The sequence below is a fragment of the Ptychodera flava genome, chromosome 4, assembly GCF_041260155.1.
Source record: "Ptychodera flava strain L36383 chromosome 4, AS_Pfla_20210202, whole genome shotgun sequence".
In the NCBI taxonomy this organism is placed as follows: domain Eukaryota; kingdom Metazoa; phylum Hemichordata; class Enteropneusta; family Ptychoderidae; genus Ptychodera; species Ptychodera flava.
Genome location: NC_091931.1, coordinates 49291290 through 49435468, shown reverse-complemented (window position 1 = coordinate 49435468; position 144179 = coordinate 49291290). Strand labels below are relative to the sequence as shown.

The 144179-nt window shown below is 37.4% G+C and overlaps 5 protein-coding genes across 6 annotated transcripts; 3 read left to right on the top strand and 2 right to left on the bottom strand.

The window, feature by feature from the left end:
• The first annotated feature begins 31037 nt into the window (after positions 1 to 31037).
• LOC139132068 (HHIP-like protein 1) lies at positions 31038 to 46084 on the top strand. Its single transcript, XM_070698459.1, has 7 exons — positions 31038 to 32066; positions 34656 to 34807; positions 41068 to 41234; positions 41673 to 41831; positions 42092 to 42245; positions 43360 to 43511; positions 44280 to 46084. Exons 1-7 carry the CDS (start codon positions 31179 to 31181, stop codon positions 44513 to 44515), a joined length of 1908 nt encoding a protein of 635 aa, XP_070554560.1. The 5' UTR covers positions 31038 to 31178; the 3' UTR covers positions 44516 to 46084.
• A 2-nt stretch (positions 46085 to 46086) lies between these two features.
• On the bottom strand, positions 46087 to 101229 carry LOC139132066 (protein diaphanous homolog 2-like). The gene is made up of 22 exons (XM_070698457.1): positions 100878 to 101229; positions 96399 to 96572; positions 76192 to 76299; positions 70753 to 70946; positions 69822 to 70025; positions 69161 to 69269; positions 68288 to 68398; positions 67627 to 67745; positions 66723 to 66839; positions 66208 to 66496; positions 62877 to 63287; positions 62096 to 62207; positions 60941 to 61045; positions 59643 to 59833; positions 59116 to 59202; positions 58284 to 58436; positions 56859 to 56988; positions 56452 to 56575; positions 55520 to 55685; positions 54774 to 54903; positions 53539 to 53643; positions 46087 to 51588 (listed from the first exon to the last, which is right to left on the bottom strand). Exons 1-22 carry the CDS (start codon positions 100917 to 100919, stop codon positions 51383 to 51385), a joined length of 3387 nt encoding a protein of 1128 aa, XP_070554558.1. The 5' UTR covers positions 100920 to 101229; the 3' UTR covers positions 46087 to 51382.
• Positions 101230 to 101389: 160 nt separating this feature from the next.
• LOC139132067 (tudor domain-containing protein 3-like) lies at positions 101390 to 118452 on the top strand. The gene is made up of 12 exons (XM_070698458.1): positions 101390 to 101546; positions 102904 to 102994; positions 103982 to 104047; positions 104746 to 104906; positions 106066 to 106207; positions 106503 to 106614; positions 107031 to 107281; positions 107647 to 107875; positions 112478 to 112618; positions 113128 to 113852; positions 114376 to 114504; positions 115383 to 118452. The coding sequence occupies exons 1-12, from the start codon at positions 101479 to 101481 to the stop codon at positions 115578 to 115580; spliced, it is 2313 nt and encodes a 770-aa protein (XP_070554559.1). The 5' UTR covers positions 101390 to 101478; the 3' UTR covers positions 115581 to 118452.
• Positions 118453 to 121346: 2894 nt separating this feature from the next.
• LOC139132314 (chromosome partition protein Smc-like) lies at positions 121347 to 122162 on the bottom strand. The gene has a single exon (XM_070698704.1). The coding sequence runs from the start codon at positions 122160 to 122162 to the stop codon at positions 121347 to 121349; it is 816 nt and encodes a 271-aa protein (XP_070554805.1).
• A 3580-nt stretch (positions 122163 to 125742) lies between these two features.
• LOC139132064 (sodium/glucose cotransporter 4-like) lies at positions 125743 to 138242 on the top strand. Of its 2 annotated transcripts, none has more exons than XM_070698454.1 (15): positions 125743 to 125981; positions 128058 to 128129; positions 128878 to 128982; positions 129832 to 129891; positions 129991 to 130095; positions 130482 to 130587; positions 131520 to 131600; positions 132608 to 132813; positions 133277 to 133412; positions 134052 to 134159; positions 134736 to 134886; positions 134999 to 135167; positions 135491 to 135706; positions 136260 to 136470; positions 137144 to 138242. In XM_070698454.1, the coding sequence occupies exons 1-15, from the start codon at positions 125886 to 125888 to the stop codon at positions 137347 to 137349; spliced, it is 2028 nt and encodes a 675-aa protein (XP_070554555.1). In that variant the 5' UTR covers positions 125743 to 125885; the 3' UTR covers positions 137350 to 138242. The 2 variants fall into 2 exon arrangements, with proteins under 2 accessions (XP_070554555.1, XP_070554556.1); XM_070698455.1 differs by having other exon boundaries at positions 125789 to 125981; positions 128878 to 129219; positions 129276 to 129891.
• Positions 138243 to 144179: the final 5937 nt, after the last annotated feature.

Genomic DNA, 144179 nt, shown 5'->3' with positions numbered 1-144179 from the left:
CAGTTGTCTCTTACAATTTGGTATGGTAAAATTCGAAATGGCACTGATTTTGGCATCAACAGGTCTTACCATACCCTGTCCTACAGTATGTCCAAGGTAAGTCACCCTTGCCCAACCAAACTCAGATTTGGCGAGGTTGACAGTAAACCTTGCTTTGCTCAGCCTCTCAAGAAACTTCCGCATGAGTTTGATGTGTTCCTCCCAGGTGTCACTGTACAGGACGACGTCGTCAACGTAGGCTGCACACCCATCTAGCCCGGATATGACGTCGTTGATCATCCGTTGGAACGTTGCCGGAGAGTTCTTCATTCCGAATGGCATCACCTTGTACTGGAACAATCCGTCTGGTGTAACAAAGGCGGATATTTCACGAGCACGATCCGTCAGAGGGACTTGCCAAAATCCCTTCAGTAGGTCAAATTTTGTCACATACTTGGCTTTTCCCACTCGGTCGATGCAGTCATCAATCCTCGGGATTGGGAAAGTGTCTGTCTTTGTTAAAGTGTTGACCTTCCTAAAGTCTGTGCACATACGATAACTGTGATCTGATTTGGGAACAAGTATGCACGGCGAACTCCAGTTACTTTTACTGGGTTCAATAAAGTCATTGTCCAGCAGGTATTTGACTTCTCCTGGAGATATTTTGCTTTTGTTGGATTCAGTCTGTATGGATGTTGTTTTACAGGCTTACTGTCCCCAACATCAACGTCGTGATAGATGACGTTTGTCCTCGTTGGAACATCTTGAAACAGGTGTTTATATTCATGGAGCAGTTCTTTCACCTGTTGTTGTTGTTCTGGCTGGAGGTGTGCCAACTTTGTAGACTCCAGCTTCTCCAGGATTTCTGAGTTCTGAAGCTTGACCGAGCCCAGCTTTGAGTTTAGAGTATTTTCACTCAAGTCAGTTTCAGTATCACTATCTTCATAATGGTTTGAACTGACTGCACTGACAGGCTGAGTTATAGTAGGATTATCCCTATCCAAATATGGCTTAAGCATATTTATGTGACATAGCTGTTTTTGTTTTCGCCTGTCAGGTGTTATTATGATGTAATTTAAATCACTCAATTTCTTATCAATTAGGTATGGCCCAAAGTAACGAGCATGGAGTGGTTTGCCAGGAACCGGAAGTAGAACAAGAACTTTTTGACCTGGTTCAAACTTCCGTTTTGAGGTGTTTTTATCATATTTGGTTTTCATTGACTGCTGAGATGACTCAAGATTTTCTCTGGCTAATTCACATGCTTTAGAGAGTTTTGTACGAAAATCTGACACATATTGAAAAATATTCAGACAATCATCATCGTCTGATAGGAGTTTCTCTTTAACGAGCTTAAGTGGGCCACGGACTGTATGTCCAAATACAAGCTCAAATGGGCTAAAACCAAGAGACTCCTGAATTGACTCTCTAACAGCAAAGAGCAAAAATGAATTCCTTCATCCCACTGCTTCTCTATGTCAAAACAGTAGGTCCTAATCATGTTTTTCAAAGTTTGATGAAATCGCTCAAGAGCACCCTGACTTTCTGGATGATAGGCGGATGACCTATACTGTTTAATGCCTAGCTGATCCATTACTTGTTGAAAAATTCCAGACATAAAGTTGGAGCCTTGATCGGACTGGACACATTTAGGGAGGCCAAATAAAGTGAAAAATTTGACTAAAGCTTTCACTATAGTCTTTGTCTTTATATTTCTCAGTGGTATGGCTTCTGGGAACCGAGTTGATGTACACATAATTGTCAGCATGTACTCATTTCCTGATCTTGTTTTTGGTAGGGGCCCAACACAGTCTATTAGTATCCTACTAAATGGTTCTTGAAATGCAGGAATTGGCTGTAAAGGGGCCTTTGGAATGGTCTGATTTGGCTTTCCTACCATTTGACATGTGTGACAAGTTTTACAGAAATGTGCTACATCCTGCCTGAGATTAGGCCAATAAAAGTGACTGAGAATTTTATGATAAGTTTTCCTGACTCCTAAGTGACCAGCCCAGGGGGTTTCATGGGCCAGGCGCAATATTTCAGCACGATAGGGCTTTGGAACCAAAATTTGATGTTTTATAGCCCAATCGTCATCAACCAAGACATCTGGAGGTCTCCATTTACGCATGAGAATACCAGATTTTGTATAATAGGAAACAGAGCTATCTGAAGTTTTACCTTCATCATCTACCCTGTCAAACAAAGACAAAATATCTGGGTCTTTGTGTTGTTCTGCAATGAGATTTGATCTAGAAAATGTCTGACTTTGGTCAGCAGAAGTTTTACTGGAAGTTTCAAATCCACGAGGGATAACGGAATGATCCGTGTCAAACACCTGACTGAGAAAGGTGTCATTTAAGTCAACATCTGTGACATTATTCTTGAGAGTATTTTGATTCTCGGAAGTTTTCTTTGACATGGCTCGAGTAATTGCACACGAAGGAAATAAATCGGGTATCTCTTGTTCAATTGGCTCTGGATCCTGATCTAAACTAGGATTATCAGTCACAAGTGGATTAGTAATGACCTTGTCCCCAGCAAGGTCGTTTCCAAGAAGAAGGTGAATCCCTTCAAAAGGCAAAAAAGGCCTAATACCTAAAGTCACAGGTCCAGAAACAAAGTCCGAAGACAAGTAGACATTATGGAGAGGAACAGGAATGTAGTCATTACAATCTACCCCCTTAATAAGAACTTTAGAACCTGAAAATGACTTTTCAGAAAACGGCAGGGTATCTGCCAACAAAAGAGACTGGGAAGCCCCGGTATCTCTTAAAATTTTGACAGGGGTAGCAGAAGAAAAATCACTAGAAAGTGATATAAAACCATCATGAATAAATGGTTCGAAAATACCCATAATGTTATCTTGTGAAGAATTGACCTTGACCTCATTAATTGGGGATAAGAGGGGTTTAACCTCAGAAAATGTGTTGCACACATTATTAGACTCTAATCGAGTTGATGAAGAAATAAAGCCGGTGGGCTTAGATCCACTTTGACTACTTTGACCTTCACGTTTTCTTTTCAATTTGAAACAATCTGACATTAAATGGCCGTCTTTCTTACAATAATTACAAGAAAGTGTACCGAACTGTTTGTCAGAAGGAGATTGAGACTTGGGATCTGATGATGTGGGAGTGTTACTTGAATTTTGTGAACTGTTGTCATTTGATTTTCTACTGTCCTTTGAGAAATTCTTGGATGAAAAGGAGGAGTTAAATTTACCTGCATTGTTTCTGTATGAAAAGGACTGGGATGGTTTACTGAGAAATGAAGATTTGTGGGTCAACGAATAATCATCGGCCAAACGTGCAGCAACCTCCAATGTATCTGCCTTTTGTTCATTGATAAACGTCTTGATGTCACTCCGGATGCACCTTTTAAATTCCTCAATCAAAACAAGCTGTCGTAATTTGTCATAATTCTGACTGACCTTTTCAGAAGAGCACCAACGATCAAACAGTTGTTCTTTTGTTCGAGCAAATTCAACATAAGTTTGATCCTTCACCTCTCACAATCCCTAAATTTCTGACGGTAAGCTTCAGGCACCAACTCATAACCCTTGAGAATTAATTCCTTCACAGAATCATAATCTGAAGCCTGCTCTACTGACAACTGAATGTAAATTTCTCTGGCTTTACCCACCAAAGCACTCTGCAAAAGCATAGACCAGGACTCCTTAGGCCAATTCAGACTCTGAGCAATTTTCTCAAAATGAAGGAAATATTTATCAACATCCTTTTCTTGGAAAGGGGGAACTAACCTGAAATGCTTAGTGATGTCAAAACCGTCTGAAGGGAAGAATTTTCCTGACTTTCCAAGCTCTAAACGTCTCATTTCTAACTGCAGTCGGTGTTCTGCTAATTCTCTTTCCTTTTCTTTTTCCTCTCTTTCTTTCTCCCTTTGTCTTTCTTCCATTTGCAATTCTTTTTCTTTCATTTCCAATTCCCTCTCTTTCTGTCTTTCTTCCATTTCTAACTGCATTTGTATTTTTTCTTTTTCTAATGCCTGTCTCTCCTTTTCCATTTGTAATTCTTTTTCTTTCATTTGTAATTCTTTTTCTTTTTCTAATGCCAATTTTTTTAGCTCGAAATCTGCCTGTATTTCTAATTCCAATTTTTTGAGTTTTAAGGAAGACTCAGGCTCATAATCTTTTAAGGCAGACTCCTCAAAATGGCCAGAATTAACTAAATGTTTTGCAATCTTGAACTGTATTTCTCGCTTGCGCATAGATCTTTTGACATCTACTTTAAGGAAATTGGCCAGTGCTATGAGGTTGTCTTTTCTGAGGGAATTAAATGTGTCCTGATCAAGGTCATCCATAAATTCGTCTGGCTTGAATTCCGCCATGATTGAATTTTGCTGAGTTCACAGTGTAAAGTAGTTTTGAAAAGGTAGGCAAAATGTTGTCAAACGGCTCAAAATATTCGTATCCCGGACAAGCCCCCAATTTGTTACGTGCAGAGAAAACGAACAAAAGGGTGAACTCAGCAGTTTCCGTTTAAACAGAATTTATTACGAAAACAAAACTAATTGCTAAGTCAGGGACAGAGTACAAGCTTTAAAAGTGTACAGACTACTTATCTCAGCTGGGACGGCAAAGCTCCAGTCTCAGAGTTGTAACAGTCAGTTGGATGAATGAACAGTCCTTTGGCTTGCAGGCTTGAAGCTGCACAAAGTCCACAGTATAAATCCAGCGTTGGCAGTGAAGGTCTTGAAAAGTCTTGAGAATGACTACTGCTGGAGTTTAGTAACACACAAGAGACACGATCCCAAAAGTCTGACTGGAAGCTGAGCGCGTCCCTTTTATAAAGGCATATAAGAACAATCTAGAACTTTTATTGACATGCTAATTACTGTTCTAAAATTATCTCTCTTACACAACTAATCAACTTTCCAGAACATTCCAAACATGACTAATTGAATTCAAGGTTGTGAGGTCATTAAGGGCAGTGACCTTGAGAATGTTCTAGACTAATTGAACTCAGGTCATGATGAGTGTGGGGTAAATGACCTACATAACAATTGAAGAATGGACTGGTCCAGATGGGGGATGGATGGATCTATGCATGGGCGAATGGATGGCTGTATGGCTGGCTGGCTGGCTGTATGGATGGATGGATGGATGGTTGTAAAAGAAATTGGATACTGCATACCGAACATTCAGTGTCACCATTGGGATCGAATCAAGAGTGGTTCTAGAAAAACAATCTTATATTCCTGAAATTGCACTCGGCTAAGTCTCACGCAGGAAAAATCGCTTCATCGGTGATGTTGTCAGACTTGCTGAAAAAATTATACAAAAGATTTCAATCTACCTGGTATTATGTTAACCATCAATTTTGAGAAAGCTTTTGACTCAGTTGAATGGCAATTATTTTCTGCATTTTGATTTCGGCCCCTTTTTTGCAACAGTGGATAAGTCTAGCTTGTACACTGACATCTCAAGTTGTGTGATGAACAAACATTTCAGTACAGGCTGCTTTACATTGGGTCGTGGAGTGAGACACCCTTTCTCTCCCATGCTGTTTATGTGCTTGAAGTTTTTCTATGCTCCCTGAAGTCAGATCAAAGTATATAATGGGAGAGAAGTGCCAGGTTTTGGTTCAGTTAAATCATCACCATATGCAGATGTCAGATCTGACATGTTTCCTCAGTGTCATTACCTCTTGTCAAACCATTTTTGAAAAGCTGAATAATGCATTCAGTGAGATTTCTGGACTTAAAGTTAATCCTAGTAAAAGTGAAGCCCTCTGGCTTGGAAAATACAGGTTCAGAAAACCTCTCAAAATTAAATGGCCAAATACTCCTTTAAAAATTTTAGGGAAACTTGGCTTTAGAGATGAACTTTGTGGGTCCTTTGGCCAAGTTACAAGCGTCTCTAAACCTATGGAAAATGAGGGGTCTGACCTTACTTGGAAAAGATCAAATTATCAAAGCACTGGGAATCTGTCAAGTCCTGTGTGTCCTAAATCTCACCGACAATCAAGGAAAATATGGCAAAGAAATTGACATCCTCCTGTTCAAGTTTCTTTGGAATGGCCCTGACAGAGCTGCCAGGAAAACTTATTGGGAGCATATACCAGTATGAGATGGAGGTCTGGGCATGCCTCATATATTCGCAATTTTCAAGGCTCAATGCATTAAACTAGCTGCGCCGCTTATAGGGTAATTCTGTTGTACAACCTTGGAAGTGGTTTCTCTATACACAACTGCAACGTATAGGTGGTATTGAACTCATGCTGCACTAAAAACTCAATATCAGATCTCTGCCTGTTTGTATGAATCCTTTTCTCTGCAATATGTGCTTCAAACATGGAAAATGGTGACATTGCTCCTGGAGTGGAGGTCCATTACTTATACTGATGCATATGGAATAATGAAATATCTTAGTGGGAGAGAAAAGTATTTTCTATCACAATCTTTTTGAATTGGGTTTAATTCAGATATGTGGGGCACCTATTTGATGTCCATGGCAACATCCTTCAATGAGCTGAAGTAATTGACAGGGGTGCGCAACACCAGCAATTTCTTGGGTGGTATTCTATGGTCTTAGCACTGCCAAAAATTGGAAATACAATCCTGATATGTCGAACCTTACTGTTGATTAGAGTGAACCAATGTTAGGTATTTTATCTAAAGATCACCATAAAGATATTTACTATCATCTCAATCAAATTAATGTACCACAAAACACAAAGTCCCAGGTATTGTGAAACATATTTTATCTCTCCAAGGTCTGAAATATTTTTCATAAATGCACTGGACAGCTTTTTCTGGAATGGGAATCTATTTACCAGTTACCGTTTAAATTAAACCTTTACACAAAATTGCGTAAATTCCAGTGAAAATTAACACATCATATTTTACCAACTATCGTGTTGCTTCATAAAATGACTCCACCCAGAGTTTCATAAATTGCTTGTACATTTTGTAAAATGAAGAGGAGTCTCTCCTTTATTTGTTTTGTAACTATAACCATGTAAAAGTTTTTAAGAATACCTTCATTGAACCAGATATGAACTGAAAATGCTTACATGTTTCATTGTACATTGCAAGTGTGTGATCATTTAAACTTTTGCCACATGTTTGCAACTTCAATAAACATATCATGATCAACATCATGAAAAATATTCTCCACAGATTAATTCTGAAGGTCATTAAGTATACAAATATGTAATTAGCTGAAATAAAAATAGTAAATTTCCCTGACTGCTGTGATTGTATCACCACTTTATATAGCAAGTGTAATTGCTTTTTGTCAAGTCCTTCAAGCTGTATATGCCAAACTTGAAAGCTCATTAGATATAAAAGTTATAAATAAGCTGACATGAAAATGCGAAATGACTTTCAATATTGTTTAAACCTGGTATCATCAATGTTATAGCATGTTTTGCCAACTTTGATCAAGTAAATCACGGTATATATCCCTTATTAGGAAAGTTAATTAAATATGAAAATTAGGAATTGGCCGAAGTAAAAATGTATGACTCTCGATAATGTTTTATCATAGTATCTTTCATGTAAAATCAGCAAGTTTTGTCAACTTTGTCAAGTCAATTCAGATATATATCCCTAATTAGAAAAGTTCATTAAATATGCAAATTAGGAATTGGTTGAAGTTAAAATGCTTGATGACCTTCAATGATGTTAAATCATAGTATCTTCCATATATATGCCAAATTTTGTCAATTTTGATCCAGTCAATTCAGATATATATCCCTGATAGGGAAAGTTCATTAAATATGCAAATTAGCAATTACAGTCTTGCCATTTGCAAACTGAATCTATGTACCAGATTTGATTTTGATCTGATCAGCCATTTTTTTAAATATTGAGCCCACAGACAGACAGGCAGACAGACATCGCTGCGACATAAGCTCACGTGTGAACATGTGAGCTAAAACTGGGAACACCATTAGGACTCAGGACCTCATACCTTGGCTTATCTTCCAAAGCTACTTAACTTTTTAATTTTGGCTGCAAGAGGTATATCTACACAGCTAAATCTAACTCCAAGGAATTGTACATCATAAACTTTACAGACTTTGTGCAAAATCTACAAAAAATTGAATTTTATATTGCAAACAGAAAAAACAAAATTGACATACACATAAAGAAAGGAGGAAATACTTGCAAATAGTTGGCCAATAGGAACATTTATTTAGTACAGAAGTAACATGTTAACCACTTCATGTAATTCCACCTTTCTGACAGTAATATAATTTTTTTCCTTCGAGAAAAGACTCTCATAAAAACCTTATCAATATAAAAAAGTTTCACATAGGGAGGAAAATCATATGAAGAGTATTACAGCCATTAAAATTTGACTAGAGAGATGGCACTGATGTATCCTTATTGAACATGGTTTTGTTAGGAAAATCAGTACAAAAAGTGTGATATCAAATGGCCAAGAAATGAACCCTAAAAGAATTTGTCTCCATTCTGTATTAACATATATATAAAGAAAATTAAAAAAAGATAGTGCATATTACATCTAAATACACTTCACCCGGCTCTTATGAAAGCCTCTGCTTATTACGGGTCACCACTAGAGTCAGGGTTGTAGTTTGGATGTGTGAGTGCCATATTTCAAAGCATAGTTGTACCAAAAAGTTGCAAGATTAGAACCTTTTGTCAAGGCATGCAAATACAGGGCTAATCAGCGATTCAAGTTCACACCTTTGACAATGGTCTATTTTTAGTCTAGTTGGTTGGATTGTCAGTGTGTGTGGCAAGATTACTCTCACAGATTGTAGGCATCCATCAGCTTTCTATTCCAAGCTACTGATCTTGGAAAGTGCTCACCTGACGGTTTGAAATTTTGTATTTTGCTAAGGCTAAACCTTGTCAGGTGTGGCCAAATATTTCAGGTTAGGCAAGTATTTTCTGTTTTTGGTACTAGCCAAAAAAATCTTCTTCAAATAAATGTGCTTGTCAGATAAGTTTAACATTTTGTATGCTTGTTGCTTAAGGTGGTCTAGGGACTGGTCTGTTTCTTCGGTCTTGGGGGGGTTGGATTATTTTTTGCCGACGTCAAAAAGTGGCTGACTATGACTCCTATTCAAACTTTTGAAAACAAGATGGCCCCCCATTCCAACTTTTGAAAACAGTGTGACCCCCCTGCGAGAAACAAAGGTAAAACAAAAGTTGGAATATAAATTGAATAATTCAGTGTATAAATATATATATATATATATATATATATATATATATATATATATATTAAACATTCAGTCATTCTTTGTTTTAATGAAATTGTTGTCACGTAAGTTGTAAGATAGGAACTTAAAAGTGTCAATTCTAAAGTTTCAAAACAGTATTTTGAATGAGCTGTATGTATTTCAACTCTCTTTATGCATAAGCAGATGTCCAGAACTGCATCTGGTTTAAGAAAAATGTGATTGTGAAATATTGGTGCATGTTGCTTTCTCATACTGAATTCTCATAGAGAAAACAGAAAAGTATCAAGAACATGTCATGCTTTTCATATGAACTGCAGATTTCATAATGATTAGTACACTTTGCAAAACAGACTTTCAATTTACAGACATCAAGATATTTCTGACATATGTCTGTGATATATTAATTTACTGCGCCCAAAGGGCGTGCTGAAAAATATTTAACATCCAGATATCTCTGATATATATATCTGATATATGAAAGTCATGCAGCTGTAAGGCATGCTGAAAAATATGTTTGATATTTTAAAGAAATGAGCCTAAAGAGCGCACCAAGAAATTTTAAACATACAGATATCTCAGATATATATGTCTGATATATTAAAGTTTTGCATAAGGACAGGGCTCTGAAAAATATGTATTATTATTATTAAAGTTACGCGCCCGAAGGGCGCAACGAAAAATGCAACTAAATGATGAAATTTGTGGCTGGCACAATGCATTTTATGCAAGTGTGAGCCCGTGTTGAACTTAAAAAACACACTGACCCCCTCCTATTGGGCATTTCAAAACCATGGTGACCCCTATCACCAAAGTTAAAAGCAGGGTTACCCCTAATGAATCCACTGCCCCCCCCCCCTCCAAGGCCAAGAAACTGACCAGTCCCTTAGCTGGGTTTGTTCAAACAGTAATGTTATGCATATTTTAGCATTCTGTTATGTTTATTTTTAATAAATCATCTTTTCTGAAACTGCTCGTCAGATTTGCTTCGAATTTTATATGAAGGTCCATTGGGATGATCTCTACCAGATTTGTGTGAAAATTTGCAAAACTGTATTTTTCTGGTAGATTTTCCTGTTTTTGGTCATACTATTCCAAAAGTCACCTTCTTGGAATTTTTTAGTCTGATTGCTTTTGTGAGCAGGTTTGAAGCTATGACCTGACTCAGGTTTGTTGAAATTATGACAAAACTTGCAAACTTATATTTTTGATGAATTTTGGATGGTTTCATATAGTCTGACAAAATGTTCAGGACAGTTTGGCTATGTTAAATGTTAGTACTCAAGCAAAGTATGACAGCAATCACAGCTAATGACCACAGATTGGACTGTTCCATCCCAAAATACATAATAATCTATGTCACTTTCAGAAATTTGCTTCAAATATACTCAAATATGGGAAAGAGTTGAAGCCATCCCCCAATGTTTTTCTTGGCTAGGATATACAACACTCTAAAGAATGCTAACCCTAAACTAACCCTAATTCTAAACCCTGCCAAAATTGTATTTCATGGGCTTCTTCCAGGGAAGGTCCACGATTAAAGTGATTTCTTGGCATTGGGGGCCTAAAAGGAACTCTTGTCCACATATGTCCCATGTTCATTCATTTCCCTTATTAGATTGACAAACTAGCCACTCCCATTATCTTAATTATCTTTAATATCACAGCTTATGGTTTGTCTCCAGGATTCAAAGTTTTCATAATTTTAATAATACAGAATTTCTAAAATTGTCAATAATTCATAGCCAAAGAAATTGTGAGTTTCAAATACATGTCAAGAAAAACATTAATTATAGGAATCCTATGGAATATGCATGATTGTTGAAGTGGGTAGGTAGTGACGAAAATTAATTCATCAGATTCAACATTAATAGTTGAACTTATACAGTATTTTCTTTGAGGGTAACAAAAATATTTCTTGTTTAATTTATGTTAGTGTCTCACATAGAGGGAAATCATACCCATAATCATAGCCAATTTTATTGAGACAAATATGATTTGCATCAGTTGAGGAAATATAAGTATAAAATCTTGTGTTATCAAGTTGCCCAGAAATGAATGTTGTAACGTCAAACAATTTGCTGCCATTGTGTGTTAATGAAATGAGAGAATATTGAAAAGTGAAGTGCATGTTACATCTGGCCCTCTTCACCTAGCTCAGATGAGTCTCTGCTTATCACAGGTCACCACTGGGTCAGAGTTCAAAGGTTAAACCAAGGTATGTGGGAGTATATCTGCAAACTGTTTCATAGTCGAACCAAGATTTCAAGGCAGAGGCTCTATGCAAATTTAGGGCTAATTAGCAATTCAAGTTGACACCTCTGACAATGGTCTATTTTTGGCTGATTACTGTTAGGATTGAGCTTTCGTGTGTTGCAAGATTTCTCTCACAGATAGTGATCTTGTGAAGTAGTATATGTTCATAATTTTTAGCTCACATTCAGTATGCATATATATACCAAAGAGAGCTTATATAGTAAATCCGTGACATATGTATGTACGTCCATCCACATTATAAACTCCAAAACTGCAGCACCTACCATCTTTTTATTTGGTGTACAAGTGCACCCAGGGTTGGAGATGTAAATCTGTTCAAATGAACACTGCGGGCCCAAAGGCCCTCCATTTTGTTTCGTATTAGCGTGTCACTTTTTCGCCATACATACGGCGTGTACGCGTACAGTGAGTCAAATCCACCTTTGACGCTATGTATTAAATTTCACCGAATTTCCACGCTGCACAGCTTAATATTGATGGAAGAGTTGCAGATTCAATTTCCTCATATGTTGACCTTTCATTTATGATATTTTGGCAGTAATTTCATGAAGGATCGAATTATGAAAATACATATGCGATAATTATTCATATGAAAAAATAGGTGAAAACACAGTCAACAGCCAAACGATCGTTCAAAGATAAGAGGGAAACTCAAAAAAGTAAAACGATAGAGTTTTAGTTAACCTTCATGAGATGTGCTATTTCAAATTTCGTAAGAAATTACAGCGAAATGAAAAGTTAAACCAACAGGTTTTTTCAGATATATTTTTCATTTTACAACACGGCGAATAAGCTCGATTTCCCATAGAAAACAATGGCGTCTAATATACCGAACAGAATGCACACTTCTCGTTGGTTCAAATTCCCCAATTTTGAACAAATAATGATGAAAATTGACATGGTGATCCTTTGACTAATATACAAAATTCCTATCGTTTTAGATTTTTGAATTTCTTCACGAAAATTGTTTTATTTGAAATTTATTCATTCCGATCACTGAATATACTGTTGCCGTCAATAATTTTGCGAGCTGACGGCCTGTACACATGCAGAAGACAGGCCTTGAATTGACACATTTTAATCAGTATGCGTCTCGTAAGGTGTACAGACCAAATGCATGTCATGTTGTTGTAATTTATACCAAATTTTGGCGAAAATCAACGATGAAAATTCCAGTAAATTTGAAAAATAACACAGAACGGAGGCGAACGGGCGCAGACTCTCCACTGTAATCGTGCAGTGAACGTTATCAATCGATATTCTTTTATCGGAAATTGATACATTGTTGTCGTGCTCACTCGCAGGTCGTTCCCAGCTCACAATGGCGCCAAACTTGGCCAAAGAGCGCCAAAATGTGCTGAAACATGAACGCATCGCCAAAACTGTAAAAAAGTGTCGACGATTCAATCTAAGTACAAGAAACCAACGGATACGTTGATTTTGTGCTATCTAAGTCAATATACATGTAATATGTATACGGGTTATGTGGACATATTAATGATTTGACCCCGACACATGAGCCCGTACGCCACCAGATTTCGATCGATATTCTATTGAAAATAAATTGATACAATGTTCGCTGTTGTCACTAGCAACCGGCCGAAAGCGCTCTCAGGTAGAATATATCCTTCGCGGAATACGAAACATTCAGGCATACGTTCGTCCCGCAGTGTGAACATGTCAATGTCAAAAATATGCAAGTGAGGTAAAAAAGTGAATTTCCTGCAAATTGACCACCAGCCAGATTTGGTTGAAACTTGGTATGCAGGTTCTTTATCATCAGGTGACTTTAATTAGATTTGTTCAGCAACAAACTGATGACGTCAAGTCACCATACACAATTGTTTTGTGATTTGACGTCATCACATTGGCTATACCACTTGTAAAATGATGCCGTTCAATTGTGGTGAAATACTTATAGTTGTATTTTGGGCAATATTTCCCATTCTTGGTCAAAAAATCATCTTCTCCCAAATTCTTGTTGGATTGCTTTGAAAGTTGATGTTCTCTATCCTAGAATTTACTTCTGTTGGATTTATCAAAATTGTGGTGAAATTTTCATGTTTGTATGGGCAATTTTTCCCATATTTGGTCAAAAAATCATTTTCTCTGAAATTGCTCATCCAATTGCTTTGATACTTTGTATGCATGTTCCCAGGGGTATAGTATACTCACTCTGGCCTGCCAAACAAAATGTGAGCCAAGTGTTGTTGACGCTATGTTTGAAAAAAACTGTGATTATCTTACCTAATGTATGATAGAAATGTTCTGTAAAGGTGGTGTTTAGTTACAAAATTACATATCCTATCACTTGTAATCCATTTAATTTGTATCAAACAATGAGAAAACTGTAACATTTACAGAATGAATAATTGTCTGCCGTCAATTGTCATTTGTCTCATGTTGTTGATATCATTATGGGCAACAGTGATGGCGGCATCCATCAACTTTTAGCATTGAAGGCTTCACCTTTAAAACAGCTAGTCCCATAGGTTTAAAATTTTGTATGCAGATTGTTATGGGTAAATTTAGTCAGTTTTGTTCAAAGAGTTATGAAATTTAATTTTTTTTGCAAATATCTTTGTTGCTGAAACAGTTTGTCTAATTTTTAAATTTTATATAGACGTTTCCTTTGATTAACCTCAGTAAGGTTTCTTCAAATCATGCAAGAATTCACATGTTTGTATATTGCAGGCAATTATGCCATTTTTGGTAAAAATTCTAATGTAATTGCTTTGAAACTTGGAGCTAGGATTGATTTCATGAGGCTTACATAGTTTCAAATCATGCTGCAAATTGCATATTTGTATTTTGGGGTAATTTTTTGTAGAAATATCTCTACTGAAGCTACCCATCAGAGTGCCGAAAAGTTAGATATGCATATCTACTGGGAAAATACCACTTCTGAAAAACTGTGAAAAAACCTGTAACGTTTTTTCAGGCAATTATTGCTGATTTTTGATCAAAAATTTAAAAATCACAACTTATGTAGTCCTCTTCATCCAGCTCTGATTGAAGTCCTCAAGGCACTGCATTACTGAGGGTCAGGGTAATATATGTACTAGTGTAGCAAGTTCGATCTTTTGTACGGGAGGTCATCACTGGGGGGGGGGTCAGGGTTCAAGGGGTCATTAACTGTGACGTTGATGTGTGTTAGCAGTGTTTCAGAGCACCATAGCTATACCAAAAACAAGATCAGAGCTCTTTTTCAGGACAGAAGCTCTATGCAAATACAGGGCCAATTAGCAATTCGAGTTGACACCTCTGACAATAGTCTATTTTTAGCCAGACTGTTGGGATTGTTAGGGTGCGTACATTGCAAGATTTCTCCCACATTGCATTGTTATTGTATGAAGTATGTGTTCATCAGTTATGAAGTATACTTTGATGTTACGCCTACAGATACACGTTTAAATGTTTTAATTAGCTCACATTTGGTATACCAATGTGAGGTTATCGTATAAGCTGAAGTTGGTGGCGTCTGTATGTATGTGAATACTGTATGTATGTGTGGATGTATAGTATGTCAGCCAACATCAAAAGCATGCAAACCGCTGCAACTTTTAGCTTGGTATTTAGTGTGTGGATGCATCTTGGGCTGTAGATGGGATTTTGTTCAATAGTCTGCATTGCCAAAATTATGCAAATGAACTTAAAAATGTGAAAATGCTCAAAAGTTACTGACTCAAGAACCGCTGTTTTGATTGCTTTGAAAATTAATGTCCATGTACCTTAGGTGGACATTATACAATTTTATGTATATCATGCAGATATCTTGAATTTTGTATTTTCCTAAATTTTTTGGTTATTTTCCTCATTTTAAGTAAAATTCTTCTTCTCTGAAACCGCTAGCCCAATTGTTCTCAAGTTTAGGTTGGATGTTTGCAAGGGTGTAACCTTTCTTATTTGTTGAAATTATCTTATTTGTTGAAATTATGCAAAATTAGCAAAATTACCGTTTTGGGCAATTTTTGTCATTTTTGGTTAAGAAATCTTAAAAATTCTTTTTTCCTTAAAACTGCTGTACAGACAGCTTTTATATACAGTATACAAATGTCCAGGGATGACAATAGTTGGATATGTGGAAAATGTCCTGAAATATGCAAATATGTATTTTTTAGACAATTTCGTCATTTTTGAAAAGAAAGAAAACTTGTTCTCAAAAACTACTTGTCTGGTAGCTTTGTAATTTGATGTAAAAGTCTGGAGTGATGTTCTTAGATACATCTACTGCTCAACTCAAAAGTGTCGGGAAACCCCCCAAATTTATATATTTAGGCAATTTTCTATGTCTGTGACCTCAATTGACCTATTCCAACCCGGATATCTTCTGGGACAATGTTGAAGGCTGTGAACATAATTTTGTCATATTTGGTATCAATTTGTAGTAAAATTGATCAAAAAAACAAAGCTGAGAGTAACGTTTTCATTGTGGACCAATTTTTGCAACTTTTCCATGTAAGACAAAAAAGATCTGATTAAGAAATTTGGATCCAGGATAATTCCAGATGTCATAATCACCCGTACAGTGGAAGGCATTTCACGATCTGTAACTAATTTAAGTGCTGTTTATACTCAAATGATAGCACTGATAGCATTAATTAAAAATCCTAAGGGTTGTAAATAGTTCAAATATTTTAACATTTCCTGCCATCTGGCCACATTGTAGCTCTTTATGTAAACATGGTCAATACCAAGGGGTGGAAAATTTGATATTGGTGGGGGGGGGGGGGGAGAGATCTTGAAGATTAATGAGGTGGAATTTATTTTTTTACCTGATCATTATTTTTCCCCACTCTCCCACCTTTTCTTTCTGTCAAGCCTTCTAAGGCTGCATATTTTAGGACATTTGCATATAAATGTATGTAGAACCTGCCTGTCCATTGCTATAGAAGTCGACATGCATGTTCCTAAAGTTGACTTCCAGTACCTAAGTTGCAGATCAGTCTTGCTTTTGTCACTCTTGTTTTTCTGGTTTAAATATTTTTGAATGGACCAAAATTTCTCGCAAATTTCTGTACTAGTGATATCAGTCAGATCAGTATCTGCAGCAGAATTCATCAAATTTGGTGCACTTATACTGGAGTTATATGACTAATTTTAATATTCATAAAATATGCAAATGAGCTATTTATTAACTTGACACTGCCCAATGCTTCTAAGTATAATTAGATATATATCAGATCAATAATTGCAATCATACCTATCCATAATCCAATAACATTAGGTCAGAATTTGTAAGACAATAGTTGTAAACGTAGACACAAAACAGCACAGAACAGACAGTAACTAGACAGTACACAAACAAAGTCAAATTCATGAAAGAATAAAAACATTGTCAATGCAAAAAAGTTTCACATAGGGAGGAAAATCATATGAAGAGTATTACAGCCATTAAAATTTGACTAGAGAGATGGCACTGATGTATCCTTATTGAACATGGTTTTGTTAGGAAAATCAGTACAAAAAGTGTGATATCAAATGGCCAAGAAATGAACCCTAAAAGAATTTGTCTCAATTGCACACTGTAATAAATATCATTTCTAACCACCACTCAGCTATGTACAATCTACGATGATCATTTTCTGTTGACAAAATAATTTTCTTTTTTTCTCTTCAGGATTTTATATATTTCACAATTTTCTCTTGTTCCACTCCTCTCAGAACGTCGACTTTAGAAGCTCTATATCACGCGATGCTCTTTTGTTAGCAAGGCTGGTTTTCGCCCGAGTGCTCATGGGTTGAATGACAATAACAATGGCGGCGGTTACGAATGCTTCCCTCGCATAGAGAGAGAAAATTAGGCTTTGCGTATTACAAGCGCGGCTGGGCACATCGTGTACCCAGGCGAGGTGGGTGTGCTCGAAAACGGAAGATCAATGCAAGTTTTGGATTCAAAATCGGCTGTTTTCGGCGGATAAACCAAAGGGTCCTCAGGCTCCGATGATGATGATGTTGTTGTTTTTATTATTGTTGTTGTTGTTGTTGATAGTATTTGCAGAAAAGAACAAAGTATGCGCTGCGAAATTCAATACAGCCTAGGGACGATTCAGAATTTACTTCCAGGGGGGGGTGGAGGATTTCAGGGGGGGCCACCCATTTTTCCCAAGAAAATTTAGGGGGGGGCCAGACAAAAATACCACAATCTTTTAGGGGGGGGCCAAGGAAAAAAAAACATCAATTCAACATTTGCCCAGAATTTCTGATCTCTACAAAAGAGCACCGTAGACGCTACCAGGGTGACAGATAAACTCAACATGTTTAGTTAAACTCCTTTAGCTGCCAAATTCGGTAATATTCACAGTGGTTTGTTTTATGCATCTACTGCAGTATCTTGTTCTCCTCCCTGAAGCGTTATAAAATGTCCAGTATTTAGCGTGTCAATACAAACCATACAGTGAACAGTCAGGGTTGTTTTTGTTGAAAAGAGATCTCGGATCAAGTCCAGACTAGAATTCATTTATCAACAATAACAATGGTCATTTTGTTCACACTGGTATGTTGCTAAATACAGCATTGGGTGTTCTATGTAGTGATAGAATAACAAACAAATGCTGATACACAGAGATGAACATTGAACAAATGCTAAAAATTACAGCAAATGTCTTTTTAAGGTTGGGTTTACCTTGTAGCTTGTAAAGCAGTTGAAAGTTGCATGATAAAGAAGTGTTAATTTATGCAAATGTATGCAAATCACCTGATTTCTTGGCTTCTTTTGCCTCCCAATTTCAAAATTTCCAACGAATTTAACTCCACCGGCTGGGTCAAATGTATGATAGAAATGTTCTGTAAAGGTGGTGTTTAGTTACAAAATTACATATCCTATCACTTGTAATCCATTTAATTTGTATCAAACAATGAGAAAACTGTAACATTTACAGAATGAATAATTGTCTGCCGTCAATTGTCATTTGTCTCATGTTGTTGATATCATTATGGGCAACAGTGATGGTGGCATCCATCAACTTTTAGCATTGAAGGCTTCACCTTTAAAACAGCTAGTCCCATAGGTTTAAAATTTTGTATGCAGATTGTTATGGGTAAATTTAGTCAGTTTTGTTCAGAGAGTTATGAAATTTTAATTTTTTTGCAAATATCTTTGTTGCTGAAACAGTTTGTCTAATTTTTAAATTTTATATAGACGTTTCCTTTGATTAACCTCAGTAAGGTTTCTTCAAATCATGCAAGAATTCACATGTTTGTATATTGCAGGCAATTATGCCATTTTTGGTAAAAATTCTAATGTAATTGCTTTGAAACTTGGAGCTAGGATTGATTTCATGAGGCTTACATAGTTTCAAATCATGCTGCAAATTGCATATTTGTATTTTGGGGTAATTTTTTGTAGAAATATCTCTACTGAAGCTACCCATCAGAGTGCCGAAAAGTTAGATATGCATATCTACTGGGAAAATACCACTTCTGAAAAACTGTGAAAAAACCTGTAACGTTTTTTCAGGCAATTATTGCTGATTTTGATCAAAAAATTTAAAAATCACAACTTATGTAGTCCTCTTCATCCAGCTCTGATTGAAGTCCTCAAGGCACTGCATTACTGAGGGTCAGGGTAATATATATGTACTAGTGTAGCAAGTTCGATCTTTTGTACGGGAGGTCATCACTGGGGGGGGGGTCAGGGTTCAAGGGGTCATTAACTGTGACGTTGATGTGTGTTAGCAGTGTTTCAGAGCACCATAGCTATACCAAAAACAAGATCAGAGCTCTTTTTCAGGACAGAAGCTCTATGCAAATACAGGGCCAATTAGCAATTCGAGTTGACACCTCTGACAATAGTCTATTTTTAGCCAGACTGTTGGGATTGTTAGGGTGCGTACATTGCAAGATTTCTCCCACATTGCATTGTTATTGTATGAAGTAGTATGTTCATCAGTTATGAAGTATACTTTGATGTTTACGCCTACAGATACACGTTTAAATGTTTTAATTAGCTCACATTTGGTATACCAATGTGAGGTTATCGTATAAGCTGAAGTTGGTGGCGTCTGTATGTATGTGAATACTGTATGTATGTGTGGATGTATAGTATGTCAGCCAACATCAAAACATGCAAACCGCTGCACCTTTTAGCTTGGTATTTAGTGTGTGGATGGGATTTTGTTCAATAGTCTGCATTGCCAAAATTATGCAAATGAACTTAAAAATGTGAAAATGCTCAAAAGTTACTGACTCAAGAACCGCTGTTTTGATTGCTTTGAAAATTAATGTCCATGTACCTTAGGTGGACATTATACAATTTTATGTATATCATGCAGATATCTTGAATTTTGTATTTTTCCTAAATTTTTTGGTTATTTTCCTCATTTTAAGTAAAAATTCTTCTTCTCTGAAACCGCTAGCCCAATTGTTCTCAAGTTTAGGTTGGATGTTTGCAAGGGTGTAACCTTTCTTATTTGTTGAAATTATCTTATTTGTTGAAATTGTGCAAAATTAGCAAAATTACCGTTTTGGGCAATTTTTGTCATTTTTGGTTAAGAAATCTTAAAAATTCTTTTTTCTTTAAAACTGCTGTACAGACAGCTTTTATATACAGTATACAAATGTCCAGGGATGACAATAGTTGGATATGTGGAAAATGTCCTGAAATATGCAAATATGTATTTTTTAGACAATTTTGTCATTTTTGAAAAGAAAGAAAACTTGTTCTCAAAAACTACTTGTCTGGTAGCTTTGTAATTTGATGTAAAAGTCTGGAGTGATGTTCTTAGATACATCTAGTGCTCAACTCAAAAGTGTCGGGAAACCCCCCAAATTTATATATTTTAGGCAATTTTCTATGTCTGTGACCTCAATTGACCTATTCCAACCCGGGATATCTTCTGGGACAATGTTGAAGGCTGTGAACATAATTTTGTCATATTTGGTATCAATTTGTAGTAAAATTTGATCAAAAAAACAAAGCTGAGAGTAACGTTTTCATTGTGGACCAATTTTTGCAACTTTTCCATGTAAGACAAAAAAGATCTGATTAAGAAATTTGGATCCAGGATAATCCAGATGTCATAATCACCCGTACAGTGGAAGGCATTTCACTATCTGTAACTAATTTAAGTGCTGTTTATACTCAAATGATAGCACTGATAGCATTAATTAAAAATCCTAAGGGTTGTAAATAGTTCAAATATTTTAACATTTCCTGCCATCTGGCCACATTGTAGCTCTTTATGTAAACATGGTCAATACCAAGGGGTGGAAAATTTGATATTGTGGGGGGGGGGGGGGGAGAGATCTTGAAGATTAATGAGGTGGAATTTATTTTTTACCTGATCATTATTTTTCCCCACTCTCCCACCTTTTCTTTCTGTCAAGCCTTCTAAGGCTGCATATTTTAGGACATTTGCATATAAATGTATGTAGAACCTGCCTGTCCATTGCTATAGAAGTCGACATGCATGTTCCTAAAGTTGACTTCCAGTACCTAAGTTGCAGATCAGTCTTGCTTTTGTCACTCTTGTTTTTCTGGTTTAAATATTTTTGAATGGACCAAAATTTCTCGCAAATTTCTGTACTAGTGATATCAGTCAGATCAGTATCTGCAGCAGAATTCATCAAATTTGGTGCACTTATACTGGAGTTATATGACTAATTTTAATATTCATAAAATATGCAAATGAGCTATTTATTAACTTGACACTGCCCAATGCTTCTAAGTATAATTAGATATATATCAGATCAATAATTGCAATCATACCTATCCATAATCCAATAACATTAGGTCAGAATTTGTAAGACAATAGTTGTAAACGTAGACACAAAACAGCACAGAACAGACAGTAACTAGACAGTACACAAACAAAGTCAAATTCATGAAAGAATAAAAACATTGTCAATGCAAAAAAGTTTCACATAGGGAGGAAAATCATATGAAGAGTATTACAGCCATTAAAATTTGACTAGAGAGATGGCACTGATATATCCTTATTGAACATGGTTTTGTTAGGAAAATCAGTACAAAAAGTGTGATATCAAATGGCCAAGAAATGAACCCTAAAAGAATTTGTCTCAATTGCACACTGTAATAAATATCATTTCTAACCACCACTCAGCTATGTACAATCTACGATGATCATTTTCTGTTGACAAAATAATTTTCTTTTTTTCTCTTCAGGATTTTATATATTTCACAATTTTCTCTTGTTCCACTCCTCTCAGAACGTCGACTTTAGAAGCTCTACATCGCGTGATGCTCTTTTGTTAGCAAGGCTGGTTTTCGCCGAGTGCTCATGGGTTGAATGACAATAACAATGGCGGCGGTTACGAATGCTTCCCTCGCATAGAGAGAGAAAATTAGGCTTTGCGTAAGTTTACAAGCGCGGCTGGGCACATCGTGTACCCAGGCGAGGTGGGTGTGCTCGAAAAAGGAAGATCAATGCAAGTTTTGGATTCAAAATCGGCTGTTTTCGGCGGATAAACCAAAGGGTCCTCAGGCTCCGATGATGATGATGTTGTTGTTTTTATTATTGTTGTTGTTGTTGTTGATAGTATTTGCAGAAAAGAACAAAGTATGCGCTGCGAAATTCAATACAGCCTAAGGGACGATTCAGAATTTACTTCCAGGGGGGGGGTGGAGGATTTTCAGGGGGGGCCACCCATTTTTCCCAAGAAAATTTAGGGGGGGCCAGACAAAAATACCACAATCTTTTAGGGGGGGCCAAGGAAAAAAAACATCAATTCAACATTTGCCCAGAATTTCTGATCTCTACAAAAGAGCACCGTAGACGCTACCAGGGTGACAGATAAACTCAACATGTTTAGTTAAACTCCTTTAGCTGCCAAATTCGGTAATATTCACAGTGGTTTGTTTTATGCATCTATTGCAGTATCTTGTTCTCCTCCCTGAAGCGTTATAAAATGTCCAGTATTTAGCGTGTCAATACAAACCATACAGTGAACAGTCAGGGTTGTTTTTGTTGAAAAGAGATCTCGGATCAAGTCCAGACTAGAATTCATTTATCAACAATAACAATGGTCATTTATGTTCACACTGGTATGTTGCTAAATACAGCATTGGGTGTTCTATGTAGTGATAGAATAACAAACAAATGCTGATACACAGAGATGAACATTGAACAAATGCTAAAAATTACAGCAAATGTCTTTTTAAGGTTGGGTTTACCTTGTAGCTTGTAAAGCAGTTGAAAGTTGCATGATAAAGAAGTGTTAATTTATGCAAATGTATGCAAATCACCTGATTTCTTGGCTTCTTTTGCCTCCCAATTTCAAAATTTCCAACGAATTTAACTCCACTCCGGCTGGGTCAAATTTTCTGAAATTTCACATTATGTTTTTTAAATGCTATATAACACAACTATCAATTGGTTTTGTTTGGCAATAAAGCTCTTACATTTTTAATAAGAGGCATTTTGAATAAGAGGCATTTTAATTTTGCTGATCATGATTTTAATCAATTATCTGATTATTAGAGTGTCAGTCTTTAAACCCCTACAATTTTAAAATGAAGATGGATAATGCCAAGTAAAATAGTTGTTTTTTTCTACATGAATACTATCCTTTCAAGTGAAATATTACATTTCAGAAAATACTGTCTAGTTTTCGACTTAAATTAATTTTTATCATTAATACAAAATTGAGGTTTTTTACCCCAAATATACACCCACTTCATCCTTTGAGTAAACTACTGCTACTGCTACTCTTCTTTTCTGCTCCTTTTTTCTATGTTTCATTCTCATCAATTTACCCTTTCTAAATTTTTTAAATGTTCTACATAACTTTTTACAGTGCTTACATCTACTATAAACTTTTTTGAAAATAAATTTATGGCCATCTCATCTTCAAGGTGCTTTTCAACGAATAGGTTTTAATGTTGAAAATAAAATATTATGTATTACTGTCAAAAATATTGGTGCAAAATTTACAAAAGGGTTGATTTTCCAATAATCCTGTATGTGCATCCAGAAGACCATGTGGCACTGCACAAATGCTATGGTGTCGGATTGTTGAAATATTGTGTACACAAGAAATTTGCTGTAGTCCAAGAAGTGATCTCAGTGTGTATGAGGCTAGGAGAAATGTGGATAGGCTTACACATTGTGTATTGATGCTAATACTTTTGTGTCCCATTCATTCTGATATGTATAATCAAAGATTTCACAGTGGCGGCTGGCAGAAAAGGCAAAAAAACAAATTAACATGTATTGTTTCGTGTCATCTGAAAACATGCGCATCATGACTATTTTAAAATTAAAGTTTGTGAAAAAATTTGAAAAATATGAATGCTCTGTCAATTTTGAAAAATACTGCTGACAAAATGTGAATTTTGACTTACACAGGGTTATCTGCATTTTAATATGAACAGTGGATTGTGAATGGAATGAGCAGAATAACATGTGAATTCATGTTTTGGATAAGGTGTTTTGTTCAAGAAATGTTCTAAAACATTCCTCAGCATTGTTGCTTTCAGTGGCAGCAACTTGGTTTTATGACAACCAAATAGAAAAAAAGAGAAAATTAAAAACAAGTTGGCTTTCACCAATTTTAATTCCTAATGTTTAAAACTTTCACGTGAGTCTGCAATATTCAGCATCATCAAATGAAAATGTATGCTGAACGTGTGCATGTATATGTACATCTCACTTTCCAGAAATATCTGGATATCTGCAAATGAGATGTACCATTAAACTTCAAGATATATATCACTTTGCCAATTATCTGCTCCTCTGATTTACTGTTCACCATTTCTAACTGACATCTTTGCTTGTCTTTGTGTGCATCATATGTATCAGTGAGACATAACGAAAAAAGTATTCATATTTAGTAATTAACTTTTCTTCAGAAATTTACAACCAGATATGTTTATTGCTACCCTTTCCAAAAGTGTGCCACTTGCAGTCCCTGCAAATCATTCTTTTTATAGTCATATAACCCTGAAATGATTTGTTATATCATCGATTAAATGTCCACTACAGTTCCTGCAACTTGTTATACTGGATATGTCTGGATATGTCTATAATGTATAAGCATGCATGTATATATTAGGGGGGGGGGCATGGAAAAAAAAAACGAAAGATGAGGGGGGGGCCATAGATTTTTTCTATAATTTACTAGGGGGGGGGGGGCCATGGAAAAAAATCACCGAGAAAATAGAAAATCCTCCACCCTCCCCTGGAAAGTAAATTCTGAATCGTCCCAAACTATACATGTGCGTTGCAGCCTAAACTATGCGTTGCAAATTCAATACAGCCTAACTATACATGTGCGTTGCAAATTCAATACAGCCTAACTATACATGTGCGTTGTTGCCTAACTATACATGTGCGTTGCAATTCAATACAGCCTAACATTACCCAAGGGTTGTCACTTCATTGCCACACACTTTTTTTCAATCGCCAAAAATGCACCTAGCAAGCATCGAAATCGGTAAAATTCGACGTAGGGTCAAAGCACATTAGTCCTTCTCAATCATACTCAGACATTTTTACTTCTTGCCGATGAAAAGTCGACAAATCGGCAGGTTTTTCAATGCATCTAGTCGTCTCTTGATTCCAGATTTAAAAGGCCCCGCGAAAGATCTAGTCACGTGGGCGCATTTCAAATCGAACCAATAGCAGAGCTGGATGGGCCAGCGTGAAAACCCGGCAGTAACGTAAGTTTCTTATGTCTTTTGAAGACTATGGGTGACTGTCTGCGTTCGTCTGCGTATGAAATTCTGGTAACTTTAACAGTTCCAGTTCACCCATAGCAAGAGAACGTTCTTTCCAAAGACGTGAGAAACTTACGTTACTGCCGGGTTTTCACGTCGGGCCCATTCGTTCAGTACGTGCTCTGCTATTGGTTCAATTGAAATGCGCCCACGTGACTAGATCTTTCGCGGGGCCTTTTAAATCTGGAATCAAGAGACGACTAGATGCATTGAAAAACCTGCCGATTTGTCGACTTTTCATCGGCAAGAAGTAAAAATGTCTGAGTATGATTGAGAAGGACTAGTGCTTTGACCCTACGTCGAATTTTACCGATTTCGATGCTTGCTAGGTGCATTTTTGGCGATTGAAAAAAAGTGTGTGGCAATGAAGTGACAACCCTTGGGTAATGTTAGGCTGTATTGAATTTGCAACGCACATGTATAGTTAGGCAACAACGCACATGTATAGTTAGGCTGTATTGAATTTGCAACGCACATGTATAGTTAGGCAACAACGCACATGTATAGTTAGGCTGTATTGAATTTGCAACGCACATGTATAGTTAGGCTGTATTGAATTTGCAACGCATAGTTTAGTTAGGCTGCAACGCACATGTATAGTTAGGCTGTATTGAATTTCGCAGCGCATACTTTGTTCTTTTCTGCAAATACTATCAACAACAACAACAACAACAATAAATAAAAACAACAACGTCATCATCATCGGAGCCTGAGGACCCTTTGGATAAACTGCCCGCTGTGTTTCTGCAGGTGGACCAGCGGTTCTTTCTATATCAGTCTGCAGGGCTGTGGTGGGAGGCCGTGTAACGCCGGTAACTGATGAAATGCTGAGTGAGACATATGCATCAGTCTCAACTACACAACACGTCCAGAACAGAAATCTAGAAACCGGTCAGGAAGTTACAGTTACCAGTACCTCACAACACATCCAAAAGGATCTGGCATCAGTACAGCATGTTCTACTTGGTGACTCACTTATCAACGGTGTGAATATAGACCAGATGTATAGACCAAACATTGCAGAGAAATATTTGGTATACACAACTGAAGAGGCTGTCCAAAAAATTCAGGATTCAAATTTTGATCCCACAAAATTATCATCTGTAATTTGCCATGTGGGAACAAATGACTTAACAAAGAAAAACAAACAATCAGTACTGACATCACTCCAAACAATGGCTGAAACTGCAACACAAAATATCCAAACGCCAAAATTGGAATCTCTGCAATTTTACCTAGGATTGGATGTGATACGATTAATGTTGATATTACAGAAATTAACAATAACATTAAAGAATTCTGCAATAAGAATGAAAAGCTGGTATTCATACAACATAGGAAGTTGGCAACGAGTGGACATCTGTTTGCAAAGGATGGAACACACATTGAAAGGGATGGTGTCAAGTTACTAGTAGCAGATATGAAATGGGCGATGATGGATGGAAACGAAAAGCGAGCTCGTCAGGGTCAATCTACGAGGTCAGGTCATGGCAACAGGAGTGAATTCATCAGGAGAGGTCAACCAGTGCAGTACAACAGACAGGCTACAGGGCAGTACCGATCACATGGAAATAAACAATATCAACATCGTCAAACAAAGCCACTGTATAACAGTACTGGGAGGGAAGATGCTGTGCAAAATAAAAATGACCAGATAGTCCATTCGCTGATAGCTCTTTTGAAAAATTTTGTATAAGTGTGTATGATACTGTTAAAACAACCATGTTACTAGTAGAGTAACAGTCGTTAGTTGGCCATTGTTATGTGTTTATCGGAGACCTCGACTTATCAACAACAGGTGGATAACACCTTAACTTTTATGACTTGGAACATTCAAGGAGTCAAACAGAAGCTGAATGACCAAGACTTCTTGAATACTATTAATTCTTTTGACTTTGTAGCTTTAGAAGAAAGTTGGTTAGATTCTGTAGACAATTTTTCCTTGTCTGATTTTAGTTATTTTCGTAGTGATAGGAAAAAAAAGAAAACAGCAAAACGAAACTCTGGTGGTACTATATTTCTGTTCAAACATAAATATAAAAGAGGAGTACAGAAAATCTCTACGATTATACCTGATACAATATGGGTTAAACTAGATAAAACTTTTTTTAACTTTGAAAAGAGACATATTCATCTGTGCAACATATTTCCCACCAGATAATTCATCCATTTACAAAGAGAAGGTAAATACTCTCTTTGAAGATATTGAAAAAGAAATAATCAATTACTCATTCGAGGGTGAAATAATTATTATGGGTGATTTCAATGCACATACAGGAAGACTTGATGATTACGTTACAGATGACTCAAGAGACCATATTACATTACCAAATATGTATGCTATAGATAATTTCAGAGCAAGATTGAGTAAGGATAATAATACCAATTCATATGGAAGGAAACTTATGACCTCTGTTTATCAACAGACATGAAAATTGTCAATGGCAGAAAAATTGGTGACTTGTATGGAGATTTTACATGTTACACATATAACGGCTCAAGCCTTGTGGACTATGTAATTGCACAATCAAGCCTTCACTTTAAATTCAATACTTGAGAGTTCACCAATTGACCCACTTATCAGACCATTGTCCACTATCTTTTGCACTCACTGGGCAAGTCAGAACTGAAAATGTGGACAACAGTACACGTCTTAACCCCCTTCCCAAAAGATATTTATGGGAACAAAGTTCAATTAACTGAGAAGTATCAAGAGGCTCTCCAAAGCCCACCATCAGTTCCAAAATTACTCAGTATTTACACACTAATTATTGACTGGTAATATTGATGATGCTGTACAAGGCTTGAATGATATAATTTACACGGCTGCAGACATGTCACTCAAAACCTGCACTCATAAAGTTATAAAGAAAGGCAATGTGAAAAAGAAAACAGGTCGTCGATGGTATGACAAATCATGTTTTATAATAAAACGTGAAGTTAGAGCAATGGGTAAACTTATTGTGAAATATCCAAATGACCCATATGTGAGGTCGCTATTTTCAACTTAAGAAGGAGTATAAAAAGTTAATTAGAACTAAAAAGAGAATGTACCAGGAGAATCTTTTAAATAATATCACGGAAGTGAATGGTGGTAACTTAGATCAATTCTGGAGTGCATTGAAAGAATTAAAAACCAACAATTCCTTACCAACAAATGATGATATCAGTAATAGTATAAGTGTTGAGGAATGGATCAAGCATTTCTCAAATCAAAATAAGAAATATAACCATAGTTCAAAATTAGACAAAATTATAAAGGAGCTAGAAAGTAAGGAAATTAATGAAGAATTGAATGGGGATATTACTTCCACTGAAATCATGAAGGCAATTAAACAGTTAAAAAAGAAAAAGTCGCCAGGTGATGATAAAATAATCAATGAAATGTTAATAAGTGGTCAGTCTGTCCTTCTGAAACCAATTACAAAACTCTTTAATAGTATTTTAAATTCAAAAAGGTTTCCAGACATTTGGCGCACTAGCATTATAAAACCACTTTTCAAATCAGGGGATAAAAATAACCCAAATAACTACAGAGGGATAGCTCTATCAAGTTGTCTCTCAAAACTTTTCACTTCAGTTTTGAATAACAGATTACATAAATATGTTGAGAGTCATGATATTCTAAGTCAATATCAGGCTGGTTTAGGCCTGGATTTCGAACAACAGACAACATGTTCATCTTAAAATCGGTTATTGATAAGTATATTAGTAAATCAAACATTGAAAATGCGAAGGATAAAAGGAAAAATGTAAATAGGTTGTTTGTAGGATTTGTTGATTTTAGAAAGGCATTTGATAGTATTTGGCGTCAAGGGCTCTATTATAAGTTACTAACACACAATATTAATGGCAATATTTATCAAATAATTAAAAGTATGTATGACGAAGTCAAATACAGTATAAAACTTAATGGTGGAATCACACGACAGTTCAAATCAATGCGAGGAGTTAGGCAAGGTTGCAATATTAGTCCCATTCTTTTTAATCTGTTTGTTAACGATTTATCAGGTTACTTTGATGATAGGTGTGAACCAGTTAATTTAGGACAGTCTCTGATCAATTTCCTATTATATGCTGATGATCTTGTATTAATTTCAGAATCAGAGGCTGGATTACAGCATTAATTGCTTTGATAAACTTCATTCATATTGTAATGACTGGAATTTAGAAGTCAACACTAACAAAACCAAAGTCATTGTTTTCAACAAGAATGCTAGGGTCCTTCGTCATAGATATAACTTTTATTATAATAGTATGAAATTAGAAATTGTTCAAAGCTACAAATACTTAGGCATAGACTTCAAATGTAATGGGAAGTTTGACATTGCAAAGGAGCCTCTATACAAGAAGGCACTGAAAGCGTTCTTTTATATTAGAAAATTGGTCAGTTCATCAGCTAACATAAATATTCATGCATGGATTCATATTTTTGACCATGTTATTAGGCCTATACTAACTTATGGATGTGAAATTTGGGGAACTGAGAAATATTCAGATAGGACACCAATTGAAAAATTGAATCTTAAGTTGTGTAAAATACTTCTCCAAGTTAATCAGTCAGCAACAAATTTAGCAGTGAGAGGTGAGATGGGCAGGCATCCTCTTTTAACTTTTATCAAGAAAATGATGGTTAAATATTGGTATAGAACATACACTAAGAAAGAAAATACTTTGATCCATGAGGTGATGGTATTTTGTACTAACAATAACATGGCCTGGGCAACTGCAATGCAAGAAATTACAGGATTGGAGAGTGTTGGTAATTTTTGGCAAAATGATAAACATAGTGTGAAAAACTTAACAGATAAGATAAGTAATGACTACATTTTAAAATGGAAAAATGAAGTTAATGCAGAAAAGACATCATCAGGAGAGAATAACAAATTACGCATTTATAGAAAGTTTAAAACAGATTTTAAAATGGAAAAGTATTTAAGCTGTATCAAGGATAAAAATGACAGAAAATACATTACCAAGCTGAGAATAAGTGACCATAATCTGATGATTGAGAAAGGTAGACACATGAGACCAAAACTAAAAGCTGAGGACAGAATTTGTAATAGGTGTGATACTAAGTTGAGGACGAATTTCATTATATCATGTGTTGTCCATGTCATACACAATCACGACAAAAATTGTTAGACTCGATAGCAGTCAACAATGAAAACTTCAACAACTGGGATTTGCAAGCCAAATTTTGCTACATAATGAGCAATACAGATAGCATGATATACCTCACAACATTTATCCAAGAAACAGATATTTTTTAAGATTACCCAACATTTCATATTCTCCATAAAGTCTTATATATATTATTTTTTGATAAGTATCCTTTTCTTATTTTTGTAGTATTAGTTCTTGACTATGTTCACCTTTGAGGGAATAACGTCAATAAAGTTAAAGGTAACACACAGCCCTGCCATGCAGAGCTAACCGGCATTATGGTCTGTCTTTCATTCACCCATGACATGTTTTTGTAAAACGATAGTACAACTTTGCACTGCACTGTCGAGTAACAAGTGTAGTCATAATCGTATATCTTTGTGTCATTCGCGACTTGCCATACGTACATATCGTGTATATCGTCAAGATGCAATGCAGGCGCGAAAATCGAAATTTAATATTTCAAAAAGCATCGGTGAATTTTTTCTTCTCGCCGAGGAAGTAAGTTTGGATCTAGCTGTGGAAACGCAGCTATCTGTTTGCGGGGTTTGGACCGTGATATGTTTTCATATAGAGGCTTGGTATCCCCAAATAGAGATTTTGACCCCGAAATCTACATTTGAAAAGAAAAGGTCATGATTTTCATAACAAGGGGCGAGAAATTAGTCGATTGACGCGTAGATCCAGTGGCGTGATTGGCTGGACTACGTTCTGAATACTAATTTATGTAGATTTTTTATGCAAATGAACTGATCGATTAGACTGTGAATAAGTTTTCGACGTGCGCGCCCTCATTACTTCCTACACTACCCGCATTCTCTCCGCTTCGCTTCGAAGGAAAGTCACCAACTAGCGTAGTCAGTTTAATTTTTACAGTTGTTTGAAACTAAATTGTTATGTTTTCGGGAAGTTTTCTGGTTACTTTTTATCTTTTTCTCAAAATACCTGTCACTTTCACAACGCAAACAAAATGTATCGACAATCTACCGCCGTTTTCACCTGAGGGCACTCTGAACTTTTGTCGCGCATTCTCTGATTTCGGCTGCTGCAACGTCGAGCAGGACCTTCACGTCAAAGAGTATGTAGAAACGGAATGGGCAAAGCTTAACAGTGACGACCGCGACTCCACCTATTGCTATGAGCATTTCAAAAACCTGACGTGTTTGCAATGCTCCCCTCATAGTTTCGACCTCTACCTGTCTAGTGAATCTGATGGGAATACCAATTTCCGGGCCAATGTCGGTCTGTGTGGTGAGTTCTGTCATAATTTTTACACTGCTTGTCCAGAAGTTGCCGATAGATTGCTCAGCGAGAAAGCTTCATCTTCTAATGCTGCGACGTTCTGTGCCGCATCGTCAACTGAAGATGAAGATACATGTTATCCCGACCTCTCTGGTACAGATACAGGTGAGCCACTCGGAGAACTCGATTGCGTCTGCATCAGGAAACTCGCTGAAGGTTTACGCAACCCTCTGGTGCTGACACACCCACGTAACGGAAGTGGCCGTTTCTTTGTGGCGGAACATTTGGGGGTTGTGAAGGTTATCGATAAAAATGAAAACGGCAAAAGAACACTGCTTGAAGAACCGTTCTTAGATATTCAGGACAGAGTCTTCACCACGGATACTCCCGGAGACGAGAGGGGATTACTTGGGCTGGCTTTTCATCCTCGATATCATTCAAATGGACATTTCTACGTGTACTACAGTGCACGGACGACTGATGAAAACTCAGACCACATCAGTAAAGTTTCAAGATTTTCGGTGTCAGAAGAACCAAACAAGGTAAAAAGTGTTTCTTTAAATATACTTGTTCTCATTAGCTTGAAGGGGAGGGGCATAACCCCTAATTTGTACTTATTCTTTTGTGCAAATGAAGAAATAAATATTCCCATAAAAAAATTAAAAAAAGAATAAATTCTTTTGTTCACTTATCAATACGTGATAGATTACAAGATAAATGAAACTTTATTAACAGATATAATTACTTTGTACTTACTTGAAGTAAATTTTAAATAGAGAGAAAAAGACCGAGACAGAGACCCTGCAGAGACAGAGAGAGAGGTGAATGTAATGCATGTATCATCTTTAACTTTTGCACTGAGGGAAAATCTAAATCCCTGAAAAGGTAGCAGAGCAGAATACATAAATACTTTGTAAAACTTTCCATTAGCTTTCCAAAAATAGCGATGAGAACTCAAGAAAATGAAGATTCTCATCTCGTTTCACGATTACTTAGCTACTCAGAATTTTTAAGTGCAATGATCAGTTCATTGATTTCATATCGGCCAGAGTGAGGGAAAATGAACATATGATCAAGTCATAAATAAATATATTGTGTATACTGAGAATTTTATTAAAATTTCAAGATAGCTCATTTTGACCCCGGTCATATTAAGGGTCAATTGATCATAAAAGATTATCCACATTCAGAACAAATAGAATTCTATTGGAGGAATCAAAAGCTTCCATGTCTTTTTTGCAAGTCACGGTGTCAGTTAGAGTAGTGCGATATACCTTGATATGAGTTCGAGATTGGGTTCAATGTATTTTTTAATGCATGTCTTGAAGTTTTATGATGGAAGGCCCTTAATAAGGGTGTAGAAAGCAGTGATTTCCTAATTAAATTTCTGTCCAGGATTTCAAGGTCAGACAAGCTACTTAGATGAGTTGTCATTTGTTTGTGATATTTGTATCAAGTTGAGCTATGTGAACTATAGTTTTTTGACCGATTTATTTGAGTTAAATTATTGGGAAAAACTTATAAAAACTTGGTAAGAATCTTAATTGTGGTAGTAGTGTCACCCACATTAATTTCTATACAGTTGATACTGTACGTAGGGTATTTTGCAGTAATAAATTGAAATATACCCCAGTATCTGAATGTACTTGTCAATAGATGAATTGTTTCGAACTGAATTATTTGAATCTAATCAAAAATAAAGTTTGCTTTGAATTTGAAATGCAACAGAATATCTTATTATTGCTATGGTAAAATTTTGTAGTGGTGTTTTATGCACCACGGATATAGCATCCCCTGATGGGAGTACTGCAAGCTAGCTCATATAGACTACTCCAAACCACCTGTTGGATCACATGCAGATCACAGCAGCCAGACACACTGACTACAGACTATATGTCGTTTAATGAATTTTAAATGTCTTGCTGTGCTGACACAGAAATTTTTAAATCAAAGTGATCTTTCACAGAAATGAACTGTTTGAATGAAAAGCACATGCACTATGTAGAAGATACTAGCTAGGTTCTTCAATATTATAATTATCTAATGCAGTGCCATTTTTTATGCTGGCCTCAATAGTAAAGAATAATATGTGACTAAAATATAATAGACTTTCATGTAAGTACTACCTAGATGATGTGATACATTTCATTTTCAGTTTCTCTCACCCAGGGTGCTATTTGTTCCTCTCCCATGATTTTTTCTTGTTAGTTGGTCAAGGCAAAGGCAGGAAAACTAGCAACATTGATCTGTCACCAGTGGATTTTTACATCATTGCAAACTATTGACCTGTTCAAATTGTAGCATATCAGGTATCTTTGCTTGTCATAGCATGTGCATGAATGTCCAGAATGAACAGACAAAAATGTACTTTTGTCTATCGCAAGGTTGAGACTGTTTTATTGCTTTAATTAGAAACATGCGGAGTTCTTCGCTTTGTCATAGCCACAGAGACCAGAGATGACATAATATTCTTTTGTCTGAGTAAAATACAGATGTTTGTATCTGTAGACTGCTTTACTTCCATAGTTTCTACTGGGATCAAAGGATTAAATCTGTAATCTCTATTTGCATCTTCTTCCTAGCAGACATAAATTTCTCCATCTGCTTTTTTCACTGGATTTCTAATACAACTTTCCCCACGTGTGTAGGCTTATTGATTCATAATATCTAGTAAATTGAGTAAAGTTTCACAAACTCTGTCATGTTAATGGTGATGTGATCATGAGAGCTATTATAAATGCCAAATGACCAGCAGGCGAGTCTAGATTTTCACCAACATATCAACATGGCAAGTGTGACAAGCCATGAAAGTGTTTAAATATTGCAAGTACATTACAATGCTTTAATGTATGACTTTGAAAGATGATACTGACACTTACCTTTTAAATTTATTTCCATCTAAATGAAATAGGATACTGAAAAAATATAAGGTGTTCAATTGATATTGATGTTTGCTGTAACATCGTCTTTCAAACTGAAATAAACACAACCATAAATAATTGCAGATCAAGCACTACCATATCAGTTGCCCATTTGAAAGAAATGAAACTTGTCAATATGTTTTCCCAAGGTCTCAGTTGCTAAATATACTTGTGATGTACTACAATATGTTATTGTTTGTACCTTTTCAGGCAGATCCTGACTCGGAGAAAGTTATATTGGAGATAAAGCAGCCTGGAGCTGGACAAAATGGAGGCCAGCTTCTATTTGATAATGATATGGATGACTACCTCTACATTACAGTTGGTTATGGCGGCGCAGACGAAGAAACGGCAACTGACAAGTAAGCAAGCATTCTCTCCCTTTTTTGCCCTGTGTATATACCAAAATGTAATGTACAATCATGATTTCATTTAATTATACATGTAAATTCTCTAAATTTTTACAATATTTTATGTGTCTCAGCCATCAAACAAGAAAATCTCTGACCTATTTACCCTAATTTTGGTAGGCATGTTAGTGGAAACACATTTTTTATTTGGCCTAACCACTTAACTTTTGACTCAATTGTGAAATGTTTTATAGAAGAGCAGAAGATATACTTAAAACTGTTACATGTGGTACAATCTCCATACTTGATTGTGAAATGTAAAATGCCTTGATAATTTCATCAAATTATACATGCCTTTTCTGTACGATTGTGATCCAGTGCAAATTGTGCGTTTTTTCAAAAAGATTTCAGTGCTGCAACATGATTGTTTACAACAAGGTCTGGACAACAATAGCCCTTTAAACCAGTATGGCTACGTCATATCCAAATATCTGTATTCAAACCAATATTTGATATTTATTAGATGGCTACATTGTATCCAAATATCTGTATTCAAACCAGAGCATTAGTCTCAAAGTTTAGTGATTTACACATCAAAGTGAACTACTTAATTGCTACTTTACTGTTACTTTACTGTTAATGAGCGTAGAAATATCAATTTGGGAAAACAGCTTTCAGAGACATAAATACATATAATGCTTTCACAAACAAGACCAAAAAAGGGGTCATACTTACTCTTGATGAATATTCACATGTGCATGAAATATCTCTGACTCATTCATAAGACTGTTAAAGGCCAGGGCGGGGTATAAATAGCAAGCTGCCCAGTTGGAATTCAGTTTATGCAAAGCGTGTCTTGCAGCGTCATGCTCGATCGCTCCCTGAAACCATGCCCTATAGTGGTCACTGTCGAAGAAACTTAGACGTCCGTGCACGTGTACCTAACTATGAATGTCTAGTGATTGAATGTATCGAAAATATTTTACGATTCGAGCATAAATAAAGGTGATTTTGATCGATGAAGTTATTTCTCTTTGTCTTCAACTAGCGTGGCAAGCGGCCATAACAAAGGCCTGCAAGCTGTCAATCAAAAACCGACGCGCTGCAGGTGTAAATCGGTAAACGTTTGCAATGCTAACATGTAAGATACGGTACAAACATATCAATTTCTGTTATCCAACAAATCAACTGACATTATAAACGCTAATGAGCGTAGAGGGTAGGAATAATACCAGTCGGTAAAATGATAACGGTAGTTCTCTTTTGGAAATATGTAGTGGCCCTGAAAAGGGCCGTTTTGTTGTGTGTGTGTTCACTTGGAACACACACGAGAGATTACCTTTGTTCTCGTCTCAGTGCCAATGATGACCACTGTAAGGTTGCTCGGGAAGGTTTGGATACAGGGAACGGGCCTGGTGAACGACGCAAGCGGGCATGATTTCTCGCTTGGTCATCACGCAACCGTCCGAGCGCATTCTGTCAGCCTTCTTTGCCAAATAACGCTCATCACGCCAGGCTTGTCTTCTGTCCAGGAGCGTCCAGTATTTCTTGTACAAGCGTTTTCTGATACTGGCATTACGGACAGTAGGTACCTGACCAGTACCTAACCACCCTTGCTTGTAGTTGTCACGCACGGCTGGCAAAGACAGTAGGGACACTCGGCTTTACCTGCGTCTCGCGGGACTATGAGTCGATGCCAAGTCTTGTGCCGTCTTCTTCGCTTGTCGTTCGACATAGTTCGATGGCATCAACGGTTTGAAAATCCCACCCAAAGTGGGTAAACAAACCACGTATGGCGATTTCTTGCTCTTCGTTCACGACGATTTTCAATGTTCGTGACATCTCGGAAATCAAGCGGACCGTGAATGTGCTGTGTTCGTTCGTTTACAGAAACGACTCAAGTGATACTGAAACCACATTCAGGGGTATAAATGGACAAAAATTGGCGACATACTGTCTGTGCAGTGAATGACGGGAACGATCGTCGCGACAAGAGGGTTGTTGCCTGTTTCGAGCATTATTGTTTGAACAGGTGAACGCCACAATTTTTTCTCTTTCTCACGACGCTAGACGTATCAAGAGACCCGCATGGGTTTTTTTCACACCTGGACGTGGACACGTCGGCACCACGTTTATTTTCTCTGTCCCATGAATTGGAACTCAAATTACCTTGCATACAACGAAAAAATAGGTATATACAGGTGTATCAAAAACACATTCTGCGAAACGAAAGTGCTAGTAGCAGTTTCATAATCTCGAGATCAAGAATTATATGCGGTGTTTAGTTTATCAGCTTTGCATTCTATGTTGTAAGTTTGACAGTTGTGTGTATTTGGAACACTTGCGATGAACATATTGAGGGGAATTTTCTTGAAAAATCTGTGAGATGTACCATGATAGTTAATATTTGTTGGACAACTCACACTTTGAAAGGCACGCAATTTTTGTTTCTTGAAGCATACATTTAGCTAGGGTATGGAGATTTTAGAGTGATCCATCTCCTCAGCATTACGAGTTGTGTTTATCGAAATAAAGATTTTCAAGATTATAACCATTGGAAGTTTTTGTGAAAAGTAATTGTTTACCATCAAAGTGAAGCTATTGTAGTATATATACATACCGGTACATTCACCTGAACCATTTATGCATATTCACATATATTGAGATCTTTAGCTTAAAGGCAGGGGGAGCCTATAAATACCCCCTATCTCCTGGGGATTATTCATAATCCAACATGAGTGGCACATGGTAACAACGTCAACGAATGCTCCCGAAAATCTGGATCTTTCAACAACCATGGTGTAAATTAAAGCACTGTTCCAACATATTACGTTTTGTGAATACTTGTGGCATCACCCTGTTGGCGAAATTCTCTCATTTTTTCCATTCTAAGTTGATTTTTTATGCCAAAACTGCTTCGATGCTGTGTTCGAAGCGTCCAACGAACAATAGATGAAAGCATTCAAACAGCTGCCAATCACGCAAAGGTCCAAACGATCAAACATTTGTTGTGTACATCGGATCGATTACGATGTCAACAATGAATAAACGATTCTTACTACTGAACGAAAAAACTTGACCAACGGTTACTGAACACGCGCCTCAATGAATTCAGACAAACGGACTACTTCATGGTTTCAAGCAGATTGCCTCTCCCTTTTTGTTCGTTGATATGTGTACCTGTAGGCCTATGAATGGGTGATGTTTTTGTTGACCTGCAGTACGATATTTTACGATAGATCGCCTTTGGAAGTATGTTGTGGCATAGCCCTGCGTACGATGACGTGTATTCCCGGCGTTATACGGCCTCCCACCACAGCTCTGCTGATTACCATGGACAAAACCGGCAACATGCGGATCCAATTTGGACGGAGCACGAAAAACTACTTTCTAACTGTTTTCCGCCGAAATCAACTCGATTCGATCTACATGTATGCAGCCTACCCAAACCACTCAACCGCTCACAGACTGCGAAAAAGAATGCTCTCGTGACATCCAAAACCGTTGTTTGCTCGCGATGCACGGTCAATGGCTCATGCAGTGGACGGGCATTGGATAGGTTCATGCCACGATTACATGTATACAGGTGCCCATGAGCTTCATTATTTCCTGTCGGGTCGGGGCGATGAAACTAAATCGTGATTGATTCATCTCTGTCGGATTTGACCAAAAAGAGACACTTGACATAGATTATAGCATCAAATGTTAACCGTTCAGACTGAAACATGATAAAAGGTCTGAAGATCGCCGTGATCGGTGATGTCGTTCTTCTCTATACGTTTTTCTGAGCTAGTTTTTTACTAAATTGTTCGAGTATTAGCTGACGTTTTTTTGAAAACTTAATCAACTTTTCTTTCCAACCAGGGCACAACATTACCTTTTTTACTTTCATGGTAACCTAGGATGAATTAAATCGCAGATTAATAGACTCTTATGTTCTTCCTCGATTGTCTGTGACTGATTTTGCTAGTCTCCATATCGATATTGCGTTCGCACTCGGGTGTCTTGAAACTTACGTCATTCACGAAATAGTTTTCGGACAAACTCAAGAAATTCGACAACTACTAACGAATAGTCGGCAAAATTTACAGAGACAAGCAATAATAATTACGGTCATTTTACGTCTTTTTTACCATTTTTGCCGTCTTTAGATAAGCGGACTCGTTTGACGGAAGCAGTATATAACGATCTGAGTTCCCATATTTTTACCCTACCGTGTGAGTGTAGTATTCGAATGAGTGAGATCATAATCTTACGCTGTTCCGAGTGGTCTGGAGATTTTTTATAATATACAATAAATTGACCTTATCAAAATTATTGTTTTAATTGCTTGGATATTGATACTTTTTCCGTACGTTTTGACTGTTGATTTGAAGTCTTTGATTCTCCATTGGCAGCAGCACATGTACGGTTACAACCGCCATGTGATGACCAGAGTGTGATTGTAAAGTTGTCGGGAAGTTGTTCAGAAGAAAAATCATTTTGTATTTAGAGGCTTCAGTTCGGGATTTTTCAAGATAAACAAATCATTATACATTTCCTACGTCTTTGAAACGGGGATTACGGTAATGTGATGAATGTGATGCAAATTTTGTGAACGTCTTTGCAATGTGTTCCCACGATGAGTGTGAACTGATTCTTTGTTAGTAAAAATCGTCAGAAATGGTGCAGTGACCGTGATAAAATAAACACAGATGCAAAACCATTGCGAGGAAGACAGTAAGAAATTCACATTGCAATATTTGCTGTCGTATTTCTCAGCAGGAATAATCAATTTTTACACGTTGTGTATAAGATCAGCAAGCAGGTGTTCGGCGGTCAATTGCTTCTATCATAATGATCTTGATCACAGCTATTTGGCGAGAAGACAGCGGGTACTTATAATCTCGCAAAATTATTGATATCATGTCTTTGTGTTGAAAATTTTCGATCGGAGGCAGCTCAAATCAACAGCCGTGATATATTCGGAATCGTGTTCTCACTGGACACCGAACTACCTGCTATCAACAGTACGTTATGTACCATCGGCGGTAACACATTGGTCGTAATCTTGTCTAATTCTGCCCCGCCGTTTGTACAGTCCAGAAATTTCAAAGCTAGATTTTTTCACCCTGACATATAATACAGCGACCTTGCACACTAATGATCATTCCACTGTTTCTGTTGGGGTTTGTTGGTTTTTTAATTTGCTCCGTGGCCCCGGTAAGATTTTTTCAATACGATACAAAGTTTGAAATTTTTCAAGGTAAATTTAGTATATTCCCTGTTTGTGGGTAAAGTTTTCTGGAGTGAAAGTTTGAGTTGACGCTGATAGAGTAGACGTCGAGCCCGGCACAGTTGACTGGGACCCGGTCGGTTGGGGTCGTTTAGTCCAGAAACCTGCAGCAGAGTTCATATGATCACCGTTCGGCATTTGGGTGATTTTTTGGTCAAAGTAATGCAGTAACAATGTACGCCAGATTTTTTGTGTTGTTTTTGTCACAACTGTCATATGCGTATACGGACGGTTTTCGATTAAAAACGGTAGTAATAGCCAGTGCTCGTAAATGCGTGCAAAATTTATTCAGTGACTGTTTACGCAGCAGTCGAAATACGACTAGGATTTACCACTACGTAACAACTGTAAACACAGCATCAATAGTCCATACGAAAATTTTGTGCTGAATCGAGGGAGATAACAATTGCGGTAGAAAAGGTCAGTCCATCATCCGTCAAAGTTGTTGATCGAAAAATCTTCACTGAGCGCCAACTACATGAGTGGCTGTTACAGTTGTACACGTAGTTCTGTGGGCTTTCCGCTGTCACTTGTTACGAGCTATGTTCAAAGTGCGTCAAGCTACGACAATTTTCATGTACTGAGTTACAGACATCGGTGAAGTACCGGGTACATTGATTTTGTTCAAAACCACTGCCTGTTTGTTCCTCGTTTGTGTTTTTGTGTCCCTAACGTCGACTGGCTCTATGTGCGTACAAACATAGCAGTCGGGATTAAGATTTCCTGGATAAATAGATTTATTCGGCCTCTGACGCAAAGATACACACTGTTTTACATGTGCCACTCCTAGGCCCTGGGATCGATTTCCATACCTTTAACTTGGTCACCCACATTTCCCTGTGAACAGGTCCACAATCACCATAAAATGGGTTTCAATTTGCCAAACTAAATGGTGATAAAAGGGTTAAATAAATTGAATAATAGACAATTCAGATACCCTAGTAGGTCATTATTGCCACAAAAGTAAACACAGTATCTATCACTTATTCCTTACCAGGTCAAATCTTTTAGGATCTGTTCTGAGAATTGATGTTGGAACAGAGGATGACGATAGTAATCAGTACTCAATACCACCGGATAATCCATTTGTTGGTGACAATGATGCCCGTCCGGAAGTCTATGCATATGGATTTCGCAATCCATGGAGATGTTCCATTGATGCAGGTAAGACAAAGCCTTGATGGCAGAATTCAATGTTGATGTTGATATTGTGACTGGAAAGCACAAGTGTTCACAAGGTTGGATTTACTCTTGCCATTTTGCTTCATCAATAATTAGTATGTATACAAGTAATTCTTTTCGATCAGATGATTTTTTTATACTGTAGTTAGTGCATTATGTATGTGGTTGTAGGTAGCAAATACACTTCTACTTATGTTGCTAGGTAACCAGTCATGATAAGTGAAACTGTCTCATTATTGAAAATTGAGTGTGTCTCTTTTTTGACCTGATCACGGCCCCCGAGGACCGTGACCTGATTTATGATTGTTAAATTCTTTCCAAAGTCAGTTGATGTGTTAGTGTACATGTACACCAGGTTTGCAGCATCATACAGAATAAGCTCATGAATTAAAGGATGAAGTTAATACTTGTGTTGCCTAGGTAGCCAATCATCAACAAAGATGTTCTGCGGTGATGTTGGTGATAGCACGGCTGAGGAAATTGATTTGGTTGAGAAAGGTGGTTACTATGGATGGTACTTTAAGGAAGGAAATCTGTGTCGAAGAAATTCAAGCCTAACTGAGGAATGCATAGATCCAGGTATGTATAAATCTATGAAGGCAATTGTATTTGATTTTTTTTTACTTTACAACTTTACAGAATATCGTTGATTTATGATTTCTAAATTCTTTCAAATCTTTCTTGAGTAATTGCACTGGTATTAATCTCTTTTTATCATCGTTTATGTTCACCTGATATGGTTGGAGAAATTATTACAATGCTGTATTTAGAAATAAGTTAGAAATCAAGATTTTGTGCTTAATTAATTTGTGTATTTTCATGTTTCCCCACTTCACCAGGTGATGTAGGTGTTGATGATATAGCACCAATACATTACTATGAACACACAGCACAGACTGGTTATGTCAATGCTGTTGTTGGTGGATTTGTCTACAGAGGTTGCAATTTTCCAAACTTGCAGGGACTCTACGTGTATGCTGACTATGTTCTTGGGTAGGTAACTTTCTACAAAGTTTGTATTGTGGCTGACCAATCCCTCAGAGTTAGTTTACACGTTACATTGGGATGATCAGAACCCTTCTAAAGATTATGAATTGGCAATTTGATAATTTGACGACTGGTGTGATTTCTATTGACTCAGTTTGTGATTATGTTAACATAGCAATGGAATGCCTGTAATATATATGAAAGGGTGATATCGATGTCTTTTATTTGATGTTGAGAAATTGATTTAATTCAGTTGAAATTTTTGACTACAGGCGTAAAGATCTGTTGAAGTGAAATGCTCTATTCACTAACAGAACAAGTACAAAAAGCTAATCCTCCATAATTTACCAGAAATAAATTTACGTCCCAGCACATCACAAATCTTGGTGTAATGTTGGAAATACATAAATATTTGACATTAACATGTACCTGTACTTTGATTTACATCCCAACAAAGTGCCATATCACATCCATGCAGTATAAATTATTTTCCATATCATTCCCTGATCTGGTTGCCCATGTTTGGATGATGGGTCCTATTCCATGCAGATCTACTTTGTCTTTGTTGGCCGTTTACAGTAAACAATGCATGAAGGGAAGTTGAAAAGTCGTCATTTGTCATGTAAGATCTGGTTGATTTTTTTACAGTGAAATGCAAAAAAAGGCCTTTGTATGCAGGGAAATAATATACAAATGATGTACACTCTAGTTTGTTCTGCAGGCCATATTGATTTCTTGGTTATTTCATACATCTCATCAATAAAATTTTGATGCCAGGTGTGTTTATATTTACTGAAATGTTCGTCAAGTCTCTCAGCTGTTTATACACTGATGAATACAAATGATGTCAGCATTGCTGTGTAACCTCTCATCAGTGATATCAATGAAGTAAATATCGCTGTAAATTCCAAAGTTTCCATGAACATTTTGGAGAATCAGTGGGAATGGCATTCAGATATTTCACCTGGCATGCTTCATCAGACACAAGTTTGTGCATGAGTGCAATCATAGTTGTTTCTGAGTTAAATACATAATGCTTCTACAAACACCATTGAAGATCTGTTGGTATGAAAAGTCCTGACCTGTTGCTTAATACAGATGGTTTATCATAAATTTGCAGGAAGCTATGGTTTCTGAAAGAGAATCCAAGTTCAGGGGAATCATGGTTGAACTTTGACCTGTGTTTTGGTGACGACGACGTTTGTAACCATGGTTATGAAGGACAGTGGGAAAATCCACATTTTATTCTTGCCTTTGGTGAAGATGATGGAGGTGGGTAAATATTCACAATTCAACAAAAATGATACAAATATAAAGGCTCAAGCACTTAAAATTGTTTAACTTTTGGACAAAAATAAGGTTCTGTAATGTGATAGTTTGAACAATCTTTTATTGTGATGCATTTGTTACTCATACTTGCATAGCAAGCAAGAGTAAAAATTTAACAGTGTGGGCTAAGAAAGCACTTTGCATCAAATATCAGTAAGCTGGGGAGTTATGAGGGTTTAGGATAGAATACATTATACCAGAGGGCCCCAGAAAACCTGTTCAATCATGTCCAAAGTTTAGTGGTTACAAAGCTTAAATGGTACCACATAGCCATCCTGAATAACACATTCAAACAGAAGGGGACTGTTATTGGTAACAAAACCCAAACATTCCATGTTCATGAATAGAGAAAGAGCATTGTCCAGCAACCCAATTTCAGGTACTCTATTTGCAAAGTTGGGTTTGTTGGGCAAGATGCACCTCTATTGATGAAAATGTTATTTAAAAAATTTCATGTTTTAAAACCATCTGAGGAAAATTCTTGACTCATGTGAACCAAAATTGAAAATGTAATCATAAAAACATTATGAGTTTAAAATATTTAGTGTTGTCAATCCAATGTACGATTAAAGAGACTGGTAAGATAACTTAACTTTTCAGAATGATTTCTCATGTACGTATTCAACTTTGATGTAGAAAGCAAACTGGGATTGGCTTAATACTGGTTTTACATTCCTCACGCATCCTGTTATCTATTTTCATCAAATGCAGGTGAGCTGTACATGATGGCAACTACCAACCCTAGCAACACAGCTGCAACCGGCATTGTCTATCAGATAATGGATCCATCACGCCGATCTGATCCTGATACCTGTTCTACAATTGATTCCATCACAATTGGCGATGAGGATGATATTCCCATAGCAACTGCCAATCAGATGGAGATGCCTCTACTTACCGTTTGTGTCTTGCTGTTGTTACATATTGTGCAACAGTTTGATGTTTGATTCCTTCCATGTGATGCTTTGCATTACTGCCATGTATGTTCTCAGCTAACCAATCAGATTTGACATTGTTGTGTATCAGCCAATTAAAAATGAGCTCCATCACTTTCCACATACTGTACATCACTCCCCATGATGCTTTGCATGGCTACAATGTATTTACTCAGCTAGCCAATCAGATTTGACATTGTTGCGTAATGGTCAGTCAAAACTGAGCTCCAATCACTGTACATACTGTAAGTTATAAGTAGAAGTTTTACAGGATTTGCAATCTATTGTTCTCTATAGGTACTAACTGTACAAGCATGTACAAGTAAGTTGAGGGTCTGTTTAGAACACAGGAAACCAACAGTAATGCCATGATATTGCCATAGTATGCCGTCTTTAGATCATTGCAGTCTCTCAATTGTCTTCACCTTGAAAGTAGATGAATAGAGAGTGCATCCTTCTGATATCCCACTGTGCTAAATCACATTCCCTTACAGATTACATGGATGGTGTACCTTTGACTCATGTCTAATAGTCAATTTCCAAGTACAAGTCCATCTACTGACATGCTTTTTCTGACCTGTTATATAATTTTCACTCTTTTGAACATGAAGGGAAAAACTTGAAGAAAATAATTGTAGTTGCTATGATTTGTGATCACAGATTGTGATACTGCTGTTCATGCTTTGTGTGTACTGTGACATTGTCAGTACTGTGACAATGTCAGTACTGTGACATTGTGTGTTCTGGTAAATGATTACTCCAAATTAGATCATCATGCTAATTGTAAGATTTCACTTCACAACAATCATAGGAATATATTTTCAATAAGATTGTAACCATTTTGTAAATCATGACAAAAATTAACTTTAACTTTCATGAGATATAAATATTTTTTCTGATGATAAAATTTGTATATATATTTAAAAGGAAAATCAAAACTTATTGGCGGGTAAAATATTTGGTACTTTGTATTGAATTATGTAGTAAAGAAAACAAACATTATGGACTTTCCAGAAGATATGATGACTTGTATTTGATACAAATGCAGATTGTGACTTCAGCAGTGACTGTGTGGACAGCTTGTATAACAAGCAAAATGTTCAACATTCTGCAAGAATTAACTCCTAGAGTATGTGAATGAATCCACCATACAAGTTAAATCAATACCTATTTTAGTTCCTAAAATGCCTGTTTTAGCACCATTATGGGAAAAGTGCTTGATGTAAAGTTGAAGGATTTTTTCCAAAAGAATCGAACTACAAGACCAATGTGCAGAAATAAGCCTTAGAAAATTTCCCCTGTAAGAAATAGGTTTCACTGTAGATCTTCAAAGAATTTCTTTCCAAATAGACGCATTAGATCATTCTTTCAACACTGTAAGTAGTGATGATCTTGTGTGACAACACTTGCAGAATATTCATTCCCAATTTCCAGTAAAACAGGTCCACAACAGAACAATGAGTTTATGGTAAATCTGTGGTGGTGCAGGGTTAGTACTAAATCAATCTCATCAACTGTGTTGTGAAAGCTATAGTGTATTGTCATTGTCAATGTAAAATAAACATTAATCTTACAAAGTGATATCTGTTCCGTTTCTTTATTTCTGATGAAATATGAAAAATATAGAATAGATTGCATGCATTAGGATAGAAAATCCCTCTATTGGAAGTAACCAAAAACTGGCAAGGATCTACAAAGGAAGTTGTCATTTGGAAATCAGTTGTTTTTGCTATGATCATGATTCCTATTTGTTAAATTTGCAAAAACTAACCCTATTAAAAAAAGAAGCCCAAATTTACACAGAATGCTTCAAAGTTTAAAAAATAAAAGCAAAAGTATTCCAAAAGCAGTTGCAAGTTTTTTTTCAAATTTACAATTGTTATGTATACATGTTATTATAAAACACAGAAATACGCCGGTGCTGAAGACTGCAGTACAGCGGAGAAAAACTTTAAAAAGTTACATTGGCAAACAAAAGTCCTGCAAACTTTGCACTCAAACACCTGCACTAATAATATGGACATAGGGATGTCCCTGGAATACCCACTGAACTATGGAATCGGTTTATCTATCCATGAGGATAAGCCTTATTAATATTACTGAGTGACTGAACAAATAGAAATAATCTGAAATATAGAAATATGGCCGAAAAAACTTTGTGTTGGTATGCATGTCACACACTCACCAACCCCTGATAATACACAGTGTACAATCCCTTGCAAAGCAACACTGGTGATGTCATTTATAACTGATTATCATTTCATAAATCTTATTCCATTTCAGCAGTATCAGAATTTGGCTACTTGTATAATATTTCAGCAAAGGCATCAAATTTTACAAAACCAGGAATGCACAATGGAATAAAACTTCGATTATCCATTGTGATTTTCCAACATTAAATTCACCAAAATATTAAATGTGAGACCTGATAATTCAAAATCCAACTAAATAAAATTCTCCAGCACTTTTATGATCTGCAGCAGATCTAGTGCTGGCATTTATCTTCGGAAGATATTCCATAAGATTGGTTTTGTGATGAATGTGCTGCATCCAGTATTCTAATCACACAATCTGCCTGTTATTAATTTTGTAACTAGCGATCCTCAATCCTGAGAATTAAATAACTATCAAATGATCTTAATACTGCTTAGAAAGTGAGTGAACCAACATGACATCTGTGGACCTATTATACCGTTGACAGTACCCACTTCAATATACCAGCAAGTATATTTGAAACAGCTGATTTGATCTCTATTTCTAGAATTTGCTTTTACGGAATTAAACTTTCTAGAATGACATCTTCACAATCAAACTACCAAATATCTCTATGACTTTAATACTGGTGAAAAGCTAGTATCACAAATGTATGGTAATTACTGTGTATGAATGACAAATACCAATATCCATTTACATGTCACGGATGTAATGCTGAAACTAAAGGATGGCAAAAGTTGTTCACACCATTCCATACGGTACAGGTGATTGAATAATATTCCTGACTACGTGTGTAAAAATGTTGTTCAGTCTTTTTAATGAATGCAGCTTTGTTCTGAATGATGAAACCCAGACAGAATGGCCTGTTGCCATGGATACAATCTGGTAACTGGACACAATATGCAAAAACTAAATTCAAACACTGTCAGAGATTTTTTGGTTTGTGACTTCCACTGGTTCCATGGAAACTAGGAGAATCAATATAGAAATAACGGGCGACGCGCTGACCATTAACGTTTATTTGTGGGCAAGGGCGAGAGGAAAGCCAAAAATTAACGGGCGAGGCTTGCCGAGCCCGTTAATTTGGCTTTCCTCGAGCTCGCGACCACAAATAAACATTAATGGTCAGAGCGGAGTCTGTTATTTCCATTATATTATCAGCTAACCCAAGAAAACCGTAAAAATTTCCGAAAATTTCAGGAGCGAATGATAACTGGGCCCCAAAACTGAGCAATACGCGACGCACTGTTACGCGCGCTGTAAAATGTTGGGAAATCTGGAAATATTTTCAGAAAAAGGTATCTCAACTAGGCCCACAGGTGCTCCATTTTATTTTGTGATTGATTATGATTTACGTTTGAGCTGTAAAGTTACGATACTTTGAGTTGTTAATCTTATTATTCATATTCAAGGGCATATAAACAGACCATTACTGTGTATTTGTGGTCAGTCACATGGTTCAGCTCGACCAATCAAAATGCGACAGACAGGGCATGGTAATATAATGACTGTATATAGAGAAGAATGCAATCTTCAGTGGATATTCCGCAACATAACCAGTCAAGAAATGAATGCTATAATTATTGAGGCTTTGAAGTGTTAGCAACACTTTCACACCAGAAGGCTATCAGCTATCTGTGTCCACCATATTGACATCTGTTTTTAGACAGTCATGTCATATCTGAGCACATCTGTTTAAAAATTTGAACAAGTTCCTGCTGAGTTACATGAGTCAGTGTGGAGCAACCATCATTGAATACACTAAATATATACATGTTTTGAATCTGCATCGAAGATAACATAGTAGGCTTTTGTAACAAGTGTTCCAGTTGGTGATGAAAATAAGGTTTCATTAGAAGCATAGCTATTCCACCAATAAAGAAAGGTGTCCTCATTTGATTTATACCTATGTCCAACACAAATCTATAAAGGTAAATAATATTATCTTTTGACTTTTCTCCCTTTAAAACATTTACTGTAAATATGTCTACAATAAGTAAACTATGTAAATTTATCTACAAATTGTGCAAAAATGTGGTTTTCATTAGGTTGGAATTCATATTGAACTTTGAATTCTAAAATTCATACGACACCATGGCTGCATTGCCACTGACAATGAATTTGATGAGTTGAAGTCTGACTGGGTTAGAGGCTTCATCATCACAAAAATGGGAAAATGACAGACATCAAAACAATACTTGATTTATGCCCAGTATGCTATGGCTAGGTTGTCATGAGAAACAGGACAAATGACTTGTAGGAAATTAAAAAGGCAGTATGCAGCAGAGATCTCTTGAATGCATGGTAAAACATCTGTAAGTACAGCTACATTGACACATGTTCTATTCCGTCGTAAAGATAGTCTAGCTTTCACATTACTTTCCATTGTAATTGTATCATTCATGATCTAGATTTCACAGATCTTCCATTGTACTTCAATCATTTATGATCCACTGGAACATCTCTGACACAGTGTAAACTCTCAACTCAACAACAATGAAAACCTGCCTACCATTGTGTTCCTAACTACACCTTAAAGTAGCTTGAGATATGCAATTTGAATTGTAAAGATGCAAATAAACTTGAGTCAGATAGCCTATTTCAATTTTTCAAAAAGTATTGATAAGGATCTTGATGGATATTCACTATGACAGGGTTGTATGATAACATTGCAATCATGTCACAAAGACAATGGTCAATAAATCTCAGACTGTCAAACTTCGGTTGAACCCTTCATTGGCTTCAAGTCTGTATACATCAGCAAAATATGGCTATGAACCCACTGTCAGACACAGAATTGAAGTCTGTGTGACTCGATTTTCATCACACAAGGCCATCTGCATCACTTTGCAGAAAAATATGTACAAAAGCAGATTAACACAGAATGAAACTGCAACATGTATGTAGACATAACAGAATGAGACTTTATGTTTTAGAAAACAAAGATCTCTACACAGTGGTGGACTTTCACACTTTATGAAAACTTGTCCTGAAGATGTAATCTACCTTTGTTCTCATTTGAAATGATGTGCAAAGTTTCCATATTGCCTTCATTGAAGTGAGTGGATCTCAGTACAGGAATGGGATGGAGGCTGACAGATTGATGTACAGTACCTGGCTGACTTAAATTATCGATGTTTCGCAATGACTACCCACTTTATGGTTGTCCTGTACAGGTAGTATTTTGATGTATTTTCAACCACTCACTTTAGGTAGAACATTCCTAGGGGACAGATATTTGAACACTCAAACTTTTACAATTCTTTTCTGATATACCGCTTGTGGGGGTTCATTTTAAAGTTCTTGGTGTAAGAAAACTTTTCACTGGCTCAGTTTTTCAAAATTCAAAAATTTTATTTTTCTCCATAGAGTTAACACAGGGATGGTGGCCATTTTGAATTTTAGATATTCGTAAATCTTGGGTTATTTGTTTTTCTAGTACCAAAATTTGTATGGTGACCCCCAAATTTTTATTCTTGGTTTTGAAAGAGAATGGTGGAAAGAGTCCTTAACCCTTTGTACCCTGACCCCCTGGTACTCTATAACGTCATCGAACATTTATGTCCGAGCCGGGTTCAAAGGGTTAAGGAACATTTGAGCAAAAGTTTAAGTCTGTCACTTTTGAGTCGCATATTACCTTTAAGTTGTATCATGAAAACAGCATTATGAAGTGAATAAAACATCCACTATGGTATTGCTGAAATTTGAAAACTGTATTGGCCCTTTGCCTTACATCTAAAAGCATTAAACTTGCCATGAATTTGATCATGTAAAACAATCTACAATAATCATTCACATGGACTTTAGTTTTGGTATCACCTACATTCATGAAACACGTGTGGCTGCATTTTGAAGACAATTTTTCCACGGTCTCTTGGTTTTGTAAATGGCAATTCTAATGCAATAGCAACTTCTGATTAATGCCAAGTGTGAACACTTTCCTGGCAAATCTATGAACTAATCTATGAACACCTTGAATGTGAAGTATGACCTAACTAGGGTCTCTACATAAGACACTGTGCGACAAACCAAATACCGGTGGTACCATTCAGTCTTTCTTTAGTCTAGGTGTACTCAAAGAAATGCAGAGATGGTTACTCCATTATATTAAGAAAAAAACATTGCAGAGATGACATTGAAATATCACTGTACTTCTCCAACAAAGTTGGTCTATACTTTACAAGAATGAAAATTTCAAAATTGAAATCATAACGTTGATTAGATAAAAGAATATCTTGAATCTACAACCCGATCCTAAATTGTCACTCATGAAGAAAGAGATTTGGTGGCATTGATCTTGGGTTCCACTGAGTATACTTTACTGACACCCTCCTGGACAAAGAAGGCTGATTAGATGAAATAATGAACTGGATCCATAACTTGTTCCAACATTGTCACTCATAAAGCCAGATATTTGGTCCTCTTCAATTTTCATCATGGGTTTCATGGAGTACACTATGTATTTCCTCCTGGACAGAGAAGCGCTATTTCTAAACAGGACTCTGATCAACCAGCAAAACTTAATCTTCTACGACGCTAAGGTTCAATAGCTGCTACACATGTAACACTTCCTCGGAGTGATGAGGCTTGTCTTCTTGCGCAGTTGATCCATGATCCATGGTGGTCAAAATAGTCCATAAAAAATTTTGCCATACACAGAGAATCTCAGAGGGCTTTGAGCCGTTCCAATAGCTGTTCAGCACCCCCATTCTCTTTGTCATCTCTAGATGACCCTTTCCTTAATTCTCTAGTCCTTGATGACTTGGGGGTGTCACTAGTACTGTTGCCATCAATGTCTCTTACTTGCGAATCTTGCAGTAATTGACCTCCAACGCGAGATCGCGATCGCTGCAACTGTTTGCGACGTTCCGCTGTTTTAAGTTTGCAAAAAAGGAGGAAAACGTAAGAAAAAAATTAATACATGAAATAAAAGACAAGAAAATGGGAAAATCAAAAATAGTGTGGCACATGTAAATATGGCAGAGACAGAGACAGAGAAATTGGGTTGATATACCGTAGTCGTCTTTTAAGAAGAAATGAGTAGAAAAATTATTGTGATAATATTACTTGCTGAGATCAGAAACATTAACAATATATGGGGGATTATCCGGTTTTATGACTTAATTCAAATCCCTCTACTGGTAAAGATGGATTAGTAAACCTCTCTCTTATTAATAAATTAAAACAGAGAAAAGATCCATCTACAGCCTTGCCATCAATTTCTCTTTTTTTTATCATGTGTTACGTGAAATGAAATATGGGTTGTTGAAATACTGCTGTTTGTCAACACATTAGAAACTTAGAAATTGGAAAATAGATAAATATAAAGGAAATGCTTTATTTGTCTCATTTAAATGTCCTGAAGTGTTGCACTCAAAAAGATCATTCAGGTTCCAAGGCTCCAGACGTTTTGAGAAAAAAACAATTTGATCGACATTTGTTAAATTTTACTGCACAGATTACTAACAAAAAGTTGAATATTGGAGATGGCTGGACAGTAGGTAACACTAAAGTATAAAATCACCATGCCAAAATGATGCAATGAAGTTCGAAGAGGAACAGTCACTATGGGCAAGAAATGGACATAGTAAGAATGGATGCAGTGTGTCAGGTGAGAGGGTATATGTGTATAAAGGTGACGCTGTGAGAGAAACTGCCACTCACAGGTTGTATTGTCAAATTAATACAAGTAGCAGTACATGTTGTCATGTGGAACAAGAGCATGCAAAATTGATGTTACTGGTGAATGCACGGAATGGATGAGAACTGGTGCAGCTGACTTACAGTCCAATGAGAAGCCATGCCAGTAACAGAGATGAAAGCAGGCAGATACAAAACACATGTACAGAACACGGTAAGAATGGTACAGCATGGCATGAATGTAAACAAGGCAGAGAGAATGGATTGTTTATACCACTGTGCAATCACACAGAAAGCTGTCTGGGCAATCTCCTTTCATGTTAAAATAAATGTATTGCAAAAGAAACCTGGACAAAAATCAAAATTGAAATCAACATGAAAAGGCGCTGTGTCTCATTAAATATAAATCACAATGACAGACTGTGGCAATTCACTGGATACCATAAACTAATTACACTGTAATTCACTTCTAATTGCTAAAAGGGTATGCACTTTAGAAGAACATAAATCAGCTTCATGATTGAAAATTGTGATGTTAGTCAAAGTGGTTACCATGACATTGTGTAATTACCCATGAACTTGAATTTCAGATAGTATTTTGATGGATCATTTTACAATACGTTCAGTGGCAATCTACTGAGATGCTACTCTGATTACATGTAATATTTTTGAAAGTTTCACTACATATGTCAATATATGCTGCCTGACACCGCAGTATTGATGAGTGTATCAGGATGAAAAACTGATATCTACATTTGACATTGCAAATAATTATGAAACATTCAAATTTGGTTTTTGCAACTAACATCTAACACTAGTAACAGCCAACACTGACACTGTATTATGAATTATTTAGTGTAGTTTCTACTGAGGCATACTGTATGCAAGGCAAAACTGCAGGCAGTATCACCAATGGTTGAGACAAATTTTCAGAAAAATACCAAATGATGCCATCACATGTGACGCTGTTTGCACAAAAAACCACGATGTTGCAGCATCACTATGGCCAGTATTTAGCATAAAAATAAACATTCAATAATTTGTCAGTACTGCCCTCTCTGGTGACATGATGATACTTCTTGTACACTGAATAAAACACATTATTAACAATTGAAATCTTTTATCACAAGCCAAATTCTGCAGACACATAAATGAAAGTAAACGAAAGTAGCAAATCTCACCTCCTGCGGCCCTTGGCGTACGTTTCCTACCACCTGGTCTGCTGAAAGCTGTACCAGTCTGTAAGGCTTGTAAAAGATTGTCCATAACACCCTCCTGGTCATCATCTGCAAATCAGAAGGGAAGACAATTTACAATTTATTGAATGAACAGCTGTTCTGATATCTGAGCAGGACAGCATATATCTTCCCATCTTGATCCTTCTTTTCCAATATCCGTCCTACAAATATGAATGTTGCCATGTTACTCACACTGTAGCAAAACTGTAAAGATGGAATGATAGATGATCTAACATGACCAAACCAGGGCTGACAGTGATAATGAATGTTATCACATGCACAAGCCAAGTTTGTCGTCTCCGAACAAAAAATACTGGATTTATTCTCTGGTGGTTCTACGTCACGACAAGCCGCGTCTATGTCATCAATTTTGGTGCGTCAGACCTTTTTTGTCGATCTTCGGTGTGCTCGTAAATATGTAAACAAACAACATGGCGGCCGATGTTTCTCCCACGATCAAAAGTCATGTAATGAAATCGATATTTTCACAGACTACGACATTACTAATCCGAACAATGTAAACACAAGAGTGTACCGCCTGTATATTCCGAAGGAATTACGAGAATAATTGCGGAAACAACGAACTCGAAGCTGGTCGCGTATACCGTGGGTTCCGTACGCATTGCAAACAGGGTCAGGCGCGACGTTTAAAGTGTTCGCGCCGTCGAGATTCAGTCAATATTTGTTCCCGAAAAATAGCGTATCTTCGTCTGTGATAAATTTCTAGGACTATGCTATCTTTGAAATAGAGTATAACTTTGCGGAAGGTAGCCTACGTGTAGACCGAGAGCTGTCATTTGCTCCACACACGAACAAACGTGAGCGCTAACGCACACGACGGACGACTGGAAATGATTGACAACTTGTGCACGGTGTACTGATATTTATTCCTAAAGTAGTTCAAAAGTTTAAACGCGGAATCGTCATGGAAAACTGATTTTATTTTGCAAAAAATAACGAATTCTTGGCTTGTGCATGTGATACGTATATTATTCCCTAATATTTTTCTTCGTTCAGTTCGGAAAATACTCGTGATGTAATAATCGTGTCACCACTCGTCTTCGACTAGTGGTGACACGGTCATTACGTCACTCGTATTTTCCTTCGCTGAACGAAGAAAAATAATAGGGAATAATATCTAAAAATCTGGTATCAGAGTGGGACGGATTGACAATTACCTGCTGTCATATCTACAAGTGCTTTCTTTTTCTGAATTGCTTTCTTCCTTGCAGCCTCTTCTTTCATTTCTTTCATCTTCCTTGCCTTCTCTTCGTCTTCTTTCCTTTTACGATTGTCATCCATGGCTTTCTGTTTTAGCATAGAAAGATGATAACGGCAGTCAGGTGAAGTTTACTAACTTTTCACCTTTTTCACTGTATTGAAATCAGATCATTTCCGATTCTGTGTGGTGGAGACATTATTAGAATATGTTCTCACTTGAACTACTACAAAGAGGCAACTGTGCTGGAAGTTGATGACCAAAAATGTGATAATAAGATATGTACATTGCACCATGGTCCCTGTGGAAGGATCGTGATTGCAATAAATGTTTCCCTCGGAGGTATCTAAATTGCGCCACAAGAGATGTAATGACCAGGAAATAAGGCAGCGCCCTCAATAGCTGTGGCCGTTGTTGTTTTTATTTTTTCCAGTTGCCTTTGGCCTGTCTATGAAACTTTGACAGCCTTTACATGACAAAAGTACAGGCATGACATCATTGTACAAACACTTATTTTGAATGGAAAATCAATGTAGTTAACAAGTCATTCAATGGCACTTTCATATCAAGAAGTTTAAAAACTACATGTCCACAAAATTTTGTTTTGACGCCACTTCATTAAATGATTATAACGAAATACGCAGGAAAGAGCTTGCAAAATGACATAAGCCGACAGAGCTTGCTATTTTCTTCAGCAACACTTACATAAAACTCAGTTTTGAAGGTTTTGATATCTCCAAAGAATTCTTCCATATTTGTCTTCTTGGAGTCAAAGACAAAATAATCTGCTAGGTCTTCAAATAATTTCAGCATCTTCTTGTGCATATTGTCCAATATTTCAAACTGGTCTTTGGCTTGATTTACAAAATCGTGTGAGAAGTCAAGGATGGTAACTCAAGTCATACAACGTAAACATGGGCTACAGACTAGTGCATTCAAGTTCTCAAACCATTCGGATTGAAAGCTGACCAGTTAATGTTAGGCTGATAAAATAGCAAATGAAACACATGATTAGAATCTCTGCCATAACTGAGCTTGCATGGAGTGATTCTCAAACTGAAAAACTGACAATATCAAAGAGTGGAACTGCTTCGTAGAAGTTTCAAACTTTCACATTTTTTATTCTTTCATACATGGTATGTATTAAATCTTACTGCAATACATGTTTTGTTAAACTAGAAAGATTCCAATCACAATTTATACATGAATGATGGGAAAATCAGGATTCTGAAGATGAGATTTGTACAGTTACATGTTTTAACCAGGAATCGGTACCAAAAATTGCTTCACAATGCAAAATAACACATTTCTGCAAGACTGTAGAGTCATTACAATGCCTGCATTTCATAATTTCTGTGTCATTTATAACGCCTTGAATAGTGACATGCTGTTAATAATCTCTTTCACTTTAATCTTAGAGGAAATGTTGTACTGTTTTGCTTCATAAGTAAACAGGTGATGATTTCCACCGTGCTTCTTCTAGTAGACTAAATACTTGATTTTTATGAAGCATACGCATGTCGTGTTTTGTCAGAATCTAATATGTCAAGTCATGTGCTTTGTCTTACTGGTACACCAACCTGTTGACGGTGAAATGTGTGTCAATTAAAAAACTCAGATAGCATGTAAAGGATATGCCCATGACAGCGGCAAACCTGTCAGTGCCGTCTGGATTCTGTTTAAATGCCTTCAGATCTGTCTCTACCTGCTTTACTGACTTCTCCATCATTTTCATGTTCTTCTGCACATTTTCATCTGAGACTGAAAGTAAAAAAAACGTAAATAAGGACACTGACTCATGTGATGTTTGATGTTAGGTTGACTAACTTCTCATAAAAAAGTCACACATAATTCTACCACACACAAAGAGTATCACACTGCTAGTGGTATATCACAGTTCAATATTTTCACTCTTTAATTTTTTTAAAGTATCACTATTCTGGTTGACAAATCAACCAGGTAAAAAAAATTCAGTTTTCTTTAATGAAACTTTGGCAGACATATCACAAGGCTAGCATCGACTAATCTGAGCTCTATCCATTACCTCTAGCTGCCTTGTCCACATGGCTGATTTCTTCTCCAAAGTTGGCCAGATGTGGATAATTTTCTTCTACTGATTCAGAAAGGAAATGCAGGAGAGTTGTTTTCTGGTCCACTGATTTAGTGTTTGATATCTGTTGGTAAAATGACACAAGAAATCAATAACAGCATTGATAACACTGCATGAAAACTGAACTTTTTCAGGTGTGGGCTTGCAAAGTAGACTTAAAAACAGCAGGATACATTCTTACAAAAGGCAGGAATGTTGTATTTCATTCATTGTGGGGCCAGTCCAATCAGTTTATATTGACATTGAAACAACTAGAAACATCCAAATTATTATACCCAATCAAGGAAAACTAGGTCTTTACACCATGAAGATGGTATTTTTTTATTTTTGATACAAACTAGATTCGAAAACAGACTTTTGGTTTGTGCGCATGGAATTACATGTAACATGTAGCGGGTTTCAATATACCAGAACAACACAAAGTTTGAAAGACATTTCAATATTTGAAGTTTGTTCTCTGTCACTTCACTGTTGGTTATTCTGGGGATATATAGCATCATTGAATAAGTTTCACTTGGTCTTGTAAAGGCCTACCTATGTGAGAGGATAGCTCACAAAGTCAAGTTACATCATAAGACTGAGACAAATGCTGGTTCGACTGCTCAATAATGAAGATCCTGCCACAGATGTCAGGTCACACATAACTTTCATACAACATTATTCAGAAGACAAACAGTCGTGTCAACCTTTATGCGGTAACCCAACAAACACCATCAAGCTGATCATAATTGCTATTAGAGATATCACAATACAGAATACTCATTGAAGTCTGGACCCTTACTGATATGATGTTTAATTGAAGTGATTTTTACTTTTAAGCCACTTAGAAAAACTGCCAAGTTACTGGTTTTTTTTCTCTATTTCACAAGTGAATGGTTCAAAGTCTCCCAAAACAACATTCTAGACTTTTTCTGTTAGAGAGTATCAAATAACTGATTTTGGTAGCAATAGGTTTGAGCCAAACCACGGTTGTGCAAGGGTTAAGGTAGTATGCGCCTCAAAAGTGAAAGACTTCAACTTTTGCTCAAACTTTCCTCAAGGAATATTTGAACCATTTTCTTTCACAATCAAGAATAAAAATCAGGGTCACCGTGCATAATTTAGGTACTAGAGAAACAAATCACCCATGATTTACCGATATTAAAAATTCAAATTGGTCGCCATGCCTGTGTTAACTCTATAGAGAAAAATACAATTTTCGAATTTTGAAAAACTAAGACAGTGAAAAGTTTTCTTACGCCAAATGCTTTAAAATGAACCCCCACAAGTGGTATATCAGAAAAGAATTGTAAAAGTTTGAGAGTCTGAATATTTGTCCCCGAAGCTCATTCTACCTTAAATCAGGGGTTGCTATCTTACCTTTGTGAGGTAATTGAGATTAAATCCCACACTCTTTGCATTCCTAGAACCAGCGTTCATGTAGTTACCCATCAGAAGGATAAGTTCCAACAGTTCACCAAACTTCTTGCTTTGTTTGAGTTCTTCACAAGCTTTAGTGGCAGCCACAATGTCCTGAGCGAAGACAACACGGAAAATGTTGTGAGACATATCAATGGCATAACTTATTTCCAAGTCTTGAATCAACTCACCACTTGGTTTTAATATACCTATATGTACCAAGACTTTATATTTGAGTCACACCGAGGTGTATGAACAGCTTGTGGGAATAACTGCTTTTTGCCTTTTGAAATATGGATAGTCTGGCTTGGATAGAGTCAGCCACTCAACTGAAAGTATGACAGGCAGTATACAGGGTACATTCCAATGGTATGATAAAATATCAGAGTTTGGTTCATTTCAAATGTCCATTAGATCCAGGAATGGTGAAATGTGAAGTGATTGATAAAGCACTTTTATAACACCATTTCCAACAACAGATTGCTCAATGCAACAATGATCATGCACAAAACTTCTAGAAATCAACTTTTTAGTACATCTTTGATTTTACTAAAAGCTATTGTTTCATAGATTTTTCTAAGCTGAAGGTCAGTTGATTTTTGTTTCAACTTTCAACATTCATCGTGGAAGTCATGGTGTGTAGATTGTCATTACTGTGAGATGTTAGTGGAAGGTTAATTACTCAGTTGAATCATTCAATATTCTTCACCATATAACAGCAATAAATATGTTTCTAAACACTGCCCTCTAGTGCTAATATATACAAATTTGCATACATTTCCTTTGAACTTACAGGTTTAATGTCACCAACAATTTCATTGTATCTCATCTTGAAACTCATGGACTGTAACCTTGGCACTAAACGTTTGACACTGCCAATCTGAAAAGTAAAAGAGCATCAGCTTGTGGATTTCAATCTATGCCATACACTATTTTTCCTTCTTCTTGCCTCAATAAACATTTCAAAAGGTACACAGGACATACTGATAGTCTTTTAATATATATGCAAAAACTTGACATTTAAAGTACTGTACTACCCAGAACTCCTCTTTCATATTGAGAATTTGGTAACTTGTCAATGTTTGTAGGTAAATGGTAGTAAAAGCGTTAATCCAACCTGGATTTGCACACACAGGTTACAGAAGGGTCATGTATCTACACAACTGCAATACAGGTATTCAAAGTTGGTTTTTCGGGAGTTCTTTCGATTCAAGGAATACTCTCATGAATGTTCTTTGAGAGGAGAATTCCAGTGACAAACTCATTCCTGTAAAGTAAGCATTTGTTTTGGTAGATATTACAAGACTGGCTGTAACTCACAGTGACACAGAACTGTTCAGGGTCAGACATATCATCATATTGGTCTTTCATGTCACGTAGAGCATTCATCTGTTCTACTTCAGGTAATGCATTCTGCAGTAAGGTGATGGTGGACTCTGTTAGACCATCAACTTCAAGAATCCGCCTCTTGATTTCTTCATGTGACAATTTGCAGGAACCAATGAAAATGGCTGAAAATACAGATGGCAAAAAATTAGGACTTATAATAATTTGACTTGTCTCCTTTTCAAAAACTCTTGCTCATTAGTCATGGAAGTCTTCAGAAGCAGCAGTGACTTCAAATCAACCTGAAGAAAATACAACCAACCTGAAGAAAATACAAACCAACCTGAAGAAAATACAAACCAACCTGAAGAAAATACCCATTTGTGAAGACTCAGTAAAGCCATGTGGCAACTCAGTGTTATGAACAGAGTGTCATAAAACAACATAACACTTGAAAGTAACAGCTCTGGGAATTGCCATAAAACCTTCGGAGACATTTAGATATTTCAGTGAGAACAAAGATATTTCCTGTCACTTGAACAGCAAATATTTTTTATTCACAGGTATGTGCACACTGCTGTATTCACTCTAAGGAATGGGGAATAATTTACACAGCATCAGTTTGATTTAAAGGTGTATATCAAGCAAGAATTTAGTTCAATGCAATGTACATGTATGATGTATGAAACACTAGAACATACTGAAGACCTGTGAACAAGATCTTTAGTGAACTGGCAGTTATAAAATCCTGTAAGTTGGTCACAAGAAAACCTACATCAAGGATGAATGTGTTACTCTAGCACTAATTTGGCACAGATAATGAACTATCAACATGCCCTGTATAAACAGAGAATTACATCTTTCTGTGGATTTTGTTGATGAAAACTTAGACAAAGTTGTCTATACACAAACAGTTATGGTCAGTTTTCATGATGAGTACCTTTGTACTCACATTCAGTTAACACTAGGGGCCATACACTCAAAGTCACTTCAAATTCAAGAAATTTCAAGGACTTTTTAAGGCTGTTTAGGTCCAAAATACTGTCTTCGAGTTATGATTTGGAAAAGGTATCATTTTTTACATCATTTTACACTTCAGTTTTTGATATCACGACTGATAACCTTGTCATTTTTTAAAATTCTAGGTGGATATCAATTTTCCAAAACTTTCCAGGACTCTCAATTTTATTTTCATGGACTTTTCCAGGACTTTCCAAGAGGCTTTAAAATTCAAGGACTTTAAAAGAGTGTACAGATCCTATTAACACTTTCTGAATAATGTTTCCACTTACATAGATTTTGGGCAGTCTTGCCATCCAACACTTTAAGTTCTTTTACTTTCTTTTTAGCCACTGTCTTCTTCTCTGCATCTGTCTCCGTGGAAATGATTTTCTTGGCTGTCATCATGGAACAGAATAAATAAAGAAGGAAAGATCAGCTACATATGCAATGTGAGAATCCTTTCAAGTATCTAAATCCTTGCAAATGTCATGACGATATCAATTACTTTTAATGGTTTAACCAAACAGAATCAATGTAACAAACATGGTGGCCAGAATAAGACCAAAGACTATGATTGGCTGTTCAATTTCAATCTGATCAGTATCAACCAATAAGCAGATGGATATGCAACTGTACAGACTAAACTCATGGCCTCTATCCAGAGTGCATCCAGAATACTTCTCAAACCTACAACTTACCAGGTCAGCTTTTATCCCTGATCAGAAAAAGTATGGTAAATATTTGGCACGGCAGTATCATATGTATTGCAAGCAGGTACACTGACATTACTGAATATTAAGGTATTATGTGCCTCGGGAACAGATATTAAGACTCAAACTTTTACAATACTGTTTTAATGTACCACTTAAAGGTGCTCATGGAGTAACTACAAAGTTTTTGTGAGCCTATGTTTCTGAAAATCGGAAAGCGTTAACACAGGGATAGAAGTAATCTTGAATTTCAAGAATCACTAAATATTGAAGAATTTGTTTCTCTGGTACAAAATTTTGCAGTGACCGCTGATTTTCATAATTGATTTCAAAAGGGAATAATTTAAAGTTTCTGTATCGAAAGTTTGAGCAAAAGTTGTAGCTTTTCAATTTTGAGGCACACATGCTACCTTAAACCACAGTATTTTGATTACTTGAGATGAGTTTTTATCCTATCAATGTGTAAATCAGCGCAAAGGTACCATATTCCTTGTAACCATTACTTTGCTTCATGGTAGTCTTTCAAATGGAAATGTTACACACTGAACGAGAAGGCATGGAGAAAGAATTTAGATTTAGGTAGACTAAAGGTTTGGCATGTAGCACAAGAGTTTTACACATCCACAGGGGATTTCATCAAAATGCTGCAAAGTAACAATTGAACTACAGAAAATCTCAGCAACGTATTTTTAAAAATTCCAACAATTCTGGACAATAATTGGATACTGTACTCACGTTTCGCTGATGTAAAGGCCATCTGTAACTTCTTGAAGATATTGTCATTTTCCAGACGACTTTCATCAACCTTGGTCCAGAATGCCTCTTTCTTCAGAGTCCTTGCAGCAATCTATAGAAATGTAGAATAATAGATATGGAAGACATTGCAATTAAACCAGGGGTGGGAATTATGGTGATTATTCCTGTCAATACCAACTCTTACAGCTCACCTGACATCAGTTGCTCAAATTTTGCTATGTTCAGATGGATAAGAATAAATATTAAAAACTGTGAAATGTTATTCAGCAGATTATATTTTTGGAATGAGTGAAAAAACAGTTGATAATTAAACTATCAACTGATTTTGAATTCCTTAATCATTCTGTTCACCATCCGTGTGTACCACTGAAAAACCGACAACAATGAGCCCACAAGGTTGCACTAATGCCAGGTTACAATGCAGGCAAATCTTGCAAATACCCAAGATTATTGTTAACGGTATAGGTATGTGTGCAGTTTCTTGTACTTGTGTCATCAAACAAAGATGATGAGAACACCATAAAGTAGTTACAGCTATTGTCCATTGAAAAGGTAACAATGAAGAAATAAAGTAGTAATGGGCAAAGCTATACACTCTCCTGAGACAAAGGAATGTTTTCATTTCTTTTCCTATTTTTTATTTTCCAATTAAGTTGGATGCTGATGGTCTTACAGAGTAACAAATAAATCCTCTGCATTAATTCACGATTCAATGCATGCTGTGTATTAAGACCTGTGATCATGGAATGAAACTATTTACCTTATCCCAATTTGCTCTCTTCATTGGTGTCTCTGGTTCGTAAGTCTTCTTTGCTTGCATACCAAACGGCAGTTCATTTGCAATTGGTGACGGGGTTTTACCAAACATGCCGTGAGCACCCATCACAAACATACCTCCAGGGGGAGGTGGTGGGCCACCCATGCCTGGTGGTGGGGGAGGTGGAGGGGGTCCACCCATTCCTGGTGGCAACGGAGGCGGTGGGGGTGGTCCTCCCATCCCTGGTGGTAATGGAGGTGGTGGGGGAGGGGGAGCTCCTCCCATCCCTGGTGGTAATGGAGGAGGTGGAGGTGGAGGGGCTCCACCCATCCCTGGTGGAGGCGGAGGAGGTGGTGGGGCTGGTGCCCCTCCAGGATTCTTAATGTCTAAACTATTAACGCTACCACTTGCAATCTGCAAGAAAGAAGAAAGAAATGGTATTCAGCATCTACACCAAACAGGAATTTGTAAAAACTTACAAATGAAATGTTCTACAAAATAACAGTGTGCTCTTTATCTAGTCTACTTGTAATCCCATAAATAAACCACTTACCTCAACAAATCCTTGTGATACAAACATACTTTTCATATTACACATACTTTGGTAGTATGTCTGATACAAGGTATATTCAAGTTATTCTTAATATTGTATATTAGTGCATTGTAAAGCAAATGTGTGCAGATTTCATGGAGGCAAGCAACTTTCATATTCATGATATCTTACTCTACATCTCTCACAATATAGGTAACTATGTGAAAATGGTCAAACAATCTCACATGAATTTTCCAAGCAGTTGTAACTGCCTGCATTGATAAATATCTTTACAAGGCATGCTTTCACCACCTTCATATTTATACCGTTATATACCATGTTTCCTTGCAACCTTGTCAATGTAAATTCTCAAATCAAATCTCAACAGTAGCAGGTTTATACCTTCCCAGTCTTGCAAATTCATGTATTGCCTGCCCTGTCTATATCCCACAAATTAAATGACACATTTTCATTGTGTTGCGTATTAATACAAAGCAAAGAATAGGTTCATTTCCATTTTATAGACATTTCTGCATCCGTTACCTTCAGGGATGTTATTTACTGTCATTCATCACAATCCATACGCAGAATATAACATCAGAAATGAAACAAACAACATCAAAGATTAGAAAAACATGACAACTTCATTATATCAAAAACAGCATACACTCAATCTGTGATTATCACTTGAGACTTCCATCTGCACTTTTCAAGATAACTGGTGTGACCTTTGACCTTGACATGAAGTCCTCCGGTGGCATGTCAAAACGCAGAACACAAAAGGAAACCAAAGGTATGAAAGAAAGGTTCTTAACTCTTTAAGATTGTGATCAAGACTAAAGATCAGGCTGTCATGTTCTCAACATGCAATTGACAAGATATCCTTTAGATACGCAGTAACTTGCACAGTTGAGGTAAAACAAGCGGTTTCCTCATAAATTATTCAGATATTGCATTTGTGTAATGGCCCGTAACAGACCTTTAGGATGCCCAGAGATGCAGAGTATGGGAGAGATAAGACACCTGCACCTACTTTATATCAAAGATGGAGACTCTTTCTAAACTTTCCATTCACATAATAGATTTTAACTGTATCCAGTAAAAAGGTAGATTTTTCTGAAATATGCTGTTGCTATATCACATGAAAACTGATCTAAACTGTGTCAATTTTTTGTTTATATTGGAAACATGAACACTGAAGAAAATGATATCATATTATTATTAAAATCCTCACCATCAGAATTTAACAACAAATTGACACATCATTTGCCTAAAAGATTAGGGACAACACCTTTCACTTTTTTATCTTTTGAACAGTAATGACAAACAATTGTGGTTTGCAAATAATACTGTGCTACTAGCAGAAGTATCGTATCAAATCACACATACTGACTGTCATTCAGATGTTCAGTCTTCTAATGATCAGACAGGTTTCTTGTAAGTAGTTGTATAAAATGAACTAAGGTAGTGGTGGTACAGGCTTGGCTACTGGCCAAAGAATTTGATCTACATAATGCAAACATTCTGACAGTTGAATATTGGAAACACACTTTGTTCTATCCTGCAAGACATGACTAGTTCACCCTAAGAAAGTGACTATTTAGAAAGAGACAATAAATTTTGGTATTTCTCATTGTGATACAGGTTTGATTAAGGATCAAGGAAGCTAGAATGCTGCATGCTGGATAGAAAGACAAAACAGAAAAAGATACAGATCGTCAAGAGTGTCAATGAACCAAAGTCATGGCCTAGCTCCTGCAACTCAAATTACATGGTGCCAGAAGCGTTGAAAAGACAGGCTGCTAAATGAGACCTGACCATGTTCCCTGGAACCCAATGTCCTTGACTGAATTCTGCAATACAAGTTACATTCATTTCACTCTGTGGTTTCTTTCAAGTCCTTAACATAACTTAGCTACCTTGACAGTGGCTTATAATATTGGCCAAATAAAAATAATTGTGTGGTTCCGATTACATGCTTCTCAAAACAAGGGGAGGAAGGTTTGGATTTTTTTTTATTTTGCCAAATATTCTTTATGTCTCAATTCTTAAGTCTTGCAGTTGTAAGTGAATAGTTCCTTCATAACACATTTTTTATCAGATTGGATAGTGTTGTCATATCACAAGACAAGATTAATTTACATGTGTTTCATATACATACACTAATCTTGTGTTTCCATGATTGTACTTACTGAAATGAAATTGATTACAAGTTATAGATATCACTGGCTGCCATGTTGATTGTTTGTACTGTGTAACAAATGAAGAGATCTCACTGAAGTTCTTATGGGTTTATGTTTTCAACAATTTCAAATGTTTTTTTCTATTTTTTTCTCTACTGCATTTAGATATTCCTTTAAAAAGTGTAGGGTCGATAAGTAAAAATTTGAGTAAGTCTGGTAACTGGAAACACAATCTTTTTACTTTGGCCTTACATTTGATTCCCGTAGGGAAGTGTGTGCAGATGTCACAATTTAAGCCTGATATCATATATCTTCTATTCATTTCCTTTGTTTCAATGCTGTAGGATATATCATACAAATGCCAGGAAAAGGTGGCTGACTTAAAACCAGATGAGAAGTATCTAGGAATATTAGGAAAAGATTCTCAGGACTGTTAATGTTCTGCATTGAGTGAATAGTACCTTGAATGCAGCCAGTCAAATTTTATTGACAAGAAACTTTATCCCCAACTTTACATTCCCACAATATGAAGTGAGGTTATCAGCAAAGTTTTTATGTGCTACCTGCTGTGAACAGATTATAGCCAGAATATAAAAAGATTACAGGTCAAAGGTCATACCTTTTCCTTGAGATTATTCAAGTCTTTTTCCAACTGTTCCGCTTTGTTAGTCGCCTGAGTCAATTTAGCTTCAGATTCTTGCCTGGCTGTGCATTCCTGATCAAATTCTTTCTGCAGCTTCTCTACCTTTTCTGCGTTGACTTCGGCGCTGGCTTTGTCCACCAAGCCTTCCAGCAGCGGTTCAACGTCAACATCAAACCGTTTTGTCAGCCTGAAATCTGGGTCCGTGCCACTTCGGTGGAGAACTATTTGTGATACACACTCTTCTATAAGTTTATAGTACTGTGGCCTGTGTAAGATTATTCAAATAAGAATCATTTTGTGAAGGATGACCATGTGACATTATCATAACTTTCCTTTCAAAACAATAACTTTTCCATGCAATGTATCATGGGTGAATACTTGGTTGGTTCAAATTTATATGCAAAGAAATGAACACAAGATTGCATATAAGTAAACTAAAGATGAGATTGTATCTTCAAACCAGGAAATGCAGAGTTCAGCACACATCTTACCTTGCATACACGTCATCTCTAATTAAAAGTAAATGCTGTAAAATGGACTGGAAGAAAGGCTCGGCGGGAGTATCCGTAACGGTATTGGATAAAAGACGGAATACTTCATTTACATCCGTAAATAGGAATTAAGGAAGAATACTTTAATGGGATATGTAGACTTGGATAAATTAGACTTATCATAGGGATATTTCAGTGCCAGCCATGAAGAATATTTAAATGTTATACTATTTTGTACAAAAATCATCTGTATCGAAGGAAACTTGCCATTGTGCCCTTTGCATACTCTAAATCACTGCAAACAACTGGGATTAATGTGATGAGCTAGGTTGCTTATGAAGAAACTGTAATGATAATGAATGTCAGAAAACTATGGTTGTCATATTTGTGGGTAAATTTTGACACCATCATCAATGGAAAAACCTTACAGATATCAATCTCTGCTACACCATCGTTGATGGAGTTGACTTAGGTTTTGTTATAATGTGAATCCCAATCCTCATTTGTACATCTTGACATGAGGTTGCAAAAACTTGACAAAAGCAACTAGTTGTCATTACTATTTCAGCAATTGACACTCTGTAGGCAAGATCTAGTCACTGATTCAATGTCCATTCAGTGTAACTTGTGAGTATAGTTCAGTTTTTCAGCAACTGTTGCCAACCAACCACTGACATGGAGTTTTTGTGCACAAGATGAAGTTTCTGTTTGCCTCATCCATTAGCTGTCCAAACAGCATCACAGTATTGTGGAACTAGCACAGTAATCATGGCAAGCACACTGTATCACAACAACTTTGTTCTGATATTGCTGTTCACGATGAAAAGATTCACATACACAAAAGACATTTGATAAGATATTTGTAAACACACCAGACACTTGATGAGATATTTGTAAAGGATATTCTAATTCCATTCTAATGTTATTGTATCGTTGAGACAACTCCTCCAAGTCATCTTCCTTCTGCTCATCAAATACCGTCAACTGAGTGTTCAAATCATCTGGGGGATTTTCCCGTAACTCCTGTGAAAGTGACAAATCAAGTAAAAACATTATAAGTACCAAGACAAGCCATATACTTTAAAGGCTGGTGTGCTGATCCCAAGGATAGTTGTTTGTTACAAAACATAATCAATTGGTGGACACATGAACTTTTGAATTGAAGGTACATGTACAAGATATTAGTCTTTAAATCAACCTAGTAATCGAGTCAGTTTTAAGAGTCTAATATGCCTGGCTTTGACCATTTACACGCCGGGGGATTGCTGTTTAGCATGACAGAGATTTTGAGGCTGCTTACAGACTGGTCTACAGAAATCAAGCTACTCATAAATAGTAAAATATTTTTCATTGTATGGTTGGCTTTTTATTTCATGATGGAACTAACAGTTGTGTTTACTGCCAATGTACCATGTCTTGATACCAACATTATTGTGGTTAATTTATAGAAAGTATTCGGCACGTTCATCAGAATCTGAACATGATCAGTTTTTGTATTTGATAGTCTTTATAGGAGAGGATCTGAAAATCACTGCAAGCAGAGGAAGATTTAAAATTGTACCTACATCAACAACATCGTAAAGTCCAGCTCTCATGAATTCATTTCTGATATGAAGTCTGAAGTCTACATCATCTGGTGTGGACACCAGGGCATTAATCAGCTGCATACAGACAACCTGGTCAGAATAAAATCAAATCAAAAGTTTCAGTGATAAATTACATCACATGATCACAGGGAAAATAATCCTGGAAATCATCACCTGTGTGTACATGTAAGTGATGAATTCTTCATTGCATTGCCACCGAACACACTGATGAATTTTAATGATGCCACTGCATATGGCTGGATAATGGCTGGAATTAGACTCGAAATAAGCCACCCATGAGAAACACTAGGTGAAGAAATTCTGTAAATAAATCATAGCCATGGTAAACATAATATTCCATCAAAAGATGTCTCTTTGATCTGTCTTCTTTCTTACTGCTATTATTACAATCATACAGTTTATTAAATGTTGATATTTGGCTGTCATGTAATCTTTTATCTGCACATTTGTAAACTAACTTTTGTGACATCATGACACATACAGCTTATCACAGAGATTTTGACATGGGAATGTTTCACTTTCTGCAATGTTTACAAAGTCATGACTCAATCATACAATATCTAGTCTGGTATGTAGTCATTATCCAATGGAATGTTTTCCCTCAGTTTTTGTCACTGAACTAGTGACAGTAATGACCAACTTCCTTTCTACTTTCTTTGGAAATACTGGGATATACTGACAACATGGCTGAGCTGTATGGGCATGGCATCAAAATTTATAAAGTTTACAGAGAAGGAAGAAAAATCTGATGAGAGATTATGATCCTGTAGTAAAGGTGTGATTTTTACATATGGTAAACCATAACAGATCACTGGTACTATGGGACATTACCTGTAATTGTGAATTGCTTGTTTTCTCCAGTGCTTTGACAATTGGAGTGAATCGTGCCCTCTCTTCAATCTCACCGTACACTGTGATGGCTTCCAGTGCTCTCTCATGTCTGCAAGAACAAGATCATACAGACATCAGTCTTAGAAACAAAGTAACACTGACAGGAATACTGCTTCCATTGAAGAAAAAAAAATAGACAAGACTTATTCAAAACTGCACACTGAAAAATGGCCAGTATTTGGTGCTGTTTTTAAGTGTGCATGAGGACTGTTGTAATCAAAAGATCTCTCATACTTCCTTTGTGTTACTTTCATGATGAAGCTGACTTCTTTTTTGAGACCTACACATGTTCATGTAACATCCCACACTTGTGCCCAAGAACTTGACAGGTCATCAGCACAGGAGTTACCACAAAATATGGGCTTTGAACATTGCAAGAGATTCAGAAAGATACTATTTTGAAGATAAAGTGATCTTAATCAGTGTGCAATAATCATGAGATATTCCAAAGATTTAACACTGCAAGTTGCTATGGCTAAAGTGAATCTGATGTACAAGATTAAATGTCTTACAGTTACACTTAACCAATCCAATGATTTTATGCCAGAATCTGAGTTTGTTTTACAAACTTGATATTACTATGCCACATATCATCACTTACCCATCAGGAGGGACAAGACATACAGCAGCCATGATCTTCACTGCATCAACCATTGTGTGTTCATGTCTTGGATCAATACACCTAGCAAGTGTTATAAGGCCCTCTTTACTTTCAAAGACTGTCTGGATACCGTATTTGTTGTTCATGAAGGCTTTAAGGCACCTGAGACACTCATGTTGAATTTCTGCCACTACTTTACCGGAGCTGGAAAGATACAGAAACAAAGATTAGGTGATCCTTCTGGCAGATTCAAACTTACAACTCCTGGTACATTCTCACCTAGCAGGGAAGTCAGCATTCAAAGCCACTCAAGGCTGCATCTCCATCTCTTAAATGGTGGTTCACTAAATAAGCACAGTTGTTGCAATTTTGACCACCAAATAGCTAGTGTTAATGAAACACACACATATACACATGTCCACCACAAGACATGACATGCAAACAAATTCAGTTAGAGCCATGCAAGTGGTTCCCTTCCATCCTAAACTGTCTGGGCATACAACAAATGAAAGTCTTTGCATAATCGTCAACAAATTGTAGCAATTCATAACAGGTATCAAATCTTGTTCATTGGTGATATCACAGGTGACATAAGGGGCACAGAGTGTAAAATTACATCTTGCTTTATTGTTGATGGCAAGCTATGCAAATTGTCATGTGACAAAGTGACAGCATAGGAAATATCATGCAATGAAATGTTATTCGTAGTCTTTGGTAAACTGATAATTTCATGAAATTATATTATCAATTATTTAATCATTTAAACATTTTCATGAAATTACAAAGTACATTTGGCAATCATGAGTATTCTTCAAAATTTGTGGAATCATTTGAATATAAATTTAAATCCATTCAATCCTGTTTTATCGGCTATCCAGTTAACACCAAATGACAACATAGTCATGAAATGTCCCATTTTGTGCCTACTCACCTGTCATAGCAATCTTTCAGAATTTTCACAACAAGTTCAAGTCCAATTTTCCCAAACTGTTGTACCCAGCTGATGGTATTGTTGGTGAGTGAGACACGAAGTGACTCTAAAGTGTGAAGTAATTGTTCTCCTTTCATTCCACTCTTTAGATCTTGAATGTAATCTCCTGGTTTCAGTGATGTACTGTCTCGTTTCTGTGTAGGAAAATAATTGAAATTATATTAGGATTGCACAATATCCTACTTTCATGAATTTAATAAAATGTGGTTCAAAATTGTTTGTTTCCCTTCGGATTGGTTCAGTCTACTTACTGGAAACTAGGCTGAAACCAGTACTTTTTAGGCTGAAGTGTTGCGGTACGTATGTTGTGTGACATTCTGTACATATAAATCAGGATTCAAAGCAAGCTTTCATGTATTTGTGAATCAACACACAGAAGTTAGTATAATATAACAACATATTGATGATATTCTACAAGCTGCAAACCTGTGATCATCTAGCGTAATGTTTTATATACTATACAATATAAAACATGTGAATACACACAGATTTTTTTGATATTTTCAAATTCATTCACAAGTTCATGTATACATGTATTCAAAGCGCCATCGGGTGTATCTTTTTGCAGTCTTTTCGATAAGACTTTGAAATCAAATGCAACTTATGCAAAAATACCTATCAAAATATGACCACAGAATGTTGTTGAAACATTTGCGACGAATGCAAATTTTGACTTTAACAACTAAATAATTTTTGTGTTGCAAAGCAAATATGGATGCCTCATATATAGACGTGTAAGTGCATAATTTACATGGACCAAATCCAGCACCAAGGATTGGAATATTGACATGGCTTAATAACACAAATCCAAAACATCTCTCTCAAGATTGAGCTGTACTTTCTTGGTGAGTAAATATAAAAAGATACAGCTAATGGGGCTTTAAACTCAATAGCTGAATGAGCATCACATGATCAGTATTTATAAACATTGCTGTAAATAAAAACATATACCAGCAATACATATTTCCTAACCTATGTATAAAACGTGAAAATTGCAAGTAATAATGCAGACTGAAACTGAGAGACCTTAATAAGTTACAGTAATGTCAAAATACATGTATGATTGATGAGAATTGATTGTATTCCAATTTCCACATCAGAAAATGGATTACCCCTTGACATCTCTGTTATTGTAATTCCATATAGGTGTGGTGAAGTAGTACGTGAATGTACACTGTATCATGCTGTGGTGAATATTTCAAACAATATCAATTTTAAACAAATTTCACACATGAAATATACAGAAATTAATCCGAAAAAATGGTAGTCGTTCACATTCGTACATGTATTTAATGTTATTTAAATTTACATTTGAATAACAAGTCTGGACATCACGCCAGACATAACCTCTGACCTCATACTGAAAGTGACTGGCTGCTGTTGACCTTTGAACTTCTTCATGATTTGGGGGAGTTGGATTGTAAACTGACTGGCATAATTCAGTTTTGATTGTTATCATAATTTGATCATGGTTTACAAAAATGCTTATGGACCTTGCCTTTTCTTGGCCAGCAGTTACCCAGACTACATTAGTATCTTGTTGACAAAAGTGATATAAAGGCTGGCTCAAAGAGAGTCTAGCTTACTGTCTTCCTGATTCTAAGCGTTACTGCTGCATGGCTAACTGACCAGTCTGATTCCTTATGGGTACAATGACTTTTACTGTGCTATTAAAACTTAACTGCACAAGAACTCCATTTTAACTTACATGTAATGGAAAAAGAAGCATTTATGAATTCTATTGAAAATGACAACCATGACTTCTAACGTCTTCACACACGGTACACTCATAAAATTTACCATGATTTCTTTCATACTAGCTGTAATAAGACTTGAAGTATGCTTTGTTAGTTTGTACATTGTAATACCATTAATCATGTTTCATATCATTTTCCTGTACAGGACATCCCTGATTGTCAGATGCTGACTTGAAAGTATACATGATGGATATTGTGACAAGTACATGTACTGGAAATACAAGTCACAGAACAGAGGAAGTGAACAATTCACCAAGAATCAAATCTTCACTGTGCTGTGTAGATGAGTATAAGAGATAGTATCTGGATAAGATTTTATGACTGTTTGCCTAGGAACAGGAACAGCTACATGTATACAGTCTGACTCTAAAGTACAGTGAGGTGATTCACCCTTCATCCCATCAACATACCAATGAATACAGCAAAACTTTTATGTACTGGATAGCATGATCTAGTGACCCATCAGATGCTCAGCAACCCATCAGACACTCTCACGTATGTGACATAAACGTCTAAGAGTTCACACAGTGGTCAGCACTGTCCTTTTCAGGAAACACACAAGCCTTCATGTGTTAATTTACCTATACGCATTCATTATCCCTGTGCATACGATACAGTGTCTTGTACCTGTCATCATTGCAAAAAGTTATCTTGAAGTATTCAAATTTCTCGTCTTACTGATTACCATATTTGATTATTTCAGTATTCTGTAGATGTTTCCTATTGGAATTCTTGAGTACCTAATACAGCTTGATGGCTTGATGAAAAAGTAACATGAAATCACAGAAAGTAATTCTGCATGTAAGATTTTGCACACAGGAAGGACTGTATTGAATGAGCCGTAACATGACACAAAACTATAGTCACAGGCAATTCCAACAGACCCAGCTGCATAGAAATAAAAGCACTGCTTTAGGAAACTTGATACTCATGACTTCAGGCACATCTGTCCTCATTTTCAAATTTTGCGCAAACACGGAAATTACCGACTGTTGTAATCTGAATAAAACACAGGGTTTTTCATTGCACAACAGTTGTATCCTGGCAAAGCCCAAGGTTAAATAGGATATTCCTGTTTCATGTAGAATTCATTTTAATTACATTGTAGTCTATGGCAAGTTATCAATCAAAATGCCAACTTCTTCCTTCCAAAAATTCATTTTTCTCTCAGTAAGTAATTTCTAATTGTTTACACACACTCATATGTGAACTTAGAGCAAATATAGACAGTGCATATAAATATTTGTTGCTCATAATTTATTAATGCATTTTAACCTTTTTTGTGCGAACACACCCACCATAAGCGGAATTTCAAGAACGCTGTTTACCTGACCAATAACAAAAGTGTGTGAGATATATGACATTTTGTTTGTTTGTAGCTGTTTGAGAAGTATGACTGTTTTTAGTGTACTGTATGGTATGCATCAACATGACAAAGGTTCCTACCAATATGGAGTGCCACCAACACCTACATGTATGCTGGTCTCTGGACTATTTTCATAATTATGATTCCGTATGGAACGACAGAAGACAATTTTCCACTTGTGACAAAATCTTGCGAGACTCCGATATGATGACTTTACCAGTCAGTCTACAGATTGAATCTACTTACATAAATTATAAAACAGTAATTTGACAGAAATTAGTGCAGTGACTTTTATCCTAAACTCTACATGCCCTGCTGTTTATCAAATTTCACAAGATGATGTCATTCCATTTTCCACAGCCAAGAAAGATCTCATAAATGATTACGCAGCAAGGATATTGACTTACTTCCAGACAAGAATTAAGGTTTGCAGATTTCATTTGATACAGATACATGTATCTATACCCATCAATATTGAACCCTTTGTGAAATGGAAAACTGTCTGCTATGAATGCTTTCAGTCTCATTCTCCTGCGCAATAATACACATGAGTAATTGACCTCCATAAACCAAACCTCTAGGTTTACACTACCGGTACATCTAAGGAAGTGTCAGGCATGTATGTACAGTGATAGGACCGCAGAGAAAATTCACAGCAGTGTTTGAAGCATTGATACCACAAAAATTATAAACAGGTATAATGACATTGAACCATGCAATGAGACCCCATACTGAAAGAGACTGCTGAAGTGCTGAAGTGCACAAAACACAAAGCCAAGAATACATGCAGAAGACAAATGAGATGAACAGCTTGACTTTACATCCAACATGTCATTGTTAAGGTTGTGGAAAAGGCTATTTTTGGTGCCAATTTTGCTGGATGTAAACAGCAATTTTGTTACTTGAAATATGCTTTTTTCTTCAAATCTATATGAAAACTTCTGTTGTGTACATAGCCACTCACAATATCAAAGAAAACAAGGTTTTTATCGTCTTAATCATGTTGTTTACCAACAGTGAATTTATGAACATATTTCAATGTAATGCAGATCTTCAGAGTTATTATTCATTTATGATTTCTGACTTTCTATTAGTTTTTTTCTGCTTATTGATAATAAACTATGTATGACACAATTTCATAATACAGCTCACAGTTTCAAAGTTGTTTTCTCTTAAAATATCAGAAGAAAATTGATGAGTTCGGGAAAATAATTTTTAATCAGGCTGGAGGGACTACAGGCAGCAGGATAAACACCTTAATTGGAAAAGGTATGAAGGTCTCCTTGCTGAAAGTATCTGAACTGCAAATCAATTGAAATCTTGTAATATCTCTGGGTCTGCTTAACAATCACTTCCTGTAAATTTGATGTGTTGTTATACATTTGAAAGGGCCAACAGCTGGAACATTTTTGTAACGTTTTCACAATTTTTGTCATCAATGTCAACTACAGTTTGTTGCTCTACTCCCAGTGCATATTTCAGGTGCAGTTTTCAGCTTGTAAACTTGGCCTGCAAATGCATTGTCTTCATTGTTATTCTATGAATTCCTGTCAGACTAAAAATATAATAATTATCAGTGTATTTAATATGTATCCACACTGTGTTGACAAGCAAAATAGCAGGTGTTTCAACATGCTTTGGGGAGTAGAACAAGAAACTAATGAAAAACTAATGAAAAAATCTTCAGAAGTTACAGCTACTGGCCTTTTCAAGAAAGTAAATTGCTTGCTTTGGGGTTATACTATACCTGTCACCCTGGCCATTTCCACTACCCTATGCTGATGAGTTTCAGACAAAATTTCCAGTGTATTTTGTGCTGCATACATTTAGCATGCAGTCAGTCACTGACATTCTGGCTGTGGGAAATTCATCACCATGACAACAACTCATCATGAAAGTTAAATGAAGCCTTCTACTAATAGAGTTGTTAATGTAAGAGTGAGTGAGGTATGAATGACCATGTTATAAGTCACATTAGGAACAACAGAAAAATCTACTCTGATTAAAAAGAATGTGATCAGTATTTTTGTGGATGGAGTAAATGGTATGACAGTATTCATTTGGTGGCTATACTGAAATTCTAGATCAGCCAGTACATAATAATAACAATCAGCTATTTATTGATACCAAAGTACATGTACATGTAGGTATGTTTACAAGTCCAAAGAATACAATATATATTGGTGCATGCTTGAGGTTGTTGATAAGTCACTTGTCAAGGGTAAATTTGACAGATCACTTCTACGTGTGACTTACCCCTTTTGATCCAGTTCTCTTGATGTACTGCATAACCATCTCTCTCTTTGTATTCATGTCCATCGATCTCAGGGGTTTGGACTTCTCTTCTGTCAAATTCATGTCTTCCTGAAATGTTAACACAGAGACAAGAGATGAACATACAATGTAGAGGTCAGAACAGTTCATGGTTACACTGAAATCTCCATCACTGATTATACTGAGTAATTTGATGATATAAAATAATCATAAAAGTTTACACAACACATCAGTTACTGTGCATTCATGTAGTAACGCTATAACTTACAAGGGTAAACTTACAGAGTTCCATGTATGAACACAAATATCAGCCTATGATGTAAAAGAAACTATAGCAGTATATGTACTTGCAACTTAATTATTTAAATATCAGAATTGCCAGCGAGGGATTTTAGGAGTAACCAGTTTGGTATGATACCAAGACTGCAATTCACAATGCCTTGGTATTTAGGCAGTTTTTGATTAAAACTACATGTGCAATGTAACGCTGGGTGCACAAAATTATGTATGCATAAATCCAACAACATGAATGAGTTGTTTTGGTGTACAAATTTGATGATACTGACTCAGTGTCAATGGAGAATATGCATTCACCTCAGACCATGTTTTAAATAAATTCTACACTTGCAAAGAAGTATAAACTGTCTCTGTCTGGTTTATCCTCCATGTCTTACTGAAGCCTGTCAAATTTCTACCTGCACAACATCATTAATATTATTATTATTGATTCCTGAAAAGAACATGAGTGAACTTCTACACAGGAACAGAGAGAACTTCTCTACATGGGAAGAGAATGAACTTCCACACAGGAACAGAGTGAGGAACTTTGGACTGAAACACAACAGAAATACTTCCCTCTTCAAGGAATGCGTTTAATTTACAGTACAGAAAAACATTGACACGGAAGTCTTAAAGAAGGGTGTTGGCAGTATGCTGAATTTTTCAAGACATTTTGAGATAAAAGAGTTACTGCCATTGGTTCAGCTACATGTATTAGAATCATGGACCAGCATTTGTCATGGATGAGCAAATCATTTTCATATCCATTGGGAAACACACAAGTGGCCGAAAAAGACAACCAGCCCTGTCTCAGTCCACAAGTCATTATTTAAAAACAAATACAGTAATTCACCGGTCTGTAGGGCTGGTAGAAATGTGAACTTTTGGTCTGTTTATAAAAGCTACTAGAACTGACAAAGGGTCTTGAGCTAGTGAATCCTGATTTGTTTATATCAGATGTTAACCCTATGCTCTTGGCATTTCCAGTCATCCAGGGTTCTACTCTAACATCACACGTAAAAACTCTTTTTTCGCTGAGAAGTGATTCAGGAAGAATTGACCGTAAGAATAGGTAAACTGTACATGTATCATCCTAATGATTGTACTAGTTATCAGGAATACCAATCTAACAAATGGGCACATTTCTAGATATTGAGCAGAATCACATGCTTTGTATAATTTATAAGAAGAGGTGCAAATTATGAGCCTAGAAAATTGATAATTAATATCAAGGAATCTCAGTGAAGAACTTGTTAAATATTTTTAACCCTTTTTTAACCATAGTCTGGCCAAGTTTTACCATTCTCATTGTGACAAGTTCTACAAATGCGAGAGGGTTGCATACCATTTAGCATCTGACCATTTTAGTGCTGTAAAAAATTCTCTGAGTTGAATTTCACTGGAACATGTTGATAATGGCAAAGTAACTTTAACTTTGACCTCATTCCTTGATTATTGGTATTCTTTTCTGATTCATACCAGTACCACTCTGATTCACCATTTCATTGAGAAAAAGAATGTTCAGTGTCTGTGAAGGATATTTCCTAAACAAATACATTTTTAAAACCTTGCCAGTTTTCCTGATCTCAATGTCCTGGGTATGACCTTTGACACTAAGGTCACTGAAATTGATACACTCACAGATTGAGGTCACCAATTGTCACCAATCAGCCAATCCATGGATATTCTTATTAATCTACAATGCAATTTTCTTAATTGTCTCAGTTGACCTTGCTGGCATATTTGAATGAGCATCAATTGACAATCAATCCTGTCCTTTAATAATATGAAACAACACAAACATAAAACCCATGAAGAACAATGACAAATTGAAATCACTCTGTTTTCGTACAACCAAGAATATCAATTCACCAAGTAGAGCTGCGGTAGAGTTGTGGAAAATATAAACCAGTGTAATTTAAGCAAATTTATGCAGAAACAACCAAAGCTTTTTATATACTGTCGTATAATTGTAATGATAACATTGAAGAATTGTTTTTGTTTGTTATAACCATTTCTTTATGATACTTACTGGTACTGTACATAGAAGAAAATTAGTACTGAAACATGAATTCAAATAGTTCAAAAATATAAGAATTAAAAAATATTTTATAGACAGGAGGATGAAGAGTGCCACTGGGGGTGAACTGACTTTCTTTGACTGGCATTCTGTCATGTGACTTATTATGCAATGTCATGTGACAGACTTTACGAGGTGAAAATACATGTAAGTTATGTACAACAAGAATGCAGTAGAAATTCAGACCTTGATTAAAAATGTTGAAGGTTATATGTACTTCCTTTGAAGGAAAACAAAACTCACTTTCATCATGTTTGTAAAAAAACATTACCAACTGTTGATATTCACATTAGATGCTGATTATAAACATGCACCTTGCGTCATGTATGGAATGATTTATTTTGTAGATACTGTATGCAGAGGAAACATTACTAATTGCTGAACTATGTGAACAGAACTGCACAGAAATGTACCTGACCCTGATCCAGGCACACAGGAACACACTTCAACATAGAGTGTAATCATAGACCCTAGTAAAGGTAGCTACTTTTTCAAGGGTCTGCTGTAGTATTTATGCCAAATATAAATAGGGATTGCATTTCAGTTTTAATACTGCATAAACAAGTAATATTCTCCAAAATACCTGTATAATGCAATGAAGCTTTTCTAATTACTGAAACCATTCTAACAGAACTGTGCATAGAAATTGCAAACGATGTCATTCCTGGCCTTGACCGAGGCTGAAAGGATCACACTGAGAGTGAATGGAATTTACTCCAAATGTAAACAGAGATGGCAATTCACTGCATAGACAGCAGATGAAAGCCATGTGAAACTTCATTAACACATCACCACATATTCTGCATCATCTGAATTCACCCTATTGTTTATATTTGACTTCTGTTCTAAAAGTAGCATGTACGGTAAATTGCTTACTCTCAAATCTATAACAGACTAACCCTGTCAGTGTTATTTTAAACACGCTGCAATGAAAGACACTGCGGACCAAATAAATTTGCATGCTATATCCAAACACTTCTAAAAATACCTTGCTATAGTGTTTGGCAAATATATGTATGGTATGACCTGTATCTTAAAGAGATTAGAATCTGCCAAATTGGGCTGTAAACTCCTCACCTGATAAAATGAATTATGTGTAATGAATGTATTTTATTGCCTGATTTCACAGGTGTTGTATCACAGGATCAATTGATAGAACACACATAAAAGAGGAACTGGTAAACATTGGACCTGCACACTATTCTAATCTATTATATATTGAAAAGTTACAAGAACCAGCATCACTCTGATTAAGACATTGCATGGCACTGCCATGGTGTAACTTTGGTGTAACGTTGTGATAATAACAACACTTTAGAAGTGTAAAATAATAAATGTCATTTTTTCCCTGTGTACTGATTATTAAAGGGACACAAGCTGTAACTTGCGGCAAGTTTTTCAGTATTCTGTTTCTGTATATCAACTACCATGTCTGACCCTAATTCGAGTATTCTTTTTGTCAAAATAGCTTGTATATGTGTGTAGTGATCACTGTTTATTGTTTACAAATGAATTCTCGTCCGGACTTGAATACAATTTTCAACAATAACAATGGAGATTATACTCATATAGGCTGTGTTGATATGCTAAATACTTGGCATTAAATTACAGCTTAGGGATTCAATGCAGAAAGTGTAGGGAAACCACAAAACAAAAGTTCTGAAAAAATAGCCAAAAGATACAGCTTATGGAGCTTTAATAAAGTTTAATTAATCATTTCAGGTATAACCAATGATATAATTTCTGTGTCAACATTTTAAACAACATATACTTCAGAAAGAAATATTTGTGACATACGTTGAAATTCTGAAAGTACAATCAAGCATTCATGTTCACTGAGAAATGGTTACAGTGTAACATGTACATTCGATAATGATGATATACAAGTTTTGCTCAGCAACTTAGGACCTCATTGCAATTACCAGGTACAATGCCGTGACAATGTTTGGCTTGGCCAACATTGACTTGGAATTTTGTTTTGTGTATATTTACAACTGAAATGGACATTTTATAGTCATGCCTCAGTAGTGTGTTTGCCATGCAATGGATGAAATGACTCTGTGTGACCTGCCTAGCACAGTCAGATTCAGTGTGTATCATCTGGTTACAATTTGCTGGTAAGTATCCAGCATTAGAAACAGATGCAGTACTGAAGGTTCAGACAGCAAATCACCATTTATCACATAAACTCTTTATAATGGCAGAACGGAAGACACAGATCTTGTTAAATGCATCCTTTCATAAGTGGAAACACTTCATGTCTTATCAGCTATAGATACTTGGTAGAAATGTTGACAAGCAGTATATGAGTGACTGTACAGTTTGGGCTTGGTGATGACACAGATGTGATCCTAGATATTACGCAGTCAGCCGACATATGTCTGTAACTGCTTTGAGTAGTGACAGCTAGAATGCAAGGCTTAACCCTTTTCCTGCCAGACAGTAATAACTGTATCACTTCCCCATCAGCCAAGTCAGTAAAAAGCGGTATTGAGCCAAAACATGACGTATTTTCACCCACTTGGCTTGGTATGTTATAGCATCTTTTGTCCAAAAAAACTCAACTTTACAGTATTATGTTTTCAACAGTCTTCAAATGTATTTAGTATTATATTAAAATACATCATATGGAATATGTTGTGTTTCAAAATTTTAACCATCTTGACCTGGTGGTGAAATATGGACTTGGCAGGAAAAGGCTTAAAGTGCATGTAGGTATGCATGTCATGGAGGAATGCTTGCAAAATTAAACTCGCTACCAAAGTGCCTGGAAACCGTAGGAAGCCAATACTTAATTGAATGAATCTTGGCTGCTGGCAATGACTTCAGACTTGATTAATTTTTGATGTCATTGGAGAGTTTTCAGAGCTCTCCTACTGCATACTGCATGGTGGATAGAATGACAACAATGCATACATACAGGAAGATGATCATCTTTGAAGCCTGAAGGTGAAATATTTCCAAAGAGCTTCATCAAAAATATTACAAATTATTGAACACATTTGAGTCCGTGTAACCCAAGTAGGGTTACTGTTTTGGCAGAGGTGATTTGTATGTTTAGAGGAAATTAATTGATCTACTGTATCATCGGCACAACCGGTATGTAAAGAGAACCCCAGATACTAGAAGGTCAAAGGTTATGAAACAAGTAAGTACGGGCAGCAACTCTGAAGGGTTGATGTTTAGACAGAGCTCATTGTTGTTGCTATAGCAACAGCAACTCATGTAAGTACAGTTGCGGAACAGTTTGTACAGTACAGTACAGACCCACAGATATTTATCATAGTCCCTGATAAAATAACAAGACAAGGACAATACACATTTGTCAGGGGTTAATCAGACTTAATCATATGTGCATCATTTCTACTTCTGACAGAATTCCATTTATGCCATGACTTTGTGAAAATTTGATTGTTTAAAGGCCTGTGCTGGCGTCAGATTGTCTCCAGTGAAATATATTTACTAGATTACAATTTCAATGGAAAACAAAAGGCTGTGACACTCCATAATCCTGTTACAGACTAAAACAAACTTGACCCCAGGGATCAAGTCCCAGGCCTTTAAGAAACCCTGATATGACACTGACAACAAACAGGTTGCTCACTTTGTTAGTTCTGTCCCGTGTGATACCACCATACATTCCTGTGTGCGTCATTACATTGCTTTGTTATTGATGACAACAGCCTTGTCAATGTCAGTGTATGATGAGACCAAGCAAGCAAAATATTACACCCATGCAATATTGGAATCAATGTAGAGACACATGATCTTATGAACAATTCACATTATTCACTGTTGATAAGTAACTACACTGTTAGGACTGTATCTCTTATTCTAGTTCATATCCCAAATTCATATCATTCAGCAACTGCAACAATAAAATAACCGGAATCTAAATAACAATAGTTCAACAGTCAATTTAATCTTTAACCTGCTACCACAACCTTGCTCTATTTACAGAGCCACAAGTACATTGTATGAACTTGCAGTTCTCTGTTGTAAAAACAATTCTTGTGGTTTTGTTCTAAAGCCCAGCAAGGCTGTTTTTCAGGGTAATGACATTTGAATACAATGTCATTAAAAAAGGAGAAGAATGTAAATTACAAAGAAGTTTTCTAAGCATGAATAAGGAACCATAATAGAAAACAATGCATTTTATTGCTTACAGGCATTTATACATTGAAAACACTTAAACTTCTCCATTATTACATTTCACTTTTGAACAGGTGGATGTATATGCCAGTAAATTCAACTTAGAACTTCAAAGAAGTATACCTGTATCTGTTTTCAAAGCTAAATTTGACATGCTAAGTCCATCCAGATCATATTTTACTGATTGCTATGAGTGTCCTGTATTTCAAAAGAAGTACAAGCTGCATCTGATTGGAAATGAGAAGTTAAACAGTGTTGTTCAGGTATTTGGAACTTCTGTCCTGAGCCCATTAAAATAATATTTACATGTGTAAATTATTTTTACATATGATAATGCATAATTTTAATGTTTCCTCATTCTTATGCATGAGTCAATTCTACAAATCACACATTATGTCATTCTTCAATATGGTAATACTTAAAAGATGTTTACTTCCACAGTATAAAATGTACAATTATTCACTCACATTTCACAGGAGTTTTTACTTCTCCTTTCTATTACTTAACTTACACAAAAGACACAAATACTGTGAACTTTGGTTTTATACGTCTCAATAAGTGTAATTGTAGATTATTTTCTACGGTTTTTAAATCATTCCAAGTCTATATTATATGTGTAAAAGATGGAAACTGGATGCATAAAAGGTGAAATAAGTGACTTCCCTATTTCAGTTATTTAGTAGAATTGCATTGAATGTCTTTTTGTAAATCACTTTTTCTACAAAGAAGACAGTATGACCAAGTGCCCTCTCTCTTCACCTTTACAGAGGGAAGTCAATGAGACTGCCTCTTGGTAAACTTACATGTAAGGGCTGACTCAAGTACATTCACTCTTTAACTTTTGAAATCATACACACTTCCAATAGTACATTAGTACACGAGAATGACAGTACCCCTTTTTCCTGCCGAGCGCCCCTGTCCGTTATCCTGCCAAGTCGGTCAAAACCGGCCCCCTTTTCCGTGTCTACAGAAGATAGGCTCTCCTGCACGCTTTCCTGCCAGGCATTTGGCGGGAAAATACCGCATTTTCGGGTACGATTACCGACCATATACGTGTTAGACTTCAAAAATTTTTGCATGCCCGTATAGAGGGGCAACCGCTGATGAGGTTGTGTCCAGAAAATGACGAGGTCACGGGCGTTGTTTGCCCCGGGGGACGTGCACTATTATGCCCTTTTCTAGCTTACTTTCGCGGAAGTAAAGCTCGTTCGCCGGCACGCACGGCCACACCGGGGAAACATCACCTCTCTCGTGGGTTAGTAGAAGACCCAGGGGTTAGTGCTATGGGTGCGGCAGCACCCTCAAACCTGTCCTGTTTCCCCTGGGTTGTGTCACTTGGCCACGTACTTTGAACGACTTGAAGAGTCGCACAGTGCAGTCTGCTTTGACGTAGTGTCAACGACATAGTTCCGCCATTGAAGGAAGGCGTGTACGTAGTTTGGCCAGTTCAGTGAACACTTAGCTCGTTAGTGTTACCGTTTCCTAACAGGTTAGTTGTGGCAGTTGTTACTAAGGTGCAGTTTTGTACCACCTTAGCTCTGGACAGTGCAACTGCTCTATGCACTAACCCAAACGACAGATGGTTGGTACAACGTCTACGTCGCACGAGCACAGCCTCCGTTGGGCTGTGCCCCTCCCACGTGATACAACGCACGTTCATCCATTACTATAGCGTCCTTACGGATCTGCCAAAAACGAAAGTGGGGTAAAAACAAAACAAACGAAAATATGCGATCATAGATAGTATTTTATTCGGGAATAATTTACATTATGCCGAACAATAAATCTCGGAGTCTGTCTCGACGTCCGAGTGCATGGTCCGTGTTTCAAAAATTACAATCGGGGTGGCAGATCCGTGTTTCAAAAATTATAATAGGGGGAATTGTACAAAATCCGTCTAAACAAAACAAACGAAAATATGCGATCCATAGATAGTATTTTATTCGGGAATAATTTACATTATGCCGAATAATAAATCTCAGAGTCTGTCTCGACGTCCGAGTGCATGGTCCGTGTTACAAAGATTACAATCGGGGGATTGTACAAAATAATCCGTGTTTCAATTTACAATCAGCGGGATCGTAAAGCACAAACAAACGGCAACAACCGTGCTCAAAATGTGATCATGGTCCGTGTTAAGAATACAGTCAAGCCACTGTTAGGCGAAGCTGTCCCCTGTCCGTTATTTACGTCGGGTTCTCTTGCTGATGGGTGTCGTCGGGGCTGTGTGAGTAGAGGTCTGCACGCCAATGCTCCTCTTACCTCGTAGCATCATGCGATGATGAAAAGCCGCAAAACACTCGCCCTCGTGAAGATGAACCCCGCACAGACTACATCCTTTGGACGTCTCAGACAGTCGTCCGCTCGCAGTGGTCTTACCCTCTCTGCTACATACTTTACAGCATTTCTGCCGCCCCTCCAAACGGCTGACAACGTGCATCGGCTGATTTTGTGGATTGATGTACGAGGCAAGAGAAACAGTGGCCTCGACCTCTCTCACACTGGGCTGCGATCGCCCACAATAACCGCCAATGAGTTGTTTCCCGACACGCAGATGAAACATCTTATGGGTCAGCTTACTATCAGGGTGTACATGCTTGAAGCATATATATGCATTTACCAGGGCAACATCAATCAGGTAACATGCCAGATATGTCCACCATCTGTGTTCTTGCGCCCAGTGTGAAAGTACTTGCGCTTCTGGTTGGCTCGGTCGACGCCTCCCATGTACCGGCGATAATTATACAGCGACAGAGGCACTTGTCGCCGCTCGTCTCCCTCCCCCACTGGCACGCACTCCAAGGGTGGATAGACCGTATTCAGATCAGCACCTGAGCGTTACTATCCTGATAAGCAGTGATGTTAAGACGAGAGTCCGTTCTGGTCGTGGCTTCATATCCCCAACAGACAGAGGAAGGCGCTTCCTCTTACCCAGCAGAATTAATTGAGGGGGCATGGTGCGACGATTACGGCGGTTAAAACTCCCGACCATGTAGATCCCGGTCTCCATCAGCTCTCTAGCAGTAACGACCGTGCTAAACAGGCTATCACAGAATAGGCTGTGATTATATCCACAGAATGGCTGGACCAGCTCCATCGTAATTCTTTTCACCACACCTCGCTCCTGCCGTCTCCCATCAGTCCGATCCCGATATTTCACACCTAGGTACGGTGCAAAGTTAGCTATGTATGCAGTGGTGGAGTCGCACAGCTGCCATATCTTGAAACCGTCTCGATCAGGCTTATGCGGTAATCTCTGCTTAAATTTAGAACGGCCCTTAAATCGCACCATGCCCTCGTCGATGGAGATCTCTCTACCCATCTTATAATTATTTACGCACCGGTCAACTATGGGCTCCATCCATGGATTGATTTTATACAGGGGATCCTCCTGACACCGACGTCGGCGGCGTGCCTCATCAGGATCACGACGTGGATCGTTCTCTGGGTCTGCCAGATGAAAGTATCGCATAAGCTGCTGAAAGCGACTGCGGGTAATCACAGTAGAAATACCCTGGTTTCTCAGAAAGGGATCGCTAGACCAATAATCCTCCACTGATGATTTACGGTCGATACCCATACAGACTAAGACGCCAATGAACGCCTGCACCTCTCGGTAGTCAGCGTTACGCCAGTATTTATCTATTTTCCTAGCGATATGTCGCTGGTGGAATTTGGCGTATTTATTAGTCTCGTCCTTGGCCAATCTGATCAGTGTAGCTGGAATAAACTTAAAAAAGTAATCGAGCTCACGGGCGTGGCTGGGCAAGGTGAAAGTCGGTCCTCTCTCATGGTCAAAATCGGTCTCCTCAAATATATTAGCATCGGTAGTCTCCGACATACGCCAGACAGGAGGGGTGTCGTCCTCCGCCAACACAGCAGCAACGTCATCATCGTCGTCAGAGCTTGCCTCACCTACATACTGCCTGTCATAAAAGTCATCGTCCTCTGCCGCATCCTCGTCAACCTCCGAGTCGGACTCAGCGGTGATATCACCGTCGTCTGGGCGTCTGGGCCTGAACTCGCCCGTAGCGGCATCAAGGATCATATCTGGCTCAAAATCAGGTGGGCTATCCTGATAACGAACCCTCCGCACTATCTTTTTCGGCGGGGACATCGCAGCACACGAAACTATGGCAGGAGCGGGCTCGGCAGCCTCTGCTGATGACGAGGACTCAAGCTCTTTCGCACTGGGCACAGGAACCTCTCCTGACGCAGGATGAGGGCTCATAGTAGCAACAGGTGGTGTCTCTCCCGGAGCAGCCGGGGGAGAACCAATGGCATCAGCCGTCTCATTACTCACTGTCTCACTAGCAGCAGCAGACGTAGTCTGTGCAGGTGAAGTATCTCCCACAAGAGCAGATGTAGTCTCTGCAGGTGAAGTAGTCTCTCCCGGAGCAGCCGGGTGAGAACCACTGGCAACCGGTGACCCGTCATCATCCTCATCGGCAGAACGATCGGTCTTACGTTTACGCTTACCACTGGGTTTTTCAGCCGGAGATGGCTTCGCCTTACGGGAGCGTTTCTTGCCCGACTTCTTAGAACGTTTACTAGGGACATCACAACGATCGCTACCACTACCTACCGCCCGGAGACTCTGCATCTTTGAGCTTCAGTCGTCTGCTCGCCTTCAGAAAACTTTTGCGGTCCGTCAAGCTCATGTCTGGAACAGTGTCGACAGACTAGCAGGTCCCTCCCTTTTAAAGCCACAGGGAAACAAAGCCCTGGACATGATTGGACGCAGGGGTGTTAATATATGCATCCACCTGTTATTATAATGGACCTACGGCAATCAGTCCACCAACCGGCGCTGACATTCCTACCCGTCATGTAAATTGCCTGTCCGCACCATTTGATATGCTAATAATACTCATTTGCGATGCAAATCCCTCGAGCACTTAGCATAACATAGTCAATGTCATTAGCATCTCAACTTGACATTCCGTCCAGCTGGGTACGTGGCATGTGCACCTGCCACCCAAGACGTTGGCCCAAGCCCATGTTTAGTACGGGTGGGAAACCCGTATCTTTAACCTCATGTCCCTTCTAAGTACGCCTGCGCAGGGCGTATTGTCATCCAAGTCGGTGACAAGCCAACCCGACAGATTGCCCATTAAGCAGTAATGGACTGGCCGTCTCGTTCTTGTACGGCAACGAACAGTGCTTCAGCGGCTTGTTTAGGTCATAACCGTCGCCTGCCGAGCGGCTTACCCAACTAAGGCGGTCAAAGATGAAGGATGCCAAAATTGTCAACGGCTGTCTCGGCCTCGTCCGTTGGGCAAACATTGGCTCCTTCAAATAACGTGGCCAGCACGTCTACGTCATCAGCGGTGATGACGACCCGTCATTGACGCCCGAGTGCGTAAAACTCGGAATATACCGACAGGTACCTCTACCTGAGTCGGTCATACTACGGTATAAACCAAACACAGGTCTGCCAACTCCCGTTAGACTCGGCCGTTAGCCGAACTTCACAGGGACAACATAGGCGTAACAAGTCGGTGAACAACGGTTCACGCACCTAACCGCAGCCGCCAAGTCGGTGAACAATGGTATCAAATTTTGAGGCCATGTTCCTGAATGGCAAGGCTGAGGCGGTGTGTTTCGTTGCACGGCTTGAACGTCTAGAGCCAAGTGCAGCCGACAACGTCCGACATCTGAGTGGGTAGTCTTTTCGAGAAGGTAACAAGTCGGTTAAAAGCGGTGGTTACCCTTCACAAATGTCGCTCAAGTCCGTTCGGATCAGTTCCATGTCAGGGACTAATCAAGCCGAGTCCGTTAAATCCGTCCGCACTTCCGTCAATCAGGACCAAGTCCGTGATTTTCGTCTCGCACCATTGGCAAAAAATTGCACCGCCAGCTGAGGCGGTCTTAGGCGGTTGCCTTACAGATTAGCGTTGCCGAGACGGTCAATTTCGGCCGCAATCTATGTAGTGCCTCAGAGCCAAGTTAACCCAAACTCCGCTAGAATACGTCAACGTGCTAACCTGCCAAGTACGCTACTCGTCCCCCAAAAAAACCAGTCCCCCACCGGGGTGGGGGCAGGGAAAGACACTAAGGGTTGTCCGATTGCCCGGGCAAGTGAAAGTCGCGTTCGGGCAAGTAAACCTCCGATGCCACTTGCCCGACGGGACAAGTGAAAAAAATAATTACCTAGAAATCTAATTCACAAGAGCGATTTTCTGGTGAGGGAACACGGATTTAAACAACAAAATAATCATATTATGTCATTGTGAACATTTCCATAAGATTTTTCATAAAATTGCATGAAGAGTTGACGAAAAGAATCATATAATCGCTGTCAATAAATCCAGTTCAAACAATACACCGGTACCCGTAAATTACCGTACGCTGATTTTGCATATGAAAAAGCTGTTCAGCTGGTGGAACGTACGTTCACCAAAGTTCATTGCATTGACTGTGAAGCTACGGTGTCTCACAATATGTCGATACGGTAAAAAAGAAAACACACCGCGGTTTTTGTGCTTTGTATGAACTTTATAATAATGTAAAAATAAAGTCCAGTGGTTAAAAATCACCACATAAAATTGGACTTTCACTAAAACTTACTCCTCAATGTTAACTTGTTGAGGGACAGTGAGTGGCAAGACCGCATGCAATGAAGTCATGAGCAATATTTGGTGTCAACGGGTCAAGTCTTTGAATTTTCAACAAACACTGACTTAATTTTCAGGTCAATAAGCCAAAAGTTACTTGTCCGTGGCGACCAACCTCTGTGTTTGTGAATTTTCCCATTCTAAAATGACTGTCAAGAAGCAATTGGAGCGAGTTTGACATCGAGAAATTCAGCTTTTAGACACATTGAAAAACACCGACGCCTTAGGTTGTTGGTTTTAATTCTATTTAGTCTGCGCATGAGCAATAATAAGACCACCTAGGTTATTAGAAAAACATAGGATACTGGTATAGTGCAATGGCAATTCAAACTTTATAGGGCTGGTGTATGATATAAACGCAGTAAAAACATGACAAAGAAGTACATTATTTTTCAGAAGCTTCAAAACATTCCTTTATAGCTACAGATTTTTTCTTTCTGTATAGATAAGTTAAAACTTTTAAAAGCAAAAAGACCTTGAAGGTACAATTGAAATGGCTGTTATTATTTGTACATTAAGCCCCAAGAAAGTAAACATACAAACATATGAACTGTTAGAATTTTTTCTATGAATATGAAAGCCCCACTAGCTGTAAATCTTGAAATTTGTTGACCTAAAAAGGCTTCCTATTTTCTCTGGTTTTCTTTAAATTCTACCCATATACAGGATAAGCTTATAGTCTTTTACTGCTTTACAAAACATTCTTTAGTGAAAAATTGGACAAGTAATTTACATTTTAAGGTGGTTGGAAAGGCTATTTTTGCACCAATTCTTTTCTCAGAGTTAATGTCAAGTTTCAAGTGTTTGAATCAAGATATTTAGTTCAAATTTTCAGAATAACTCCCTTAGTTAATATTTTTCTCCAAAGTATATAGAAATTGTATATTTGCAGCCATGATTTTGAAATATGACACCAGTAAATATTAAAATTTAATTTTTCATATTTTTTTACATATTTGAATTTAATAATAATTGGATAGTATTAATATTACCAAATTAGTTATAATATGTTGACACTATTTATTGTAAGAGTTGTACGGCAGGATTTGTAAATAAAATTTGTTTTTATGATTTTACATGGGTTTATATATCAAAAAATTATTAAAAATTCTTTCAAATTTCAAAATGTGATTTTTCAAAAAGTACTTCAAATACAGGAAATTGTGCCGTACAAATCTTATCTGTAACCTTGTTAATAGGCTGTAAAATTCCATGTCCATATCTCATTTCAAAGTTGGATTAAATTGGTATACAATTATGTAGGAAAACTGTTATTCTGTCAAAAATGTTGAAAACAAGCCATATTTGCACCCCACTTTTGAAGTCATAGAGCAGTTTTTTTGGTTAATCTCACTTTTGACACCTCTTTGACACTCAAGAATCTAAAAATGCATTTACAATAGCAGTCACTCACTTCTGAATGCCAGCACCCGCCTTGTCAAACTTTCCTGAAAAACAGCAAATAATGACTTTCCCTTTTCAAACATTTTATTAAAAGCTAGGGGACCTCTACCATAGTTAATACACTAAGGACTCCCCAACTTCTTCTTATTTGGTCAGTTTTTCAGAAGTTTTAACAGGCTATAACTCTGCAATGCCTTTGTGCCCAAATGTCTAGTTTTTTTATTCCACAGAGAATGTTGACTACTTTTATATTTTAATAGTTTTGTTGAAATTTATAACTGACGCTCTAGCCTTCCAACCACCTTAACCGTTATTATGATTTCCCACCATACTAAAAAGAAAACAAAGCATGTCCCAGTTGAAAACATTCAACACTATGCATTACATTGGACTACTCTGTTGTTTCCGTGAATATTCAAATGCATATATGCACGGTGTACACTGGTTTTGCTATATTTGCATGGCGTGCCATTTTACATTTGGGCACATATTTATTATTTTTCTTGTTCAAAATTGCACATGCAGTCTCACTGGGCAGTTAACAATACTTGTATTCCAACCCCTCAAAGAGCAAATTCCAAAAAACTTGTTTTAGTTCAGAAGTAAAATCACATAAAGAATGCTAAAAGATACAGGTAATGGGGCTTTAGTAATTAATGGAATATAAATGAGCCATCCAGCACGCTAAGAAGTGTGAAGAGAACCCTATGAGAATGTCTGACATTTTCTCATGATAACATAATTTTCAAAATAAAGTGAGTGAAATAAAAAACCAATGTTTTAGCTTTTTTCAAACACGTAATTATACTGGGCAAGTGGTTTTCCAATTCGGGCAAGTGAACTGAACCCCCCACTTGCCCGAAGGGCAAGTGGATAAAAAATAAGTGTCTTTCCCTGGGGGGACTGGCTGGGTAGCTTCCGCACCTTTCCCTGTCGTTGGACTCTCTGTGAACCCATTTCGAGAGCAAACGCCGTTCCTCGCCCAAACCTGTCCTCGAACGACCCCTAGCGCGAGCAAGGGTTTGCTACACGTAGTTCCGTCGACTAGGCAGGAAAGGGGGTACAAAAAAGTAGCCCGATTTCCACCGCCTTGGCAGGATAACGGCCGTGGCTGCTCAGATTCTAGCTACACCGAATTTCAAGCGGATTTTCACCGACTTGGCAGGAAAAGGGTACTGCATCACCAAAAAATACAATACTGCATTACCAAAATTACAACACCACAAGTTGAACTATTCCATCAAATTTTATCATGCATGATCACACAGTCTAATTAAACCTAATGGGGTTAAAATGTAAGACTTCATTTGTGAATGACACGCAAAGGCCAAGTAAAATACCTGTATGAAAACAGCTGTTTTATAAATGTGGTGGACAGAACCCTAGAGGCAGGCGGAAGTTTTATACATTCCAGGTAATGTTCTCACAAATCATTCTAATAATATCATTGAATCCAACACTGTCTGGACTACCGTATAAGCACATTCAATATTGTTCAAAAATGAACATAGACTGCGGTACTTTGGACTCACTTGAGAAAAGAACAGAGAGAAATTGCAGAGAGAAATATTAGCCCTAGCAAAATACAGTCAGGCAAAAGCTTGGATATTGAGATAGATTACGGTGTCAAAACATCAAATGATAGAACTTGACTTCTCTATACTGTGTTATTAACTATCTGAAATTATCCATTTAGGATTTTTAACAGAAACTGCACTGCATAGAGGGTAATCAGTAGTTAATGGAATGTTAAATATTTGGTGCTCAAGATTATTTATAGGTCCAACATCTACTGGTCGATGATGTTATAAACTGACAGTGCAGAAGTAATACTAGTATAATATCATATTACTCATGCATCGAAATATCGGCATGACACCCTTTGAAGATACGAAATAGTGAGATGCATGTGAAATAATAATTAAACATAATATTAACTAGGACATACATTCCCAACTTGTCCTCTGGATACAACCATTCCATTTTATAGCAATCTTTTAATTAAAAAGTCTACCTCTGGCAGTATCACATTTTTCACATCTATTGTGTAGACTGTGTACAGCCATGGGGTACAATGACAGCCAAAGAATGTGAAGTCATTAATACAGAGCATGGCTGGTACAAATGCTACACAGGTGGTGTCCTATCCTGAGGCAGGCATTGCTGTCTTACCACTGGGATACAATAGGTGAAATGTTTTATTTAATTTGATGTCAGGAGATTAAAATCTAAAAGAAACAATATTAACTAGATCACTAGACTGTAAAGTGCCATAATGGAAGGTTATAGGTGTTGGATTATGTAATATTTTAGACATTACAGTTGCAATAATGACATTCAAACTGGTTAGAACAATATTATTCAGTTACTGCATAAATATCCTAAAAGTATTAGAATCAGTATTTTTTTATGCAAAGTGCCTTGAATTTGACTTTGGCGTTACTATGACTCATTACACACATCAGGCTATGATGAGATGCTCACAGTTGATGACAGTGATAGAGTTCATTGACATAAAACATTTGTCACCTTGTGATAAACCTCTAAAACCTTACTAGACATCAACTGTGGTGCAAAATGGTTACTTATATGCAGATTTGTATATCAACAGCTGCATTGACTAAACTTCAGTTTCAATGGAAAACAAAGGGTAGTTATTGTCTATCCCTGGAATAAAAATATTCTTTTCATATATCCCCTTAACATGTCAACAACTTTCATTTCAAGGTTATACATGTAACTGGTCACAAATAATGAATTTGGTTATATTGTTCTTCACTACGGAATGTTGACAGAAATACTTTCACAGTACTTTCTGTATGACAAAAGAATGACATCCCTGCAGCTGATGGTTACAAACATGCACGTAATCTCAGATTACAATACACGCAGTCTTCACTATCTGCTGAGTGTTAGCAAGGTCACACACAGTAGACACTATTGTCTGTGTCAGATATGAAAAGTACACTGCTGTGGTACATGCCTACATGTACACCTGTGTGCAATACTGTCTTCATCAACCGGCTCTATGCATGGACTAAAGTTCTACTGATTACAGCTTTTGTTTAAACAAGCATATAAAACAATTAAATATGCTTTTGTTGAGTGACTGTATGAGATATTTTTGTTGGTTTTACCATTGTACACACAATAGTCCTTCATTATATCAATGTCACTTCCATATAATGCAACATACGGTTTCAAATTAGTTGCTGTCTCTTGATCATTTTTTGTATCTGAGTGCCCTAAACACTTTTTCACTAAAATACCTGAGTGTCAACCCTTCAATATTTAGGAATATAACAAAAGAAAAACAGCTTCAAAGAAAACAATGGTCTCCTGTGCTATTTTTAATAACATGCTAAAGTAAGCATTCCTATGACAGGCCAGAATATGTAAATGCAATTTGAATAAACAAAGTGATTCTATATTTCACAGAAGTCAGACATTTGTAACTCTCACTCTGATCTCTCACTCAATTTACTATGTCATGCTAATGACAGGTATTTGGAGTCAATGAACAACCCATCAGGAATTCTCTACCCTTAATGATTAAGGGAATGAAGAGTAGCTTGCTTGGAGACCTTGCTTGTGGCCATGATTATGCATGTCAACACAACAAACAAATTTGTTTGGGTTGTATTGTCTTGTCTAGACTGGTTTTCGTAAGGTAACATCAACTCCCCCTAGCACTTCATGTTTTCACAGGCTGATTCATTGTCACTGATTCAGTTACAGAGAGAGTATGAAGTCTGAGACCACTCATATGGCGAAATGACTAGCAAAACAGCCAGTCATTTGATGAAGTTGTAAACAGAGCAAGCACACAGATCTGGCCACTTACAGAAATTTTTTGAGAAAACTCTGCCATCCCTGCTTGGAAAGAGATGTAATTTTGATAGGCAAAAAAAACCAGATAACATTCTGGAATTAATGCACTAGGTATACACTTTGACTTTCTATTATGTCATTTTCCAAAAAAGTTTATCAATATTTCTTCAGCCATACTGAAAGTAACTTCTTTCAGCCAAGGATGGAAAAGACTCATTCAGAATTTGTATTTTGTCCAATATTCAGCAAGTACTACAGATTACATACAGTTATTTTAAACTTTTATTTTGAAGGGGGCCGGGGGACTTTTGACAAGTATAAGAAGGTTACTATCCCTGGTTACTATTATAAAGCTCCCCTCATTGTATGCACATTTCTGTACGGGCAGTGCTCGGTAACCACTTTCTACTTGTTACAACATAAGATGTAAATATCTGTCCTTTTGTCATGAACTTGTCCCAGAATGTTACATATGTATGTCACTTCTTGAATATACAATGTGCATGTAACTTGGCACCCAGTCTTTGCTCCTTTTTGTCAATGAGTAATTGAAGTCTGAATCAAAGGCTGTTTTGAGTTACTTTGAAAAAGCTAAACTAAATTATGCAGCACGGAATCTTTCAAATAAACACTTTCTCAGGTTTCAGGATGGCAGAGAAACCAGTCTGTGACTAAGTCTACAAATGACCTTTGAGTGAACCCGGTATCAATAATTTCATGATGGCAGAGAAACCAGTCTGAGAAACCAGTCCACAAATGACCTTTGAGTCAGCCCTGTATGAGTATGTACATTCTCTATGTATGGGATGAATGTGCGTCTGTGAAAATTAATACAACTCTCAAATCAAGAAAAGTAATGGAAGGTCAGTGAGTTCTAAATGATACATAAACTCGGAAGATATCTTCAGATACCTGATGCTTGTTTGAAGGATGAATTATGTGTAATTCTCACATTTGATGGGAAACCACATATTGGTGTCATCAGATTTCTTAGGAGATTATGTATGATAGATAAAATTCAGAGAACAAAATTTAATAACGTCTCTCTGTATGATGTACTTGGTTTTCAGAAGGTGGTCCTTGTTTGGCAAACATTGTCAGTGACCCAAGAGGATTATAGACCACTGGAGTCATTCCTTAGAATAGATACAACTCAATGGAATATCAGCAAATAATCCATTGGTTTCACTGCAATGGTATTTCAGTGACTGAACAAGGAAATAACTGACATTTCTTGAGCCATTCAAGGGAAATGCATCAAGTAATGGCCAATTCAACATGGCTATTCAAGACTTCAAGACACTACTGACCATACAAACCAGTCATTATACAGAGATACTCTCTAATTATGGTGTTGATTTTGCGGGCAAGTGCCTTTCATTGGAAGCTACCCAGTATTTAGAATGATCAGAAATATTCCAAGGAATAACAGATAACAATGAAACAATGAAAGGAACATGTAAGACTAAGAGCACCATACAACATCACATTTGTAATTGTTCATTGTCAGGTTCAGGCGAATGCTGTCAATATCACTTTTTCCAGTCATTTTAAGATTACATTTGATAGTAACCTTCACAGTCTTTGCACTGACTGCATACATAGTCTGAAATGAAAACCCAGTTAGGCTCATTGCTTGCAGCATACTCAGGGACAGAATGTTAACTACCAGTTCAATAAAATTGTATGCTGATAAGAAACTGAAGGGTCACAGTTTTGGGAACACAGTATGCCAGGTACTGGTCTTGTTACCTAGTGGTGGAATGAATAACTACAAACAGGTACAGGCATATGATGGTGAAAAGTATTTTCAAAACTTGACTTACCAGCATCTTTTCAAATGCTGCCATAACTTCTTGATCAGTCAGACTCATTGTCATCTTTCGTTCAAAATCTCTTTCAATACTCTCCTCTTCAGCTGCGACAGCTGTTGCCTTGGCGCTGGAATTCTTCTCCTGTTTGGACTTGGAAGTTATCCGGATGTTGGAAAACTTGTCCAACTGCAGGCGTGATGGAAGGTGACGAGACATGGCGGTAGAGTGGAAAAAATACAAAGAAGCATTGAGAAAGGCTAGTTTGCACAGCGAAGTCACGACGCTCAGCTGGCAATTCAAAACCCATCCACTCACTCATCCTCCACTCACTGAATACAAATTAGCAATTACATATCAAACATATACCAACATGTGAATTCATTCGTTTCGTACATTATTAAATTCTCTTTTTCACCAAATTGACTATTGTTTAACATGTGTTTTCTGCCTATGATATCTCCAAAATGACAAAATAACTTCAAAATATAGTCTGGCATCATTGTGAATTGTACTAGAATGAGAATTATCTTCTTGTACACACAGTCCAGGCACTGTGATTCTAAACTCATATGATATTGAATGGACATCCTATCTATGCTTATGAAATGAACACTCATACAGTTCCTGGTACTATACATGTACACATGAAACACCTGACTAATGTGTTAACCTTCTTGCATTTATGTTATGGATATTTTATATTCTGCAAAAAGTGATCTGATTTATTTTTGCATCTGCAAAGTACTCATATCTACATGTAGGTAAGTTCTACTCTGCACGGTTACTCTACCGTCTACGTGGGTGGAGTAACCATGTACTCTGGAAGAGAAAATTTACAAATTTGACAGCTGAGGATTTTATGAATAAAGCAACAATGTAAATAAACCAGGCTTCAGAGTGTAATTTTGAATGCAATTTCTCTGGATTAAATCAGGTCAGACACCAACACATGTTATCGATAAAACCACTATTATTCAGAATGCTGTCACCTAGGGACAAACCACAATGTGTGTACCAGCATAATGGTGTGTACACACTATACACACAGTATATTCCTATCCGAAGGACACTTACAATAAATGTGAAATCAAGTCTGAATTGATTGATGTTAACTGCATTAGACAAGGAATTTACTATGAAATGTATGTCTAATGTAGAATTCAACACAATGAACCCTGTACCTGCTGAAAAGTAAAGTTATCGATAAAAAGACACTAAAAAGTTTACAAGACAATAGCATAATTGTGATTATTGTGAGATCATGGTACATGTACATGTATTTTATGTGTCATTTCTGTGTATTACTGAAGATTGGTTTTCACAATTACTAGTATTAAATTCTGTTACACCAACCACAGCATGACTAAAACATCAATAAACATCACATAAAAAAATTTGTTTTTAGCTAGAAAAAAATGGACAGCTTAGAGGACTCAAAATTGTTTGCTGACAGTATCTGATTTTAATGATATACATCGCAGTCAATTCTCAGACACATAAACAGAAACCTTCTGACCTCACATGACCTGTACTTGTGGGTAGATTTGAATCATAATACTCTCAATGCAGTAAATAATAATTCCCTGAAGTGTATTAAAGAGCTGATACAAATTCCACCTATCATTCACATAGAATGCATTCAGGGGATGTTATAGCTGGCACACTATGGCTCCTATCACATTAAATACAAATGCCTATGAATTTATAGTAAAGCTTTGTGATTTTCAGGTATACACTTGTAAGGCTGGATTTTTCTATATAACAGCTCACCTGTGGGCCATGTAATTTGCATATCAGAATTTGTGGACACTGCGACATCATACAAGACTTACCGCAATTTATATCAGTTTAATTTTTAAGAGATTCTTGCTCACCACATGTACATAATTGGGCGAGTTTTGCAAAGATGTGAAAACTTCCTTTATTTAGATACCATTTTGGCACATATTTCACAAAGGTTAAACTGTTGACCTGTTTTATGATTGGCAGTGGTTCATCAAGCCTGGGCTAGTCAAGGGATGTACATGTAGAAAATAGCTGGCAAAAACAGCCGGCTATCAGCTAAAATTTACCAGTCGTGAAAATTATCAGTTTCATAAAAAAGCAGGGACATTTTGCTTACGCACTACTTGTAACCACCTGTACTTTAATTTTTGCCACCTTTAACCAAATTTTCTGCATCGCTGGCTACTACTAAGAATAGTTGGATGTCAGGTCATTAGGGGTTGTTATAAAATTTTGGGTGAGAGGAGATTTGTATTGCAGGGCTCCAAATTAGCGGTAGTCCAGCGTCAACAGACTATCAACTTTTCCCTGGGGCTACCAAAATCCATGAAAAGGTAGCCCACACAGACTACCAAAGCCTGAGACATGACAATCAGTCAGTACTTGGCATGAGATGTCTGTGTAAGGTAGTCCAAGTGGACTACCAGGGAAAAAAATTAATTTCAAGCCCTGTATTGGTAATGTCAATTACAAATAAGTTCTGTTTTATAGAAACAGTTGCAAGCTACATGTATATGTATGCTAGGACCTCGGTCATTTTGTACACACAACTACAAGATCATTTTGAGGATAATATGACAGAGGGGTCCTACACTGGTTGCTAGAGTGGGTGAATGCCATTTTTTGAACAAGAGCTTTGATGGAGAAATATGCACATAAATACCAAAATGCAGATCACTTTACAGATGTTCAGAACTAAATGAAACTAGCCTAGCATGGTAAAATAGCACTCATTAAACATCTTTCTTTTTTTACACATCATGCAGGTACATAGTCCTGATGACATCAGGCAATAGCACAGATAAATGAGAATATGCAAGAAATGATAAAAGGGTGTTATTTGTGAGGAGCACTGTATGTAGCACCACTTTTTCTCTAAAGCTCTGTTACCCCTAGTACATGAGTCAAACTGTCCTATGGCCAACAATGACTGAGATCAGAAACAGTTAAGACACTGGATTGTCTGTGCATTAGAAATCTGATTCTGTTCTCTGGTGAATTATTTCAAGTATGGTATTTACAATACAACAAATCACAATGCTGTTATAGTATTTGATCAGGGCATCATCTGGCTTTGTGAATTCCTCTATATCATGGGATTCAACACAACTTTTTTTTGAATTCCACTGTATGCAGTAAGTTCCCTATGAAATGTTTTAGTCTAACCTTGATTAATGTCTGTGTGTAGGGTGATAAAAATACTTACTGTAAAAGGGAAACTTTTGGCATACAAGTACAAATTATTGGTCTTACTGGCTGCTTTGATGTGGAAGGCTATGCTACGTGATTCAAACATGGCAATTGTCAGTGAATTTTCTTATACTATTACTGTAATTACTGCAAAAAAAAAACTTTTCTACATTGCTGGTAATACTTGCTTTCTTCAGTGCATTTGTACAGAATAATAAAAGGGAAAATCCACATCTATGTGAAAAATAATCCCCTTTTGTTAACTTCACAACACGTCTTGTAATAATGTTTCAGCTATGCCGATTACCTTGATACGCTTTTAAAACTATTGTTGATGTTAATAAAATAATTAAAAAGTGTCTGGACATTTTACCTATAACTAGGCAATCAACAATAAAGATATTGGTATGACATTAACATTATACATAGGATTTCTCTTTTAGTGTTTTTTTTTTCAATATCATTTTGAGATGTTCTCACTCTAATTGTGTAAAAGAAAAATAATTCTCTAATTGTATGTTTAAAAGTTCTGTAAATCTGCAGAGAGAAGGGGTAATTCATGAAAAATATGTCACACTAGAAGACAAGATAATCACGACACATTGAAAATATTAACCTTTGTTTATTCATGATTGTAGTATGTGTTCGCCGGCTGAAAAAAACATCAATTTGAATCTTCTGAACCAGCATAAAATGTGCCAAATGTTAATTAATGTTTATTAATAACTGCCCTCGTTAACACATGCACCTTGGAATGAAGGAGTGAATATCCTTTCAGTAAACCATTAAACAATGACAACGATGCCATCATTTGTTTACATTTCCCATTAAGTTTGTACATTTCTTTCACCTGCATACAAATGTTGTAGTTGCACATCAATGTTGACGGTAACCTCTGACCCAATTTTAACCCCCAGATATGCCGATAGTACATTTCCGATCCCCGCGTAACTTCGTGCGTATCCCACTTCCCAATGCAAACGAGATAATTTTACGAATATTTCAATAATCACTGCCCTTTCGTCACCACTTTCTATTTTGCACACAAGTTTCACTCACAACTGTGGCAACCGACTTCCGATGTCGGCACGCCCATGATTCGCATTCGCAGCCCAGCCTGTCATCGTACAGTAGGGGTATTCACTCACGGTGCCTCACTCACTCACTGCAGTCAGTGCTGTCGACTGTTCGATAAACTTGTGCGGGTACAAACTGCGAACTGTTCACTGTTGTCGGCTGAAATCAGACAACAAGTATAGCACCAAGAAACATGATACAATTAAAACGACAACTTACAAAGCTCATCCTTTTTGATGGATCTCTATCTTTCGAAGTCATGGTTGTTAACGTTGTTTACCAATCCTACTACACAGATAGATCGGTAACAGATACGACCGCAGCAACCTCACCCGCATACGTACGTGCCGCCCGCTTACTCTGGTTTCGGGAAACCAGATCTTCTCTCTGTCCCCTCAGGAAAAGTCGTCCTAGTGGATGAGTCAGCCGACACAAGTAAACGTTGGAGTAACCGCTCTGTAGAATATCAACGGAACCAATATCTGTCAACCGCAGTTCGTGGGCAGAATTTCGCTACCTCTGCCTATCTCCACTGCCATATTTGATTTTGCCTACCTGTTATTATGCCCTTGCAGGGACCAATGAGAAAGCTCGTTGCAGAATTCTACCGGAAAAGGAGCCCGGAAGTGGTCAATGTTGCTTCAAAGTTTGTACGCATGATCGAAATAACTGCACGTGTTTGTAAACTACATCGCACAAAATAACGCCCAGCATAGGCAGAATTATATCCTACCTTTCTGGAGCAAATCACTTCGTAACTTTCTAATTATTTCACAAAACCTCGATGAAACCAAAGAGATGAATCCGTAGCTAGTAGTTGATGCACTTTGCATTAAAGGCGCATGCGCACGGCAATATGGCGGAGTTGAAACTTCAGAAACTGGGATGGTATGTTGAAATTGTCAATGAAGTTGCAGTGTGACCTTTCGGTCATAGATTTTCATAGCGAGTTTGTAGTCAAAGTAGCCGGTTAGTGCACTGAAGATCGATGCATGCATTTCACATTCGTCAAGAGGCACATGCGCCGATCTACATTGACACAGTAGTACATATTTTACATAGTGTGAACATGAAGTGAATCACGCTGCATTGCTAATATGTACACACATTGGTCATACATGTCATACGGTGTCAGAAGTCGTTTCAACCCCTCACTGTTTCAACCCCCGCATTTACGAATCCTGGTCTATTCGATCCTTTCGTAGCTTTCGCTTGGTATATCAACTCGGGCTGAATTGACACGAGATAGTTCGAAACGATATGCAGAGAAATATTGCAACCGCATTTTACTGATTTAATCTGCAAAAGCGAGGAAATAGTATTTTCAACAGTAGATAGTACACCACCTGTACTGTACCGTCATGTATACATGTTCGATCTATAATGTGTAACAGTTACTTTGCTACTTATGGTACACAACTACAGTAATTTTCAAGTACATGACAAACACAAAAAACTGAAAACTGACACACAAAATATACAATGTATAGAGTCCAGTTCAGTATGTATATAACACAACACCAAAATGCAGAGTGTGGTAAGGTATAGATAGAATGCAAAGAGTACAAATTCAAAAACACCATAATCTAATGTTTTACCCACAAGACAAGAATGGTTTCAGTGTTAAATATCACCATGGAGCTACCAAAAGAGTTTGGTAGCTCCATGATATTACAAAGAAACAACAAGGTCAAATTGTCCAGGATACTAAGGGCAAGAGCTGTAGTAACAATGCTTGAGAAAATGTGGAGTCGAAATGAAATGGGTTTGCATTTGTAAGGGGTGCAACTGTCTTCCTACCAGTCATACTATAACAGGCTCTGATCCTAATTCCTCCAAAAGGCACTCTCAGTCTCTGGCTTGTTAAATAGATAATAGACAATGAATGCATCACAAAAGACACACAAAGAAAAGTTTACAACAGAGAAGGTAGCTTCAACATTGATACTGACAAGTTATATTCAGAAGCAATCTTGACAGGTTTAAATCTCTCTGATGTACACATTTCAATTCAATTGAACAGGTTATGAGAGTGGTTGAAAGTTGTTGTTTGAGTATATGATGCAACTGGTTGTTCACTTACTCACTGTGCCCAATGGCCAAGGAAAACTTCAACTCAGTAAATTTTATGCTTTATGTGACAACTGAACATAATCAGAGTAAAACCAATTTATCAATAGTCTATGACATTATTTTCATTAAAAAAGGCATTTGACAGTCTTTCCCAAATGTTTCATGAACACAGGCATCTCAGTAAAGACGGATTGGAAGAATGCTCAACTGCGGAGGGAAGCAACAGTCAAAATGTTGATGGCATTGTCAAGGCTGCATTGAATGTAAGTACCGTGTCTGTATAGTTGTTGTAAATTGGAAGTATTGATGGGGAGATTGCCAATGAGCATCTTACCACAGGGCTGTTGATATGAAATGAATAGTTGGAAGACTATAATAAAACATGATAACTTCTAATTACAAATCACTGAAGCTGTGGATGTTGGTTTATTTACAAGGATTTCTAGGGTGTAATCTCTCACTGTGTGTTTGCTCTGCAACATTAACCCTTTTCCTGCCAGACAGTATCACTTGCCCATCAGCCAAGTCAGTAAAAAGTGGTATTGAGCCAAAACATGACCTATTTTCACCCACTTGGCTTGGTCTGTTATAGCATCTTTAGTACATAAAAATCAAGTTTACAGTATTTATGTTTTCAACAGCTTTCAAATATACAGTATTATGTTAAAATACACCATATGGAATATGTTGTGTTTCATTAATTTTAACCATCTTGACCTGGTTGATATATATGGACTTGGCAGGAAAAGGGTTTTAAAACTGCCAATTAGCAAGATTTGATTAGTGGACAAAGGTACCAGTACTGGTAAACTACAGAGTTTTAGGGTTGGGGATAGAGTTCACACAGTACGTAGCAAGAGCCCCAACAAAAACCTTTTTGGGTTGAATCCAAAGGTTTGTTATCATTAGTCTACACTCATGCCCTGCCATCTACCATCATGCACAAGCTTACAAGTGTTGATTTTGCAATCTGAGTAGAGATAGTAAAGTTGCATTAGAACTGAGATGCATGACTAGTAGTGTGAGCTCTACTGTCAAGCGAATCAATCTGATACCATGAACCAACTTCATCTAGGTTGAACCTATGGTTCAATCTACTACAGAGGTTCACACTGATACTGACTATTTAGGTAGTACCTGATCTTAATTCAAGCTGACAACAGAGTAAAACTTGAAAATGTATAGCTCTGCTGATATGATATTAAATGTTTTGTTAACTGATCTTTCATACACTTTTCCCACATGTGTAGACTGATCTCCGACAGATTGGTGCAGCTTTCTTCCCAACAGATATCAACAGAGGAAAGATTGAATATGTAAGTAACTGAATAAATATTGAAATTCATGTTGATGTATTACTCTTTGTAAAAAAATTATATAAGCAGTAAAATGCTCCAAAGATTGCTCTCCAACTGTATGTCCACAACATTAATTGATGGTTGTAAAGTCCATGGAATTGTCTTTTGTCACAATGTTGTAATGAAAAGTGCAGCTTGACCTGGTTAAGTTGTTTGCCAATGATAATCTAGTGTGTGGGATGTAGACATACACATACATATTCCTGTATCACTACATTGTTAAAATGTATGTTTACATGATATGCTGCATTCTCACACGTAACACAAAACTTGATTCAATCGAAAATATTGTACCACACAGTGCACGATAACAAGTTTAAGTTTGCAGTTACTGGTTAAAGTACCATCGTTTATCACTTACGATGGAAGTGTTAAAGAGAAAAACTCAGTCAATATGAAGAACACATGCATAATCTTCAGTTTCTTAAAGGGCCCTATCATAGTTTTTGTGAAGCGATAGACCCCTAGGATTATGTTGATTTTAAAACTGCTTGGTGTTGACCCAGAATCCTTCAGTGTGTACAAAAACTATTGAATTTCTTTATCAAAGGTTGCAAAAGTTACAAAATTCTTAACTGAACCTATCTATAATTTATTGAAATTAGAACCTCAGTACATGTAATGATATATCATCAATTTCCTTTGGATCTCAATAGGTCAAAGGTCCATGTGTACTACAGATTCAGAAGTTGCGAAATGTTGGAGCACCCAAAGCCAACGAGGAATCCCAACATGCTCCAAGAATGTTCAGAGTTCACCTAAGTGATGGACATATTACATGCAGTGGTGTTGAAGTCAGTCGAATTGATAAACTGAGGTAACATTATGTGAACAAGTAATCCTAGTCTATGAGCTTGCAAGTTTATCTGTGATTGGTCAATTCCCTGATATTTCTTTGTAAGACCTACTTTTCAATTTACAGGTGTACAGCGCTTACAACCAGTAGGATAATATTTTCTGGCACATATTCAGTCACCCCAAATCTGATATAGAACCTTTCTTTTAAAGACAACTAGCCACTAAATGATAAAGTTACCCAGTCATACAGTAGGGCATCACATCGGTACATATATTCATAAGCAATTGAATTAGGGCACATTGAAAATGTCACCAGGGTTCCACAACAATTCACATGTACACACATTTTGTTTTTCCTAGTCCGAGTGAAATACTAAATAAAAAAATCGTTGCAAGTTTTTACAAAGAAAGAACAATTATTTGCTTGATCTGGAATCTAGTCTTTGCAGTTTGAATATAACACATACTATTACATACACTTTCAGAGTTTTCTCTTGACCGCGCGATTGCGCAAATTGCGCATTTCGAGCTATCGTCTGCCCTGAAAAATTTAATGACTGCGCGGAAATCGCGCACAAAGCACAGCAAGCATGAGGATGACCCAAGCACATGTGTAGCGAACTGTGTGTACCAATGATGGAATTTGGAGAAATTCCAGCTTTAGCATTGTGTATGCACACGTAGCGCGATGCACACAATCGTTTGATTGGCAAACGGGGATCAGTGCATATTTTTATGCATTTAAACCCCAAAATTTTGACCGAATCGTGTCCAAGGGAACAAATACGTCAAATTTCGAGTCAGGGAAACTTGTGGGTGACAAATCAACAGATGATAGAGAGCAGCTGAGCACATCACAAGCTGGCAAACATGATGATGTCGATGTTAGCACCGTGCTGCATGCGACATAGACGACGCAACTCACAGACAAATAGAGAGATTCTATTTGTCTGTGCGCAACTGAACTGGATGACGATCGTAATGATATCGGGGAAGCGTTTCCTTGGAAGGCAAAATCAACATCAAAAGTGACTGCCCCCTAAAATGTCAAGTCTGCCCCCTAATTTTGATGAATGGGGCAGAAAGTGCCCCTTTTAATGAACATGCAGAGAATACACTGCACTTTTAGTGATTAGAAGAGAAATCTTACAAGCCTTTGCATGTGTTTTGACTGACAGTTTATCTACACCACCTGGAACCAAAGTGAAACTCACAGGCAACATTCCAGTGAGGAATGGCTTTCTTCTTTTAGATAAAGATAACACAACTGTCCTGGGTGGTCGTGTGGAAAAACTTGTCACCAAATGGGAACTGGCAAGAGTAAGTACTTGAATTCTGTCCTTGACAAAAAGCATGTAAAGAACTTATTTGAAATAAGTTGCCACTCCTTCTAAAGTCTAAACTGACTTCTGTAACTTTGATGAAGTTGTGCTTGAGAAGTTGAAGCATATTGTAAGTCCACATAAGTGTTATATAGCTGATCAGCTGTTGTTACCAACCTTTTGAAACCAACCATAATTTGTTTGTATACTTGTAATCTATGCTTAAAAATCAGATACGGGGTACTGACTGCCACTATAGTCCATGTTATGTTTTAACTTTCCAATGTTTGCAGAGTTTGGCTCAACACAGTCGGAACTATGAAGGTAGAGAAGGTGGACCACCTCCATGGATTCCATTTGGTCAAAAAAGAGGACCTGTGAACCGAGAAAAGTCAAATATAAGAGGTAAGGAGACAATTTAGTCTTGAATGTGTCATAGGTACACTTACGGGTATGTGCAACATAATAAGAACTTTATATAGCGTACAGTATCCATCGAAATGCTCACTTTTGCTTTATGCAATTTGCATGAGTACAGTGTATGCTCTCTCAAAAAGGTAGGTCCTTGGTCTTAATTTGAAAACTTCAGTACTTGATACTGAACGAGTACAGTATGACTGGGCATTCCATTCTTCAATGTAGCGGCAGCAAACAAGAATGAACAATCACTGTAGAATCTGAGTCAAATACTTATACATCATCAGAACAGGTGTTTTTCTTTTCACTTTATGTTAAGGTTAATTCTGTAGCTATATTTCATTCTTTCATTTGCATCTGTTTTGATTTTGATCTAAAAAGGTAGCTGCTTATCTTCCCCACAGATTTCAAATCATTGGACACACACAAAGACCACAATGAGCAGGACAAGGAATTTGAAGAGCAACGCAAGGCAGTCATCGAAGCCACACTGCAGGAAGGTAAAAGTAAAACCTTTGGAGGTGGCAGTACAGCAGCACAGAATCTACAGAAGGAAAAAGAAAGTCAGAAGAGATCTGGTGGAAGTACTGGAAGTAGCCATGTTACTGGTTCATCAACAAGCAGTGCTGGTATTTACAGGGAACTCTCATCTGGAGTATGTAGTACTTATTTGCCTCTTGCTTTCAACTTCTCTGACGCCTGCCAATTCTCTGTTTACATAAATTCTCCCTCATTGATTTCTAGGATGTTAACAAAACCATGGGCATGCTGCATGACAGCTTGTAGTTTTTTTTTCAAGAAAACAGCATTTACATCATCACTACATTTCGTCAATCAAGGAACTTTTTCCATAGATTAACAAAACAATAGCAGCCTTTATCCATATATTATACAATATCACAGTCTGGTTTGTTCTCTGACAGTGAAATGCATAAAATAAAATGTAGACATATTTTATTCGCATTTTTGCTTTTTGTTTTGTTGCACTTGTATTTTCTTATTTGTATGTAAATATTTCAGGTTGATGATAAAGCTCTCAAGAAGCTTATGGATATGGGCTTTGACAGGGACAAGTCAATATCTGCCTTGAAGGAACATTCTGGTGATGTGGATGGCGCAATACATGCAATTCTACAAGGTCAGCAAGGTCAGCAGAAATACTCCAGTGGGGGCAGACAGAGGTCAGGGGACTATGGCAACTCCAGCAGTGGTGGCTCTGGTGGCGCTGGTGGAGGAAGACAGAGATCAGGTAACTATGGCAATGATACTGGTGTCATTGTGAATGTCAGTGTGATTGTGAAAATGAGGAGAATCAAATCTAACCTACAGTGAAAAGATTGTTGTCCTTTCCAAGTATTGTCAATAGAGGGTGCTGCTTATTCTAGTTTAAATAAGTGACTCAGGTTCATTGACACATATTTTCAATCAAAAGTTTCACATAAAAAACGGGGTCTCACACCCAACATGTGGTACATTTTCTGTTAAGTCTATATTTGAAGAAGGTAAAAATTTTGTTAGTTGTCAAAACATGCATTTGTATGTTTGTTAAAAGCAAAAACGTGTGATTTTGAGTTTTTTCACTTAAAAATTATAAGTAAGAATTGGCAGCACCCCTAAGTGATCTGTTAACGGCACTAGACAGCTGGATATACTGGGGGAAACCTTGTTTTGGATTTTTGAAATTCGCTTTTGTTTCTGCACAGTGAGCCTTTGAAGTGTGAACTGTCGGATTTTCGCATAAATTATTGTCTGTTGTTCACATTTGTCAAGTTATCATCACTTCAGGGGGTTTATCAAAAATCTAAAACACGGTGTTGCAGGGCTAATCATGAGTGTTAGCATGCGAAGAATTGGGGAAATCCGCCCACGCGTCGCCGACTTACACTCATTTGAAGGTGCGCATACATAGCAAAAATCGGAACTGAGAAAATCGACGATTTGTGTAAACGTCCCATTTTCTCACAAAATGGCCGAAAAAGTCAGATTTTTGTACCTTAACCCTTTTCCTGCCAAGTCGGTGAAAATCCGCTTGAAATTCGGTGTAGCCAGAATCTAAGCACTGGTGACCGTTATTCTCCCAACCCGGTGGAATCGGACCCTTTTGGGTACCCCCTTTCCTGCCAAGTCGACGGCACTACGTTTTCTATCCCCTGTGCGTTTAGGGGTCATCCGAGGAGAGGTTTTCTGACAAGGAACGCCTTTTCCCCTCGAAATGGGTTCGCAGGGAGTCGATAGACAGGGAAAGGTGCAGAAACCTGTCCGCCAGTCCCCCACACCCGAGGGGGGCTGGGTTTTTTTTACCGCTTTTTAGCGGACTTGGCAGGATAGCATGGTGACGTTTTCTGGCGGAGTTGGACGTACTTGGCTGCCTGGCACCATAGAGATTGCTGCCGAACTTGACCAACTCGGCAATGCTAATCTAGAAGGCTACCTCTTGTAAACGACTTGGCAGATATGCCGATGGTGCGAGACGAAAGTCACTTATTCAGTTGTGCGTGACTGAAAATGAGAACGTATTTTTGACGGGACGGCTCGACTTGTTCCTCCGATGGAACGGATGTGAACGACTCGGAAATACCATTACAAACTGGTGTCCGACGTACTAAGCTGGGCTTCAGCTCTGCAAGTTCAAGCCAGGCAATGTCCTTCACCGCCTTGGCCGTGCCATTCAATGGACGTAGCTTTGGATTTTTTATTTATTCCATCGTCCGAAGTATTGGCTCTGGTTTGCAGGCAAACGTATCCTCTTGCCGACGCATTGGTAACTACGTACGCTGTTTGCGTACAGAGAATTCATAAGGTCAATAAGGTCAATGTGTAGTCTGCTACGGGGATACCGCCTGCATTTAGCAGGGACTGCTTTTGTTATGCAAACCAGCTAGCAGTACAATATGGCTGCCAGGCATGTGGACACGTCGATGGCTAGAACAATGGAAGCATATTGCGTTGCACCCGTGCATCGCAAAAGTGAACTGAAGACTTGGGTGTAGTGACTGGTTATCACTGGTTAGCTGCAGCCCAAGCCATGTCGGTACAAACCCGTACCTGACTGAGGACCACTCGATTAAGTCAGTAATGAACGGTAACACTCGTAAACCAACTCCCAACTGAGCTGGCTAAACTACGTGGAGCTGTGCTTCAATGGCTCAGCCATGTCGTTAATACAACGGCAAAAACGTAGTTTTTGTGCTACACTGCCAAGTCGTTGAAGGTACGTATTCAATTGACCCTACCCTGGGGAAACAGGACAGGTTTGCTGGTGCTGCTGCACCCCTAGCACGACCCTCAGGGTCTCTGACTAACAGACGAGTGAGGTGATGTTTGTGCCTAGCGGACGTGCGTAATACTGAAGGAGTTTATTTCCGAAAAAATAAACATGAAACGGCAATAAAAGACGCACTTCCAGGGGCAAACAAAGCCGGTGACCTCATTTTTTCTGCAGTAACCCTTGAACTCCTTCCCCTGTCTACGGGCATGTAGAAATTATCGAAGTCTAACACGTATAAGTACGGCTAAAACAACCCTGAAATGGGCGATTTCTGCCAAAATGCCTGGCAGGATAACATGCAGGAGAGCCAATCTTTTACAGGCACATATTATGGGGCGGTTTTCTACTGACTTTGCAAAATAACGGACAAGGGCGCTCGGCAGGAAAGGGTTAAAATAAAATCCATTCGATCTGGGTCTAGGTTAAATATTGGGCATCAGATTTGAGAATTTCTGACAAGTCCTGAACACTAGTTCGCCAAAAAATGATGAAAATTGTGCGTAGAAACGTGAGGCTGGTCAGCGTAAGCGGTGGGTACTATTTACACGATAAACACTAGAAAGATAATTCAGGGCATAATCTGTTTGTCAAATACGTATCTAGCTTATAATTATATTAACTGTACACTGTTTGGTAACGGTTAGAGTCTGGTTTCAAGACTAGAAAAGTTTAAAAAAATACAGCTGGAATGGTTTACAGGTCTGCGTTCGACGCGTTCTGCAGACGACACGCATTGGCTTGCTCGCAAGTGCTCGACTTCCGGTCTCATAGCCCGTAATTTATGCACGTACCAAGTGTGAAATGGTTGTCAAGTTCATTTTAGCGCCGATTTTTGTGCCTATAGTACAGGACGTCACTTGCTTGCTTGCTTTCGAATATGAGACGACCAACTCTCGATGCTCTAAACAATTCTGTAGTTGAGAAGTTCAAGGAATACGGGTAAAGTAGCACTTGTTTTTGTAGTTTTCACATGTGATCTGCTGCAGTCTTTTTGCTCACCATCAGGAATGATACCGGGTTTTTCGTGCGCTATTTCGCTTTCGACTGTGACATGTACTATTATGGCCCCTCGTATGAAACAAAAATCAACTTCAGTTACACGTAAAAGCGATTCTTCATGACTTAAAATAAACGACTGAGGCGATACTCGACAGATTCACTGATTGCAAAATTAAAACGGCGACATGTTGTGTCACCCAGCGACACTCTCATGACCAAGATATAAACAGACCGGCTCCGATCGTGAAGCGACGTTTCGCGTCCTGTGCTCTAGACCGACATAACAGTGTCGAATTGACAATTTACAAACTAAGTCCAAAATATGGGCTGCTGTTTTAGAACCATATTTTCCAGTGAAGATTAAATAGAGTCTCGTGGGGCGGCAGTGTAATCTACAGTGCTGTACGTGCGCGCATGGAGCCCGGGTATCAACATCACGCGTGCAACCATATTACCATAGTACCAACAAATGTTTCAAATTCAATGGCAGTTGTAGTATGAGCCAAGGTCAGAAAGTTTCAAAAGTTTCAAAACGCTCGCGTCCATCAGCTTTCCATTTTGCTTCTTTGGCCCCCGTTTACGTTTGCTGCCGGCAGTCGTCAGCCATGTTGGAATAGCGTCTCTTATGAAGACCTGCGCGCATGCGCAACATAGTGCGTAAAAATTTACATAATCTCCTTCAAGGTATAACGATAACGCTGACAGTAATCCGGACCGTTAAAACAAAAACAAAATAATAACTCACGCAGTGGTTAGAAGGCCGTGCTTTCACTAAAATTCCAGACATTTCCTAGTGTAATGTTACCTCACAGTTTTCTCTAATAGAAAGATCATATTTCAGGGGTTCAGAATATGAAATAATCACAAAATTGCTAAAATTGACCAACGAACCTGAGTCACTACCCTAAATACTCAAGTATCTTATTATTAATCTGTATGGCATCAAAGTCTTGTGTTGAAATTTACTTGTTCATTGTTTTCTGGAAGTCATCACATCACATTGCAAGAGTTGACATATTGCTATGCTTATTCTGAATTTATGAAAAGAAAGCATTAAAGCAGTGTAATTTGTGATTAACATTGTTCAGCACCAGTAAGCATCCCTGATGGGATACTAGGCGTTATAAAAATGTTATTTTGTTATGTGAATGTCAACAAACAAACATAAAACGTATCACATTGGAAGCAATTTCATTATGAGAATTTTACTACTAATTCTTTGATTATATCAACAAAATTATTGTTGGACTTGTTGTACTGTGTGTATGAAAATTTTACAACAAATTCTTTGATTATATCAATAAGATTATTGTTGGACTCATACTGTGTGTTACCATTATACATGGGCATGACTTCAGTCATGATCACATTCATTTTAAATTGTTCACCCTGTGACTGTTTGAAATGAGAATTGCGTAAGCAGAATTTAAATAAATATGTTACCGTGATAAAAAATGTAGTATGTAATGACAACTTATCCGTTGCAAAGCCTGTAGGAGTTATGTCTACAGTCTACGTTGTTAAAGTATGTTAGTTTCTGATCAAGGTTTCCTATATTGTTGATAACTTATTTTACCATATCAGGTGGGAGAGGACGATCTGGAAGAGGAAAAGGAAGAGGGCGTGGCGGACAAGATGACGAAGACGCAGGTGATATGCCAAGTAGACCGTCAGGGCCAACAACGTTGTTTGATTTCCTTGAAACACAACTCGGCACTGTATCAGGTCAGTTAAACTTAAAATAATGTCAACAACCATCAGTTTTGGGAAATATTCCATCCCTTACTGGTCTACTGGTTCTCCTTTTCAAAATGTCAACAAAGTATATAGATGCAGAACAAGTAAAGAGCTTTTAGATGTTAAATGGTCTCGCAAACAAATCAGTCTGCATAACCTGCATTTTCTTTGATATTTAATCAGCCACACATGTGAATTGATAGTACTTCCAATTTCTTGGTAAAAAATATCAAATTATTTTGCCATGGATGAGAGATTTGCCATGGCTTGGTTGCAGAACCACTAGACTTGGCTGTGGGACCAGCGGACTGGGTTGTAGGACAACCAAGCTAGGGTGCAGGACCACCAGACTAGGATGTAAGACCACCAGACTAGGTTGCGTGAGCACTGAATTTACCCTGACACTGGTCATTTGGACAGTATGCTTTGCTCTTCCATGTCAGAGCCTGCTAACACTTCTTTTGTTGACATTTGATAATGCTGTTTATTGTCCACAGAAAAAGAGAACACACCATCTGATACAACTAATACAAAGCAGTATCATAACAGATATGATGAGTGGCAGGATGATCCTAAACCCTACAAAGACAGGAGACAACAGGGAGACAGAAGGAACTACGACCATCAACCCAAGTCTGTAAGGGAGGCAGGCATCGTGTTTGTTCATGGGGAAAAAGACAACAGGAGGTCAAATGGACCTGATCATCAAAGATATCAAAATGAGAGGGGGCCAAATCAATATCAGAATCAAAGACGTGATAATCAATATCAGAGAAATCAAAATGATTATAGACAGGACAGAAGCAGACAACAGAGGGAGTATGGACAACAGCGGGAAAGGCAAAATTACGACAGCAGGTATTCTCAGTCCAAAGATTATGCACCTCGTCATGAACCAAAACAAAACTTCCATGACAGAGATCAATATGATAACAGGACAGATATGAGACAAGGCAGTGGGTACAATAGACAAAACAGATACAATAACCCACAGGACAGAGATGCAGGTCAGCATTACAGAGGTGAACAGAGGTCAGACAGGGATTACAGGAGTGCTGGTGAAAGCAGGGGACATGACTATCGTCAGAGGGATAGGCCAGATAGTGGAGCCAGATCAAAACAGTATCATGATCTGTCAAGAGATGGGCAACAACAACAACCACTACGCAATCACTGGAAGAAAGGAGAGCCATGCCTTGCCAAATATTGGGAAGATAATAAGGTATTAATCATAAGATAGGACACTTCTCTCGAGTGCATTGTTATTAGATGTAATGAGATGTATTCAACGGTGAAGAGGTTTTGACCAAATGAAAGTTATATAGTGCAGAAAATATCAACTGTTACAATTTGAAGGAAACAACAAAGCTCACATGTAAAATCGTGAAAATTACGTGAATATTTGTTTAGATTTTGTTTGTTTCTCACATGACCTTTTCATTTGGAGTTGATAATTCGAAAATATGACTCTACCATTTTGGGATTTGTGAAAGTATCTTTTATTCAGAGAGGAAATTAAAAACTTAAATTGGGGAAGCAGTTTCTTATATATTTCACTTATCATTGAGATAAATCAATTTCCGAATTTCTGTCCACATGTTAGGACTCTGGGTCAAAGGTGAAAATTGGCAAATTATTGCACATCTTATTGATGTGTGCTGAGGTATGGGATGTCTTTCAGTAGTGTTATCAGTCATTCACTTTGTGTATCATTTTCACAAATGTTAAAATTGTTATTGTCATAGATGTATCCAGCTCAGATCTATGAGGTTCATCCTGACTTGCCAACTGCTGTGGTTCATTTCACTGAATATGGAAACCATGAAGAAGTTATGCTGCAGGATATCAAGCCAATGCCAGCCCTCAACTCATGGGTAAGTCAGCCCTTAACTTATGTCTCAGTGCCCTCAATTCACATCTGAGTCAGCCTCAACTCTGGGAAGTCAGCCCTTAACTTATGTCTCAGTGCCCTCAATTCACATCTGAGTCAGCCTCAACTCTGGGAAGTCAGTCCTTAACTAGTACTCATGGTAAGTAAGCCCTCAACTCACAGCTAGGTCATTCCTCAAGGCATGGTTAGTTGGCCTTCAACTCATGGTAGGTCAGCTCTCAGAGCCCTCATATTATAGTAAGTTAGCCCTCAACTCAGGGCTAAACCAGCCCTCAACTCATGGTTAACCAGCCCTCAACTCATGGTAAATCAGCCCTTAACTCATGGTAAATCAGCCCTTAACTTATGGTAAGCTTAGTCTGCCCTTATCTTATGGTAAGTCCACTCTTTCTGCAAAATGTTCATGGATCAAAGAGAACTTTCATCAGCAGTTCAACATTTTATCTCAGAGGGTAGACTGCATGGTTCAGTCATGTCTGCCTTGCTGTAGGAAAGCCATGTCATAAAACATGTGTTGTAATTCCATAGCTACATACCTCTGTTCCTCAACTCTAACAATTAACTAGTCAATACTTAACCAGCCAACAAGTTGCTTAACACTTCTTAAAGGTAATGTTCCCTCAGATCCTCCATAAAGCCAAAAGCTTTTCTTAACACCAGCTTGTAATCATATTTGATAGACTTTGATAACATTCTCAGATATTCCCATCAGATGACATCTTATCAGAGAACTCTTTTCACCAAATTTTCAAGTTTGGAGATACAACTTCAACAGTGAATACAACACAACAGAACCAAACCAAACTGGTTTGTGGTGACTAGGATAAAAATCATTTCATTTTCATGTCTTTGTTTCATCAGGCTGAAGAAGCTGGGCCACACAGAAGGAAATATGAAAACTTTGAGGGTCCCATGGGTGAGACACTGGAATTCCGACAAGGAGGAGGTGGAAGCTACAAAAGGCGAACACAAAACTATGAAAGCCATGCGGAAAGAGAACGCCGTCAGCCTAGCAGACCACAACAACAGTACTACCAGCCCCCAGCAGCTAGAAAATAAAACTTATATGGAAGTGATGTATTCCTTGAGTTTGTAGGCAATTGACAAAGACTAACACATAGATTTTGAAATGAAGTAATTGAAAAGAATGTAGTCCACTTGAGTAAATCTAACAAACCGTTATTTTCATAATCTGTATTGACTAAGATAAAAGACAATGACTCACATCATCAGTTCTGATCACATCAAGATAAATTGAATCTATTTTGTATTTCTGTAAATTCAACAGTCCCTGAAGTGTGATTGTAGTTCATGCTTTGCTTACAGAAAATGTCATCGTATTCCATGGTGTATCAACCAGTGGAATGGCAAATCTTATCTTGATCACTGACCACTGTTGGATTTTGTCGCCATTACTGCGTTACCAAATGTTTGCCCAACATTATTTAAATTTTTTCATGCTCTTTCTCAATCATGATGTATTCTTTAGTTCATATAGATTGGTTTACATTTAGTTCTAGCCAGTTGTTGACATGGTTTAGCCAAGTTGTCCTTTAAATTCCATTGTAGATTTGATGAACGTCATGAGCTCACTCATGGCAATTTCTTAAGTTAAAAAAAATGCTGCATGTCTTTGACACTAACTAGCAAATCAATTTCTCTTGAGCAGGTGGATTATTTATACACAGAATATCCCTTTATGTTACCTGTGTACAAACAGGATTTATTTGACTTTTGTATCGTTTGGAAAATTTGTTGAAATTTTTTCAGTGGGTCCTCTATACTTTTACTACAAGCAGCTGTAGTCTTTTTCAAATTTTACAGCAAAAGTTATTGTGCCATCCTTTACACAGGATACTTAGAACAAGGATCGGTTTAATTCAGTCTTGCAAGGACCATTATACTAGAAAGAAATGATCAAGCTGACTTCTTGATACAAGACCAAATGTCTTTTGTGGAAAACAGTTTCAAAAATAGATTTGACATGAAGGACCGATCGTATTGAATAACTTATTTTTTTTTTAATTGCTGCCCCAAGTTTCCCTGATGCTATTATGCAAAATAGTTATAAAGACTTACTTTTTGTTTGGTTGTAACTTATTAAACCATGATGGTCATAATTAAAATGTACATAGAAATCATCCTTACCTCATAGGTCAGCCCAAGTCAGCAGAGACCCACTAAATAGAGTACCATTTTTCAGTGTGACAAACTTGGCAATGAGCCTCAGAGGTATCACTGGAGTTTTTTTCCTAGCAGAATGACTGATTCTTTGTTTAGTATTTTCATTTTATGGTAGAATTCAGGAGACAAACTTCAGAGAATCATAATTTCTCAGGTTTTGATGTCTAGTGATTTCACTGTAGCTAACTTAATATTTTATCTTTCCAAATTTATGAATATTTATTGTCCAATAAAACATCATAATGATCACATTGGGACTCCATACTGCCCAAGTTTTTGCAAAGTACAGGTTTAGATTTATATCACTTGACATATGTCAAAGGTCAAAGTTCATAGATTCTGCATGTATCATACTGGTAGCTACAATTTAGGTTCGAGTCACTGTTTTTCATGCCAAAAAAAATAAAAGTCAGTTTATATTTTCAAAGGAACACTTTTGGTCTGCGTGAGATGGCAAAGACCTTGATATTGTTTATGTATTTCTGTATTTCAAGTCTTCACTTTTTGTTTTTACACATGCAGAAAATTTCTAGTTGTAAACTACATGTATATCATTTTATGTGTTATTGTTTAATCCCCTTACATCCTGCATTTTTTCATAACTGTACAGTTTTCAAAATTGCATAACCATATTTTTCTGTATTTTTGGATCTTTCTAAGGGGAACTTACAGGTTGAGAGTGTTTAGTTGTTTTATTGATATGACATGAACAGAAAACCTCTATCAGAAGGCCTAGACAAGACTGAATGAGGTATTGATGTTTATACAGATTCTCAATATGTAAACATTTTCTTCAACATTCTTAACCAAATCTCTATCCTTCATATTTTGACCCAAACTCAAACCCACTCCTCAACATTTTCATGGAATCTCTAATCTATACCGTCACAACTCCATTCAGAAAATGCCATGCCCTTCCCTCACGTGATCAATAAAATCTCTAACCCCATCTCCTGCCATTATCCCAATTTTTAGCCCATTCCCCTGGTATTTTCAACTTGATCGATGGCTAATACGCACCAAACAGCATTTTCAACCCCATTCCAAGCCCACTGTAAATTATCAAACCTATTTCTAACCCTGTCTAACCCTATCCTGACACAAAATAGTTTCTGTAACCTTTTGACCACTGTAGCCAATTGTATTCTGTATAACAAACACATGAACACGTGATGATATCACGTAAGATTTCTGGCACTCAAGGTATACAGCAATGCTATATGCCACTGGAATTTTCCAACACTCATGGTAGTCAAGGGTTCAAAGTGTAATATGTGTATTTATAGAATCTAATATCACATAGAGTATTGTCAAATCCATATGCCACTTTACTTCTGCAATAACTTTCATTTCTGTCCCGGTCAAGTTAGATCAAAGTCTTCCACAACCAACCATGCAATCTTTATTTTTTCATTCAATGTTGTTTTCATAACACAAGGAGGGACCTTACTGTGGCAGTGTAGAATGGATATTTCAGATAAGTTCTAAATTCAACAGTTCATGGCTGTGCCATTCAGGTTTTGGATAGCTAATTTGAATTTCAAGAAGTGTACTTTGACACGATTCTGTTTCACAAACTAAGCACAGCAAATTCATTTGAAGGGCACATTGTCCCTTCAGCTGTAAATCCTACACAGTTCTGTAACTTTCTAAGCAGCATTTCTTCTTAAAGTGAATAACATAATTTTTTTCAAGTCTTGAATAAATTTACCCCTAACCACAAATGGTAAGGTGGTATCATTGTCAATATGACGCATGATGGGAATTCTTCGTAATATTTTTAATATTTCTCAGGTTCAACCACTACAACGCTTCATGTTGTCTACTCCTCTGACTTTCCAATGATAGCTGTTTTCATTCAGCGAGTAGTATCTGTGGTATTCAAAACCACCGTAAGGCTGGCAGAATGCTTTTCAGAACCAATGAGTGTCAGAGAGTTGATACAGAAATTAAGTCATTATGCACACATAGAGCCCAACCGGTCTTGAAAATACTAGAACTGTGTATGACATCAAAGCAAATCCTGTCGTCCAATTCATTCCAAGTAAATTACCCAGATCGTTTTGATGAAATGTCACAATTTAAATACCATTTGTTTTCAGAACTTGGAAGTGTATATTCTTAGTTTGCAACATGCTCGAGATTGGTCCAAAACCAAAAGTGTACCCAATATAATATGGAAGGATGGCCATGATTGGCCAAACACCAATAACATGCTTCGTTTACAATGTAAAATCCGCCATGATTGGTTCACAATTGGGCCCTTCCAGTGAGGTGTCCAAATGAAATTGAAGGCCGTAAAGGCCACTGTATGGTACGGAGCGCCCGCACACGACTGGGCCTTACAGTCTATAGTGACAATAAGTGACAAATGTGTCACACCACCTTCCTTGATGCCTACGATGAAACTTTGTTGTTGATCCAACTCACTTGTCCAGTCATCCTTATTCCATGACTAAATGAATGCCCGCAAGCCACTCACCAAAGTCACTACCATCGTACGTATACTGGTATGAGTGGTGATGCACAGCCAAAAATAATAAACAACTATCGGTAAGTTGGAACCTGCAGAATACTGTATCTGAAATAAAGATATTCATTTTGTATTAGAACACTGCTAGGCAGGAGCGGCTATAATGAAGTGATTGATGTACCAGAATTTATGAACAAAGAAAATTATCTTTCCATCCACCATGGCATGTGTACAAGGTGAACAAAAACCAGGTGATTCTTCAGGGTCCTTGTTTGTTCAAAGATCACGTGAAGTTACATTAATAGGCAAAATAAATCAACCTACCAAGTTCAGAACCCCGTGACCCTAAAACTTTGGTTTAACACGATTGGAACTAATTTTGGGATAATTGAATAGTAAAGTAATGTCGGTTTAACCTGCAAATGTAAGCTCAGCTATTATTTCCTTGCAATACACTTGTTTCTATGAGTAATTTGTAATATTGCAACTTTCAGCTATATGTTACCTAACACTTTTGAGAAATTTTAACAATATAAAGATTATCCAAAATTAGCTCCAATCGTGTTGTTTTGCAATTTTAAAAATCACACACGAGTTGCCAATTTTGCCGTTATTTAATGGGTCGCACCCCCATAAAAACTAAAACATAAAGAAATTTACTGACCAACCTACCCTGTTTCCTTAAAGCATGTGAACGAAACATATTTTTACCTTGATAATATGAAAAATTAAGGGTTGCAGTTGATACCGACAAGGAAATGTTCACAGCTCTTGGGGACGTAATTCAACCAACTTAACAGTCACTTTGGTGAAGTCTCTAGTATTCACATTGTTAAACGGAAATATCACTCGTGAATTATGACTGGATATTTATAATGTATAATGCCATAGGATTTGCTAGACTAAAAGATCCGTCGCTCGAGGGCTGTCTTTACGCGTAGATAGCGCCCTCGAGCGACGGATCTTTCAGTCTACGCCCCGGGAGTCTGCGGAGATCGTCAGCTTTATCTTGTCGAAGGCACACTGCGATGAAACTAAGCTGGCGTGCTAGCTTTTCTTCCATTGCAATGCATGATATTATTCACTAGTATGCAGCATCTCGATGTGTAAAATAGTTGTACAAAATGTCAGACATGTACTCATGTTCTGTTATGGTCGTGTGAAGATAAGAATGGACAGTGAAATTGATCTAAATGTTATCACACTTGTGTAATTGGTTTGTAAAGTTGTTCCAAAACTTGCTGCAGTATCAGTACTTGTAATTAACTTGAGGCAAAGAACAGACGGATGATAGTGTTGTTTCACAGCAGGCTTCAGCTGTAATTGCTGAAGTAAAGCAATAAAACCTGTCGGCCGGTAGGAACTGATTAGTGGTCTATGTGTGGGATAAATGTTTCCTATAAGTGAACACACACTTGTATTTCAGTAGTGGCCATGGCCGAGTATATGTTCAAAGTCGAGTTCTCGTACAAACACGGATAGTGCCCGTCTTTATTTCTGAGGATGACTTGCCAATGCTGTGGCTGTGACACTCAGGGCAGCGGTACGGAATGTAATATGATTCTGCGTATGTGAAGTGCACCGCAAAGTGTACTCCCATGGTGTGTGTTTATTAGGGGTCCATAAAAGCTCTCAGATTTTCACCGTAATTATAACAAGTCAGTGCAACTGCTACGGCAAGTTTTGAAACAACTTTACAAACCAATTACACAAGTGTGATAACATTTAGATCAATTTCACTGTCCATTCTTATCTTCACACAAGTATAAAACTGTAGGAATATCCTCTTTGATTGTTTTGACCAGGTATACCAAACCAACATAACGTGTCTGACACTTTTGAAGTGTTCTTGGACACAAAAACCGCGCCACTGGTTGATTTCACTGCTATGAGAACTGATGACGAGACTCAGAAATTTTCGAATTACAACTTTTATTCCACATTCACTAGACATGAGTTTAATAGAGTCCAATGTTTCAAATTTCAATATAAAAAAACACCATCATCAATTCCCTAAAATATGGCGATTGCCCTAGGTCGATGATCTGGTCTATCTTTGTTTTCTTTTCTTTTCTTTTCTTTTTACATTTGTCTAGTGTGTATAGTTGCCTTGACGCATTTATTCGTTGCATTCGTTGTTTGAATACGCGGTGCCAACTTTAATATTTTTATTGTTCTGTACGAGTAAGGTTGGGTATTTGTATCGTATCGTCACTCCAATTGTTGTATACATCGGCTAGCTCGGTAATCGTTTTTGAAAAGCCCTCTTTCAGTTCCTCGTCTCTTGTTTCCTTGTCAATTTGCATCGTTTCCATGGAGATCAGTTTGTCGTCTGCTGCTTTCAGTAGTGATTTCATAATCTGGTTATCCTGTTCGAGTTGTCGATTTTTCTTTTCAAGTGATCTGTAATTCTGTTTCAGTAATTCAGTCTTTGACAGTTCCTCTCGAAGGAAATGTTTTTCTTTGTTTTGTTTTTCAAGAATTGATCGCAAATTCTTCACTTGTCTTTGAAAACATTCAAGTTCCTTACCAAGGGTATCGGTAATATTTTCAAGGTCTTTGATGTAGGAGTCTTTCTGCTTATAATTATCTTCTTTCAGTTTCATCGACTTCATTAATTTCATCACTCGTTCCTCTAATCTACCCTTTTCTTCAATCAAAATGGCGTTCTCATCTCTACTGATCAACTTTTCCTTGGTACTCGATTCCCGGAGATCTGACAGTGAAGAGCTGACTGTTTGTAGCTTCCCGCGTAATCTTTCGTTCTCTTGGTTGGCTTCACGCAACGAAATTTCAAGATGTCCCTTTTCTCTTTCCAAATTTTCAGCTCGAATTTGAGAATTGACTCTCGCCTCCTCCACGTCATAAAAGATTGTCTCAAGTTTCTTGTTATAGAGGTCGGCCTCTTCCAACTGTCTTGTTAATTCAACAATTCTCAGTTCACTGTCGTCAGGCGCATGGTTGAACACGCGACATGAATTCATCGTACCACTATGGTCGCTTGTGGCGGAGGGCTTATGGTTTCGTGTCGTCAATTCTTCGATTCGATCTGACAGAAACCGGAAAACGCTTTCGGCGTCGTCAACACCTATCGATTCGTCACTCACAATACTTTCTTGGCGGCAACGCCATTGTTTTCTGAAAAATGAAATAAATGTAAACGTAACTAATGTAACTTTTTAAGCGGTTCATATTGTTTAGATTTCTGATGATGTGAGGGATTTTTGGGGCATGATTGAGTCTTGTGTTAATCTACTTCATTTCGTAGTCGTGAAGTGAAACTACAGCATTACATTGACTACAAAAACCGTATAAAACACGACAAAGTAGGTAGCATTTCAGAGTATTGTATCTACTTTCACTGATGTGTTTCCATGAAATATTGTTATCTACTAACTGTTCTACTTTTATGGGTAAATCCATGCAGCTACACGTATTTTCGACAAGATTGATGCTATAGACTGTGTGTTTTCATCTTACATGTCATTGCCAGGAGGTATGTGCACCGAGCGTCGCTCCTCACTGGCTCGTTTCTGTTTGAATAGTATTGCATCGTTGTAGAGGCGCTGAAGGGTTGGATCAAAATGTCCAAGTTTTGTCAGAACTCGTCCATCTGGGGAGAACTTGATGGGCTGTCCGTTGATGAAAGACTTGTCACCGAATTCCAGGAGGACAACTTTGCGACCGTCACTTGAGGAACAAATGGTGAGATCATAGCTGCTAAATGATCTGCAGAAACTGGTGTTCGAGTCGTTACGACTTTGCAGGGAATACAAATCTGTGCCATTCGATTCCGGCTGCATTAATTCCGAAGGTTTTATACGATCCTCAGGTCCTATTTTTGCTGACATAATGACGTCTCTACCAGCTGACACCAAATTTCTTGGTCTTGCTTTTGGATGGTCAGACTTTCTCGGGTTTGAACCTGCTTTATTGCCAGGTCGAGATTTGACACAGTTTCGTCCCCTCGCTTTTCTTCGACCGCTAGAATTTCGACGCCTCCGTACAAATGGAGTTAGCCTTGCTCTGATAACTCTTACAGTTTCTTCTCGTTTTTCCGTTCGAGATTTAGAATACTTGTCGGCGTTCCTCGGTCTGTCATCTTCTAATTTGTATTTCGATTCGGCAAGACTCGAGCTCGATGAACCCATTCTGTCGTTTTTGAGAGACTGAATGCTGAAGGAAGAGTCTGCCTTTACTACATCTGCAGGCATGTTCGATGATCAAACAGAAGTGAGCAGTTCGTGCAAATGGAACGCGCGACAATGGGACCAAGAATCGCTGTACCCATCATGCTCTACAAGATCTCGAACGTGTTCGATAGATCACCCACATTGGAGTGTATTGTATCATGTGTATTGTTTGATCGAACGCAAATGGTGTAATACTTCAGGAAAGTTAAGATTTTTATCAAAGGCACAAACCCGTTTTTACTTCTAGAATGTCCTTAAATCTCACAAGCACAGTGGGGATAATATCAGTGAACATTTTGCATTTCAAGTTGGATCAACCAGACAAAATCCACTCCTCGCATTGGATGAAAAATGGTTATGCAAATTCTAAACCCTATCAACAGATGGCAGATAAATCAAAGAATAACTTTAATACGATGCTTAAGGATGTACGAGCGGTACGCGCGCGTGGAATTTGTCACTTCCCATAGGATTACATTGAAATTTGCTGGAAAATCAATTTCTACTAATGTCATTTTCATGAAAATTTGCATAAAGCTCAGTCTAGAGAAATAAATAATACTGATCAAATAAAATTATATGGTCACTGCGCTAAATTTTGAGATAAACAGCATTGAATAATTTCGTCCATAGAAAATGCATTGGTGAAAAAATGCTGACTCAGCATTTTTTCTCACAAATGGCAAAATTCATGGTCATTTATCTCACAAACGAGCGCGGTGACCCCTATATTTTATCACACATTTTGATAATACTTACAAAGGAGAATCCAAAAATTGACAATTTAGAGAAATGACATTACTTTTAATTTTACCGATCGTACATCCTTAAGTGTCAGTTAATCTCTGTAATTTTGATTTCGGTATTTAGGCCCACCAAAAATATAAAAATTTGTCGTGAAATTTGTCAAACATTAGTAATAGAAACTGCTGCTCCTATACACTATATGAATATATGGCAATTTTTATGTTTGTTGAATTCATTGCCGTTGTCTGTCTGTCTGTCTGTCTGTCTGTCTGTCTGTCTGTCTGACTGTCGCCTGTTGCAACTACCCAGAGTTCAAGGTCTAGGATTAACAATTGTTTAGTCATTTACCTGTAATATTAGACAACTGCTCACTTGTTATCACATAACGCAGGAGCTGCTGATGGCCACATTTATTATATATTTATTATAATTACCTTGCATTGAGTATATTCAGTTGTCTAAATTTATGGAAATATGTACATGTTTCTATCTTAGAAAATAGTTTTGCCAAGTTAGTGGAGAAATGTATTTCTTTTACGACTTCTTGAAAATCTAGACATTCAGTCACTTCGCATCATGGTAGGCTTACATGTATGAACTCGACCTTGAAGATATTAGCTTGTCAATAATGAAAATATCGTGAAAAATATGCAAAATTGGTAAAATATGTAAATTTGACAACATTCTGAAAGTCGGCACCGGATTGTTTATTTGTTTATTTGTTACATATTTACACGCATTGGTTCTTTAAGAGTTTGGAGTGTTTAAAACTGTCACTTCTTGGTTATTCATGTTCCTCATTTTTAGTCACCCCCGCCCGATTTTTCAGATCCAAGGTCATGGGCATTCAGGAACATAGCTTGCTATCTCACCAAATTCGATGACACTCAAGATATTGCTATATAAGCCGTCATTAGCTTGATGACCTAAAGATTTATAGAGAATGTTATATCCCGTTGTATTGGCATCTCAGACACAGTAAAACAAAAAAAGAGCGATGGGTATCAGTAACATTGCCTTGTGGGATAGATGAAATGGTCCCTTTACTCTCGGAATAAGACCAGGCAATCGGGTGTGATCGGGTGTGACCTTCCAATTGGCAGAAACTGTACTTCTAATTGCCCTGTTTGCTTTCTCTAATATCTTTGGGGTAGTTATTCAGCAAAGTCAGTAACTCCAAGAAGCTTGCTACTCCTAAAAATGTCACCAACATTACCATGATCATTATCACCATTATCATCATCATCGTCGTCATGGTAATCATCATTATCACTGCAATCATTGGCATCAACAGGAATACCAACAATATTCATCCGACACACCATCTTCCCAAACCCAACAACCACATCGATTCCTTGGAATGGCTAGCATTGACAGACTTTTGACTTAGCCCCATTGGTTAAAAAACAAACTAACGCGACTCATTTTGCACAGAAATGCAATTTTAAAATGTAAGCAGATAACGATCCGGTTTCTGTACGAAACAATCCATCCAATTGTTTAATGCGTGAGCCGCTTCTAGTGTCGAAAGTTTACAATAGATTACGGTGACCTGCCTCCAGATATTAACAAAACGCCACTTTAAGGAGGTTGTTTTTTATCAAGGTTTAATATTTAACTTGGCACGGCTGACTTTTGCTTATGTAGTAGCTGCGGTGCAATAAACGGGCACTTTGCAATTAAGGCACAGCACAACTGAACAACTTGGAGGCTGCTGGTTGGATTTTCTGTCTCATCTTTCTTGGATATTACCTCTCCGCTGTTACCATGGCGCGGGACATATCATCTGTTGGCAGTCTACACGCTGTTGACTATGTAGTGGTAGTTGCTGGTCTTCTTATGGTGTTTTTCCTCGGCCTTTGGGTAAGAACAATCAATTCATTCACTTGTGTGGAAGACAGGGAGGCCACAACAACGCCCTGGTGACCTCAGATATGAAACCCCTGCATTCTATTTTTCGATTTGATAAAACTGTTTACATAGGTCTTGCGAGTTTGTTTTATGAATGCCGAGCTTTTTGACATATCTATGATGACAACAATCATCATGTAAACTATACGCGAGATATTGCAACGCTGAGTCAGCCGAAGGTATTGCTACACTTTCAAAGCAACGAATACAACCGTTTGCCACACTGTTGATATGTAAGCCTTTACTGTTAAGGCACTTTAAAACGAAATGCCATTTGACAGTTGTAAATCTTTGTAAAGCCCTTTTTTTGCAAGAAAGCAACACTTTCCGGATGAAGAAAGGCTTGCATTATTTCATAAACGTTTCAATTTATTACTCCTTACAATGAGACCTTTCCACTTTCATACCAAATCCAAAACGCGAGCGAACGTCAGCCCGAACGTTTTGACACCAGACGGAAACTGACTGCATAGCTACCTCATTGACCACACGCTTCTGGCAAGTTCAAAGTGATAAGGGCAGTGCAAAAACTATAAAGTAGCTGTGCAAAGAACAAGCAAATTCATCTCATGGCTTAAACACTTTGTCTGTGACGGTTACGTATACATAAGTCTACGCGTGATATCAAGGTAATCGCACTACATGTACAGACACTAACTCAGTCGTCTCATTCGACGATCAAGTTCAAAACCGGGAGAAAGCTTTACTGAACTTTGTCACAAACGTTTCACGAGGAAATCTAATGACGCGAGACCTGCAAATTCCAGTCATCTGGTCGGCCCGCTTTTGTTTAGCTTCGGGTCCGTCCAGGGTCATTAAGGTGGATGTAAATACCAGCCTTTGATAAAACCTTACCACTCCAAAGAATGGAGTTTATTGATGTATCGTAAAATCAACTGGTTTTACTCCGTTGTACCTTGTTCTAAGTTAACAAGGGTTAGGGTACAATTGCCGATAAAATCAAAACAAATAAAATGTTTATGGGATTGAGTTCGCTTAAATTTACAACTGCCATTGTAAACTGTTGGATACAGTCCAGTTCAGTCCCCTAGAGGGGTTATACCTGCCACTGTTTGATAGAACTGTTCAGTACATGTATTATCTTTTGGGTGGAAGTGTGACTGTACTTTAAAACTTTGACAACTTAAACAAATTAGAGCTGAGTCAGCGGACGTGTCGCACGTGCGATTCTGTAAGACTATGCACACATCGTATACAGCTGAAGAAATTCGAAATTGTTGTCTGATTAGTAAAGCTAATTTCGTACACTTTTCTTAATTATTTACGACGCTCACGTACAAGCAATGATTACAGTAACAGGCAATTAACTCCTTAAGGTAGTATGCACCTCGAAAGTGAAAGACTTAAACTTTTGCTCAAATTTTCTTCAATGAAACTGTCAACGATTCTCTTACCAAATCAACAATAAAAATCGTGGGGTCACCGTGCAAAGATTGGAACTAGAAAAACAAATTACCCAACATTTTGCAATCTTTGAAATTCAAAATGGCCGCCATTCTTGTGTTAACTCTATTCAGAAAAATTAAATTTTGGATTTGCGAAAAACTAAGCCGGTGAAAGTTTTTCTTTTCCCAAAAGCTTTAAAATGAGCCCCCACAAGTGTTAGATCAGAAAGGAATTGTAAAAGTTCTGGAGTCCAACTATTTGTCCCCGAGGCGCGTTCTTTTTAAGCCCTTACTAATAATACATAAGGTGTTTTGGATTTTAAAGATTTTTCATTCAGGAAGTCGTTTTTCGATAAAAATAGCACCATTTTTCACTTCTAAGACACTTGCTTATTCTGGTCAAAGTGACCGATGTAGATAGATATAGATAGCATTGTCGACATATTTCAACAAATACCTACTACGTCGATACACCGTGCCTGCTCGCTTTGCGCTTGCAGTAATAAATGAATCGTTTGATAAAACGACACGATGTGAACTCTGCCATAACATTGCGAATATATGGAAATGGCGTGTCTGTGTCCCGAATATAACATTATACATTGTTTGTGTTTATTGACAGTCTTCCCGTCGTGCAAATCGAGGAAGTTCACAAGGCTATTTCCTTGCTGGTCGAGATATGTCATGGTGGGTGGTAAGTTGGCGCTTACGCATATTTCACGCTATTTGGCAGCTCCAGAGAGCATGCACGTAAACCGTCGGAACGTAGGAGATAGAAAACAACGTAATCGAAAGTGAATATTTAGAAGTGTACTTGACTTAGTCTGTAAAGAAAAAATCAAACGTACTTCCTATTTCATTTTCTACAGTAGAATGAGGGTAAACATTTTTTGAGTTCAAGCTATGATAGCACCATGAATACAAGAGCTACTTTCACTGAGGGGTGTGAAGTGTCCAGTTTAAAAAGTAAATTGCTCGATGAGTCATGAAAATAGCATCTCACAAAACCATCAAATTCATTGCTATCGAACTAAAAAACCAATGCATTTAGATACTATGACAGTTCACTGACATGCAGCAGGAAGATTGCTCTACACCAGCTACATATCTTTTCATACATATAATAAAAATTAATGCATACAACAAAATATCAATTTTATGACCTGAACATGTTTGCACCCATATTCGAGATCTCTTATGCCGCTTTTATCAAAATTACTTTATTATGTTGAACAGAGACAAGCCACGCAACCCTAAAGTCTGATCTGATAGATTTTAATGACTTAGTGGCGATAGTTTGAATTACCACTCAACCAACCAACAGACACTAAACCTAGACTGGTGTATTTGTTCTAGGTTTTGTGGCTCTGCTTATATTTGATGCAGAGCTTCAAAACAATCGACCTGCACATGTCTTGATAAAATCATACTTCGTTTTACAGGTTGGTCTATCTCTGTACGTCAGCAATATCGGCAGCGCCACCTTCATCGGCATCGCAGGAACCGCTTCTGTGGATGGAATCGCTGTGGTTTTCTACGAATTCACGGTTGGTCTCCAACACACTTACACCAGCCTTAAGTATTCAAATACACACAAAGACAACAAATAATATGTTCAATGCAAAGGATGGGTCGTTGAACTAGAAATCCCTGTACATGTAAACGAACAGAAAATGTAACTTTGGAAAATATTTCAATTATATTTGTTCTCGAAAACAAATACATTTCTTGCATGTTCACCCTCAAAAACTATGTTGAAATAAAACAGATACAGCATTAGCCTTGTGAACACGATACACTACAACAACAAGCAATATCATTGCTAACAATTAAATTCTAGTCCGAATATGTTGCAGTTGTAGATAATATCATTGGTATCACACGTATACAGGTTATTTGACAAGATAAACACATGGCATTTCGAGATCATTTTCCGAGTCGACCAAGAAACTAATCACAAAACTAGAACAAAAACAGTTGCAAATACACCAAAAGTTACTGCCATTGGAAGTTTAATGTTCAGTAATTAATATTTCAAATGTATACAAAAGTTCTTCGAAGTGGTATACAAGCTGATGGAATTGAACGACAAGTTTAAAACCTGGAAAGTGACAATCGTTTTGTCAAAGAGTAATAAAACAATCGATCTAATAGAGACTGTCAAACCAACTGGTTAGTCTGTTTAGTGAATTGAGTTAGTATTGAAAACTTATCATGATTTCGCTTTGCTTTAATTTCTTAACTTAAGAAAGTCATAAATGGGTGGAATTTTTGCCGTTTGTCAGGTTGCAAGTTGTGTTATCTTTTCTTCTAGGCAGTAGCAATAATGCTATTATTAATATCTTTCTGAATACTAAATACTAACTAAGGAAAACAAATTTTGATTTCATTCATAGGGAGTGACATGTCTTGCTCTCCTTGGATTTTTCTTCGTACCTGTATACACATCTGCCGGGGTAAGTCCTTCATTATTGCATTCGACATCTTCTGTAACTTTTCACATTTAAATTGACTGTACCCTTCATCACGTTTTAATATTTTTATCAAATTTTCAGGCGTATACAATGCCAGAATACTTGAAGCTGAGATTTGGCGGGGAGAGAATCCGAGTTTTCCTGGCAATCATTCAACTGACGATGAACCTGTTCGCCCACATTACGGTGAGCGATACGATGAATTATTTGCCCATTTCGGTGTTAAATGAACAAATTCCCCTCCCCTTAACTCGCAATTAGGGTATATTACAGTCTCATAGGTATACACCGTTTCGCCTTCAAAATTTGTCACAAACCTTGTTGTTTTGAATTGCGACCATAAAATCGTTTGTATTTTCGGGGAGAATGATTAAAAATGATTTTTTGATCTTTTGGGTAATGTCACAGTCCCCCCTATGGTTATGTGTATCAGTCGAATATTCATTTACGCTCTTGAGAAGAGATTTATGAGAGAACAAGATGTGAACAGCGACCTCGTCTGAGTATCGCTATTTCATTTGTCATGGCGTAATTCTAACCAAGGTTTTCACCAAAACATTTCTTTTTAAAAGGGTGAAATGTACGCTGGAATACTGATCATACAAATCGTACTTGGCTGGAACATCTACGCATCTGTCATAACTTTACTGATATTGACGGCTATTTTCACCGTAGCAGGTAAGAAGTTACTATGACAACGTTGTGCAAGTTCCTAACATGTCACTCATCAACTACCATGATTCCTTTCAACAATCTTTTGACATTCATTGAAGAATAAATTTGAATTCTCTTTGGTCACACTGTGCATTGTTCAGTGATGAGTTATTTTTGATTCGGTGTCAGTATCAGGGAGCTCAAAAAGGTAATATTTTAGACAGCCACATTTGTGTTATGAACTGTGTCAGGAATAGGCATGTTATTATGACCAAATCATTTACATTCGCTACATGTATTTTACATCATTATCATTCTTTTATACGCTATTTTAGCGCAGACGAAACGGACTTTAGTCCGATGTATTTCTCTTTCCAATTAATGTCATTTTTACACACAACTTCTGTTGCACATTTTATTTGCGATTTTTCATGAAAATCATACGGTGCAATGCACGACTTCAGTTTGTGGGCTCGTTTATGACTTCTTTTCACCAAATTCAGTAAGATACGCCACAATGTACAAGTACCCTTCAAACGATTTCCAAACTTACAAGTTTTAGGAAACAAATCTTAAATAACACCCTGAAAGGAGAAACTTTCAGATTGTTTTGATTCTACGGTACATTATCTTGATTTCATAACGAATAAAATGTGATTTTTTTTGCATTTTTCATAATCAGTTAAAACCAATAATACCACAATGGGCCATACTTTTCTTCATTGATAAGAGCCTGGTGATGTGTTCGATATCATTCGATGAAGTTTCTAATGGGATTGGAATTTTTTAATCGATATCCTGCATTTAACTTATGACGTCGCCATTAGGAGTTTTGAAGGGACAAATTTATTCAATGTTCGAGCGTACTTCAATCTAGAACCTAAAGCATCAAGACGTTTTCGAGAAAATGCAACGTGTGGAGATTTCAACCATTTTACACAATACTTTATCAATAGGTGGGCTGACTGCGGTGATGCACACTGATGCCTTACAAGCTATCATAATTCTTCTCAGCGCTGCTGTGTTGATGGTCTTCTGTAAGTTCCTCTGATAAGTACCTTTAATGTTTCAGAGTTTTTTTTATAATTGATATTTTATTAGTAATAGTAATGAAATGTTACAAGTTTTCGTCATGTGGATTAACTGTACATGTCTCAACTATCAGTTATTGTTGGCAGTATTTAATTCATTTACAACAATACGTCTTTAGTTTTTTCATTCTCCATAGCAATTTCGGAATTAAGGTTGTAGTTGTGTTTAAGGTCGTATGTGCCTCGAAAGGGAAAGACAAAAACTTTTGCTCAAACTTTCCTCAAAGAAACTGTCAACCATCCTTTCACCGTGAAAGTTTGGTACTAGAGAAACAAATTGCCTAACAATTATCGATACTTGAAATTCAAAATGGCCGCCATCCGCGTGTTAACTCTGTGCTGAAAAATAAAATTTTCCATTTTCGAAGAACTAGGACTGTAAAAACCTTTTTTACTCCAAGAACTTCAAAATGAGCCCCTCAAGTGGTAGAATCAAAAAGTCTGAGAGTCCAAATATCTGTCCCCGACATGCCCGAGGCACATTCTACCTTAACTTGTAACAAATACAAAGCAAATGACGCTGGTGTCTCCAAGGGTACAATATGAATGAAGAAACAAATATTATTATTGTTGTGAGATCCGTCCTCCATGATGTACTTTTAGATGATATTACAAAATATTGTGAATACTAACGCACACGTAACTTTGAATTGTCTGTACTTACGTTTTGACTAATCAGGACATATTTGCGTTCGTATATTTACACTGTATATGTTGCGTTCGGTAGCTTTTAATTATTGACCCGTCCTGTTAGGGTAACTTAAGTCTGGTATTTATTATTGAAAAGGTCAATCATGGATATTTGAAAGAGAAAAACCCTAATGACCACAATATTGTACGCTAATCAATCAGTTTTCGGAATGACTTGACTAATAAGATTGATATATTCGGAAAGAGTGGATGGTATTACAATACTATGTCGCTATAGCAGTTATCATGTCTTCTATTCACAGCCTGGATAGAAATCGGCGATTACTTCACGTTTGAGGGACGATACATGGACGCAATTCCAGACACAACGGTAGCCGGTAACACTACATGCGGAATACCTACTGCTGATGCGTGGCATATCTTTAGACCAGTCGATGCTGCTCTACCATGGCCTGGAGTTTTATTCGGTATTATGATTCTGTCAACGTATTACTTCTGTACCAACCAGGTGAGTCACAGAGTGCTTTTGATGTGGAACCACCATGCATCTTACCTCTCTTCAGGGAGGTATACCACACTGTACAGAAACATACGTAATGTCAGCGATAACTTGTGAGCAATGCCTGTCATTACATACGTCATGGTACATGAAATTACGTTACATAACATATTCCATCGTTTCTTCGGCAAATCCTTGCATTTAAGTATCATTGAGATGTCTTCAACTTAAAATTTAAAATTGAATTGACATGATTTTACGCCAAACAAACATGACAGTAATAGTATTCACAAACTTTCACCACTTATACTCACTGTAACAGGGATCAAGGTATGAATAAAATGATTAACCAGTCCTCCCTATCATTTAAAACAACCATAGAGACAAGGAGAGCGTAGTAACCAATAGGCCGCACACACCATACGAAATGTCATTCAAACGCCCTAGCAAGAAGTTCATTTCGTGTTCTCAGGTTTTGGTACAGAGATGTTTGGCTGCTAAAGACATCAGTCATTCCAAAGGAGGTACCATTCTGGCGGGATATTTGAAAATCCTCCCAATGTTTTTGATGGTATGGCCCGGTATGATCAGTAGAATACTGTATCCAGGTACGTCCATGTTTTAACCTCAAAACACATCGAGTAATCCTGATTCAAAATTGTTCTTGTATTAACCAAAATATTTTGACTCTATGCCGCTCTGTTCCTCTTACAGACTTTTATTCCTTGCAGTGATGATATGACGTATCTCGCAGCTTATCATAATGTTTGTAATCTTGTTTTGTTTAGCTGTGCCACGCTTTTGTTAGTTTCAAGTATTCATGTTCCTCCCTCAATTCTCCTTGGATTTGCTCACTTTTCTTCTCTACCAATGAGTCCACTCTATTCATCATATCCAGCCATGGTTCTCCTTGACATTAACTCGATAATCGCCTTCGACATTAATGAGTCGGCCCTGAAAATTAATATTTCTTTCTTCTTCGCCCGTATACATCTTCACCGTCTAGCAAAACAAACAAACAAACAAACAAATTAATTAACTAATAATACCTACTAACGGTGTTACTAATATTATCACATTATAGAATAACTTTATAATAAAGATAAACAAATCACCTATCCTCTCTCCGCCTTCGATTGAATTGACGCACGATACAATCGAGCCAAATTTGTGATCACAGTGTCCCTTGATAGGGAAACATCAAAACTAGTATTTTGTAACTCACATTTATTCTCGTTCTATTCCAGATATCGTGGCATGTGTCGATAGCGATGTCTGTAACGAAGCATGTGGAAATGCTGCTGGTTGTTCTAACGTGGCCTACCCTTTACTCATCCTCGGATTAATGCCTATCGGTCAGTTGTTTCAATAAAATCTACCGCCATGGTACTGTTGACGATATAAAACTCGTCGACATATTAATGTATTTACAAGAAATGCACGGAGTGAAAACAGTGCCACAAGAATGGTATATTCATAAAAGCGAAATTTCACATATTGACTTCGTATCTGTGACCACAGTCACTCCACTCCACAAGACTGGCAGTGCAATAAGCACAGTAGAAGCACAGGGTGGGGGTACTGTGTTAGAAGTAATAACTTATCTTTCAAAAGGAGTAAACACATTCCGTCACGACATACCGCATTCGCTTTAATTTGACTGTTTATTGAACTTGACTGCTCGTTGCTAAATATTTTATGATTAGACTATTTAACTCCAAAAGTGCCGTTCAATTTAAATTACCGTGGAGTAACCGTGATATGGATCTGCAACTGTATTTCCTTATGTTGTAGTCATTGTTATGAAGTCAGTTCGACTGTAATTGCAAACTGTGGTTCTGCTTCTGAGCAATCTATTCTCTGTGCCAGAAAGTCAAGACAACGCTCTCCATGTGATTTGTCATCCAAATTAACGTTTCTACTCTTCACAGCTTTGAAAGGTCTAATGTTGGCGGCAATGTTGGCGGGAGTTATGAGTTCCTTTACGTCCATATTTAACAGTACCAGTAGTATTTTCACCATCGACATCTGGAAACGTATCCGACCAAAGGCTTCGACCCGTGAAGAAATGGTCGTCGGCAGGTAAATTCACTGTCTGTAGCAGAAGTTTTCTTAAACTTCCTTTCTTCATTTTCATAATTGTCAGCCATGCGAGCAACACTGATAAGTTTAAACGAAAATGTTTGCTTTCCAGGGTTTTCGTGTTGTTCATGGTTACAGCAAGTATCCTATGGTTGCCAGTGTTGGAAGCGTTCGGTGCTGGTCAACTTTTCGTCTATTTGCAATCCGTCACGTCATACATCGCGCCTCCAACGCTATCTTGCTTCCTACTCGCCATTGGCTGGGAGAGAACCAATGAACAGGCAAGTTCGGTTACGCCAGAACGCTTTCGTCCATGTTCTCATGCATTCACATGCCAGATTTATTCTGACGATTTAATGACGACGAAATTATGCAAATTTTGTCTTAACTTTCACATCCAAAGGCTGATTTTGATGGATTAGCGCATACCGAATTGATTGTCTAGATTACATTGACAATAGACGAAAGCCAACATTGTCTTGCTCGGCGACGAAAGACCAAAGAGGATACATGGTATTGGCCATGAATACGCGAAGATGGCGTCCCTATTACATGTAATGTAACGCAAATGCCATTCCCTTCTTTCTGTTTTACTTCCTCCCAGGGTGCATTCTGGGGACTTATCGGTGGCTTTATCATCGGCGGTACTCGTATGATACTTGACTTCGTGTACGAATCACCAGGATGTGACGAACCAGACACACGTCCAGGTTTGTTGGCCAACTTCCACTACCTTCACTTCGCCATATTCCTGTTTCTAGCGTCTATGCTGATCACGATATTGATCAGTTTGTTCACCAAACCACAGCGCAAGGAAGAGGTAAGCCAGACAGACAACACGGTTTTTAATTTACTATTCAATAAAATTTATGAATTAAACAGGTCGTCGAACGAAAGACATGTGGCAGTGATCTGTGGATGATTAACATGAATCATATTTTATCCTCGTATGGAAAGTAAGTGTGTTGTAGCTTCATATAAACGTTTTAGGATGCTTTAAATGTCCAAACATTTGCTATCTGATCTTCTCTGATGCAAGAGATTGGCTGTGCAAATATAAAATGGATGATTGGAAATGCATTGTTTGCAATACACTATGCCGCTCAATTCTACAAGCGATAAATATCAAATTGGATGCCAAATCACAGTTTAACCTTATCAATATCACTAAAATAATAAACTTTTTGTCGATTTTGATCAGACGTTGCTATTGGAATATCGATATCTCGTGTAAGTTATATATTAATGACCGCCCTGAAGGAAATGTCTTGTTTATTTCGAATTTCATTCTGTCAGATTTTAATCGTCTGGGCATCGTAACGGGATAGGTTTTTTTTCTTAGTATTTTACGATGTCGTGTCAATTTCTGGCAGCTGTATCGTCTGACATGGTGGACTCGACACAGCACAGAGCCAAGAGCTGAACATGAGATTGACATAAAGAGGAAGACGGAGAAGCCGGTTTCAATGGTTGATGTGGCAACATGTACTGATGAAGACGTTGTCGAACCGGAGAACAAAGACACCAAGCCATCTGAAGAGATAGAAGACTCGGAGAAAGATGTCAAGCAAGTGGACGTACACGGTAAATAGCAAAATAGTCAGATAAAACACAGTAAGCTCAAATATACCAAAGAAGGCAGGGAAACGATGATCTCTATGCGTTTACACAGATCTTACTCAGACTACTGGCTATGCGTTCATTGGGACCACTGACTATGCCTTTGCCCAGACCACTGACAATGGGTTTATCCAGACCAGTGGCTGTACGTTTACCAAGATCATTGGCTATCCATTTACCAACACCATTGCCTATTTAGGCTACAGCGACACCCACTTTGGTCAACCCAATTCTTTTACGCCGAGTCATGTGACTACAGACACTTAATTTGTACCTTTGACTTTTGTGCTGCGCTCTTTGATTCTTTTTGGTCCGATAAGTCAGCTCACTCGTAACCCCAATCATATCTAGTGTTTTCGACAATCAAAACTGTACCTCATATTGTTCAGTTTTAGTTTCGGTTGGAAGCGTCAGAGAGAATACGTCACCACGTGCCTGTAAACTCATGTTTGAAACAAATTTTAGGCAAATGATAATTTAGACCATGAAAGAGTGAATTCGTTAGAGGCGTGCATCAAATCTTAATGCTATGTGTTATCAGAATAGCACTATGAACATAGGAGGTAATTTAAAAACAATTTAGCATCGAATTTAACACTTACAGGTTGTAAAATATTTTGACTGTCTGTAATTACAGAAGATCGGGACACATGGACATCGTTCAAATTGTGGGCCTCTAACTGGATCTGTGGAGCTACTTCTCAAACTTCTGAAAAAGAGCAGCAGATTCGTGAAGAACGAGCGATCTCATTGGAGGAAGACCCGAAGTGGGCGCGCATTGTCAACATTAATGGCGCTATCCTATTGGTAGTTGGAGGATTTGTTTGGGGTTTCTTTGGCTGATAATCAGAGTGGAACTACATTTAAAAAATGGAAGGGTTTAAACCCGAGAAACTGCTTCATTTTGTCTTTTCTGGAAAAAAATAGCAATATTTTGTCACAATAATGTAGGCCTAATTGTGAAATAACTACTTGTCAAATAATTCCTTCCAATCGCAAATTTTAATTTCAGAGATACAATACGATTATCGTTTGTTGAATGCTATTTAAAATCTCTCCTTGCAACGAAGGAAAGATCTGTCGGAATATTGATTGCCTAGCATCACGTTTCTTTAGTTATATCTGTGAGAAATTTTACTTGTCTTTCGATAACGTAAGTACAGGCACTCCGTTTATCGTATCATCTTTGCGTCTATTTTTCAGTAAACTGAACATGACATATACCGTACATGTATTTGTTTGCACGATCACACAATGCTGAGAGACGCAGTCACTCTGAGAGTTGCAGTTTATTGAATCAGCCCTTCATCCATCGGCATATTGATAATTCTGGTAGATGCCGCCAATAAATGCGGCCCATGATATTCTTCTAACTACATCTTCTGTCCTTTTTTACAAATTCTTCAGTATATTTGAAGATTCATACCAATGTAATTGGCTTCTCAAGACAAACATAAGACTGATAAGAATAACAGACTACAACTTCGTCTCTTTGAGCATCTTGATTGGTTGTTTAAATATTTACCCACTATTTAACCGAGAGTCCCTGTGGATATATGCATGTTTTTGAATTGAGAAGTATAACTGTTGATTTGTTGTCTTCCAATGTCATTCAATATTTGCGACATAAATATCTCCTGAGGCATTCACACTTCAACTGTCTTCGTGTGTTTTCACACATTTCTTTTCTAATTCTGCATTCTGAAGCAATAAAATTCTGCATTTTTTAGTTTCGTACATCTCGTTCCGGTGTTGTATACTTCCTCTCTGACATAGATCACGGTCATTGGTATCTCGTAAGATAGTTAAGTTTCAAGTATTTTCAGCATTTCTCTTCTACAGTTATCCAGCAAAGACGAACTAAATATATAATGCACTGCGCTTTCTTTCGAACCTAGCAAGGGAACATAGAGACACAAGTCTTAAAGATCCTGACACAAGCAGATAGCTATGGATGAGAATGATAGCTGAAAAATCAACGAAAAACTGGAAGAGAGCATTGTTTCAGAAAACTTTCAAAACTGTTGTCTTATCGTCTGCAGAAAGCAAGCAGTAATGTCATATGTCTTATTTGGAACGGTTTCACTCATTTTATGTGTGATAATTTGAAGAAGTCCAAGTGTACGTCTTCAACTATCAATGGAGTCAAGATACTATAACTTGGAGAATATATTATCCCAGTACATGTACGATAAGTACCTCTTTGTGCCATACCTAAATTTATATTCAGGAGTGAAAAGTTTCTGATCCGAGGTTCACTTTGCCTTTTAGAACACACTTTGCTATATATTTAGAGCGAATTAGTTTGAGCGAAGATCTAGACAAGCATGACACGGGTATAGGCGATATTTGAACATCCACACTGTAAAAATAGCGGACGCTAGACGCGTCTTTACGCGTTCAAAATGTACATGTCGGTGTTCAAATTTGAACGGCTAGTGTTCATATTGTTAACACTAGTGTTCATAATATTAACAATGATGTTCTAAACCTGAACACTATGTGTTAACAACGATCTCCTTCAAGTGTTCAAAAACTCAGCATCACAGAAATTTTACAATACTGTGAAACAATTAACAGTCTTTTGTGTTTTTTTTCTTTACAATGGCTATATTAAATTTACTATTGCTTCACTGTCCGGCAAAAGTACACGGATTTTGGTGTAACGAATTTCACACTAAGTGAAAAATATTTCCGGCCTACAATTGCTGAAAGCATGTTTTTTCTAAAAAAGGAAGTATACAAAATAATTTTACACGTTTATTACGGGTTGAAAGTTTAAAAATTAGAAAAGAAAATCAGAAAACCACCATGAACGTTTTAATTTTAACATCGGCGTGCAAGGGGCGTTCTACTTCTTAACACTTAGTGTTCAAGTTTGGTGTCTTTTCCTATCCCATGATGCATCAAAACGGAAGTTGCGACATTTTTCTTGTAAGCGCACCCTGAAGTCGTGATCGTGCGGAAGCAAGACCAGAAAGGGTAAGTTTCCTCTCCAAAATAGTAAAAGGTATTCTATCTATATTATCGTCCTTTGAAATTAATTGTATTGTACCTTTAAATAGCTTAACTACGTGAAAAAACCTTTTTTCTTTCAGTGGCTGCTATACCAACAACTAGCTGTGAATACGCAGTGGTACTTTTGGCCATGGCGTATCGATCGATCTCACTCAGGTCAAGGGTCATCACAATACAACTGTAGTGATAACCCTTGACCTGAGCGCGATCGATACGCCTTGCATAGTACCGCTGCGTAATCACAGCTAACATATGTCTTTTAGTAAACACAATCGCATGTAAAACATCAGTTTAACATCGTAGAATATACAATGTATTGTTTCAGCATATGAGAGTTTGGCTTTTTAATTTTAATCAATTGATCACAAGAAGCAGCAAATATTTTGTAACAGTTTGAAGAGAGGCACTGTAATATGAAAGTCTCCACTTTTCCTTATGATAATCAGCCCCTTGTCTTTCATTTAAAGTTTCATCTCGCCATATTACCTATTGTTGCATTTTTTCAGGATGTAAAAAGTTGGATTTAACTGAAAATCGAAGAGTTGTTATAGAAGCTGGTGGTACAGATGAGTGTACAGGTAGCTGTATGGAAACAAGCTTGAGAAACTCAGCTCATCTCTAATGTAGATTTAAACTTCCAAGGGTCAGTAACTGAATTTTGATAAATTTCTGTATTTTTGTTCTGAATTAATCTAAGCTTTGGTAGCATGCTATGATCAACTAAATGTTGCTGGGGAATGAGCTTTCACAGACGTGTAGTCTCCCTTATTTAAATTAAAGCTGAAACAAAGCGACAGACCATTCAGAGTAAAAATGTCCACTCTGAATTACTGATTTTTCTGAAATTTTCACTCTGAATTTTCTGTCACTTTCTGCTTCAATTTTTCATCCCCCCCTTGCATCTGATGAAGGAGACTTCACGTACTTTGAAAGCTTATGCCCTTGTAACATTTAGTTGATCATAGCCTGCTACCAAACCGTAAATTATTTTGTATTGTAGCTCAACACGTCTCTTGTACTTAGCAACTGGTTTTTAGCTTTGCTGTCAGCTAAATAGGTGGATGTGTAGCATTGTCCTAAATTTGTACTTCCAAAGGTTTTTCTTCAAAACAGCCTGTGCGAATCCTTAAATATTTGGATTACAGGTCCCAAGGGATTACCCTAATCAGATATGTTCAAATTATGATGAAATATGCAAATTTATATTTTTGAGGCTAATTTGCTATTTTTTGGAAAAAATCTTCTTCTCTTTTACTGACGTCTTCAATATTTGTAAACATGTCCCTAAAAATGACCATCGTCAAATTTGTGCTAGTTGTGATGAAATATTCAAATTTTTATATTTCATGGCAATTTTTGTCATTTTTGGTCAAAAACAATCTTTAAAAATCTTTTTCAAAACTGCTAATCGAACAGCTTTGATATTTAGGACATAGATCTCTCTACTGGTAGTCTTTTTCAGATTGTTAAATTATGCAGAAATTTGCAACTTTGTGTTTTTTTGGCATTAAAGACATTTCAGACATTTTTAAGACTGTACATTGGGAATTACCAAAATGTGATATATTCAAGTTATGATGAAATGTTCATTTTTTCATTTTAAGGGTGATTTTTACCATTTTAATAAACAAAATTGTATAAAAATTAATACCAGGGTACACCAGAATTTGAAAGGTTTTACGAATATGTTTTAAATTTCTGAGAGGTATATTTTTGAAATGTCACCCATTTATTTCAGGGTTTATTTAAAGATATTACAAACAAACTAACCTTTTTTTATGAAGGACTTTGTTGGACAAGGAAATATGTTTTACCCTGCCAAGGACCCACTTCGCCCACTTTCTGCATGTTGTTCTTACTGTGACACTTTGACAACTTGACATGTTGTGTTTACTTTAGTGTGGACAACTATAGCCATGTGCACCAGAGAAGCCTTGACTAACTTCTTTTTTCTTCAAAATTTACTATTGTCCATATAGGAGGAAATGTCTTTAAGAACCATCTTACAAAAATGGAGTATGCATTTATACATATACGTCTTTTCAAGACAAGAAGTATGCCAAATTTTGAGCTTTTTCAGATGATTTTTGTACGTTTTAAACAAGTATGAACATAAAACGTAATCCACAATATGGTGATTTTTATTGCTTATGTTTTTGATAGAAGGTGTTAACACTGTTGGTTTTTTTTCTCTGACAAACGTTACATACAAAGTTGCAATGTTTATTTACCCATTTTACAGTAAATTATTGTATTTTACTCTAGAAATGTTTCGTGTATTTTTATAATAAAATAATTTTACAGGAAATCAATGGTCTGTAATGTTATTTCAAGGCTTGAACATACCGTGAACGCCCAAAATTAAAGGTGTTCAACAAGCGCGCATCATGTGTTCTAGCCTTTAACACACTTATCGTTGAACGGCGTCCATGCGTTCAAAAAGTGTTACAGCCCTTTGAACGCGTAAAAGCGTTCAATTTTTTGAACACATTTCCTGTGCAACGTGTGTTCAGATATGGAACACCATGGTGTTCAATATAATGTCTGATGAACACGTAGCGTTCAAAATCTGCACACGTGTGTTCAAAAATTGAACGTTGGTTGAACACGTAGTGTTAAATTTCTGAACGTCTGGAGGCGTTCAAAAAGTGTTACAAAAAGGCGTTTAATTGGTGTTCTATCCTTGAACACTTAACTTTACAGTGCACGTTGATTACCACACGCTACATCGCATACGGCACTGTCACCAAATACATCGATATCTCTGGAAAGATGACATATAAGACCCTGAGGGAGTCAAATCATAGAGACACACAGGAGATCAATCTATCAAAACAGTTCATATAGCGGAAAAACTACAAAACCAATGGTCTTGCTCTGTGACGCTTATTGGTTTAAGCTTCACTGTATCCTATGCTGACGAGATAAGTTTTAGAAGCGTGCAAACTTGTAGATGAACATTTCGTAAACTCGAAATATGTTAAGGTAGCATGCTCCTTGGGGACAGATTTTGGACTCTAAAAGGTTTGTAAGACTTCGAATTTTGAGGCGCATACTTCATGTAATGCGTCCCAGGAACAATTATTCTGACTCTCAAACTTTTACAAGATTGTTTTTGCCTATCGCTTGTGGAAGCTCATTTTTTAAGCTCTTAGTAACTAAAATTTTTACCTGCTTATTTTTGTGAAAAGTCGAAAATTTCATCTGACCCTACACGATTAACAAAGGGATGGCGGTTATTTCGAGTATTGAGAGTCGATTGGGTAATTTGTTTCTCTGGTACCAAATTTTACATGAGAGAGCGAGTTACTAAAAGTTTCGTTACTGCAAGTTTAAGCGAAAATTTATTATTTTCAATTTTGAGGCGCCCACTATCTTAAGTAATTTTCAATATAGAGAAATGACCACTGGGCGATAAGCTTTCAGATATTACGTCAATTATAATATTCAAAACAATGTTTTGTTTTTTTTTATTGGAGAACAATGTTTAAGGGACTGGAAGAAAAAAATAAAAATGTGACATGGTATATTCCATGATCACCTGCCTCACATTGATAGAGTATCTTGCTAATTATAACTGTCGTACCATCAAAAACACGGGTGGAGTTTTTAAATACATTTTCCTTTTATTTTCACATTGACACTGTATCTATTTGCACTCCTGCTGACAGATGTGTTTCCACCGTTTTCTTCATCTTCGTACAGTCTGTGACGTCATACATAGCGCCCCCTCTCTGTCGTGTTCCATCCTCTCTATCCGTTTTGAGATAGTAAATCAAAAGGTAAGGTCTGTCTAAGACAATGAATTCTGTCACTCGAACAATATGACTTTTTGTAAATATACAATTATTGATGATCTAGAAATAAGTTTCAGTATATCCGGGAATTAGGTAAATAGCAATAGATGTTAAATGATGAGAAATTATCAGGAAAACATTTCATGTAAATTATCATACATTTTGGTTTTGACAATTAGTAATCTCTGAAAAATATGTGAGTTTTCTAGGGATTGTTCCGTCTTTTCCCTTTAAAACTAGCGATAATTGACGAAAACAGGGTAGTTAAGAAAGCTTGCTGCTCAAATTATAACAATATTTCAAGGAAACATACATCGATCAATAATAAATCAAACAATCAATTATTTTGTGACTCGACGAAACATTCACAATTTAATCAGTAGTTAGGAGAGTATTACAAAGATTCCGCCTACGCATGTCTTTGACGTCATAATTCATTCAAAGATCATTTTATTAGTGTTTTATGGCGCCGAACTTTGACTTTAAACAGCTGACTTTGTTGTTAGGATAAACTAATTGTTTGCATTTAATCCTTTTGCGCAAACTGTTTTAGATGTTACACGCGCGTTTCAAATAATAATTGTGTCAATATTCTCGTCAAACAATTGAAATTTGTAGTGGGAGAGAAGTGTATCGATGAATACCCCACTTACAGGGATGGTCCTAGATTAGGTGATGTTGACATGTCGTAGTTTGCAATTCGACGTCTAAATCTTATGATATAGAACTTTGCAAATCCATATCGAGGTAAACACTTAAATTTTCCCAAAGACATGCAAGTCGATTGAAAGGCAAAACACGGGATCATAAAAGCAAAGGCTATCGAGAAAGGTTCATTGAAATGACTCTTAGGTATTT

Bases quoted from the DNA above. Each gene is read 5' to 3' on its own strand.
- LOC139132066 (XM_070698457.1), bottom strand. From the start codon at position 100,919: ATGACTTCGAAAGATAGAGATCCATCAAAAAGGATGAGCTTT. The intron at 62,208-62,876 runs GTAAATAGTTTC...ACATTTCTATAG, and splicing joins AGAGAGCAAATTGGGATAAG to ATTGCTGCAAGGACTCTGAA. The intron at 58,437-59,115 runs GTAAGTTCAAAG...GTCTTCGCTCAG, and splicing joins TTGTTGGTGACATTAAACCT to GACATTGTGGCTGCCACTAA.
- LOC139132064 (XM_070698454.1), top strand. From the start codon at position 125,886: ATGGCGCGGGACATATCATCTGTTGGCAGTCTACACGCTGTTGACTAT. The intron at 132,814-133,276 runs GTGAGTCACAGA...TCGTGTTCTCAG, and splicing joins ATTACTTCTGTACCAACCAG to GTTTTGGTACAGAGATGTTT. The intron at 135,168-135,490 runs GCAAGTTCGGTT...ACTTCCTCCCAG, and splicing joins GGGAGAGAACCAATGAACAG to GGTGCATTCTGGGGACTTAT.
- LOC139132068 (XM_070698459.1), top strand. From the start codon at position 31,179: ATGTTTTCGGGAAGTTTTCTGGTTACTTTTTATCTTTTTCTCAAAATA. The intron at 32,067-34,655 runs GTAAAAAGTGTT...GTACCTTTTCAG, and splicing joins TGTCAGAAGAACCAAACAAG to GCAGATCCTGACTCGGAGAA. The intron at 42,246-43,359 runs GTAGGTAACTTT...ATAAATTTGCAG, and splicing joins TATGCTGACTATGTTCTTGG to GAAGCTATGGTTTCTGAAAG.
- LOC139132067 (XM_070698458.1), top strand. From the start codon at position 101,479: ATGCACTTTGCATTAAAGGCGCATGCGCACGGCAATATGGCGGAGTTG. The intron at 106,208-106,502 runs GTAAGTACTTGA...CAATGTTTGCAG, and splicing joins CCAAATGGGAACTGGCAAGA to AGTTTGGCTCAACACAGTCG. The intron at 114,505-115,382 runs GTAAGTCAGCCC...TTGTTTCATCAG, and splicing joins TGCCAGCCCTCAACTCATGG to GCTGAAGAAGCTGGGCCACA.
- LOC139132314 (XM_070698704.1), bottom strand. From the start codon at position 122,162: ATGAATTCATGTCGCGTGTTCAACCATGCGCCTGACGACAGTGAACTG.